The sequence below is a fragment of the Protomyctophum bolini genome, assembly GCF_963924005.1.
Source record: "Protomyctophum bolini genome assembly, chromosome: 10".
Taxonomy (NCBI): domain Eukaryota; kingdom Metazoa; phylum Chordata; class Actinopteri; order Myctophiformes; family Myctophidae; genus Protomyctophum; species Protomyctophum bolini.
In genome coordinates this window covers 18,137,303-18,281,481 of record NC_137871.1, presented here as the reverse complement: position 1 = coordinate 18,281,481, position 144,179 = coordinate 18,137,303, and the positions used below count along the sequence as shown (strand labels likewise).

Genomic DNA, 144,179 nt, shown 5'->3' with positions numbered 1-144,179 from the left:
ATCAGGGAGGGGCCAGTTTAGAGACCAGGATTACTGATTACTAGGGGACACGGGGAGAACATGCAAACTCCACACAGAAAGGCCCTTTCGCCAACCCCGCCTTCGGGTATGGGCACTGATGACGCGGAGGAGGACACACACCGCCAGCACCCACAGCGTCCCGAGCGGGAATTGAACCCAGGACCTTCTAGCTGTGAGGCGACAGCACTACCAACTGTGCCACTGTGCCCTTTAAAGACAGTTTTTAAGTTGTTTTTTATCAGACACGTCGCCTTCCTGTACAAACCCATTGTAACTTCAAACTCCATTTTAACCATGTTAGATTCATTGAAAACACCCATCCTGTGTCCTGGTGACTCATACTGCCCTCCTAAATTATGTGATGGGGCTGTATTTTTTCAATTACTATTTTAATGTATTTTATGGGGGGGTCTGATGAAATTAAATATCCCCTTAAGCTCTATTTTATATACTTTATATACTGGCTAGGCCTATACGAAAATAGCCGATCTACAAGCTTGCGTGTTGTAACGTGACATGGCAAATGTTTTAATAGATGCTTTGACACTGTAAGCATATTTTGTACTTTTACTGTCATGATCTGTATTTTCTGTTTGCTGTATAATGTTATTTTGTTATACTGTTATTTTGTATTGATGTCCTGTGTTTCCTGTTTTGCCCACTGTTTCCTGACTTGTCTAACCTTGTGATTAGTCTAGTTTTCTCCACATGTGTCCTGTTATAGTCTCCAGCCAATCCCTGTGTTGATTTTCAGTTGAGTTCACCTGTGTCCTTGTGTATTTATACCCCCTGATCGGTGTTTCCTTGTTAGTTCATTGTGGTATGTTACTGTATGTGTCTCTTGTCTTGAGACCTCCTTTTTGTATTCCTAGTTTTTTAGTTATTAAACATTTTGAACCGACCTGCTCTGCCTCCTCCTGCATTTGGGTCCTACAAGCTCTCCTGACCTCCCTGAACCGTGACATTTACTCAAGAAACAATTTGAATGCAGGCCTTTACATTTTTAACAGCTCAGATGGGTTCTATGAGGCAGGATACACTGACACGACAACGCATATTCAGGGTGGAGTCACCACCCCCAGGGTAAGTTGTGATTTGCTCTCATTCACTGCAATGCAATTTGCGGCATTTCCAAAACAATATTGTGCAGAGTAGCGATTATCAAACATATTTGCAATGACATAGGTTGAAAGATCTGATGCCCGTAGACAAGGCACGTTACCTCCGCAGGTTAGATATTATCGGCATAGATGTTTGTCCGTATGTGATTAAGGATTGGAAAAAGTTGCATTGGCAGCCATAGAAAATTCTGCCCAGGGTAAATGTCCCGGATGTGACGTTTTGGGGCGTTCCTGTCTTGTTTCGTGTCAGTGTATGCTGGGCAGGTACCACTGAAAATAAAGACCATTTACAAGAAAGGAAATGGGTTAGAAACCCGATGACCTTTGTGGCACCGGCGTGATCACTCCCCATCTCTCTCTCCCCATTTCCTGTCAGTCTACTGTCTTATCAATAAAGGCATGAAAGCGCAAAAAAGATATTAAAAAATGAAACAAGAGAAAAAAGGTGGTCCTGATACGGGGACCTACCACGAGTCACAAAGTCAGAGAGAGAAGAATGAGGCTGGCAGGGCACTGCGTCCGGAACTAGTGGCACCCGGAACTAGAAGAATGAGGCTGGCATGGCACTGCGTCCGGAACTAGTGGCAAGCAAACTGACACTGTGAGCCAAAACCAGCCAGGGCAAAGTCAGGAAAGGCAAGAAGCGCACCACCTACAGCAGTGGTTCCCAAACTGTTCCATCTCAATGACCCCCAAATTGACACTAATTAGCCCATGAAAAGATATGCCCCCAGGGACCCCCATAAGAGAAGATTTTTACGGCTCTAGCAGTGATTCTCAACCCGTTTAATTTCAAGGACCCCCAGTTTGATATGCAATAGGCTACGGACCCCCATTTAATGGCATTTATATGTCTGAGAGTCACAATTTATCTTGTGTACAAGAGTGTACAAATGGAACCAAATGGACCCATGTTTCCTGAACAACACTGTGGAGTTCAAGACCCTGTTAATTAGATGTTAGACTTAGAGTGTGGAGGGCAGTGATTCAGGAGTCCCGAGTTGGTGTTGGATAGATCGCACTCTCTCGTATCACAAGCTAAAAACACAGTGGTTCCAAAACCTTTTCATGTCAAGGACCCTCAAATTGACACTTATCAGCCCGTGGACCCCCATTGAAAAGATATACACGTGTGTGTGTGTGTGTGTGTGTGTGTGTGTGTGTGTGTGTGTGTGTGTGTGTGTGTGTGTGTGTGTGTGTGTGTGTGTGTGTGTGTGTATTGTGTGTGCTCTGGTTTTTGCTACTGATCCTACATCCGAAAGACAACAATGTGTCAGAGTCAAAGGTCATGTCAGGGTTTGTGGTCATTCTCAGCATCAGACTGTAGCTCAGTAAAGCAGCATCTACAGGAGATAAACACAGCTACAGACAGACATACAATACGGACATCCTTTTTCATGTCAACACCACACCCCCAAATTGATATGTATGTATGTATGCCAAAGACCCTATCTGAAAAGAAAAGATTTGAGTTGTGAACTATTTGCAAAAGATTGTTCAATTGTTCAAGCTATTGTCACCGTTGCAAACACTACCCACTACTCAGTTCTGAATTCCAGTAATCTAGACCATTTCAAAAGCGCAGAAATGAACGCAAGTATTATTCTAAATATAGAATCATTGTACTGCAGACCATGGGGCCCATTGCACGTCCTCTGTGCACTAACGGGAATCTGACGGCCACCACTGTGTCACTACAGAGTGACTGTGTCTTTTTCCTCCAATCCTCGCTGAGTATTTTTAGTCTGTCAGCGGTGTATTTTTGTCCTTTCAAGTGGACTGTTGTGTGTTGTGACGCATGCGGTGAGAAAGCCTCCACAGACGCCTGCTTCCGTCCTCCCGCTGTTTATCAGACGCGTAAACTGTTTGACAAAAACCTTCAAGGTCCATGTTGATGTAAAATTAGACTTCCACCCACTATACAGTACAGTAAATGCACAAAACAAATTTGGCGTGGTGAGAAAGGATCGGACCGCTTTACAGACCTCCAGTTTAATTTGCATTATACACCACGGCACGGACCACCATTGGTACCATTTTAATTATGTACGACCCCAATCTAAACTGTAAAAAAGAAAAGAAAATCAGTTAAGTTAACTCTGAGAATTTAACTCTGGTTATGAACCTGTAAGGGTCCATTTTGACCCCTTGGTGTTCCCCGGCCCTGACGTAGAGGATGAGTGCTGTACACAACAACAGAAATTGTATGACTGACGTGACACACAAAATTAACTGATGATAATACAGTACTCACATAAACGTGCAATACTTTACTTACTATCACATTAGTAATTCAGGACAAGATGATGCAACAAAGACAATATCCTGTCTCGATCAGTCGGTTGGTCAGGTTATATTTATATATCTATATTATATCTATATTACAAGACAAAACCTGTGCGTCACGTTAGCTCGGGCCCGGATTGCTGTTTAGCATAACTGCTGCCGACTTCCATGGACACGATCACGGGCCACGGGCCACGGCCAGCCTCCCGCGCGGGACAAACGCATGTCCAAGAGGATTTGATTGATTGATTGAAATCTTTATTAACAGTTTGCAGAATTACAGTACATTTCAAGCACAAACTCAATACAAAGACTGTTAACTGTGAGTGGACGACCCAATTAAGCCTTACACTTGTTTACAACAGGGTCCACATTGTTCAATTCATCAAAACATTTAGAGACAAACAAATAGACACTTCTATGTAGTTAAAGAACAGAACAGGAAAACAATCTAAACATTATACTAACGTCAGCATCGGGCAGATTAACACACACAAGCTTTAGTTGAGTTTTCTTAATGAAGTGCCTCTGAATTGTAACGGTGTGTTTATGTCAGTCAGCGATGCGATCCGTTGTTATTCATCCACCACCGCGCCATACAGAGACTGGAGAGAGGCGAAGTGTTTCTCTCTCTTCGGCTCATGTAGCCCTCATTGTAACTACAAATATTGTTCCCGAAGAAACAATGTGGGCTCACTGCAATCCAAATGATTGGAGGCCTACTATAAATCAGTCCAGGTCCCCCAAAAAATATACTACAGTATGTTCTGCTCCATTCTCAACATCTTTTGGTTTCCCAAAACAGTAATTTATTGTAAGTAAACAAAAACAGTAAAACGCTGTTTAATGTGTGCTTATTCTAATTTAATTTAATTTGCTTTGATGTGAAAATAGTTATCAGATATCTGATATCTTAACTCTTACTTACTTACTTTTTATTACTTATTTTGAAAAGCCACAGTTCCAGACTTCCGGTAGGGAGCTTATCCCTAGAAGTTTAACTGGTCCCGTTCAACTGTTGTTTACAATATGGGTCCATGCCAGTGCACTTGGGGGCTCCTCATCGCCGGCTCTGTGCCGTCAAAGAAACGCTGTTTTGAACAAAATGCCATCTGGGACAAGGAATAGGAGATACAGGCGATTGAAAGAAACGGATAGAATGGATTATTATGGCGACGAATGCACTATAAAATCGAATGCACTATAAAAGCGCAATTGCCATTAATCTTCGGCAATGGCGTTTACAATTTACACTTTAGGCATTTAGCAGACGCTCTAAGCGTTAAGCGTCAGTATCAAAATTAGGTTTCAATTGACAATGATCTTCAGCAATGGCACTATAGGAGTTAAGAGGAAGACATTGCACATTGCTACAGACATTTGGACTAATAATTTGTAAGACCTGTTGTGTTTGTATTGTAGGTATACTGTGCCAAAATGCAGTTTTCTATGCATTTGAGGGGTTTGACCCAAAAAACAACAAATAATAATAATAATACCCATCCGTTACTACATGTGAAGGGCACAATACTGGGTTTAAAAACACAGCTGAAACATGAAGTGGAGTCTGTCAAATCGGCAAAATTCTAGTCCTTATATATATGGAGCGAGGACATTAAAATAGCATCGTAATTTTGACCAGTCGCGTGTGTGTGTGTGTGTGTGTATGGAATCCCCAACGACATTATAGCAGAACTGGCCTCATGGATAGTTAATAATGAGCTACAGTATAGGGCTAACAGTCTGATACTAATGTTATTTTGTTGTTGCCAGGGGGCATGTCTAAACAAAAGATCCTTTTAGTGCATCATTCTCTTCCCGCTCTGCCATCCCTTTAAAGTTAATTTCTGTCTGCATTCTCCTAGTAATTTCCTAACAAATAGATCCACTCTGTCAAATCAATTCATGTTGATGACACAAAGTGTCTTTGTTTTGTTGATGATGGCCACAGAGTCCCCCACAGGCTGTTTGTGGGGGTCCAACATCTGATCGTCAAGCAGCGCTTTAGCCTGTGGACAAGACCACATCTTTGTAAGTTTGTATGAAAGAATGACCTTAACCCCATCTTTCAGCGCATAATTGAGTGTAAACTTAATGGAGAAGAGCATTGATGGAGCTCTCAATCAGAGGACATGATGTGCCTGACTCAACCAACCCCATGAGTCAAAGTAGGCTATAGATAGGCCTACTCCTAATGAAAGTATAGCGTGGTTAAATTTGTACTTGAGTTAGTCGAATTGTACTGGCTTTCAAAGTATTCAAAAAATATTGTTAATATTAATGTATTGAAATGTAAAATATAGAGAAATGTGACATAATTGTGAGCTTGTAGATCATCTAATTATTTTAATAGTTAAAGGGGGTTTAAGGGGTTATATTAATTATTGATGTATTTTTAAGTTTTAGTTCTGGGGGGTCCCTACCTAGAAATGTATTGGAGTCAAATTATTTGTCTTTGAAATGTAGTGGAATCGGACAAAATAGCCATATACTCAAGTAAAGTACAGATACTCCAAAAATATTCTTAACTGCGGTAGCAGCGGTACTCAAGCAAATCTACTTGTCAACCGTTGCTCCTCAAGCGGCCTGCAGACAAGACAACGTCTTTGTCTGAAAGGACTGACCTTAACCCCGTCTCTTTCAGCGCAGAATTGAATGTAAACTTAATGGAGAAGGGCACGGAGCACTGAGAGGACATGATGTGCCTGTAGCAGCTCCTTAACCCTTCACCCCCAGCCACTATAACTCCTACACAATGACTGCTCTGATGGACACAATTGCCCAGTGGGCCAACACACTGTACAGTTTCAACTTTTTTTTCCTGAATGTGGTTTGCAGCTGTTGTAAAGTCAGTGGCGGAAGTATCAGTCAAATACTGCACTTAAGTACAGTATTTTTTACTTTACTATATACTTTTTTATTCCACTACAATAATTTGTAAACTTTAGTTACTAGTGGATTTTTTGTTTCGGATTTAGATTATTACAAAACATGCATTTACCCAAACCTTATTTTGTACTTTGCCAACCTTTAATTGTGTGAACATTCTGCATATTATAGAGTAGGCTACTTTAAGTATCTGTGATGCCAATACTTTTGTACTTTTCTCCAAGTTTAAATACTTAAAATCCCATTATATTTTGGATATTCAAAAGTATCTGATATATATTACAAGAGTCACTTTTTTTTTTTTTTTTTTTTTTTGCGGCTTTCGCCTTTATTTTTTATTTCATTTTTTATAGCGGGACAGACAGTAGGCTGACTGGAAATGGGGGAGAGAGATGGGGGAGTGACATGCATGCAGTAAAGGCCGTTGGGATCGGGAGTCGAACCCGCGGCACACTGCCATGGCCCAGGCCTTGAAACATCTTTTAAACACATTTTGATATCTTCTGGGATCCCTGGCCCAAAGCTGTTTTGATGAAGGGTCTGTGGCAGTGTCCAGCAGAGTCTTCTTATTCCGATCTCACACTTGTAAGTCGCTCTGGATGAGAGTATAGCTACATGCCTAAGTTGTAAATCCCATTTAAGTTTATCTCATTTTTCTATCTCCTCGTTTACCTGTACTGTACCTACTTTACAGATTGTCTTCAAACGTATTGCCCCGGTTGAAGGCTCTTTCTGTCCTATGGTCATGATGAATGGGTCAGGTGCTGCTGTTTGAAATGCTGTCAGTTTGTCCAGAGATCTGTAAACAAATCTAAGCTCTTAATGAGAGAATGAAGCTGAGGTTTGGCTCTCAACCCTGTGGCCATGTTGTCTGCATGGGTTTATGCACATTTACTATATGTTTTATTACTCATCATAACTTTATATGACATATACATTCCAGAAATTGCAAGCATAGCAATATGTCCATGCGAGGGCTGATGTTTTGTCTTTTTAGTTATTCATGATTTAGAATATTATATGTTCTTTGGCATTTTGATGAGGTCTATAAATGCATTCTTCATTGGTTGGTTTGAAAATCCATTGTGCCAACAGTGCCATACAACTCCCCATTCCCCAATGTTGCATCACAGCCTGTGTATTTGCTTCTTAGGTTTCTAAACACAAGAAATCTCCTGAGAGTGATCTCAGGCCCAGTCCAACTCGGTTCCCTATACCTGTAAAAACTGCATTCACCAATTCACATAATTAACATTATTCACCAATTCACCCATTCATCAATCAATTCATCAATTCACCCAGTCCTCAACTCAACCATTCGTCTATTCATCCATTTGCCCATTCAGCCATTACATTCATACCATTCACACATTCATACATTCATACATTCATACATACATTCATAATCATACATTCATACATTCATCAATTCACCCGTTAATTTATTCAGAAACACTGTAGAGTATAAATGATGCTTAAGAGGTATAACAGGAAGGAAGCTGACGGGAGCTGCTGTAGGATGTTTCTGTCTCCATGTTCTTTCATCTGCTGTGGAAAGAAGCTTCCTCTGAGGCCTTGCTGTATTATTATCCTATCAGGGGAAGATGTTTATGAAGGGATTCGAACAGTTTAGATGGTGTGTTGGACCGTTGGGCGGCAGGTCGGTCAGTCGGTCATGGAGGGAGGTTGGCAGTGTAAGGGTTGCTGGTTTAAGTTCTGCTCAGTGCTCACATCAGCATGCAAATATACACATTTGCCACATGCTATGGAATCCATAGGCTAGTTTCAGTCAGTGCCCATAGAAAGTAAAGGCACACACATGCCCCCTGAGGTTTTGGGGCAGAGACGTTTTATACGACGTTCATATAAAAAACAAAATTAAGCAGATAAGCGTCCTGAATCATAGCCACGTTGACAACGTTTGTAATAAACCAACCCGTTTGTAAATAATGACTATTTTTGTTTGAGCTGCCATTGAACTTACTGTAGGCCCTCAGCAAGATGGCCGCCGGGTGAACTACGTCAGTGACTCCGCCTTGAGCCATCTAGCCTTTATATATGTCTATGGTTTAGCATTGGCAGAGAAGCAATTTTTTTAAAGTGGTGCAACCCACATGCTTGCCTGTGCTGCCCATTCCACAAATGCTTCTGTGTTTCTTACACATTGGGCAACCATTTAAAAGGGAAATAAACAGGCGTACCAGTGGTATATAAAGTAGTCCTTTTAGAAGCATCGTTATAAATTACAACAGAGACATAATAATCTACCAAACACACTTGTCAGACCATTTTGTTCGATGTGTAGTTTATAGGCCCCGGGTATGCAGGTCGGCCATGCAGCTTTAAATTAGAAACTCAGAGTTGTACCGTAGAAGTTGTAGCAAAGACTATTTATGCTTTCTTAGAATACAGTAACACAGGCTATAAGTATAGCGTGTGAAATAGGTCAATGGCCAGGAATAGATCCATGACCACCCATCATTACACAAGCACTCACTCACTCACGCACCCACACACACCCACGTCATTTGCAGGTTAGCCTGGCATTGCCAGACTGATCACGTGGGATCACTCACGAGTTCCTCCACGGTACATCTGTGCAGGGTGCTATAAGCAGAGGTGTAAAGTACATTTTACTCAAGTACAAGTACAAGTTTTAGATAATTGTATTTAATTTTTTATTATTTCAATTTTTCAGTAGGAGCATACAGTATCAAATAATATCAAGTAAACCAAAATTGTACTTTAGTGCAGTACGTGGGTAAAGGTACTTAGTTACTTTCCACCCCACTGCTTGACCCTTCAGAGAATGTGTGAGAAGGAGCTTCTGTTGGAGGTAGCATCTCTGAGGGCTTGTGGGCCAGACTGTGACTGATCCAGATCAGATTGGAGTGATCAGAGGATCAGGTCACGAGTCTCACGACTCCTTTGCTCTGAAGAAGTGGCATGTTGAAATGTTTTCAATTTTTTTCCACTTTATCTCACGGGTCAGATGCACTCTAGGAAAAACTGCACACATGGTCTAATGTGACGTTGGGATGTTTGTTTATTAATCATACACTCATACACACAACTTTAAGTTTAACCTCTTAATCCCTACATACATAGATGACCAGGGTCCCCCTATATGAAGTCTGTTCTTTTTTATTTTGTTTTACAACTAATCTCTTCACCTCAGAATACGCTAGGGTTCATGTGCTTAATGTATTACAAATAATTCAACAGTAGAACACTGTGTTTGTACTATTCAGCTCCCAGTACAATAGTAGGAGACTGTGGTTCTACTGTCAACTCCCAGTACAACAAGACTGTGGTTGTTGGCAAATCTTTGTAATTTTTACATTAACCACTTGAACCCTAGCATCCCTATTCTGAGGGGAACATTAGATTAGCCTACAATATCAGATCTACAAGCTCACAATGTGTCACAAGAGCGAGGTGCAGATGATTTGTGTTGAGGGGGGGGGGGGGGGGGGGGAAGAACAGATCAAGTACAGAGCCAACATGCGGTCTAAGTTTAAGTATTGAGGGTTTGAGTTAAATCCCTGGAAATACACACTAACACAAAACCAACACATCAATAGAGAAAAGATAGTGTGTTAAGAAATATAAATAAATAAGCTTTCAAAGTCTATGAAGCTATCTATAAAATCTATGAAAAAGTTTAACCTGCAACACAATTGTATACAATATCTAGTGGGGGGTCTCCGCTCAGCTAAGGGGTGCTTGGCCTGCATTGGGGCCTGCATGCTGGCCGGAGGCAGGGACATTCTGAACGACCTTTATGTGCTTTGCTTTCTTCATCAAGTTGGCCATTGTGTTCACTTTACCCCCCCCCCCCCCTCCCTCCCTCACCCCCCACCCCCATCATAATCATCATCATCATCATCATCATCATCACATGACACCTGGTCACAGCCCGCTCATCAGTGTTAGCCCCAGACCCTCCGATTTCACACACACGCACACACACACACACACGCACGCATGTACGCACGCACGCACGCACGCGCACACACACACAGAACACACACACAATAGGTTGCTTGTTATCTCCCTCAGCGTACAGGAAGCCGGCCCTCCAGATGTGAGTGGAGTTGAGGGAGATTCAAGTCATGATGTTGGCATCGGGCCCTGCATGCATGCCTTCCTCCATGACCCCTCCGCTCCAGTGGGGGACATGTTACAAAGTCCTGGGTAAGACTGTATGTTAAGGTCGGGGCTGTAATGCATTTATTTTTAATATTTATAACTTATAAGGCTTCATTAACACTTGTTATAAATGTTTACAATTATGCACACAACTTATAACAAAGACATTTCATAACTGACTATACCGGTAAGCGTTGGGATCAGGAACCGGTGAAACTGACGGAACCGGATCCGACATTGAGGAACCGGAATAGTCACATTTGGAACCGTTTTTGGAACCGGTTTTATCCCAGAGAGCTGGTACTGTATGTGGACTCCACGTCTGCTATACATTTACAATACTAGTGGTTCTCAAACATTATCCATTTGGAACTCCCTAGGAATCGTTGAAAGGGAATTGTTAAGAAACCGGAATGATTCAAATCCTAAAAGATTCCAACCCTATATGTGCTGTTCCACTGAACCTTTATTTAATCTCCAAAGACATTGAGATCACCCTCATTTGTAGTGTCGTGGAGATACAACATCATTTCAAAGCAATAAACAAAATCACACCCGTGTGAACTGAGTGGTGCAACTTCCCTCTCCCCCTGCCGGAAAAGGAAGAGTTCTGGACATGTGAGGTTTCCACCCAACAGGGACGATATGAAACTGTATCTGATCCATACTGTCAACACAGGGTGACACACTGTATTGTTGAAGTGAACACATGCATTGCAGACGTCATTGGAACTGGGATGGCTGATGATCATGCATCAGGGACATTTATGAAACATCCTGCTGGTGATAGCCATGAGAACTCTGCTTGTTATTTCACAAATGCATCTCTCTCTGTGTGTGTGTGTGTGTGTGTGTGTGTGTGTGTGTGTGTGTGTGTGTGTGTGTGTGTGTGTGTGTGTGTGTGTGTGTGTGTGTGTGTGTGTGTGTGTGTGTGTGTGTGTGTGTGTGTGTGTGTGCGTGCGTTCATGTGTTTTTGTACTTGTATTGCTATACTTATGAGGGCCAAATGTCCACAAAAGCATCGTTTGGTGGGGATCATTTTCAGGTTAAGGTTATGTGTGTGTGTGTGTGTGTGTGTGTGTGTGTGTGTGTGTGTGTGCGTGTGTGTGTGTGTGTGTGTGTGTGTGTGTGTGTGTGTGTGTGTGTGTGTGTGTGTGTGTGTGTGTGTGTGTGTGTGTGTAATGCTGTCATGTCATGTGCCTCCACCTGTGCTTTCTCTCTATTCCAGTTTTCATTTGGCACTCAAATTCTCTCTCGCACGCACGGGATTTCACGCACACACGCACGCACACACATTGGTCACGGTTCCATGTTGGACTGTAGACACCTCCAACCAGATGAGCACAGAGATGAAAATTTGAAGCAGATGTTCATTTTGGGATCATCTTCATGCATAGAATGCAATTTCAAATCCATCAACGACAATACCTTTTTTTGTTAGCAATTCCTGAATCTGAGCATGCTAGACATGATCTCCGACGCAGCTGGGTTGTTCAGTATATTTATTATTAGGAACCATGTGTGGGTGCACTGCCACGTCCATTATGTTGAAGGGGTGACCAATGACCATGCCATGTTGTGTCTTATCTTGTCGTATGTTTGTCTTGTTTTTGTTTTAAAACTTGATTCAGGTTATGTGGTTTGTAACTGTCAGTGTCACTTCCCTGTTAGTACAGGACTATACAATTTATTTTTCTTTCATGCCACCACAATATTTTGCATATGGTTATGACATTTATATGTAGGCCTACATGTTATATTTTTGGTATACCCCGTATGGGTGCGACACATATATTGCTATATTATCTGATTTACTGTATACCCTGAAATCTTGAATAAACAAAAATGTGTTTTTGCAGCGCAATTGTCCCTCCAAACTATGGTACTATGTATCCTGCCGGGCTCTGGACGGAAACTATAGCCAATCGCAGACATGCATAATGGGCAGTGTTGATGCTGAATGAACACAATCTTCTTTTAAATCCTTACAGCAGGCCAACATCCTGCATTCATGTTAATCCGCTGTGTTTTACAGTTTGTCCAATTTGAAACAGATTTATTTACGTTCTCAGCGTTCAGCGTTGTTCGGCAGAGTGCCCAGAGAGCTTCAAGCAGAAAATAGTTCAACCTTTGGAGAGGAGCACACGCTCATGATCATGAATGTCTTCCTCATCCTCCATGTGTGTCTAATCCGATCTACAAACACACACGTTGCTTTGCGAGAATTCCATGTTTACTGTTGATTCAGCTGCTAGGCTATACAGTACAGTATGTGTACCAATAACGCAGGTGAAACAGCAACGGTTGATATGAAGCTTGTGGACGTCAGTTAACATTCTGGACATGATATGTAACGGTTGTCCAAAAACAATGTACTCCTCCAGCCGAGGAGTGCATTGTTTTTGGACAACCGTTACGCAAGGATTCCCAAACTATCAGGTGGGACCCCCCACCTTGACACCCCACCTTGACAAGCACTCAAGCATTCCAAACAGGAATTGTAGGCCTTCGGTTCCTACCGAAATATTGTGGGTCCCCCAAATCATTTGGGGACTTACAGGGCCGTTTCAGAATCTAACGTGAGTTAAAGCCCCTTTTGCCTGGCCCTGTGTTTGTGCACTCTTGTGTGTTGGTCCCAGTCCGGTCCTGTACTGTATAGGCTGGCCTTTTGGGGTTCTCAATTAAAGCTGTAATTGGGGCCACCTGGCCAGTGCTCCCAAGTCCTGCCTTTAAAGCGACTCAGCTGGCCAGTCTCTTCCCCTGATGACAGCAGCCAGCTGTTTTTGATTCGCATTGTTTTTGTGTTCATTTCTACACCTTTTCAACACCCCACATTACATCTGCCACACACATCCACACATTGCTGACACCATAATTTGACTGATTATCACTTCTCGTCTTATCCTTTGTTGTGTATTTGGGTTTAGTGTTTGTTTTCCAAATAAAGTTATTATTTCTGCACTGTAAACGTGTCTTCCTCATTTTGGCATTGCCTCACAGGCCAGGTCATGACAGTGATTATATAACAACTCCGCCTTTTTGTGATGTCGACATTCAGGATTTCCAGTTTTCATGACTTGACCATCCGAATTATTATGTGTTATCAGAGCTGGCAGAGATTTCACCCTTCCAGTTCTCTCTATAGGTGGACCTGACATTTATAAGCTCATGCACGTATACGTACACACACGCACACACGCACGTACAAACACAGAGCTACTGTATGGGTGTGTGTGTACCATAGAGTTATTGTGTGGATGGGGAGCGACAGCCCTGCCCCCTGCTATTAATTTCAATGGAAGTTGCTCAGTGGCGTTTTGAAGCACCCGGAAGTATGCCCTTCTTAGCCAAACAAGATTTTGGTTGGCAAATGCAGAAGTGCAAACGAGCTGCACAGGGTTTCCTCGTGCTATATGCCCGCCTGCAGTTCCAGCTTTGACCATGCAGTAGGCTTGACGACTTCAACGTTGGCCAGCCGTTCTGGGGGCTTGGTACGTACATCACCAATTGTATGAATGTTTGAAGCGCTCCACATTGCTCCAAATATAACATTTGGATAAAGTTGCTATATAAACACACACACACACACACACACACGCACACACGCGTATGCACGCACGTACTCACTCACTCATAAGCATTTACATGCGCACGAACACACACACACACACACAAACTTGCAGAAACTCAAAATGCACCGATCAGAAGCAGATGTCTCAGACTTATCGTCAAAGTCAAATATGGACATTGTGTCACGCCCCACTCCTCTGCTTTTGTATTTGAGCCGTGACTATGGCTCCAAACCCTAAACTCTTATTATGGCGTGACCATTTATGACTTGACCATTTTGTGTTTAGTTCATGTTCTGTAATGCCTTGAATGTATTGCCTTGAATGTTAAAGAAAGCGCTTGTCATGTGTGTTGCCTTTGAACACTTATGACAGTCCTAAATCCTAACTAGGTTTTGGACTTATTCTGTATGTTCTGTATTTTGCCTTGTGGTGTTTGCTTTTGGTTTACTGTTACTCTGTTGTTGTTTTGGTTGTGTCTTGTTTTGTAGTATTGTTCTGTGCCTTCCTGCCTCCTCTTGTTGGTGTTTCCTGTTCTGTCTTACCTACCTGATTATTGTATCCTAGTCACCGTGTTCTGTTTGCCTGTTAGCCTATCCTGTGTTTGATTGTATTTTGAGTTCACCTGTGTCCTGTTACCCCTGTCTATTTAAGCCCTTTGTTTGCAGTGTTTCCTTGTTGGTCTGTAGTCGACCTATGTCGAGTGAGTTTTGTGTCTGATGTTGCCTATGTTTTACCTTTTGGAATACCCCTGATTTCTAGTCAAATAAAGACTTTGAAGTTAATCTATTCTACTCTGCATCTGGTTGCCTGCTTTTGGGTCCTACTCCGTAACTCATTCCTGACACATTGTGCCTCGATCCCCACCCTCTTACATACTGTCACTTATCCAACATGAACATCCATCTCCAAACACAATTGTTTGTAATATAAGATATGAAATGAGCTCCAGCAAGGATTCTATATACACTCAGGGCTTGGCAGCTGTGGTCAGACTGTTTTCCAGAAACACTTCTCAATTTATTTCAGTGGTTAATTCCCAACCTTCCTTTGAGCCCCCCTTAGTTAGCGCACATGTCCTCCGATCAACCACCTCTTATGACAAATAGCGAGAAATGGCTTGTAGATTGTCTATTTAAATGGAGTAACATTATATACAGTATTAGTGTTTTAATACTCTAAGTACTGGACCCTCATCTGGTTGGACAGACAGGTGTGCGTGCCGGCAGGGTGGTGTGTGCCAATCCGGTTGAAGTATTCCTTGGTCCGGCGGCGGGCGGACGGACGGGCCCGGGAGAACAATAACGCGACACGAGACAGTATCACGCTAAGACGACAAGACGTTCACAAGATTTTATTATACACAACAGGACATATACAGTATAGCTGGATCCTAATGACGTAACTAACAACACTTGAGAGATAACAAACTCTTACTGCAGCACGCTGACCTTGCTGTCTGAGATGAGATGGTGTCAGTAGCTAGTATGCTACAGTTCATTCAGTACACAATACATTATCAAGTACATTGTATATTCACGTACAAGTATATACACAACTAGTGGGCCATCAGTCAGATCATATCACAACAATTACAATGAATGACATACCAAAATATTCATATTATAGTAGTCAGGTTGAACGTGGCTAAATTTTATTAATTAATACATTTTGCAAATGTGGTATGGATCTGTTACTTTTGAAGCTTTTGTGTGACACTGTATATATGGTGATCAAGCAGGGCATTCATTTACCAAAAAATACAAAAAGTTTGAGAGAATAATATGGAGATAAGAGGTTTCTTCCCGACACCAACGAAATGTTGCAGCTTCACATTGATGTTCCATGTGGGAATGAACTATGTTAAAGTTACCATTTTGGACTAGCTCCAAACCAACAGACATAAAGACTTCATGTCCCCCTTGTTATTCCCCCTGCCAAGCCCCCCCCCCCCCCCCCCCCCCCATTACATTGTAGGATTAGTGCTGTAGAATTGTATCCAGGAGAACAGTGTAAATGTCATTGTGATGTGTGTACGATGGCCGGGGGGGTCATACATTAGTCCGACGTACCAATAGTCCGACTCACCGTGGCTCCGACATACTGTGCGTGGACGGTTAAGACTCACCCGTGGCTTCCACATGCGGTTAGGTTAAGGTTTGGGGTAGAGTGTCAGACTATTGCGTGTCGGACTGTTCCAAAGATATGCACCCATAGGATGGATATGATATGACTGTAGTACCGTTGGCTTTGTATCCCCCCACCAGTATCAGTGTCTGCATGCCTGGCCGGTAATGGAACACATGAGGTCTTCATTATACTGCACCACACCACTGCACACTGCACAGGCCCTCTGTGGGAGATTAGGTACTATGTAGGCCTATAGACAATCCACACACACACACACACACACACACACACACACACACACACACACACACACACACACACACACACACACGTGACTGTGAAAATCGGAGTAAAAGGCAACAGAAGGTTTCATAGTATACCTGTGATTTCAAAGAATTGAGAGTTCCAGTTTTTGGGAGTTTGTTCCAGATACGTGACGCATAAAAGCACTGCTTCTCCACGCTTAGTTCTGATTCTCGGAACAGAAAGGAAAGCGGACCTTTCCCAGATGACCTGACAGGCCTGGATGGTTCATGATACTGCACCAGATCATAAACGTATTTTGGCCCTTTACCATTCAATGCTTTATAAACCAACAGTATAATGTGAAGAAAAAAATCAATACATGTAGGGAGCCAGTGTAAAGATCTAAGAAATGGAGTGATATGCTCCACTTTCTTGTTATTTGTAAGGTCTCAAGCAACAGTCAACTGCAGTCGTCTGATAATGTATCTTAGGGAGACCTGTATAAAGACACTGGGCTGTATTTTTGGATAGGCCTACATACAGTACCTTAAGACCTGGAGGCGTGGTCAATGCTCTTTGGCCACTCAGAATAGCCAAATGGCATTGATCACGCCTCCAGGTCTTAAGTTAAGTAATAAGACCTGGTACTTAAGACACACAAAATACAGCCCACTGTTACAAGTAGTCAAGTCTTCTTAAGATGAATGCCGCGTATTTTCTTGTACATGCAATAGTACTTTAATAAGTGATGTATTCTTACGGTGATAGTAGGCTGACTTTGTAATTACCTTAAATATCATTACACATAGATCAAAGTGAATCCATTCTTTTTGGGGTCTTTGGGCAGGTCAGTAGTAATGCACTGAGGACACTAGCTGGAGCACTCATCCAATGTCACTTTGGCTATTATGTCATTGTACTTTGTAGAATCTCAAACACAAGACCTCACCTAACCCCTGCTCATTATGGTAAATGGTGCCTTTATATACAGTAGTTTATTCAAGGTGCTTTACATAGTTTACATAGTGCATTATATTCACCCATTCACACACCATGGCGGAGGAAACTATGCAAGGCACCAACCAATTAGGAGTTCAGAGTCTTAAGGCTGAAGAACACTAACTCTGGGGAGCCCGGGTTCGAACGGGAACCTTGCGGTTCCAATCCAGCCACTCTATCCCTGAGCCACTAACCAATATAGGCTAGGATAGGATGGTTCAGGGCAGAGGACAGAGTACAGCAACTTGAAATGGGCCTGGTTTTCATGACACTCAAGAGACCAGTGTCCGCATGTACTTGTCAGACTATACTCACTACCAAAAGAGTGAGAAACACCCACGGACACAAAACCAGAGTTGCCACTGATCCACTGATCTCATTACCCTCAGACTTTGGCACAAACATGAATTCATTCTCCTATTATGCCACCAAAAGTTGGAATTCTCTCCTACCACCAGCCATCAAAGTGTGTGACTCTCTACCCCCTTCAAGTCTTCCAGCTTCATGTCTTCTAACAGTAAAATATACTTTTACTGTTCCTAGCATTGATGATTTCTTGTATAGTATTGTATGTCTCTTTATATGTCTTGATGAATTGAATACTATAGGATAGGACCACAATGGAAACCAAGCCTAAGGGCTATTTTGTGTTATCCTTTTAGCATTATTATATAACTTTATCTCTGTGCTTATTGCAAGCATTAAATTAAATTAATCAATCAATTAATCAATCAATCAATCAATCAATCAATCAATCAAGTAATCAATCAATCAATCAAGAAAGAAAGTTAGGCAGGTTGACAGACAGATAGATAGATAGATAGATAGATAGATAGATAGATAGATAGATAGATAGAGCAATCAAGCATGTGGTTGGGGCTTCCCAAAGTCCTCTGAATAGAGCTCTGTTCACTTTCATGTCTTTTATGACCCCTGTCTTCACTCTTCACTCTTTCTATGCTCACATTTCATTGCTCTGGCATTCCTTTCTACCCATAACACAATTCAGTCAACAATTCACTGTAGTTAAAATTCACAGTTTGACACGAGAAGAAACAATATTATGTTCAAATAACACAGCATACAGGAACCCTGCAAAAAAAATCTGACGTTTAGGGCCCCAGATGTGTTTGCATTTTGAAGTAATGTGTGACTCCACTGCTCACATCAATACATATACACACAACACAAATATCAAGAAGGAAATAGTCAAACAAAATGGCATCCAAGATGTAGCCTAGAAACAACACAAAGAACAATAATCATAAAATACAGATATCTTCTGCACACACAGTGTGCGCATGTTATCGTTAACGCAGTCTGGCGGCTGGAATTGGATAATGGGTGTAAGTAAAATTATTATTATTTGATTATTATATTAATGTTATTTAAATTGCTAGTCTAGTAACTAAATATTTACAGACATACCAAACATATCCAGAACAGTTTCTGTGAGTGCCATGCTGGAGAGATGATATGTCGTCTACAATACATGTTTTACTTTATTAAAAACGGACACAGATATACCTTTATAGACAGTGCTGGAACCAGTGGTGGAAAGTAGTACTTCTACTCCACTACATCTCAAATTACTTTTTTTTTACTACACTACAATTATTTGAAACTTGAAAGCTTTAGTTATTTTTGATTATTATAATTACACCACTTCAGTCGTACAGAAACGCGTTGTGAGTTTGTATCTGTAATTATCTAAAGGTTTTTTAAACTTGTAAAATGGGACATATTCTGCATTAAATTTATTTTACTTTTGGTACTTGTCTTGAACTATATTTTTATTCCAATACTTCTCTTTTACTCAAGTACATTTTTAATACCGGACTTTTCCTTGTAACTTGTAAGTATTACATTGTGGCATTGATACTTTTATTAAAAGAACATATGGATACTTCTTCCATCACTGGCAGGGGGAGTTTGGAAATATTTCTATGGAATGTATTGCTTTTTTCACCTATATTTCTGTTGAACTTGACAGTCACATTAGCTATATTTTATTTATTATTTTAACATGCTCTGTGTGTTATCTATGAAAGGAAAGTCAGGTTCTCTAGGTTTCCCAGGTTTGTTAGGACTCGTGGGAACCTTGAGAAAACAAACACACACACGCACGCACAAACACACACACACACACGCACGCACGCACGCACGCACGCACGCACGCACGCACGCACACACACACACACACACACACACACACACACACACACACACACACACACACACACACACACACACACACACACACACCACACGAGATGGACAGTCAGATAAAGATGGTGCAACAGAACAGGCACAATGACTGACCATTTGACCTCTATGTCAAACATCGTTGCTGTCGGGTAAAAAAGAACCTAAGTATCTCCATTATTGGTTCATGAAAGTCGTACTTCGTCGTATAATAGTCAAACACAAAAGCAGTGAAAATATCTGATACAAGCTCACAACGCGTTGCAATGCGTGCCACATGATGCGTGCCTCAATTTGGACAGCAAAGTTTTATTTAGTTTTAGCCTTTTAATAAAATTCACCAGAAATGTTTTAGTTTGTGTTTTAGCTTGACTAAACCAACTGTAGATTTGGTTAGCTGTGATGCTGTCTATAAGCTCAGAACACATCACAATGTATTGTGTGTGATCTTGTAGACCGGCAATTCTTTAAAGCCTAGAGCATAAAAAATTCTCAGTTCTACTGGATCTCTTCTCCACTAATCTGAGTTCCCAGAAGTTTTATTTTTCGCCAGTCCCTCCCTAACATTTTCGTCTTTGTTGATGAAATTGTCAATATAGTCATAGTTTTAGTCATCATGATAGCCATAACATAGCGTTTTAATCAGTGTAAAAAGTTAAAAAAAAAAAAAAATCGTTGTGGTTTTAGTCGACAAAGTTAACACTAGGCTACAGTATACTATACAGTAGCCTACTTTGTTGGGTTCATACCAACAATGGACTTGCAGGTTCTGTTCTCCCACACAAATGAACCTTTCTGGGTATTTAATGGGATATAAGAGTGATGTGAACACCTGTGTGTGCAGGCAGTGGCACTGGTTCAGTACACTGTCCATGAGGTGAAAGATGTGCCACTTCCTTCATAGCTCGCTCAGCACAAGTCAGCCTTTTGTTGAGTTAGCTTTTCTCCGAATAGCTCCGGATGAGCAGGACGTTTTCGGTCAAGGGGACCGATTAAATAGACAGGTGGTGACAGTGATGGCTGTGGGTCCACGACCCCACCTTCTGACCGCTCAACCTCACGATGGCTGACCATGCAGCTCCTTTCTGTACTGCTCTTTCACACCGGGAGTTATCTCCCCGTTTCTGTCTCTCTCTCTCTTTCTTTGTTTGTCCGGTTCAATACAGCCTCTCTGTGACTCCCTTCCTCTGGGACATTAACTGCCATAATTAAACCTGCTATCACAAACTAAGGCATAGTTACCACGGTAGCTCAGTCAGTAGAACGCAAGCCTTTGGACCATAAGATCTATACAGTAGCTTCGATCCCAGGCTCTGCCACTTCTGTGTACGAGTAGCACAGCTTGGGTAACTAACAGTAATGTGTGTCCCTTTGTATGTCTGTATATGTATGTTTAGAGTATCAACAGGTGCATGGTGGGAAGTTGAGTTTTTAGTGTAACACCAGCACAGAGCACAGTGCAGCACAGACTACGGTGTAGCACTGTAGTGATTTTTTGTGATTTTCTGATGTATCGATGGGTTTACTCCGAGTCTGTCTGTTCTCATGTCTCTGACATATGTCCTTGTGTATTGGTCATTTCCTGTACAGGGACACAGAGAGAGGAAGTACACACCTATCCTGAGTCTCTTTCACTCTCTACTTCCATATTGCTAAACAAGAGCAGAAGACCTTTTGCCCCATGGTACTATACAAGCAGAAGACCTTTTGCCCCATGGTACTATAGAAGACCTTTTGCCCCATGGTACTATACGTCTTTGGTGCTTCCCTCCCAGGGCGGCTTGACCAACACGCCGGACGTGGGACAGGTCTGTTGATGTCAACCAGGAGCAAAACGTCCGGTTCCCAGGATAGCAGCGGGCAGGGTGAATGGGGGGCCACTACAGGGGTGGAGCTGGCTTGTGTGTGTATGTGTGTGTGTGCATTGCAAGCCCAAGAGCAAGCCTACAGTAGGATAGGCATCTGTGGGTTATACCGGTGTGTTCATGCACACATGAAGCAGTGGCGTGCACAGACATTTATAGGGGCAGGTGCTCAAGTGCACCTTGTGCTGTCACGATCTGGTGGTGGTGGTGGTGAGGACCCAAATGCAGGACAGCCAGGCAGGAGTAGTGATCAAAACCCATGGTTGGGTATTTTATTTAACAGGTGAACAGGACACAAATACAGAGTGACACTAAACAATGAACCGACAAGGACTGACTGGGGAACAAGACTAATATACACAGGAGGGCTGATTACACATGAGAAACACATGGGGAAGACAAGAACATAGAACCAAAACAACTAGAACAAGAACATAGACATGCAACAGCTAGATAAACAGAACATAGAATCAAAACAAGTAGAACATAACATAGAAAAACAAGAGCTAGACAGGCAAAGTCTGTGACTGTGACAGTACTTCCCCCTCAAGGGACGGCTCATGACGTCCCATAATGTCCATGAAGAGGAGGGGACAAGAACGGGCTTGAGGGTACAGGTAGAAGGGGGGGCAGGCAGGGAAAGGGGCTGAAACCCCCCGGAGCTTTCTTCCGCTGCTGGTACGGGTAGGGCAGAGTCTCAGGGTCCAAAAGGCAGGAAAAGGGGCTGAAACCCCCCAGAGCTTTCTTCCGCTGCTTGGACAGGAACAGGGCAGAGTCACAGGGTCCAAAAGGCAGGGAAAGGGGCTGAAACCCCCCCGGAGCTTTCTTCCGCTGCTTGGACAGGAACAGGGCAGAGTCACAGGGTCCAAAAGGCAGGGAAAGGGGCTGAAACCCCCCGGAGCTTACTTCCACATGCCAAAGGGAGATGGGGGCCGAAGGACAGGGAAAGGGGCTGGAACCCCCCAGAGCTTTCTTCCACTGCCAACGGGAGGAATGTATACACTGGGGCCGAAGCAAAGCTGGACACTGGACAATCCCCACTCCCACATCCAGGACTTCAGCGAAGCGCAATCAGTGCACAACCAGGACTTTGAGGAGAGGTACCAGAAGATCCACGACCAGGACATCACAATCTACCAGCCGGTGGTGTTCCAGTAGCATTCTCTCCAACAGTCAGACCAGCTCCACAACAAACAAACTGCGCCTCCAACAGTCCACTAGCCAGAGCTTCATTGTCCATTAACACCTCAAGGCCTCACCAGGTGTAGACAGGCTGGGGTCAGGGTGCTGTCTGCTGGATCCATACTGGTCGGTTCATTCTGTCACGATCTGGTGGTGGTGGTGGTGAGGACCCAAATGCAGGACAGCCAGGCAGGAGTAGTGATCAAAACCCATGGTTGGGTATTTTATTTAACAGCTGAACAGGACACAAATACAGAGTGACACTAAACAATGAACCGACAAGGACTGACTGGGGAACAAGACTAATATACACAGGAGGGCTGATTACACATGAGAAACACATGGGGAAGACAAGAACATAGAACCAAAACAACTAGAACAAGAACATAGACATGCAACAGCTAGATAAACAGAACATAGTAGAACATAACATAGAAAAACAAGAGCTAGACAGGCAAAGTCTGTGACTGTGACATGTGCAGCGCATGGAACCGGCCGGTTACCATAATAGTGTGAGATTTATAGATTTTGGTGCCTAAATAATATATTTTTCATCAAGAATTGATCAATGTCACCATGGTCCACATACTGTACAGTGTACACTGAACAAAACAAACAAAAATATATATATATATTTTTTTTTAAATCTCCAAAAGGGCACATTTGTCCAGAAGGAAAAGGGCATGGGGTGCTAGTGTCTATCTGGGTGCCGTGTCATTAGTTAGAAGGTTCATTGTTCCGAAATTACTATCCCTATCTCTAACCCTAACCTAAACCTAACCGCAAGCACGGGAGCAAAACTAAACTTAACCGCAAGCACGGGAGCAGTGCATGTTCCGACTAACGGGACTTCGGATCTATGGGTAGTTCCCGTCTATCTGTGCACGCCACTGACATGAAGTGTTCACTGTTTTGAAGTCAGAAGAACTGTATCTTTAGTGCGACATGCAGGCTCTAGGGGAGGTACGGCTTATGGCTGTTTTGAAGTACAAGAACAAAGTGACACGTGCGTGTGTAAGATATTTCACGGCTTCTGTTTTTGTATGGCTCCGCTCGGTTTCAGATAAGGTTCTGAGAACCACATTTAGGTCCTTGGAGGAGCAAGTGGGCCTGGATTGGCCAAGCTGTGGCGACAATTAATAACAATCAAATGCTGGAGCCTTTGGGCGCAAGCCCATTGTCGCGGCCAAAAACGCTTAGAGCAGGTGCCAGGTGTCTCTTCCGGGTTTTTAAACAGCTGGTGGATGGAAATGACTCTGGTGCTGTCGAAATTGTGCGGATTGCATTATTATGAACACATTTTGCCTGACAGTGTCTGCTGTTGTTCAGATTCAGTGAAAGTCTAACTTTCTGTTAAAACGTCACAAGATAAATTGAAACGCAACATTCGGCAGGCTTTTGTGGTCTACCTCAGTGGAGTCCAGGGGTCCTAGGGGTCCTTGTGTGGGTTCCAGGGAGTGCCAGCATACAGCTAAATTACTGATATTAGGCACCAAATGGCCTGTGACTCTGAAGTCCATTTGTACAGCTCACAACACGACGTGGATGTGTCTTCCACGCAATCCTCTCAGTGCAATGTATGCCTTTTATTTTTCATGTTACTTGTTAGCTCTATGTTTCTGTATTAATTGTTTATGTTTACAGTATAGGTTTTGTAGTACTGTATCTTATTTTGCAGTACTGTTCTTGTGCTTCCTGTCCACCCTTGTAGCTCTTACCACCTGTCCACCCTGATTAATGTTAACCCTTGTCACCTGTGTGCTGTTTGGCCCAGCCAATGCTTAGGTTGATTGTACTCAACCTGTTCACCTGTGTCTAGTTAGGTCCCTGTCTATATATACCCCTCCATGTCTACCAGTATCTCTCAGTGTTTCTGACTGTGTGTGTGAGCGTGCATGTGCAGTGTGCCTATAAATGCTGCTATGAGATGTATATTGTATGTGACAGTGAACACCTTGAACCATTTTTATTTTTTTTCTTCCCACTATAGAGCGTGTGCATGTGTACATCTTGTTACCGGGCGGACCGGGTTTTTTTCCAAATCACTGAATGCTCCTAAACTTTAGCTGTTGACAGATATACAAGCTCATGTAGATCCAGGGACGGATTTACCCCCACGAGGGACCCTGGGCCGGTCATTTTTGCAGGGGCCCCATAGCGCATGCAACATCTTCGTGTTTTTATCATCTATTTGACCTACATTTTACAAAATAAATGACCAATAAAGGGCCCCAGGAGCCCTTTTCAGGGCGTCAAACCTAGTACCGCGTGGTCCAATTTTCCCGAAGGGCACCTGAGAGCCAAGGGTCACAGCCCCACTGGAGCCCCACCTGAGAGCCATGGGTCACAGCCCCACTGGAGCCCCACCTGAGAGCCATGGGTCACAGCCCCACTGGAGCCCCACCTGAGAGCCATGGGTCACAGCCCCACTGGAGCCCCACCTGAGAGCCATGGGTCACAGCCCCACTGGAGCCCCACCTGAGAGCCATGGGTCACAACCCCACTGGAGCCCCACCTGAGAGCCATGGGTCACAACCCCACTGGAGCCCCACCTGAGAGCCATGGGTCACAACCCCACTGGAGCCCCACCTGAGAGCCATGGGTCATAGCCCCACTGGCAATGGCTAATTTGTCCCTGTGTAGATCTGCTATATTTTTTATATGTGCAAATCCTTTGTGCATATTATTTCACAGTACATTTATTTGTTGGGTTGTGCCGCATGTAACAAATGTATACAAATGCACACAGACAGCAAACAGATCATACACAGAAATTACGCACACATAAAAATGTAAACACACACATGCTCAAATAAACACGCATGCAGTTACACAAACACGTACACACACTAAAGACATGAGCTCAAACACTGACACTGACACGCATGCATGCACAGACAGACAGACACACACACACACACACACACACACACACACACACACACACACAGCACATGTTATCACAGATACGCAGACACACTCAGTCAGTCATACTCACACACATGCGGTTCATCAGTGATACACTGACAGACCGCAGTGCAGTGGTGTGGGTGTAGCAGTGTGCCAGCACATAGATGGCTGCCACATGTTGCAGTGTGTTTCACATGCTGGCTGGGAGGTCATTTCTAATAAGATGCAGTTATTACAGGAGACATAACGTTGGCTATGCATCGCTCTTAGTCACGGTTCAGTGCTTTGATCAATAAGGATGACAAGAAGTTATTATGAACCAAGCTGGTTAGTTCAGATGGACAGGAAAGAGCCCTCGGCAATCCCAAACAACCTTCTACTGTATTTTTCTGGTTCTGATGTTGCCGCCTTGTATTTTTGAGTTATATTAAAGTCAATTTATTTCATGTTTTCAAGCCTGGAGAACTGTGGGCGAATGAAGATGTAATCCTAAAGTCAGAGTAAGGATGTACTCTCAATCAACCACAGTCTACCACCAAGCCAAAAGGTCATTACAACCCCGACCTGTCTTTAAATACACTTGTGCATGTGCATGATGATGTACCTGTACCTGTGCCTGTGCGTGCGTGCGTGCATGCGTGTAGGCTACACAGTAGCTAGGAGGAGGTCAGGTTGAAGAGTGTGTCACTGGGTTTTATAAATACTAAATCAATAACACGTATTGACAAGAGCTGGTGAATAAATATAACAACCACAATTGGATCAATTGGAACACAGATTTTATTTTCCTGTTCCTGAAAAACAACAGTTTTGGGCGTACAAGGTTCCCACCCGACAGCGAAGTTATTCTTACACTGATTCTTATTGATTCTTCTCATGGTCCTGTAAGAGCAGAGGTTCTCAAACGTTTTCAAGGTCAGCATGTTGTCACAGCAGCCCAAGCCCCTGCCCCCCTGCTGTTTTCCCACCTACTACAGCCAGCATACAAACAAAGGACGACGATTGTTGTGTATTAGCTTGTCTGGCACCTTGAGAGAGCTAATAACTGCAGAATGGTCATCGTTGAAGCGAGAGGCAAGCGTGTAGCCAATACAACGACGATTGTGACACAAAATGGGAACGGTGTTACCAGCGCGAGTTGGGGAAATAAATAAATAAATAAATAAATAAATAAATAAATAAATAAATAAATAAATAAATAAATAAATAAATAAATAAATAAATAAATAAATAAATAAACCAGTCATCTCCCAATAGTGGGGGGACATTCTTACACAAATGACCCCCACTCTGGCGTCCTATGGCTCGGTGGTACAAATGATTTTCAGATGGGGGTCCGTGGCTACATGAGAACCACGGCTTTCCTATCCGTGTTTAACTTTATGCTGTGGACAGATGTCAGAAAACATCTGCCTCATATCCTTTAACAGCCCTCTGCTCCACAATAAACATGGTGGTTAATATCGAGTGTGATTCCCACACGGGCTTTGATTGACCGGTGTGATAAATCTGTTGTCTCAAGCGCTCAACGGGCGTTGGTTGTTGTTGTGCATCTCGCTGTGAAGCTGCTAACCATGTTACGCTTAACCACTCCCCGGAGCCATGTTAATAATAATAATACATTTTATTTATAAGGCGCCTTTCAGGGCACTCAAGGTCGCAGTACAACAAGTTAAAAACAGTTGACACAAAACATAGTTGTACATAGTTAACATGTTACGCTTAACCACTCCCCGGGGAAAACTTTAGCCCAAAACATTGCTGATCTACAAGCTCAGAGCGTGTCTCGTTTTGAGCGTTTAGAGCAATCGAAGAGGAACGATGGATGGGCAAGGATCAACATATGGAATGCCAGAGCAGGTTCTGACATATATCCATATATGGAGATCTAAGGGTTTGAAGTTTGAGGTCAGATGTAGAGTTGTTGGCCAATATTGATGACATCAGCAGGTCGCATTTACTATGACTCGTCATGTCACAAGACCTGGGCACCATATATGGGGCTTTGGGATTTTGAGTGTTACACTGACTGACTGACTGACGGACAAAAAACATACGATTTCATAAAGTAAATGGGACCTGCAGTCACAATATTACAGTATTTATTATTATTATTAATATACATATAGCTTTCAATGATGACGTAAGAAATACTTGCACACTCTGCTTGCGCACTAGTTGGCCATTCATGGCCTACTAGTGTGCAACAAGCAAGTATGCACTCGACAGAGTGCAGTTCTAGTTATTATTATTATTATTGTTGGAATGTTCTTGTGCAGACAAATTGGTGGTGGATTTGGACTGTCTCATCCGAGATGTTATTAGTCCCCAGCTCATACTGAAGTCCAACTCTCAACACACATGCACACACACACACACACACACACACACACACACACACACACACACGTACGCACGCATGTAGTTTTGCAACCTTACAGCTGTGTGGATCTTTCGACACGGTTGAAATGTCTCACCAGACCAGGATACAAAAGTGTGTGTGTGTGTGTGTGTGTGTGTGTGTGTGTGTGTGTGTGTGTGTGTGTGTGTGTGTGTGTGTGTGTGTATGTGTGTGTGTGTGTGTGTGTGTGTGTGTGCGTGCGTGTGCGTGCGTGTGCGCCCACACGTGTTTTCTCTGTGCCAGAACATGCTTTTATCACATAACTTGTAGGCTACCTTGTTTCTTTGCCATTTACATCACTAGACGCTGCTATGGAAATATACTGACATAGTGTGCATGCGTGCGTGTGTGCGCGTGCGTGTGCGCGAGAGAAAGAGAGATACTGAGAGAGAAATATTGTCCCTTATGACCAGCAATCTTGAATTTTCCTCTCCGTTGTCTGACCATTTCCAGCGCAACAAATGAGAACCTTTCCCGTTTGCTGTGAGAACCTGACTGAAAGGACTGAACCGTGCAGTCGTTTTTTGCAAAACTCTGCAACATGGTACAGGACCATGCCAAACGGTAATGATGCATAGCTTATGAACCATTTGACCGTCAGCAATGAAACTTTGACACACATGCGTCTCCTCATGCTGAACAAGTTTCGTGCTCTTACTTTTGACCTCTGACCTCTAGATCACCCGCCATTTTGAATTATATGAAAATCAGTTAAAAATGCATCTCCTCTCAGGATCTTTGATCAAAATGCACGAAAGGTTCTACACATGAACTTTGGACCTATACGGACAAGGGAATCTATAGTAATTGTATCTATAGTAAATCTATAGTAAAATTATTTTTAAGATTTTTGTTTTACTGACAAAGTCAGAAAAATAGCAAAAATATTCTACAAGCTCACAATGCCTCGTGACTAAAGCTATTGGATATTTAGCTTTGATTTTATAGACTTTCAGTTTCAGTTATTTTCCTCAAAGTGCAGATTTGAAAAATCGAACAACCCAGGAAATGTGGCATATGTGAACCTTTTATTTCCCCAACCAATCAGAGTTCAGAGGGGCGTCAGTTCTCTGCTGTGTTCACCAGGGAGGGGAGGCGAGCACATAGGTTGGTGAACCTATAGGGAGCCACCGTCGGTTTCCAGCGCTAGTTTGAATCCACCCTCTATATAGCAAAGGGAGTGTTCTTTCAGGCTACTCAACTACCTGTTGAAAGTTAAACCAGCTCAGTGGCCTTGTGATGCCCTGAGATTGGGAGGTCAGGGTTTGATTCCCCAGCCGGGTCATACCAAAGACTATAAAAATTGTATCCAATGCCTCCGCTATTGCACTCAGCATCAAGGGTTGGATTAGGAGTCCCTGTGACATGCTATTATCATGTCCATGGGGTGAATTTGCACATCAACTCTTTTATTGATTAAATACTTTAACAAGATTGTTTGCAAAGGGTATGCTTAAAGGATAACACAAAAAGCCCCAGGGGCTGGTTTCCATTGTGGTCCATTGTACCTCACGGGGTGTACTCGTACATCATGTCCAGGGGACAAAAATAACTACAACAAATGCTTAACAAAAGTACACATAGTCCATGAGAAATTACTTATTTTCAATCAGTTCCACACCTCATGAAGCCGTATTCCTGGGTCAATAATTTGATGACCGGAGTCTCCTACTGGCCGATGACCCGGTCATCACATTATTGGCTCAGGAATGTTACCAACATTTTAACATAATTAATTTATGGGGTGAACAACTCCTTTCAGTACAGTACTCAAGTAAGTGCACTTTGTACTGTCCACCACTGACTAACACAATATTCTGGGTTTAGTTATCTATGATCATACTAATGAACTGTTACAGCTGTCAAAAGGCAGAGACATGAAAACATTAAAGAATTGAAAGTAAACCTAGATAACAATAAAGCACATGTGGCGCGTACTAAATGGAACCATGCTCGCTCCCATGTGAATGGACCGTGTGTTTGTGCAAAAGCGTTTGGCACATCATGACAGAGCTGCAGAACCATTGTGGATAATGATGTATTGATGCCTTCTGCTTCTCTGTAATGATGTTATACTGTTACTGTACGCGTTATCCTTCCATCCAAGACTGTGTATACTCTTGTTCAAAATACAGATAGGAAACATTTAAGCATGCAGCTGCCAAACATCTTAACAGAATTAGAGGCATCAGGGTTCATGAGCTGGGCCAAGTGAACCACAAATACACCGATGGGATCACACCTGAAAGAAGTGTTCTTGACGGGTATATCAGCACTTTGTTTTAACCACTTGAACCCTATAGGCCTACTTATTTCACCGGAGTCCCCCAAGGCTCTACCTAAGGGTCTTCAACATGTTTCACGCCAAGTAACTGAGAGAGTAATGAAGCAAGGACCCCCACTACATATTGTATAACATTTATGTTTGTTTGTTTACACATTATCTTTGTTATGTTGGATTCATTGTTATGTATTGTCAGACTTTTAACTATGTGTAACCCGCCTCAAAGGTAATAAACTTGACCGTTGGCTCTGTACTTTGTCTGCCTTTCTCTGTTTACCAAACCTCTTCGCCGAAAATAGCCAATCTACAAGCCCACAACACGTCGCAGGCTGACGCGCTATGAGCTTACAATTGCTATTGTGCAGTGAAAACCTAGGCTTAGAGCATGTGTATTCTGTAGTAATTCTGAGGAACGCTTAAGGCTGGATATTCAACAGCTATATAGGGCCTGGGACGGCCCTACGAATACCAACAAATTCGCCTCAAAACTGTCACAGTCTCTGTCAGTGTCTGTGTTTGTGTGTGTGTGTGTGTCTTTGTGAGTGGGCGTGTGTTTTGGGCAGGCTTGGCTCCAGCTCCCAGCTTGGCACACCTGGTTCCAGTTCCCTAATATCTCCCTCACCTGCCTGGCATCAGCTAATCATCCTCCAGTCTATAAATGTTTGGTTTTCTCCCCGCGCTGACTCCAGATCATTTCACAACCTCAGTGCGTGGTAACGCTTCTAGTCAACCTCTCTAGTATTTTTCCATGTGAATCTTTAGTGTTAGTATTTTTGGAACCTTGATTTTTTGCTGCCAGTTTTTACAAATCGTGACAAAAACAAACAGTCACCCCGGAACTGCTCAGGCTGGTATTCCTAAACGTAACCTGTGTAAACTATGCTTAAACGGTTAAACCTAACCTTAATCCTAACCAGTAAAACGGTGCCAATAGCTAACCCTATTCTTAAACTTAACCCCAGTAAAACTATGCCTAACCCTAAACTTATTTCTAAACTAATTCTCAGTAAAACAGATACAAGAATACAAACGTCCCACAGAGTGGTCAGTGTTTTAAGGCGAGCATTCTGGATACCGGCCCTAGCTGTTGAATACCCATATATGCTAGGCCTAGGTTCAAGGCCCCAGAATAGGTTCAAGTGGGGTATGAGACCTATTACTCTGAGTTCAAGTATCTCAGGGTGTTGTTCACAATCACAACTGAGGGAAGGACAGAGCGTAACATCAGCTGAAGAATGGCAGCAGCAGGAGCCATATTGTGTTCGCTGTTCCGCACTGTCTAAAAGAGAGCTGAGCCAGAAGGCAAAGCTATACCGTAGTAGAATATATGACACAAGTTGACACAAGTTTGAAACACTAATCCCTACTCAGCTTGTTCCTTAGCGTTTCCAACAAACTATTCCTATATTTTGAAAAATAATAATTTTGGCCTTCATGATAAATTTTGATATAAACAAATTCAATCATACAGTATTTCATTTGCATACATATTATTGGAGTTCTAAAAGTGAGTTCCAGGGACTTGAGGGGGTTCCAAATGGACCCTTACAGGTGTGTAATTCTGAGACATCCATTTGTACCCTTATGTTGGTCCTTGAAATGAAAAGGTTTGAGAACCACTGGTATTGTAATAGCAGACATGAAGTCCTCATATACCAGCTCTGACATTGTGATAAACCAGTTCCAGAAACGGTTCCAAATGTGACGGAACCAATACCGGTTCCTCAATGTTGGATCTGGTTCCTCCGGTTCCGGATCCTATGTCTAAACACAACCAACCAGCAACTAGCAATGCTTTGGTAACACATGCCTCTGAAGTTTGATGCATCTTAGATCTGAGCAGAAATGCTTACATAAAATTCACATTAATATGTGTATGCATTTAATTACAGGGAGCTTTAACGCTTCAGTGTCAATTTGATGACTAGCTAGTGGTAGATTCAGTGGTAAAGAAAATAATTGTCACACAAACAAACATGTATTTGAACTAAGCACAGCAGAGCAGTGGCATGAGGAGCTTTGAAACCGTTCCCAGAAATACAAAACGTGGCTCGTCGAGACAGGGTGGGGAGTTGGGGGGCTGGGGGCAGGAAACGCACTGCACACACACACACACACACACGCACGCATGCACGCACGCACGCACGCACACGTGCGCGCACACACACACACACACACACACACACACACACACGCACACACACACGCACACACACACACACACACACACACACACACACACATGCACGCACTCACTCACGCACTCACCGTCCATCCGTCATGTCTTTTCATCCGTCATGTCTTTTCATCCGTCATGTCTTTTCATGATCACCAGTAATCCCAAAACGAGGGACAGCGAGTGCATTATTGTCATGGGTTTGGATGGTTGTAATTGCGTATCTGTGACCCTTGATTCAGCCTGGATGATCTAATGCTCTATACGTGTGTTGTCTCTATACATTTTGTTCCTACAGCAAATGTCCAAAAATAGACGGATTCCCAAACTTTTCAGGCCGTGACTGCCCAAAATAATCACATTTGGCACCCTGACAAGCACATGGAATTAGGTTTATTTTGACTCGGTTCCACGGATAAATACTGTTAAAATACAATGTGTGTATGTGTGTGTGTGTGTGTGTGTGTGTGTGTTTCCTGTGAGAGAGTATGAGGAGTGTTTGAGAGGGAGGGGTGTCGCTTAATCAGTCCCCCTGCCAAGGACACAGGACCAGCAGCACATCCGCTCACACGCACACGCACGCACGCACACACACACACACACACACACACACACACACACACACACACACACACACACACACACACACACACACACACACACGCACACGCACGCACACACGCAGGTGGACAGTCAGGACACTCACTGCATCAGTGAACAATAATGTTTAATTGCGCTAATGTGTTAATGGCTTAATGACAGGCCAGGAATAGCATGCTTCCCAAAATAAAACACAAAAATAACCCCACTTAAAGCACCTCTGTGTGTGTGTGAGTGTGTGTGTGTGTGTGTGTGTGTGTGTGTGTGTGTGTGTGTGTGTGTGTGTGTGTGTGTGTGTGTGTGTGTGTGTGTGTGTGTGTGTGTGTGTGTGTGACAATTCAGCACTTCATATGTTTGGCAGTGACTCCATAGTCCCTGTATAGCATGCAGTTTAACCTGTAACCTGTGGCTTAGGGTTGATGACAGAGTACAGCATCTTGCAATGGGTCTGGTCCACAAGATTCCTTACACCACCAAGATACCCATGTTATGTACCTGTCTAAATACTTTCTTAATGTCAACGAAGTCCACAACCAACACCAGAGGGAGTTCAACAAACCATGTGCAACCCAGATTCAGCACAAACAAGGGACTAAATTAATTTCGCTCCTATGCCACAGCAGGAGCATCAGCAGATGCCTGAAGAAGGTCTTTGACCGAAACGTTGCCAATAAAGTTCGTATTGCAAGTGCAGACGGTGTGCGGGTCTCTGTGCACTTTATGTGCATTTTTTTTAGCCCTGTCTAGCCCCCGCCTCAGAGCATACAGGTGTGCATAAGACTGTGTTGCCTACTGCCTACTGGCTCCTATGCCACCAAAATGTGGAACGCGCCCTACCAACAGTCATTATAAGACATGCGAAAATGTACTTACTTACTTACTGCCTGTTCATAATAATTGCCCTTCTCTTATTTAAATGTCAGTCTTGCTGAACCACAGTTGCTCTCCTCATCTAATACAATGTAGCTTGGCTGCTTTGTTTTCTCATTCTGATGAGTCTGAAAACGTTTTAGTTTAGCATGGCAATTTCCATGTATAAAAGGCATGAAATAGCAAACACAATCCATGCTAGCCAGAGGAAATTGTGGCGCCACTGCCAGAAAAATGCGTGAAAAACCAACTCAGAAGAAGGGCCGCCTGACTAACCAGGACGTGCAGCCACCCAACAGCTGTTGTTGTTGCTGTATGAGGAGCAGCATCGCCCGGCGGCAGCATCATCATTATAGCTTAGCTTGTTTTCATGTTTTATAAGGTCCTAAACCTCCTAGATTGTCTCATTTTGAGCAGAAAATATAAAAATAAGCGTGTGCAACAGTGTGCACGTCGGATCCAAACATTTATTTTATATTATTTTTAATTAGTGGATTAAATGACATTAATCAAAGACGAGTTTCCTCGTAGTCTTTTTTGTATTCATGCATTATGTTCAGATATTTAAAACAAAACAAATAAAGTATCAGAAAGAAATGGGTGGCCGCCCTGCAGTGACTCCGAGGACCGCCAAGGGGTCATGGACCCCCAGTTGAATACCCCCCAGTTGAGTACTGTAACAGTTTCCTTTGAAGAACACAGCGTGTGGCCAATTTAATTTTAACAGCCAACCTAAAAGTAAAAGTACTTCACAGCCTTCCTAGAGAAGTAAAAGTAAAATAGTTGTCTTGGAAATGTACTTAAGTGAAAGTAAAAAGTATCAAAATCTGTCAAGTGCACTCAAGTAAATGTTACTCTCCACCACTGCCTATTGTGCCTATATGCCTAGATAACGGTCATTGATTTTAACAGCATCATCCCACTGCAACTATAGAGAAGCTCGCTCTGTTTGGCCAAGACACCTCCTATCGTACGATAAGTACATTTGGGATTTGCTGTCCGAAAGACCACAGACACTCCGTTGGCAGCAGGACCTTAGACCTCACATGGTGTACCATCACAGCGAGCACGGCCCCTCAGGGCTGCGTGCTCAGCCCCCATGCTTTCACTCTGCTCATGCATGACTGCTCTGCCAAATCTAGTTACATTTGTGGAGATTTGTGTATTATAATCCTCAGCACAGGTCTTCTTTCTATCGGTCGGGGGGGGGGGGGGGGGGGGCTGTTGAAAGTGTCCCAACCGTGTCCTGGCAGGAAATGGAAACCAACCACCACAACCACAATGTGCAACAACTTCCTCCCACAGACCACAAGACTGTAAACACCTAGTAACTCCCTGCATAGTACTTGGCATCCAAGTACTATGATAATGGTATGGTATGATAATAAAGTACTATGATAATGGTATGGTATGATAATAAAGTACTATGATAATGGTATGGTATGATAATAAAGTACTATTATAATGGAAACATCACCACCGTGCTCTGACAATAAAGGGGGGGACAATAAAGGGTGTGTGTGTGCGTGTGTGCGTGCGTGCGTGATCCTCGAAAACATACAGTAGCCTATACAATCAGTGGTGATCAGTATGGTACATTTACTTGTGAATAGGCTACTGTAATTTAATTTTTGAACATTTCTGTAAAATCTTAATTTTTTTTGGTCTATAATATTTGTAATAGGCCTACAACAATGCATTGGCATTACAATTGAAGTATTTTGAGTACTTAACCCAATATATTTGACAGAGCAACTTTCACTTGTGGGTTAGTTGAGTAATATTGTGACCAGGAGTATCTATACTTTTGACTCAAGTACTTGACCACGTTCCAACGTGAGGATGTGATTGCACATCCAGTATGTGTGCATGCATGTGTTTGCGTGTGAGTGCATGTGTGCATGTGTGCGTGTGCATGTGTGCGTGCATGCGTGCGTGCATGTGTGTATCGTAATGGTAAATAGATTATGAGGGCCTCCAGTTATACAAATCAACCCTCATCTCTCACATGGATTACATTAAGAAGACGGATGGACCGATATATGGACAAACTGATATATGGACGGACTGGTACACTTCTGCGATACCTTTCGGAAAAGCAGGTGTGCATTAATGGCGATAAAGAACACCCTCTCGTGTAATATTGCTTAAGTAACAACTGCACACAACCCAGAAGGTAGGACTGCTCAGAGTCACTCACACTACGAGTGAGAGAGAGAGAGAGAGAGAGAGAGAGAGAGAGAGAGAGAGAGAGAGAGAGAGAGAGAGAGAGAGAGAGAGAGAGAGAGAGAGAGAGAGAGAGAGAATGGACAACAAAATGGATTTTCAACACTGAAAAAGGCCCCAGGGCTGAAACGCTGTCTGAACTCAGTCTGGATCTGGAACGAAGAGATGAAGAAGTTCAAACATTTCACTTTATTATACTGTCAGTAACAACTCAGCCAAAGACAGAAAGATCTTTCAGTATAGGAGAGTTGATTTAGTCTCATATACCATCAATCTCACAGACATTTATGGTACCTGCATACTTTACAACCCCTGTATAATTAACAGATCTATAGACACCATGCCGTCGGGTCAATGCCTATAAAAGCACCAAGACAAGGAGCTCTTTTATTCTGTCTACATATTGTTCTGTACAATATGCACACTTGTTACATGCATGAGTTACAAGTTACAACAACACACACATATTACGCATGGGGAGTCGAGTCATTTGTGAGCTACACCATATTTTAAGGCAGTGTTTTTTTAAACATTTTCAAGGTCCAGGGCCCTCAAATTGCTAGGTATTTGGCAGAGGACCCCATCTGAAAATATATTGGGCCAGGGATTTGTCAAGATCCATCAACATTTTGTCAACATTTTTCAGAGAATATTTGAAAAACTCAAATAGGCCTGACGTGTTTAAACTGTCCCTCATTTGGCTGGGGACCCCCTGGAACACCTTCAAGGACCCCTGGAGAGTCCCAAAACAATATGCAGCACCAATTCTAGGTTACAGCAGCCACGTGATGGTTTGGATTATATCATGTAAACTCAATAAAGTGATTTTATTGAGCTGATTTAATTAGTTGGGGCTTAACGTATTATTCACACACTGCCGGGCCCGATATTTGAACCTGGGACGCATAGCTTCTTTCCCTAGCCTCATACACTGTACCAGTACCTGCTGTTTTTTGTTCATGTAATGTATCTTTAGCCTGATTATCAGACTAAGAGATGCAGTCCACTAAGAGAGTGGGCGGGGTCTTTGGGCTGGATCCAGGCTAGTGTGTCTTAGTCGTTTGCCTTTCCTTGACTTGTTTTCTTGTTGGATTTTTCTCTTTGCTCTCCCTGCCCTACCCCCTCTTCTGTTATTTTCTTTCTGAAAACAGAAACAATGGAGAACAACTTTCACCCACTTTTTTACACCTGTAAACCTGTGTTGTGACAATAACAATGCCATATCCAACATTGATGAACATGGCTAGGACAATTCGTAAACAAATACTGAAGTGTACCTGTATTTATGTCTCTCTGTCTTTCTTCCTTATGATTGCTGCTATCACAAAACCCAGACAATGGATACTGTATGCACACACTGAAAAAAAAAAGAAATTTGATATGTGGACTGCTGTTTTTAATGTAAACTGTAAAAAAAGAAGAAGAAGAAACATGATGTGAATGCATTGTACAGAATAAGTGTATGGATTGGATCCTTTTCTGTTGTTCAACAAAAGCTGACAGCGCATCTTCTACTACTCCACTGGTTCTCAACATGGGGTCCAGGGACCACCCGGGGTCCAAATAGAACCGTACGTATCTGGAGTCTACTCTTGGATCAAGACTATTATAGATGTATTTTATTGAGTCTGACATTTGCTTACGTATGATAGTTTGGTCTCTATATATCGTATATCTTATAGTCAAACTTCGTGTCAGATGGGTCTATGACCTTTGACACGATCTAAATGTCTCAATAGACCTTATGCCATCTTGCCTGGCAGGGTGGCAACTATAGACGCAATTTGCATGCCATTGACAGGCCATACATCCAGACAGAAAAGTCCTGATTGATTGATTGATTGTATTAAACAACGTCACTCACCAACATTACAGCTGTACGAAAGCTTGAATTATCCTCTTTTTATCTGCAAAGTATTTGTTTCATAAAAATCCACGGTAGACATGTTACCGTTAGACATATGAGCTGCTTTCTGTCAAGGAAATCCTAGGAGGTGATTATTTTTCTGTGTCAGAGTTTGGAAGCGTTCGCTTTCAGCAAAGCAACGTCCTGCATGCCTCCTGCATTATGTGCAAATTCAAAACAGGTGGTACGCAGTGTGTTGAGTGATATCCAACGAGCACTTCCAAACGCCAACACAAATATTCACCTGCAAGGAATTTCTTGACAGAAAGTAGCTCATGTCTACAGTGGATTTTTATGAAACAAACACTTTGCAGATAGAAAGAGGATAATTCAAGCTTTTCGTACAGCTGCAATGTTGTTGTTCCAAATCCAAACGTTTCTGTTTGGATGTATGGGCTGTCAATGATAAATTGTGGCTAGTTGCCACCCTGCTATAACTTAATGGCAAGGTGGTCTCGGTCTGCATAAGGTCTATAGAAGAGCATGGGGTAGACAAAATACAACCACCCCATCATGATTGCATGTAAGTTATATTGTATTAACTTGGACAAAATCACATTTTATTCATTAAAAAGGTTACAGTGAGACTTGAAATTAATATTATTTTAAAAGATTTTCTAAAAATGTCTCTCTCTCTCTCTCTCAAAAACAAAACACTAAAATAATTAGAAAACAAATGTATATCCTAATGAAGTATAGTGAACATAGCAGATCTGCAAACTTGCAATGCGGCCAGAAGCATGCAGCAACCCGTTAACTTGAGCTTGTAGAACTGCTATTTTCATAGGGTTGCGGGCCAAGTTAACATCACATTTCTCTTTTGGGTCTCGAGCTAAATGTTTGCAGGAGGGAGATGTTGTTATCTGTGCTCTGATTGGCTGTGTGATGAGCACCAGGGCTCATGGCTTTATAAGCAGCAGACAGTGTGTGCGTGGGCGTCACAATGCACAGGACTCTCTGCATGCCTGCCGGGGAACAAGCGGACATAACACTGGACACGGGAACGCACATACTGTAGGAAACTTTTCGGATCACCCACCGCGCAATTAACGCGGCCAATTAACGGACATTGCCGGACTAAAAAAACTGGTTGTTGCTGTTCCTGAAGGCATTGAAGTGACATTTGGTGCTGAAGGTGAGTCGGAACTGCGTCGGAACCGCAGTGCGTGCTGCTGTCTGTTATTAGGGGCTTTGCGCGCAGACGGTAAATTGGTTGCATTTGAACTTGATTTAATTCAATTTGAGTTCCTCCAGCCAGCGACCCTGGATGACGCACAGTCAAACTGCAATCACATGACTTGTGCCCTGCTTTTAAAACATATAGCCTACGCATAGTTTTTAATTTTTTATTTAATTATATATTTTTTGTTATAGTTAGTAGCCTATAGGCTAGAGCCTATAGTTTTGCCCAGTTGTTGAGGATATGTGCAGGGTATCGCCATGCTGGCTTGACTGGACATTTTTGTCAAAATGATGGACAAATTGAGAATAATTTTATCATACACACAAAGTATAGCCTATAGCGCAGTGGTTATAAAAGTGGGTCTTTGGGGTTCTTTGAAGGTGCGGTCCAATTCCAAATGAACCATTAAAGTTGTGTAACTCTGAGTTGCACCAAATGGGGGTCCTTGAAAAAAAACATTTCAAGAACCACTGTGCTGGACCCCTGTATCTAGCTAATTAGTTTCATAGACAGGCTATTCTAAAGAAAACCTGACATTCAGTAATTGAGTCTTGAGTCAAAATGAGATCATTATGATGATGTAAGAACAACATCTTAAGGACATATTGATATACGTGACTAAAGTGGTTATATCGGCAAAGTAGCTATATCCTAGCCTATTGGCCTACTTCATGCATACAGCCTTACAGGTGCGGTGCCTGGCACATATTTATTTATGAAACAATTTGACCTGTTAACATTAAGTGCACAGTTGTAGGTAGGCTATTTTCTTGCATGCATGGAGCCTCGAGTCGTCATGGAGCCAAATATTTTCTTATTGTCTATACGATTATAATATTTTTGTACACACTTGGTGCTGGATGAGAAACAATCATAAATGATTATGTTGTCTCACCTATAACCTAACACAAGCAGGCCTTCCTTGTGCAGGGTTATTGTTTGAGAAATGTCTGAAAATGGGTTAGGTCCTATTGTTTGAAAAATGTATGAAAATGTATTGTTTTTATTATTATTTAAGACATTTTATTGTGATAGAATAAACTTTATTTGTATAGCATCTAAAACAAGTCAGCAATGGAAATTAACAAAAGCAAAAGAGCAATACAAAAATAATGAAAAAAAAAAAAAAAGAGAAAGCAGAAACTAGATGTTTATTCAAAGTAATTAAAAGCCTTTCTATAATAATGAGTTTTTAAAAGTGGACACTGAAGTGGTCTATACCAGCTTTGTTGGGGCGGGGGGGGGGGGGGGTCAAGTAAAACTTTGTCTGCTGATCTAAGATTATGGCTAGAACTATTCAGATATGAGGGGATAAGAGGTCAGTTAACTTTCAGAGTTAACTGTCCAGAAAAAAGTGAATTACAGTATAGTCCAAGTGATTTGTGAGAAAGGCGTAAATAAGGGGTTGTGCATCGTTGAAAGAAAGAAAAAAAGAGAAAAGTTATTTTTGAATAGCCAAAGTATAGTTAAATGGATTGTGATGTAACTAATTATGCTGGGGACCCCCCCAAGGACCCCTGGGGGTCTCTGGGCCCACTTTGAGAACCAATGGAAATGGAATATAGAGAGAGCCTATATAATCTGTGTGGGTACAGTACACACATGCACACACACACACACACACACACACACACAGTGTACACACACACGCACATGCACGCACACGCACGCACGCACATGCACACACACACACACACACACACACACACACACACACACACACACACACACACACACACACACACGCAGGTCTACTCAAAGGGCAGCTACGGACGGCTGCAATTCAAAACTGGCCCCCATAAAATCCTAATCCCCCCCCACCAGCCACCCCTTTTCCCCCTCACTGTTTCTTTTCCATTTTTACCTCCTTTATGATGCATTCCTGTTCTTTGGCTATATAGAAGTGTCTATTTGTACGTCTCTAAATGTTTTGATGAATTGAACAAGGTGGACCCTCTCGTAAACAAGTATAATGCTTTATTGGGTCATCCACTCACAGTTAACAGTCTTTGTATTGAGTTTGTGCTTGAAATGTATTGTAATTCTGCAAACTGTTAATAAATATTTCAATCAATCAATCAATCAATCAATGCACCCATATTAACCACTTAAACCATAGGCCTACTGACTATAGGCTATACACTACGAGTAGCATATTATTTAGTTGACAGTCCCCCATAGGGGGTCTACACTTGGCCCCTCCTTTTGTCCCTCTATACGCTAAAATATCTTCACCGAAATTACTGTAGCAATTAGCAAAAGTGAGCTTGTAGATTGCTAGGGTGTTTTTAAACCAAATGTATCAAACACAAAGAATCCTCCATGACTACACATATGTCCTGCAGTGTCTACTGCATCTCTTCATGCCACAGACAGCTTAACCCATTAAAATCGCGTAATCTGTCATTAGTCATTTTAGATTTTAGCGTTGGTTAATTAAAAATAGCAGATACTGTATACAATACAAGCTTGTATACATCTGCTATTTTTTACTTTGTCAGCTCGTATATCATCAGCCGAAGAGATTTAGTGCTAAAGCATACAAAGGACAGTTGCAACTCAAGTTAAAAAAAACCCTGAGCTGGTCATCAGAGCAAAGTTGTGTCTTTCATAAACATGGGAGGGAATTCGTCCAAAATCATCAAGATTGACCTTCCCGTTTTATAGGCATTTTAAGTGAGGGATTTAATATGTAAAAAATCACAACAATTATGCACTCTTAAGGTGAAGTTAGATTTTTGCGATGGTGTTAGGTATGGGCATAAGGTCCCGATGGTGTTAGGTATAGGTATGGGTCATGGACGCCATCTTGAAAATTATGACTTTCCTGAAGTTATTTTTCTTACATTTTTACTATGTTATTTAGCCTACCCAATAGTAAAATAATCCATTGAAAAAGCTCTTATATCAATTTTTTGGGGTTTCCACCATGCACTGACTTATCTAATATTGGATTCTTTGCAAACGGACCACTAAGGGGCGAGACCAACTTGTTTGCGATGGTTTTTGAAACCTTATGCCCATACCTAACACCTTGCCAAAAATCTAAAACTTGTGGACGCCATCTTGAAAATTATGTCTCTTCTATCAATTATATGGCGTTTCAACCATGTACTGACCTATCGCATTCATTTCAAACGGACCACTAGGGGATGAGCCCACTCGTTAACGATGGTTTTTGAAAACCTTATGCCCAAACCGATAACACCATATACTACAAATCTAAAACTTGTCACCAAGTGCACGACTTACATGAATTCCCTCCAAGCTATTTCACAAACATCACTGTCTGGTACAGTAGGTCAACTATATACACTGGTCTGTTGTCTTACATCTAACACGCTAATCCTGTTCCTTAACCAGTAAAACGGTTTAGAAAACTCTTTTAAGGACTGTGAAATTAGATTTTATTTTTGTCTTGATTTTCTAATTTAGTGTAAATGGTAAAGCCGATTTTCTAATTTAGTGTAAATGGTAAAGCTGTTCTTTCCTGTCTTAAGGTCCTTGCAGACTGGTGTGATTTTCTTTTGCAGTTTTTCCGACAAACGAGATCAGCAAGAACCTTTACTGTGGGTTCTTTTGTTTTCAGGTTTCTTTTAAAACTTTTATTTGCATGCTGAATGTCACAAGATTAGAGTCTTATTGGTTCAAGAAACTGAAGCCATTCCATATTTTATGTACAGTATAGGACCAGAGACCCAACCTGAGGTGTGCAGTACCTTACACTCTATAGGTCAATGGTTCTCTCTATTTCATGTCAAGGACCTCAAATTAATGTATCCATTCTGGCCGTGGACCTGGAAATATGTCCTGCCCACTAAGCTTTTGTTTAGAAAATGTCAGATCTAGGCTACAATCTCACTCGCATCATTGTTGTGAGATTGTAGATTGGTTATTGTAAAAAGCTGAAGTATAGCTTAAAGTGGTTACCGTGAACTCATTTAGCTGCTGGGGAACCCCTGAAACCATTCAAGGGCACCTGGGGGTTCCAGAACAACCATTTTGACAACCACTGGGCTAGAGTAGGCCTACCTAATATATATATATATAGTATGTATATATATATTATATATAAGTAAATATATAATATAAAGAGCTGTTCACATATAAATATAACTATATTGTTCACCATTGTATTTCTTTTATAGTTGGTGTGAAGTTCTGTGAACTCTGCTATATTTTACTATATACTGTAACTACAGTAACTTGGAGCCACTTGGGGGCTAGAGCTGGCTCTCAAAGTGGGGTCCGGGGACCCCTGTCCTTGGGTGGGTTCTAGGGGGTCCCCAGCAACAAAAGAAAATCAATCATTTTAACCCCTTTATCCATATTTTACACCTTGGTTATTAAAAAATAGCAGATGTACAAGCTCGCAGCATAGCACGAAGTGAGTTTGTGGCCTACATCTGCTTTTAAAAATATTTACAAAATATCGGAAATGTTTTGTTCCAATTTTTTTGTTTAACATATACATCTTCTTCCTTGGCACTAAACATTTTCAGATGGGGGGGATCCGCGGCCAAATATATCTCACTTTGGGGCCCCTTGACATGAAACCGTTTGAGAAGCACTATAGACTCTAGAGTACCTTGGGTGCTAAGGGACGCCAGAGTCTCACTATACTGTAGTGTAGATAGATCGGTCTTTCAGGAATCAGAAGGGCTCCTCTGAATCACTTTGCTGGGGTCAAATGCAGAAAAATGTTCCCCTTTGGCCCTATATTTAAGTTGTCAAATAAAAACACGTCATTGTGTTAATGACTTTGAAATTCCAATGACTAAGTCAGAATAGGTCAGCCTAGTTTTTTTAAAGGTGGTAAAAAAGAAGAGGTTGAGTCCTAACGTTTTCCAATGTTTTCAGTGAATTCTCGGTCAATAACGGTATTTAAGTATTACATTTTAGGTTGTCAGTTGACTGGATTTGTGACAGTTAAAGCTTATGTTCAGCCTCTACAGCAGTACATCTATCCTCTTGCGCAGCATCCATATAGACAACAATTGCAGATCTACTAGATGGGCTATTTTTGGCAAAGAGATTTGATGTAGGCGGAAAAAGGTCCAGTTTCTAGAGGGTTTTGTGGTTAATTGACTCAGTGAGAGACTGAGAGTAGTCAATACGGGTACTCTCTCTGTCCCTCTCCCCTAGCCCTCTCTCTCTCTCTCTCTCTCTCTCTCTCTCTCTCTCTCTGTCTGTCTCTCTGTCTCTTTCTCTCTCACTCATTACTTCTTCAGTTTCTATACATGTATTAGCAATTTCTTTACATAACAGGTTGATAACTTTGTTGCTGTATTAGTTGGGATTTTACTACTTGAACCTTCAGTAGTGAAGCAGACCTGAGTTGGCTCTGTACAATCTGCTCTTGTTTCCTGTGTGTGTGTGTGTGTGTGTGTGTGTGTGTGTGTGTGTGTGTGTGTGTGTGTGTGTGTGTGTGTGTGTGTGAACTCCCTTTCTGTTGAAAAGCCCTCTGGGGCAACTTCTCCCTTCTGCGTGACCACCCACATGACAGATACAGGAAGTCAGCCAGTTTGCCCAAAGCTTCATGCTTAATTTAGGAAGCAATGGCATCCCACGCTTCGCCAGTAGGTACAAAATGGTACACAAAGGTCTCATAAGTAGGTGCCATCTGACATCAGATCTCCTGAACGTCCTATGATTGCTAGATATCGCGAGAGTGCATTGCTCATATAGAGACAGGTCGGCAACAACGTCGATTTTCTCCTGTTTTGTCGTTCTGAATTTGTTTTAGTGAGGCTTTAGTAGCTTGTGAAGAATAGGTTCAATATTTAGTTCAGTGACCATACATGGGGCTAAAGAATGCGTCAGAAGCTGTGTTCATGTTCACTTCTCTCATTGGAATTAATAGACTCACAACCGTCTCACTCGAGTTATCACTCACATGGGCCGTAATTGTAAAGAGGAGATTGGAGTATCTTGCTTTTCTATTGTTTGTTTTGGTTTTGGCAGTCTTTGGCCTGACTCACACCTTCGCAACAGATTGATGTATAGCTGATGCATGATACTTATTGACTGATGCAAGCTCACAATGCATTTCCAATGGGAGTCACATGGTTTGACACAACATTTGTGTTGTATGAGGGGGTGGGAAGCAGTCGGACCACAGCCGAAAGCTGTACAACACAAATGTATTGTCAAACTATGTGACTTCCATTGGAAATGCATTGGGGCAAGATGTAAACAAACCCTTTCTTTACATCTAGCATGCATCAATGTTAGATGCGAAGGTGTGAGTCAGGCCTTTGCTGTCACTCGTGGACACTGTGCCTCTGTCACTCCCATTTCCCCAGTGCCCACTGCCCTGATGTTCTGTTAATTCACCTGTGAACTCCCTTTCCTTACATCACATAAAGTAAATGGGTTAGTACCAGGGCTGGACTGGGACAAAAATTCGGCCCGGTCATTTTCGCGTGAATTTGGCCCAGACCGGCCCACCACAACCAGCACACAGATAGCAGAAACTCTACCGCCCGCTCCGTCGATGCACACACAAACAAACAAGCCCCTATAACACCACTTTACAGAACAACATAAATGATACAAACCAACAGACAACTACACAACCCTTTGTAGAGGGTTTATTTGTCACTCACTGATACAGGTACAGTGACATTATCATGATGGCACTGGCACCTTTCCTGGTGGCCTGCCGCCTATTGGCCTGCCTGCCTGTTTTTTTTCTTCTTTTTCTTTAATCATGGCGGCCCCCTACAGTCGCGGCCCACCGGGAATATGCCCAGTAAGTCCTGTGGCCAGTCCAGGCCTGGTTAGTACTTAAAATTGTGCTATACTTTCCACTAGTGTAGAACGGTGTTCTCATCCCTGCTTTCTTTAGAGAACTACTTCAACACCAGCTTAAAGTTCTTCTCCCGTATTAAACGTATCAATCTTCCCGTGTGTCAAACTTATATCTTATAATGTGAAGTGTTCCAATTTTGTTTGCCTCAACAATGACTAATCAAGAATTGCAAGTGCATTCACAAACATCTTTATTGGCAACACAACCTTGGATATATTTGGATTCTAAATTGATATCCAATTGGTCCTGCATGAGCCATTTTATGCACTACTTTGTATCAGACAGACAGTCGCAGACAGAAAGTAAATATATGATGCATATCGGAACGTTGGGTGTGTTATGCAGAACATTTTGTCTTCCCTCTGAGGTAATGTTTGATTCTCGGTCCAAGTACGTATTATCTGCTCACTCAGATAGTTATTTACTTTTAAACTTTTAACAGTTTTTGGGGAATTATGGTATAGAATTACACCATGTTGTTCACCTTTGGCCTACAGTATGTCCTGACAATCTGAATAGAAGTTTTCAATGTTATTCAGCCCAAGGACCCCTTAGTTGAGATTAAGATGAAGCAGCTATGGGACCCCCACTACATACTGTGTATAACGTTGAGTTGCAGATAAAACATTTTCATAGATTTCATAGATAGCTTCATATAATATATCAACAATATTATTGTTTGACAGCACGATGTGTGTTGGATTCTGTTGCTATCATTTGGACGGGGCTTTAATACGCAGAATGGTGTCAGACTCACATCCCGGGCATTTAAAAGGAACCAGGCGATTATTTGAGGCAGGGCTACTATTAGCAAATATATGGTAAGCACTTAAACCTTCAAAAATTAGTACTTGGTCTGCTCTTATTTTCATCCTACACCAAACCTTTGCCAAAAATAGCCGAGTCCACAACTCTCTGTAGATCTGCTATTTTCGGCTAATTTTCCACAGAATATGGATGCTAGGGTTTAAGTAGTTCATGTAATAAAATAAAAAACAAGTTCCTATCACAGAGTATTGAGCCTGTACATCACCAATTTTCGAATATCCTAAGTATAAAATAGGGCTTAACTGTTTGTCTTCAAAAATAAGAATGGAGTAGAAGTGGAGTAGAAGTATAGAGCGCCGAAGTTCTGACGTCACTCACTCATCCCCTGGTTCTGCCTGGTTCACGGAAGTAATTTCTTTATGGAGAATAACATGGGGTCATCTTGAAATCATTTCATATAAGCATTGTGATCCAAAAATAAACAAACCGTCTCTGCGTTATTGTCAGGGTAGTGTCTCTGTATCGTTTGCGAAAGTCAGTCACTCATGATACAGTCTGCTTTCTAGCGAAAATGTAACTAATTCAGTAGCAGTAACAATAGCATTTTCTCTCAGTCACTTGATTCTTCATATCCATATGAGTGAAACGGCCGGGATGACATGTTTATTTTTCAAACACAGTTTTTATATGAGGCGATCTAAAATCCCCCTATGGGGATTACAATGCAAATAAAAAGTACATGAACCTATGGATTTGCGCCCTCTACCAATATTGACGTCAGACTTCGGTGCTCTATATAAAGTGTCAAAACAAAATGAAATACCGGTACTCACATAACATAATGTTTGACCATCTTGTGGACTTCATGGAGGTCTTTAAATACGTGACCTGAATACCGATAGGTTGAACTCTTCTAATAAACGAATCGCAATGATTTACATTCGGACACTGACGTTACGTGATGTCTAGACGATTGTCACACATTTCAGCAGGTCACCAATTTCACCGTAACACCGCCATGCTGGAGTGACCGAGTGTGAGTGAGCGAGTGGACGTGAATTTGGGTATTGGAATTTGGTTCACGGGTCCTGAGATGTTACGTGGAACTCAGCACACAACACGATGAATCGCGGGGTCACAGGGTCGCCTGTCATCACTTCGCGTCCAGATGTTGTTGACCTTGATGTCCCACTTGCAGAAACCTGCGTCATATTTGTTTCACACGTGCAGATGGGCTTCCTGTTTGTGTTTAATATCAGCAGCAGAGATAATAACTGGTGTCTCTTCTACTTTCTCTGCAGGCCCTGTGAAAGCAGTCAGGACACAAACCCAAGCCCCTGGGTCTGGAATTAGGCCCAGTGTGTGTGTGTTTGTGTGCTGTGTGTGTGTGTGTTTGTTCGTGTGAATGTGTGTGCATGTATATGTCTGTGTGCATGTGCTGGGTATTTCCCCCTGTGCCTTTGAGTTTACGGTTGCGTGGCCTTGAGTCATCGTAAGAGAGAGAGAGAGTGTGTGTGTGTGCGTGTCTGTGTGCGTGTGTGTGTGCGCGCGCTCTGTGAGAGGATGAGGGCTGTTATTGGCCTGCTGTTCCTCCTGACGGTGACACTGGCCGGAGCTCTTCGGTTCAGCCGGGACTCTCCAGACGACCCGGGAGCGAAGGGGACCTCCTCCTCCTCGGTTAACGCCTCCTCAGCGTCTCCCCTCCCGGTGCCGGCCGACGCGGGCCGGCCGCGCGGTGCCTTCCCCCCCATGTGCATAAAGCGCACAGAGATCCAGCTGGCCTTCAAGTACGTGAACACGGTGGTGTCGTGCATGATCTTCGTGGTGGGGATCATCGGGAACTCCACGCTGCTGAGGATCATCTACAAGAACAAGTGCATGAGGAACGGGCCCAACGTGCTCATAGGCAGCCTGGCGCTGGGGGACCTGCTCTACATTCTGATCGCCATCCCTATCAATGTGTACAAGGTAAAGAAATACTGTAAAACTCTGCTAAATATTCCAATCTGCTATTTTCACCACTTTGGGTCCCGGGCAAACGTCTAATTTCTCTTTTGGGTCTTGAGCTAAAAGGTTTGGGAATCGCTGCTGTAAAACACACTCACTCACACACGCACATAGCCTATGCACGCACGAACGCACGCACGCACTAATAACATGCCGACATCTGGGGTTTTTTAGATGCTAAATGAGGCAAACTATTGCTTTTGATTCCTTTTTTTGGTGGGTTTCTGGTAAGTATTAAAACATACACCCACGAAGACACTTAACCACTTTAAACCTACTGGTGTTCTTATTTTGTATCATGTGTACAAGATTTTCCACATCTTTTTAAATTTATTTAGCAAAATAGAACATTTACAGTACAAACTCACAACATGAGATGAGATCAAATGCTGTCGGCAGGTTTTCCCATGTGACACGGTTTTACGACAAAGTATAAAATAGGGCTGAAGACTTAAGCCCCATAATGTACCACTTAAGCCATAAGTGGTAATTAGTGTAAAAAGTAATTGGTGGCATGTAAAAGTGAAAAAAGTGGAATGTAATTCATTTATAATTTCACTGCTGCCAGTACATTCCATTTATTCTAGCCAATGTATCTTTCTTTGGTTTTAGTGTTGACAGCGTCTTTCCCATTAGCATGGGTTTGTGTTCATGAATCATGCAGTATGGTTTTTCTATGCTTTTATTCATGAGAGGTTTACCTTTTCAGTCCAGGTGCACACAGGCAAACATACAGATTTATAAGCCTAATTTGTCGTCCGTCGCGTGGCAAAAGCGGCCGAGAATAGCAGACCCTACAAGCTCACAACGTGTTGTGTCTGCGACGCGTTGTGACCTTAGGTAAGCTATTCTTGGCGCGCAACACAGGCGAGTGGCAAAATATGTATCAGGAGAATCTCCCTCTTTATACCCTGCAACCGTTGATGAGATGAGTAAACCATTTTAGCATGCTGGTTTCTAAAAGCAGTCACAGACAATTCACATTTGAATTAAGCTTATAACTACTTTTTTACCAGACTGTTCTGCCAAATTTTGTTAAATAAATAAATAAATTGAATGTCTTACCACCAATATCTGGTTCAGACTAAAGTGAAATATATACTTTTTGTATTTTTGCAAATCCAAAATTGGAGATAGTAACATTTTGGTATGCCAGGTATGCAAAGTGCTAGGAATGAAGCGTTGCGTTAGTTCATGCAGATCACGGGAGTTATACAGGCTGTAATCAGCTTGTTCAATCAGCCACACTTTTCTACACACCAATCACAGCGTTTATCATTACCAAATCAGCCACGCTTTGTTTCACTCCAATGACAGCTCATTCCTACAACAAGGTGTTTCACTGTGTGGCTTCCACTTCCCACCCAGTCACAACAAGAGGCAGTACATTTGATAGAACATGGCTCCCACCTACACTGGATCTCTGCAGTTTAGTTGCTGCCACACTGCTCCTGCTGCTATTGGCAAAGCTTGCCTTCACCACCCCAGCCTCCACCTTTAAGTTCAAATTATTGCAGTTGAACTGAATGTTAAACTGCAATTCCAAGTTTGCATGACTCAAGTTAAACTGATTAAATGTCGTTCTATGTGCCTGCTCTAAGGGGGTTTGTAGCATACCCTTCCCTTATTTTTCTTAGTACTGCAATGCTTAGCTAAAATTAGCTCAAACTGGGGAACATTTTTTAATAGTGATGCAACATGAGTTGTGAGCTATTGTTGAGCGGTTAACTAACACTGCTATAACAACAAACTACAGTACCAAAACCTTGTAGTGCAATATGATGTATTGTTAATGACTTTGTCCTTAAGTTGAACTGACTTGTTGTGTGATGAATGAAGACCATACTGTTGTGTTTGGGCCATAGTGCAGTGTTTCTCAAAGTGTGGTCAGTAGCCATATAAAATTATTTTATTTTATTTTTTAATAGAGACTTAATAGTTCCATTATGAAACAGATTATAAGGTTATGAGTTTTCTCCCTTATTCTTACGGATGCATCTTTCCTCCTATTTCCTGATGCAGCTCTAACGTCTAATCTAGTCATACCGATGTGTTACCACTTTTACTCCTTATGTTTAACCATTCAATGCGATTATGTACATATCTTGTACATTTTATAATGTTCGTTTAAACATGCATGATTTTTTCTTCCTGCACTCCCTCTCCCTGCCCCCTAATCTTTCTTCTTCTCCCTGTATAACAAAATGATGGAGCTTGCGCAAACACAACTTTCACCCACTTCTTTACAAAGTTGAGGACTGATGCATCTTTCCTCTTATTTCCCTCATGCAGCTCTTAGCAGAGGACTGGCCCTTTGGTGTTTACATCTGCAAGCTCTTCCCGTTCATCCAGAAAGCTTCGGTGGGAATTACTGTCCTCAGCCTGTGTGCTCTGAGCATCGACCGGTCAGTAGACTCCCATTTATCCACACATGAATGCACACACGCACACAAACAATTTACGTATCGCCACTATGGGCTAGATATGAACCCATTAAGACCTGGAAAGCCTGTACGTTGATATACCTTTAAAACCGGTTATTATACGGTATGTATAGCAACATAGGTAATAGAGCATGCACATACACTCTAGCCCAGGTGCTGGACAAATGGCAGTACAAGAGAAAGAAATAGAGTCCGCAACACTGGTAAGGAATAACTCAGCTCCACCACACACACTGACGAGCCGAAATCATTTTGGCACTACAGCGCCGAAACAGCGGTAAAATAGGAGTATGAATCGGTCACACACAGTGCACACAGAACGTCGACACTACTAGTGTCTGTGTTGTGGGTGCCCGTGTCGCTCGCGATCTGGTCACCCTGAATCACACCGCAGTCAGGCAAGAAATACTTCTCCCTAAAGTTTCCATAAACTTCACTTGAAAGTTACTTTTGAGAAATGTATATAATTATGAATTTACGGTATGACAACAGCGAACGTTATTATGAAACATGACAAAGACCATGTTAATGTGGAGGACGAGGACCTGATTGATTGAAGTATTTATTATATTAACAGAATGGAGAATTACAGTACATTTCAAGCACAACTCAATAAAAAACTGTTAATTGTGGACACCATAAAGCACCATAAAGCATTACACTTGTTTACAATAGGGTCTGTTGTGTTGCTGCTTGGCCTCACCCCCCGAACCCACCTCACCCCTGCCCACTTTGACAGGCTGGAATGGCTTAGGGTCGACGACAGTACAGCATCTTGCAATGGGTCTGGTCCACAAGATTCGATACACCACCAAGATACCCATGTACCTGTCTAGATACTTCCTTAATGTTAATGAAGTCCACACCCACAACACCAGAGGGAGTGCAACGAACCATGTACAACCTGCTCCTATGCCACCAAAATGTGGAACGCCTTGCAGTCATTAAGACATGCGAATCCCTTGACTCCTTCAAAACCGCTCTCAAAGGGCACCTACGGACGGCTGCAATTCGAAACTGGCCCCCGTAAAATCTGAATCATTAGCACTGCTATGGCCGAGGGTCGTTGGACTGGTGGGGATGGCCAACAACAATGATGCAACAATGGACCGCAGGCAGCCCAGTAGCTGTCGGGGGAGGGTCGGGGTTACTTTTGTTGAAATCAAACAGCACACCTGGCCATTTCAAACGGCACACAGGTTGGGAATCACTGGTCTACATCACTGTGTGTGTGTGTGTGTGTGTGTGTGTGTGTGTGTGCGTGTGTGTGTGTGTGTGCGTGTGTGTGTGTGTGTGTGTGTGTGTGTGTGTGTGTGTGTGTGTGTGTGTGTGTGTGTGTGTGTGTGTGTGTGTGTGTGCGTATGCGTGCGCAAACTGCGCATGCAGCTACCATGCAGTGACGTCGTGGAGCAGGGTGAAGGGGATGGGCATTCCTCTGTGGAAGGCAGTGGAGGTGACGTCCATCTCTGGCTGCTGGCCGTGCTGCTGGCCGTCCCCGAGGCGCTGGCCTTCGACATGACCGAGCTGCCCTACAGGGGCGCCAAGCTGAGGGTCTGCATGCTGCCTCCTGAGCAGAGCACCAGCTTTCTGCAGGTACTGCATGATACCGACACAGCACTGGTTCATGTCAAGGGACGCCTATACACATTATCATGACCTGAGGTTTAGACCTGAGGAAGATTCTCAGGGCGCATCGCCATGCTGGCTTGTGGTGGACAATTTTGTCAAAATTAAATCTTTGTCAGGGACTTACAAAATGACTTGAGTGGATCACCAGAAATACACAAACAGCAGCCTGTACTCTGTATTCTCTGAGAGTGTCCTCAGTCTACAAATGCGTTACGTAAACCAGTAGTTCTCACACTTTCAATAAAATAAATAGCAGATGTACAAGCTCTGCATTCCATATATCTGTATATATATATATATATATATATATATATATATATTGAATAGAAAAGGCAAAATGTTTAAATCAAAATGTTCCCGGTTTTAACGGGATAATGCAAAAAACAGTTTAAATCTAAAAGTTACAAATGTACCTATAAAAGCATAAAGCACATTATTTTATGAATACCTACATCAATATCTTGTGTTCACGTGATTTCACAGCACTATCTCTGAGACGTCAGAGCAGTGACAAAGAGCAGAGTTTCCGCTCAGGCGTTTCAGGATCATGCGCGTTTTACTCGCACACGTGCTACAGTCTTTGGTATGCCCCGGCCGGAGATCCAACCCTGACCTCCCAGTTTCAGGGCGTACACAACACATTACCTTGTATTACATTGTGTTATTCTTGCTTACTGTACGTCGCTCTGGATTCAGAGCGTCTGCTAAATGCCTAAATTGTAAATAGGATGCTCTAACCACATGAAGGCCACTGTTGTACTTTTGACTCCACTACATTTGTATTAAGTGACTTGATATAAAAAATATATATACTTTGTAATTTGTACATTTGAATACTTTTATTGCTATTAAGTACTTTAACTCAAATTAGTTTGTGCAAATTGCACTTGTAGTTGAGTAATATTTGACCAGGAGTACAGTATGTAGTACAGTATACAACTGTATGGTGCCTTTTCTTATCACCAGGAACTAGTGAATCCAAAAGATGCCTGCTTTATATTTTACATGTCTGCTTTTCATAATAACACACTATTGAATTACCTTACAATAAGGTCATGTTAGCATTCTTCTTGCTAAACGGCAGACTAACGTTTTCCCAAAGGATTCAAATGCATTATGTGCATTATGTGCACGGCCCACTTCTGCTTTGACTTTAGGCCTTTCAGCGGATTTATAAAATACGACCACACCACAAGAATGTGCGAAATTTGTGTTAGTAAATAAATGCAAATGCAAAGAGAAATATAGCATCTATGACTGGATGTCATTGCATGTTCTGATCGCGAACAACCTCAAAGTGCCTGCACATGGGGAGATCGGGTGATTGAAAACCAAGTTAATTTATTTTCCTGTTTTTCGTTTAATTCTCCCGGCTCTGATGACAGAACTAAGTTACAACCAACGTACTCAAATGATCCTTTCCCATCAAGCAGCACATTTTCGGAAACTGAAAACATGGTTGTTAAAACCACAGTCAGTCAGGAAACAGGCAGGACAACCAATTCTAAATCTTTGTCTTGACTCTTGAGTAAATCCACATGTCCACTCCACATGTTCTTAGCACAGTGGTTCTCAACATGTGGGTCGGGACCTCCATGGGGTCCTCACATAATTGTGGAGGGGTTCCCAGATGACAGTAAAATGACAATTTAAGGACTTTTAAGACCTTTTTAATAAAAGGAGAAAAAGAAAAGAAAAGACCATTTGGCTACTGCAACAAACTAACTACAAACTATACTATACAAACTGGTGAAACAGTTGTCAAATTGTCAAATCATATAAGAATATGGCAAAAACTTTGCCTCTTAATAATAGTCGATCTACAAACTTCACAATGCGAGGCGTTGTGAACTTGTAGATCTGCTATGTTCACAATATTTATCTGTAGCCTATAACCGAATCAAACAAAAATTAATGACTCAACTCCTACATTCTTGTCAGGGTGGGGGTAAGCAATACGTCGCAACGAAAAGCAAGTCGTCGGGCCTATTATATTAAAAGTTGCGATGAAATTCATAATTGTCGAGACTTCATTGTTCGCCGTAAGTTGATCTCACTGTCTCTCGGTGGGGGTCCACAGTTCAAATATGATTATTTTGGGGCGTCACAGCCTGAAAGGGTTAAGAACCACTGTCTCTATTTCTTCCCCCAGTTCTACCAGGATGTGAAGGACTGGTGGCTGTTTGGCTTCTATTTCTGCCTGCCGCTGGCCTGCACCGGCATCTTCTACACGCTCATGTCCTGCGAAATGCTCAGTCGCAAGAAAGGCATGCGCATCGCACTCAATGACCATATGAAACAGGTACGTAGAATGCTCTCTAGTACTGAGACGTTATGTTTGCTCTTACATATTGTCGCGCTTCCTGTCTTATCCCCATACTTTAACTTTTTGTGTTTTTTCATAAATGAATGCCCTACTTGATCGTACTACTGTACGTTGCACAAAACATATTAAGTAGCAGATCTGAAAGTTTGAAACGCCGCAAGAAGTGACACATTTTGAGCTTGTAAATATGCTACTTTTGCTGTGAATTTGAATGCTGAAAAAGCTGAAAAACAGTTTTGGACTGGTATGAGGTTTCTACAGATACGATATACTACAGATACGATATACAACATAATCTATGTTGTACTGTATGTCTCAATAGGACAAAAACATTATACCATACTGTACCCTACCCAGGAGGTAGAGTGGCTGTCTGGGAATCGGAAGGTCCCCGGTTCAATCCCTGAATCCTCCAGGCTTCATGTCAAGGTGTCTATGAGTGAGGCACTGGACCGCTAACTGCTCCTCCATGTGTTCACTCTGAGAAGCACAGTGCTAGGTCAAACAGAGCGGTAGACTCTAAGGATATTTTATGCCTCTGCTTTTGTACGTTTTTGACTCTGCTGCTAAAACTGTTATTTCTATCTTATTCAGCATTATATTATGGGTCGGTAGTGCAATGTAATGTACTCTATGCGAAGCGATTTGGATAAAATATATATAAATGCGTCATTTATTTTATTTTATCTTTCTTTTATCCTTATTGCTACTACCATGTTGTTGTATTGCATTATATTTTTATGATAGCACACAGAACAGGCCCTTGGCTGCTTGTAGCCTTCTTAAGTAAGACAAATAAAACCCATCTTGATTGTCACCTTTCACGTGTGTCTGCAGAGGAGGGAAGTTGCTAAGACAGTGTTTTGCCTGGTGCTGATATTTGCACTGTGCTGGCTGCCTCTTCATCTCAGTCGTATTCTGAGGAAGACTATTTACGACCCGAATGATCCCAACCGCTGTGAACTGCTCAGGTAAGCACCTACAGACAAACACACAAAACACGGACGGACACACGCATGCACACACGCACGCACGCACACAGCAATCTCAAGCAAAACCATCTCCCTGCATTGTTAATGCGCTATACCATGCTCGGCTGATGCAGACAATAAGCCACCCTGCAGTATAGACATGCAGGAACACACACACACACACACACACACACTGTATCTATACCGATGTCACGTTAGTGTCATGAGAACTCATTGTTCTGTGCTCTCACATCCTGTTGACCTGACGGTGAACTTTCTCTCTTCAGCTTCCTGCTAGTCATGGATTACATCGGCATCAACATGGCGTCCCTGAACTCCTGCATCAACCCCATTGCTCTCTACTTTGTCAGCCAGAAGTTTAAGAACTGCTTTCAGGTCAGAAGGCGCACACGCACGCACTCACACACACACACACACACACACACACACACACACACACACACACACACACACACACACACACACACACACACACACACACACACAACTGTGTTTTCACTATATTGTATTCACTATTTTGAATATCTTTGGCATTTGTTACGACATATATGTATACACGGTATAGCCTATATGACATTGTTTTGATGAACTGTTGCAGCCCTTAGTTGTTGTTTGACAGAGTGCTTTGTGTGTTCTGTGTTCTGCAGTCATGTCTGTGCTGCTGGTGTTACAGAACGTCTCCCATCGATGAGAGAGGCTCTGGCATCCGCTGGAAAGGCTCCAATCATGGAAATGGATTGGACCGTACCAACTCACGCTCCAGTCAGAAATACAGCTCCACATAGACACACATGCAAATGCACGCAAGCATGCATGCACGCACGCACGCACGCACGCACGCACGCACGCACGCACGCACGCACGCACGCACGCACGCACACACACACACACACACACACACACACACACACACACACACACACACACACACACACAGAGACTCCTCTACACAGCCTTTATTATTAATCAAATGTTGAGAAAGCAATCTTCACTGCCGCAGACTGAGCATCAGACTGTTCACGCCATGCTAGCTAGCAGCAAAAGTCTTGACATGGGCCAACATGATGACTTGCTTACCACTGTTAAGAAAGCGAGAACTGGTGGTACGGCCACATCACCAGATACTCAGGCCTTGCATTGATCGTTCTGCATGGCACTACTGTACTTACTGTACTTGTAAAGAGGCAGAAGATGACGGAGACAAAAGAAGAGAAGAAAGGAAAACATCAGAGAATGAACTCACTTGAAACTCATTGAGGCAATGAGAGCAGCCGAGAGCAGCAGAGAGGGAGCTGGAGCTGGTCCACAGATTGTCTCTGGTGCCCTGATGAGAGCAGCAGAGAGGGAGCTGGAGCTGGTCCACAGATTGTCTCTGGTGCCCTGATGAGAGCAGCAGAGAGGGAGCTGGAGCTGGTCCACAGATTGTCTCTGGTGCCCTGATGAGAGCAGCAGAGAGGGAGCTGGAGCTGGTCAACAGATTGTCTCTGGTGCCCTGATGAGAGCAGCAGAGAGGGAGCTGGAGCTGGTCAACAGATTGTCTCTGGTGCCCTGATGAGAGCAGCAGAGAGGGAGCTGGTGCTGGTCCACAGATGGTCTCTGGTGCCCTGATGAGAGGGGAGGCGGCCTTTTTTCCGACAGCATTCTAGCCGACGGGGCAACGGTCCGCTCCGCAGCGGGGGGACATTCGCTGCGATGCGAAAAAGCGATGGTCCGACATGCGCTGCTCCCGTGCTTGCGGTTAGGGTTAGGTTAGGATTGAGGTTTCGGATCAATATGCTGTCGGAAAAAAGACCTGCACCCGATAAGAGCAGCAGAGAGGGAGCTGGAGCTGGTCAACAGATCGTCTCTGGTGCCCTATAAGCACCCTCCATGGTTATGCATAGGATAGAAACTAAGAGAACCACTGTGTTAACTGGCAGAACCGCCATGCTAGCTAGCAGAGCCACTGTGATAACCGGCAGAACCACTGGGCTAGCTAGCAGATTCACTGTGGTAACTACCAGAACCACTGGGCTAGCTAGCAGAGCCACTGTGCTAACTATCAGAACCGCGAGCATGGATTGGGGACAGCCTATGATGTTACCGCATGGAATCTCCTTCGCGTTTGAGTGGTCACGCCCCCCTCCTAGTGGTTGGGGATTTTAGACCGTGACGGATGGGCACCGTCTCAAGCGAACTTGAGCCACCACCGAGCGTGGTAAAGCGTGCGAGTTGCCGTGTCGTACATTGCGAAGTTCGCTTAGCCGACTCGGCCCCGTTGCAACCCGATATGGACAGAATAGTAAATCGTCGTCCCCCAGAGTCGTGAGGGGGGTGTGACCATTTACTCAAACACGAAGGAGTCGCAGAACCACTGCGATTGTGCTAGTTAACAGATCCGCTGTGCTAATAGACAGAATGAGAAGACAGAGGGAGAAACTCACCATGACAAAACGAATGTGACTAAAACACAAACCAAAGCAACATTTATCTTTTAGCTGAGTCCTCTGTGATAGATTTAAGCCTTTAGTAGTAGATGTACTTTTAATCAGTAGCCTATTTTTTAAAGTGAGTTAATATTAAATATTTATCCAGACTGCAGAGGTGTGTATAGGATGCATGTCAAATTGGAACCTCTTTATTATGACTAGCCTTTATAGGCCTAATATAGGGTAGGCTACCAAACCCCAAGGACCTCCATAACTGTACAAATGCGGGTCAATTTGGTTCCATTATTTTGTATGTGTCAGATACAGACCTGTAAAGGTCCATTTTCTCTCAGAGTCCCTGGATTGAGAACCACATGTACTATACCAATTATGAATGAATGCTAATGTTAAAGGCCAGCTGAAATGGCTTTCTTTGACTATAATCTTGATGTATTTCCTTTTGAAACAGGGGCCCGGCCATGGGACTTACTCTCCTGCGTGTTGCATTGCCATGTTGTACAACAAGCAGTACTGAATCAAGTTTGCTACTCGAACCTGCAGTAACACATTTGTTTTTGCATTAGTTTGTGTATAGCTGTGTAGTAAGTAAAGCCATTTTTATGACATTCTCCACAGAGTAGCACCGCCCTCTAGTCTGTAGTGATCGATGGAGCTAATCTGTAAAAGGGATTAAACATTGTGCTATATGATATATAGCACTATTACAGTAGTCTGGTTAATAAACCAGACTAATATCGCACGGACCGCAGGATATTAGTCTGGGGAGGCTCAGCTTGGATTTCATTTCCAGGGTGGCAGGTTGAAACATTTTCTCTTTGACACAATTGGTCAGAGCTATACTGTCAGTCAAAGGTCTCAAGCATTGAAAGTCACTGTACCAAAGCCCGCCCATATTGCATACCGTGTTCCGATTGGCCGCCCCATTTCTCTGGTGTAGGAAATGGGCGTACAATTGAGCCTCTCCAGACCGTAATCCGCCGGCAGGCACATTTTTATTTGCCAACGGCTGATTCGGTCTGGTTTATTAACCAGGCTACTATTACAGAGCGTCGCAATATTATTGGTGGAAATTTAAATTGAGTTGCTGACTTAAATCAAGCATTACGTTTTAGTTTTTAAGATCAGACTTTTAGTGACTTTTGAAATAAACCAAATCACAAAAGATGAAGAAGAAATCTTGAAAAGATGCTGGTTTCACCGTTTGGAGCTTCAATATCTGACAGGGGAAAGTGAAAAACAGTCCAGAAGTTCCAGAGGGCGTAAATCCGAGGGGTGAGGGTATAGCTGCAGACTCAGAGGGGGGTGTGCGTTCACTATGACTAACATCCACAGCTGACAATGGAAGCGTGTGTTCAGTGTGTTTTTGCCCCTAACCAGCAGTATCAACGAACTCACAGGCAGTGACGGCATCTTTTAGTAGAGGAAAATGGGCCCCACTGTACCAACCAGCCGCAGTCATGCGACAGAGTCGATAATCTGTGATCTTTTCTCTCTGCCTTATTAGAGAACAAAGTCATGCGGAGGACAGCTGTTGTTCAGTCCAGAAAAGTACTTAGAAAGTTTGGTGTTTTCCAGTGGTGGATTCTAACCAAGTACAGTAAATTTACTGAAGTACACTTTTGAGTATCTGTTGTAACTTGTATTTAATTTCTTTATTCTTTTAACTTTCCTTTTTAGCCTATGGCTTAAACTCCACTACATTTCAAAAAACGTACAAAAAACAAATATGAAATACGGTAAATGTGTTTTAAGTGAAATTAAGTGAAAACAGTAGATTGGCTATTGTATTTCAATAGGCCTATATAGCAATGCTCTATAAAACTAAATGTAATGTGTGCCTTTGAATAGAAAAGCATGCACTTTTGAATACCTAAGTATTGTTAAAAGCAAGTACTGTTGGCCTTTTTTACTTCAGTACTTGTGTCCACCACTGGAGTTGTCATTGTTGTCCATGTTGTTCATAATCAGTACCATGACCGCTGTGTATAAAGCTTTCACGGAGACGCATCCAGAATGCCGACTGGAAAACACCTCTGTACAAGCTTTCACAAATTGTATTTTTGTAAGAAAATATCTTATGCCAAACGTGTCATTTTAAAATGTAGGCCTACCAGTTTGTATTATAAACTGTTCATATTATTTCATTACATCCATGTATGTGTTTTTCAATATCAGCTGAGTCAGGCAGTCAGCTACATGTAATAGCTGCTGTACCGAACTTCTGTTGAGTGAAGTAGAAGCTGGTTTAGGAGTGAACTACTAAGAATAGACCCTGGTTCACTCCTAAACTAGCCCATTGTTGTTACCAAGCGTAAGAATGGATGGTCAAAAAGTACATACTAGTAAGTGTTTTATCATTTTCAATATTAATTTTCCAGCATATTGTTTGGTATTTCCATTTCCTTATCAAATGTGATCTGAGCAACTTTGTGAATATACTTTCAGAGGGAAGTTTAGTTTATTAATGGTTCTGTTAAGAAGTAGCCTACTTTTAAGGTAAAACATGTGAAGATAGGCCCAAGTGTGTAAAATAAGCATATATTTTATATTGTACGTATTTGTTGCCAATATGCAGTAAATAAATACTATTTTATAAAGTGTGCGTTTTATTCTTAACTTAACTTTTCTTCTTCCACAGTTAATTTTACATATATTATAGTGCACTTATCCTATGAATTAATGTATGTAGGCCTACACATGTGCTTGTGTGTATATATATAATGTATCTTTAGTTTAGTATCTTTAGTTTGGGGGAAAAGGTCCCTTGCCCTGCTCCTATTTCACCTTAGCCAATCTCCTCTCCCTTCTCCCTGAGGTCAAGAGTCTGATTGGCCTAGTGGCGTCGCCGCGTCACCTGTGAGGACCAGCTGAGCCTGGTTGGGTGATGAGCTTCTGAGGCTATAAAGACTGTTCTTGTGTGTGTTCAGTCAACGCTGGGTAACAAGTTGTAGAGTCGGGTCCTGTGTCAAGTTCTGGTCTTCTACTTGTTCAACTAAAATATGCTAACTGCATTAGGCCTATATTGTTGTCTCCTGGGTTGGCTATTACAATGAGGGTCCACAGCCTGATATGTATCACTTTGGGATCCTTGACATGAAATTATGTTGAGAAGCATTGAGCTAAACGATAAACACTATCTGTTCTTGTAGATTTCCATGAAAGGAAAATAAATGGGAATGTAGGTTGAGAACCAAATAGCTGGGTTTATAATTTCTTAATTTGATGCAGTTATTTTAACATGAACATAACATCAAAAGTGTATACAGTAGTACTCTAAATAACGATTTACTACTGTCACAAATTTAACGGACTTCACTATTTAAATTAAATTAAATCAAACAGTCAAAGAACAACACACAGAGACATTTGTTTCTTATAATTTGATTTAGAAAAGAGGAATGCGTTTCCTGTTGCAGTTTTTCCTGGGCTCCAGAAGAAGTCACCAGGTCGTCTTTTCCCTCACCAGTACACGTCATCTATAGATTCTATAGCTGCCAGGTTCAACTTGTAAACATAAACAGCAGCAACGACAAGACAAGAGGAATATGATCTGACTGCATATTTCATTCAGAAAAAGCACAAGGTTCATTGACCAATCAACTGGTCAAAGTGGCAGTTTTTCCTCTTATATTTCCAAACCTTTTCAGTAAAACTCTGTGAAGCAGTGGTGGAAAGTAAGGTACATGTACTTAAGTACTTTACTGGAGTACTTTAGATGTTGTTTTTGGCTTTCCTGCCTTTATTGATAGTATCAAGTGAAGACTGACAGGAAGGAGGGAGAGAGAGAAGGGGAGAGACATGCCGCAAAGGTCATCATGAAATCATACATTAACCATTTCAGCCCTATTTAAACTAAAGGCTATTAAAAAAATAAAAATAAAAACAAAGCTAAATCGGACATTCTGCATAACGAGTACTGCATTACTTTTGGTACTATAAGTATATTTTGATGCCAATACTTTTGAATATATTTTTTTTACATTGCTGTGTTGACACTTTTACTCGAGTAAAGAAATAAGAGTAGGCACTTCTTCCACCACTGACGTTCCAGGCGGAACAGCGGAGCTTTGAGCACCTCAGATGACTCCAATTTAGTTCAGCAAATTTAAATTAACGTCAATTATGCTTAATGTGATTAGCACTGATCAGCACTTTAAAAAAAAAACTCTATCACTGCTGGTGGAAAACAATAAACCATAGGCCCTACTCTGTAAAAGATAATAAAATGCACAACCAACTGACATCAAATTATATACAAACTTGCGTTGAGATGCGTTTTTAGATTGGACATACAAGGTTTCCGCATGACATCAACAAAATGTAACCTTGTGCTGCTACACAATAGATTCATATTCAAGTCCTGCTTTCAATATATTCAAACTCTTCCGTCCTATAGGCTTCAAATAGCAGATCTACAAGCTCACAAGCTGAAGCTTGTGGGTTTATAGATTGGCTGTTTGCCCAATGTTGTTGTTTTTGAAAATAGCTGATATACAAGCTCACAATGCATCGCACCCTGATGCGTTGTGTGCTTGCGGCTTGCTATTTTCCCAATAGCCAATGTATAAAACAGGGCATAAGTGGTGTAACGGACCCACAGGGCTGTTTCCATGATTAATTTGTGTTTTCTTTGAGCTTTTATTTTGACGTGTTTCCTGCCCCAAGTCAGTTCTCCAGGGCTTTCATTGTAAAGGTTTCCTGCCCACAGGGCCAAATCAGTTTAATTGAAATGATCAAGTTCACCTGTGACTGTGAGGACAACGCCCAGGATGGGGCTGCAGATAGCAGCACTTGATCATAAATGCCACCTGCCAACCTCAGTGGTAAGAGGATTGAGGAACAGATACTGCCATGAGAAGGAATGGCAACATATGGAGAAGTTTGTCAAGGAAGGAACTAAGGACGGATGGCCAAAGAGCCCTGGAACAAACTGCACATGCCACTTTATTAGCGCCTAGCTGGAAGGGGAACAAGGTTAATACTTTTATTTGTCATATCTTGTATTTTCACTGCTTATGAATTTGATTGGCTTATTGTTGTGGGGTTTGTCATGGCTGATACAAAGGGGTTTTGAGTTATGTTTCACAGTAAAAAGTAAACCGTGATTAACTTTAATTATTGGTTCATGTGAACATTTATGCTGTTGGTTTAGGTCTACTGTATATGCATTTGTCTCAACCTGTACTGTGTTTGTTTATGGATTTATTGATTTACTTATGTTATGTATATTTATCTTTTCTCAGTTTCTACGGTGAATTTTGAAATAAAGTATCAGTCAAAATCATCAGTCAGTCTTCAACCTTATTGGCCAGCTGGGTCCGCTACAAGTGGTTAGTTGCGACTGCAGGTTGCATTTACTATGAAATTGTGCATTTCCCGTCAGTCAGTCAGTTGTTTGGTTGGTCGGTCACCCTTCGTGACATCACGTGACATCATCAGGGATGGAGATCCCTGATGTCATCAATATTAAGCCCATATACAGTATGGAGAATGGAGATCCCTGATGCCATCAATATTGGCCAGTACATCTGACCTCAAACCCTTTGATCTCCATATATGGAGCTGACCTGTTCTGACATTCCATATGTTGATCCTTCCCCATCCATCCTTCCTTTTCGATGTCTCCCTTTTGACTGATACCTTTCCATTTAAACTCTAGACTGGCCTTCCCTAAAGTTATTAGTGCAGCCGCACCCAGCAGCCGGCGAACACTAGAGTTCTCAACTGGCCTGAAAATTAAGGCCTGGCCCTACCTGGGCCCTCATCAAACCCTGTACACTCAAAACACTGCCCCCGCTATAGAGTTCTCATCAGGTCAGAAAACTAATAACACAGATAGAATCCCACAGCTTAAAGCTCATTAAATAAACTTTCCTCTGCTCTCAGTGAGTGTGTATAGATGTCAACTGGAAACCTTATACTGTATGTCCACTTTTCAGGGAATGGGAAAAATAACATCTCAATCTCAATTAATTAGAATAATTCAAAAAGTGAAACTTTCATATATTCTCAATTCATTGTGCATGAGAAGTATTTAAAACCTTTTTTGTTTTAATCTTGATTATGGTCATGAAAATCAACAAAAAAAAAGAGAAATGTCAACCATCTGAAAAGTATATTATTGTATGCAGTCAATACTTGTTCTGGGCTACTTTTGAACAAATTATTTCATCAATGGGGCGTGGCATGGAGGTGATCAGCCTTGGTCACTGTTGGTGTTCTGGAAGCCCAGGTTTGCTTTGATAACAGCCATAAATGTATTTGTATTACATTGAGTCTCATGTCTCACACCTTCCTCTTGACAATACAACCTAGATTCTTTGTGGGGTTCAGGTCAGGCCAGTTTGCTGGTCAGTTAAGCACAGTAATACCATGGTCAGTACACCAGTTACCAGTAGTTTTGGCACTGTGGGCAAAACTGTTTATTGTCTTTCATAGAAGACATGCTGCCCTCTATGGAATCCAAATGACTGAAATCAGTCGTGGCGACTGAGATCTATAATCCATGTGGAGATACAATTATTTTTTTGCCAGATAAACTGTCTGGGTGTCCTCTTGGCTCGGTATGGAGTCCCTGCCTAGGCCCACATTCCTCTGCTAATAGGGGCATTCTAGTCAGTCAGACAACATGTCTAAAGCAACAAAGGAGAGCCGTTCTCCCGAGGTTTGTTGGACGCCCTTCAAGCGGTGTTAGGAGTATGAATGAAAGTTACGACCTAATAATTATTACTGGAAAAGGACAAACGGATGAGTTCCGTTAAAGTGGAATCTGAGTCTTTTGTTTTTGCAAAAAGAGGAAATGTTGTTTTATTTCTGCTAATCATTCCTGAATTCCAGGAACATTAACTGACAAATGTAAACAAAAAAAGGCATTTACAATATACAGTAGATGACTTTGTAGGTAACGAGAAAAATGATACAAAGACTGTTTTAATGTGGAACAGTGGAATCATAAATAGTATTTTGAAGAGTAGATATGTATACCAACACTTTCCAAACCTAGTAAAAAATGTACAAAAGGAAGTGTGTGTGTGAGTCTGTGTGTGTACTTTTTTAGTACTATAACTATACTTGTTAATATACTAGAACCCTAATCCTTAGGGCTGGAAATGCCATCCTAAAACACTGATGTCCTCAAGTATAGTAAAACAAACGTTTGTGTGTGTGTGTGTGTGTGTGTGTGTGTGTGTGTGTGTGTGTGTTCCGTGCTTCCATGAGATCTTGCCGTGCTCTTCACTCCATTGGTTGCAGATCTTCCTTCTGTTTAAACTCATCTACCCTCGCCTGGAAAACAGTAAGAAAAAGTTAACTACGTGCCCACACACTTCAATCAACACATACAGTACAACTCTTTCAGCTTGAGACCCAAAAGGTCAATGTGACATCTCTGGGGACCCAAACGTACAAAAAACACGTCATGAATTAACCACTGTACACACTCCATATTTGGGCGCAGCTGCATTGGGAACACCTTATATAGTTATGGCTGAGTCATAGTGACATGATCGTGATAACATGTCGTGGGCCTGAACCGAAGGCAATTTTAATATAGGATTTTTTAAGGTGTTTGAAAATCCTTTTAGAAAACGCAAAAAAGAAGAAGGAAAAAAAAAAGATAACAGAAGGGATATTTACTCGCGGCCCAGAAAAATGGGTCCCTGACCCCAAAATAGGGTCCCGACTCATTGTTTGGGAACCACTGAACTAGACGGCTGTGAGAGCAGGCCACAGACAAGGGAACATATGTCTGACCTTCCCCTTTCAACTGGGGGACTGTCATGATGGGCCAAACCAAGGATTTCCTCACTTGAACTTCACTCATACCGCAGCCAAGATGCTCAAACCCCAAGCTACAAGTCAATTATGAAATCTACAAAAAAAACGCACCACAACAAAATAAATTAAGGTTTCACGACTCCCTCGCATTTCTCTCGGATGATAAATGATGATCGAAACCGTTTCTGTTCTCCACAACTGACAAATTGCTAAATCCCACCGGATCAATCTCTCTCCTTCACATAAAAATATAATGAGTTTGAAATGTTATTCCGAGAAAGGAAACTGTTAAATTTGAATTAGAAATTATCTTTTAATCTCTCATGTTGACACATGTGGCCTCTCTCTTCCCCGCTATCGATGTACCACTGTGGGGCGTCTGCACAATCTGTCATTTCTAAATGTGTACATTTTCTCAATCCAGTTGACACTTTTCTCCAGAGTCTCAACACAATTAACTGCATTCTTCTCAGAGAATATCTTCATGAGAAACAAATGTTGACATCAACAGCTACACAGATGTCAAGTGCTGATTTGATAATTACGTTCAGCTATGCCTCGGGAGTCTACTAGAAATGTCAGAACGTTCCACAGGCCTCTAGAAACTCATTCTAGTTGTTTCCATGACGCGGAGACATTGATATGTTTAATTGCAGGTGGTCCTTATGGACGCCATATCTCAGGAACGCCTTCAGGGAAATTTTATGACATTTGGCAAAAATGTCCAAGTTGGAGTTCAAGGACAAACTTATCAGACGTAGATGGTCAAAGGTCAGGTTCACTGAATAACTTGAAAGAGTTGAATGAACGTGTTTTGTGTAAATGGCTTCATTGTAAGAACCAATAATACCAGGCTAAAGACCAAAGGAGACAGAGCCTAAGGCGTTTTACTTAATTTGATGTGCTTGCAATTCGTTTATTTACGATGTCTATCAATGACTGGGTCGTCTGGGTGTTCGAATGTTTCAATCTTTTTTATATTTTAAACATTTAAAGAACCTTGTGACTGCGATTGTTACTTTACTTTCTAAGCAAATGGCTGCATGAACTGTCTCGAAAACAGAGCCCTTGGTTTGGAGAGTTTTTGTGTGTAGGTTTTTTGGGGAAATGGCATGTACTAGTTGGTAATTAGTGAGAAGTCAATCAAAATGGCCAGTAGTGTATAATAATGTGGAGGTGGCAATTAGGTCAGAAGGCTGATTTATGCTCAATTCAAATTTTCAGAAGCAGCTTCAGATCTGTTCTGGGTTATGAATTGTAGAGTCAATGTTGGTGAACTTTTGGTGAGGTGGTTTGGGGAGAATGAGAAGCCTTACCACACCAACTGAAAGACTGGGATGGTATTTGTGGCTGGGGGGGGTGTTTGAGTATTTCACATAGCAAACAAAAAGACAGCATGGTGCTTTGGGCTGTGTTGAATAAGGCTTTTTAGTTTTCTTCATTGTTCCAGTTGAGCCCGTCAACATAGTGTGTTGACACTGCCTCCTCAGTGTCATATGTGGACACCAACCTGAACCTGAATACCCAGACGCACGTATCAACATACCCGCAGTCCCGCAGGCAAAGGAATAGCATTAATTACCATTCTTATCTCCACTAGCATACTACCAACATATATGCCACACATTTGTAACAATGCATTTTCTAAACTTTTAATTACCTTTTCCAAAGAATTATACCAGGCCTATAGAAATCATACGGTACGATAATAAGGCTCTAACACCTGTGTGCTATGATGGCCCAAAACTGTGTCGGTGTCACGTGACAAAAATAACAGATTTACAAGCTAACAACGTATAGCGATGTTTTTAGCTTGTTGATCTATTTATTTTGTCATTCTGTGACATTCTGTACACATTAGGCCACAGGTATTTCACATAATGTTAAGACATGTTCTGGGACATGTTTTTTATGAACAAAATCAATAGACAAAAGCAATGTACTGTATATCCAAACATTTTCCAAAGCAGATGATTAATTTCCAGGCCGGGAAAGGTTTTTCAAATTTCAAAATATTTCCATGAATTCCATGGCCGTGGGAGTCCTGTAACTAACATTAGTGTCTTGCTGTGTTTAAAACATAAATCATTCCATGACAGCATGTTCAGTACCATATTAAAGTTTATGGCACAAGTGTGTGGCACAAGTGGGTGGCACAAGTGTGTGGCACAAGTATAATATTTCAACATAAACGTAAATATGTTGTGAAACTCTGCTCAGATTTCAGAACACTCTGGTCTGGTGTTAAAGCGGCACTATGGAACTTCATTTTTATTAAATAAAATGTATGCAAATTTGTCCAATCTGTATGGTAGAGTATGTTAATACAATATAACTTGTATTTTGTCTCCCTGCTCTTCTGAGACATTTAGATTGTGTCAAAGGTCATGTCTCACCTATAGACACAGGATCTGACACGAATTTTGGCCTGTCAAGATTCAATTTATCCCCTGAGCAAGCAGACAGGCTATATTATTGTCTCAATAAAAATGCCATACATTCGCAGGAGGGAACCAGCTTCAAATCCGGGGTTGAAGTACAGCTTTATAGAGCGCATAATTTAATACATTAAAATGAACGGTTATGCCACGTATAAACATGACTTCAGTATTTTCTTCATTTAGGAAGGCAACAAAGGCAAACATTCATTCTCCATTAATTCAATCATAAATACTGTATCTTGAGCATGTTTGGATGGGTGGTTTGGGTGGGGTTAAACTGTAATTTGGATATGTGTACATATTCTATACATCATATGTGCTCCTTTAATGAAAAACACATTAAGTACTGTGTGTGTGTGTGTGTGTGTGTGTGTGTGTGTGTGTGTAAACTGTGCAATATATCATAAAAATTTCGACTTGACTTAACCATAAAAATGCCCACTCTACATAGCAATGCCTGTCAGAAGTTATGTTTATGTTTTAATACTTAATCGTACGAAAATAGCACAAATAACCGGTGTACAACGTTGTGATGCATGCGGGCAAACCCGCAAACCACTTAAACCCTATATGGTTGAGTCCCTCAGTTATGTTTATAACCGTGAACAATATGTATATGCCAATGGTTATTGTCTGTAAAAGCTTTGCACACTAATACGGATGTGGTAAACATTGCACTTAGACACTATTAATGTTAATGTTAATGTAAATAAATAACACTTATAATGTATACCATTACCAATAATAAAAACATTGATAAAGTGTACCTGAAAGGTGTTCAGAACATGTTGGCAGACATCGGTGAGGTCGTTCAGACCTTTCCTCAGTGGCTCTGTAGCAGGAACTCCTCCTAAAAACGCACAATTAACTAGAGTTAATTGTGCCCCTCAGGGCACAGGTCTCCACCAGGGCAGGTCAGGTTGTGGCCTCCTGGTGGTGCTATAATAGGCCAATGTGAAAAGGGTGACATTTCTTCTTACGCCTTGAATGGCAATTGGATGATTTGAGGCATTTTGTTCCAAAAATGTGTTTTGCAAAAAAGGGTGGGATATATTCCTCAGCCTAGTAGGAAAGTCCATGAAAGATTTCACGTAAATTGCACGCTGCGTTCATGATTTGAGGCTTTTTGTTCAAAACAGGCCAATCCTGCCAACTTTGAAAGCCAATGTTAGCCAATTAGGATGAAATATGAAATATCGGACAGATCTGGCTTGAACACATGACTATAATAGTGTGTAATGATTTGAGGGATTTTTGGACAGTAGGAGTAATATCAAAGATTGGTGGCGCTATACGCAAAATTTGGGGCAGAGGTTCATCGAGTGTGTGTGCAAAATGTGGCATCGACCGGGTTAACGGTGCCGGAGATTAGCTGTACACAGACAGACAGACGGACGTACGGACGGACACACACACACACACGGACGGACGGAATGCAAACATACTCTCTCCCCATGCCTTCGGCCTGGTTGAGACAATAAGAATTCCAGACAAAATACAGTATATAAATACTGTAGGATACTATAGACAGGTATACGATAACGTGCATAAACTACAGTATGCAACCCACAGTTTGAGAACCCCTGGCCTAGTTCAATACTGCCTGCACACACGCACGCGCACACAGCTCACATGGATGAAGAGTGCGTTTGTTTGTGTGCCACATGAGCAGCATCAGGTGGAAATGTGAGTCCTGGAGCACTCGTGAAAAAATCTCTTGTTCCCACAAGACTCCAGTTGTTTTCCTCCTCTGTCAACAATCATTTTAATCCGCTGAATCCTCTTTAATGATTTACAGGGATGTGCAAACTGACAGCTTTTATGAACCTCTGTGAGCTGTGTGTGTGTGTGTGTGTGTGTGTGTGTGTGTGTGTGTGTGTGTGTGTGTGTGTGTGTGTGTGTGTGTGTGTGTGTGTGCGTGCGTGCGTGTACTTGTGTGGGCAAAATGTCTCCACAAGTATAGTACAATTTGAGAAATAGACATTGTGTGCACAATTTTCCTGCATGGTCCTCAAGAGAAGCTGTTACAAAAAACAGTAACAATGATAATAATAAATCACATTTATAGTGCGCTTTTCCAAGTAACCGATACAATGGCATTCATAAAATTGGAGGCCTAAAATGTTTATGTCCTCATAAATATAGTAATACAAACGTGTGTGTGTGTGTGTGTGGTGTTTGTTTTACTGAAAGTCGGTCAGTAACGTCTCATTCGGCCATGTGGACAAAGTGAAAGCACCGGGGTTCTAATCAACATGTTTACTCTCTACAACACACGCATAGTAATGTTTACTCTCTGAGGTTCTGGTTGGAACGAGGGGATTAACTGGAAGTGGCGGGTGGGGAGGGTGGGGGACGCTTACCTCGCGTCTGGATGCGAAAGTTGATCTTACTCTCCGAGGGATGGGTGATGCTGTACCCACAAAACTCCACGTCTACACTGAAAGCCCACACCAAGACAGACAGACATACAGAGTACAGACAGAGACAGATTTTATCAGTCAGTGTTGCATTTATTTACTATTTATTTTGCAAAGAGAGCAGTGATCAAATAATCGTACCCTACCACTGCTCAAGCAATTCCATGTCAAGGCCCCCCAAATTCTATTTAGCCGCAGACCCCCATATTGAAAAGATGTTTTGCCAGGGACTCCTATAAGAGAAGATTTGCGTAAAAAATATTGTGTAATATTATTTGTCGTGATTGGTTAACCTGGATCTGCAATTTGTTGGGGACCCCCTGGAACCCCCACTTTGAGAACCACCGTGCTCCAATACAATGGTACGTTACAGGAACGTTTTTCTAGCTCAAGACCTAAAAGAGAAATTAGATTTTCACAATTTTTCACAAGTTCCACGAGGCGTCGCTTCGCGCCGCGTTGTGAGCTTGTAGATCTGCTATTTTCACTACTACTACTATTTATTTAGTTTATTTTATTCATGAAATACTTTTGATATATATATTTTTTTTAATTATTTCTATTTAATGTAGGACATTTTTGTGGTTGTGGCAAATACAAATTGGTCCGCGACCCACATATGGATCCCGACCTACTAGTACTTACTGATAGGCAAACAGTGCTCCAATACCACGAATGTTGTTCCTGTGGGTAGGGGCGGTTTGGAGTTTGTTCGAGGTTGAAAGGGAAAATGGGGGTCAGACAAATGAGCACATTGCCAGTGGGTCAGGAAGGGCTGACCATCAGACAGTTACTTACTTCTTCATTACCAAGTATCTGAGGGAGTTCCCCAGCGTGTGGTCCTCATCGTGCAGCACAAAGGTCACACAGCCCTCATCAGCGCCATCTGCCTGCACCTGAACGCAACAACAACAACAACACCACCACAACATTTATCACATGCACTGTTGTAGACAACATGGCAGAACAGCAGACATTCCAGGCTGCCTGTGACATTACATTTTTACACTCCATGAACAACAGCCCTTTTCATGGGAGTAAAATGTTGATGTTTTACATAGTGTGTGTGTGTGTGTATGGCGTGTGCGTGTATGTGTGTAGTATTCACCATCAGTACTGTACTTTTGCATGACACCATTGTGCGACAAAGTATAAAATAAGATGTAAATGGTAAATGTAGATGGTTGATCAATTATTTGTTCATAATAATATTTTTTATTAACCATGCTTCTCCATTATTTGATTAATCGGTATTATAACACTTCTTTATCAAACGATACATAATATCACGGAACACGTTCAACACAAAGGAAGGGCAACATTCGTGATTTTAGGGTAAGCACTTCATGTGAAGAGAGGCGAAGCAATCACTCAGTTGAGTAGTTCACAGCAAGAGCATACCAGGTGCACAGTTCTGGTGGAAATATTCTATAGAAAAGAATATACCAGAACTCACTTTATATTCAATTAGAATTCTTGTTCTATTCAGAGTTCTCCCCCAGCAGCAACAAACACTGAATGTTTCGGCCGGGCGGAGGTCTTCCTGCTCGTAAAACAAACTGAATAAAACAAGAATCCTAAATGGATATAAAGTTGAGTGCTGGTGTTCTTTCTTTTCTATAAACACTTTATGTGTCATGACTCCTGTATGTATGGAGAAATAAGGACATTAAACACTTTATGTGTCATGACTCCTGTATGTATGGAGAAATAAGGACATTAAACACTTTATGTGTCATGACTCCTGTATGTATGGAGAAATAAGGACATTAAACACTTTATGTGTCATGACTCCTGTATGTATGGAGAAATAAGGACATTAAACACTTTATGTGTCATGACTCCTGTATGTATGGAGAAATAAGGACATTAAACACTTTATGTGTCATGACTCCTGTATGTATGGAGAAATAAGGACATTAAACACTTTATGTGTCATGACTCCTGTATGTATGGAGAAATAAGGACATTAAACACTTTATGTGTCATGACTCCTGTATGTATGGAGAAATAAGGACATTAAACACTTTATGTGTCATGACTCCTGTATGTATAGAGAAATAAGGACATTAAACACTTTATGTGTCATGACTCCTGTATGTATGGAGAAATAAGGACATTAAACACTTTATGTGTCATGACTCCTGTATGTATGGAGAAATAAGGACATTAAACACTTTATGTGTCATGACTCCTGTATGTATGGAGAAATAAGGACATTAAACACTTTATGAGTATTGTATGTATGGAGAAGTAGGAATTCCAGAGGCTATTTGGGGCCAAGTGTACACGACTGTCAGAGACACTCAAATGTCAGAATCAATTAAAAAGAATCTGTCAGACCTTGTCCTTCACTACTATCAATAAAAAGAGAAAGCCCCCCACTTGGCACAATTTACAATGTATTTATTTATGGGTCTTTAGTCAAATGCTGCCCTCCAGTGGCCACACTCTGTGTTACACGATTCTGTGGCAGATTCCACAGAATAATCCTGCATGTATACATACAGATTTCATTTATATGTATGATGTATATATTATACATTAATGTTCATCTCTGTATCATTTGAGTAATTGAATGTAATAGCATTCAGGTTTATTTCTGTCTCGTTTAACAGTCAGGTGGCTTTCTGGTCTAAAGTTACTGCTTATACCCACGCATGGAGAAGATTGCAACTCAGTCACACAGTAACTAACGGATCGTTTACAATACATTTAATACACTATGTTACATTACATTATATTAGTATGTGTATTATTACATTACATTATTACATCACAATATTACAAGAAATACTACTTGCCATTTCCAGGACTGGTTTCTTCTCGCCATCTCCTGCCATGCTTCCAACATACAACAACACAAGTCACACTAACTGTCGCTTATAGATGACGTACGGACAAAAACATGTGACGTTTAAAACTATTGACAATAAATTCTACAGTACGATTGTAGTCCACAAGGCTCGTCAAAGACCCGGGGTGTGTCTTTAAAGAACTACATTTCCCAGAGAGGGAGAGGCTGCGTCACCGTCAGGAGGCTGCCGAGTGATTAGCCAAAGCAAGCAAAGCAGAAGTCACTCGTAAAGGATTAGCACCGCAGCTAGCCTGCTGCTATAGCAGCCTGGAATCTCTTTTAAATGTTGATGGAACATTAAGTCACACTCTTTGAAGTTTGAACGGCACCCAGAAACGTCGAAGGTATAACATGTTTGTCTTCCTGTGATGGTAGCTATAGCTATAGCCAGCCATGTAATGTTGTTGTTTTCTTCAGATATATAGTCTACTAGCTGGCACCGTTAGCACTGTTGTTGTTTTTTTAATTTATTATCCTGGTCTGTTTTTCACCGTTAGATTCGTTGTTGATGGTCTTTCCTAACATGGTCCAACCCCCCTCCCCCCTCCTCCTCCTCCTCCTCCCCCCTTTCTGTTTGTCTTCTTCTCTTTCATCTCCAACCATCATCCACACCTCTGGTTTTTCTCTCTCTCTTTCACTCTTCCTGTCTCCCTTTCTCAAACTCTCTTTCTCTGTTTTACCCTTCCTCTCTCACACTCATTCTCTCTCTCTCCCCCTCTTTGTCTTTCTGTCGGTCTTTCTCTCCCTTTCTGTGTGTCTTTCTCTCTCCACTTCCTCTTTATGTTTGTCTCGCTCTTTCACTCTCTCATCCCTGACATCTCTCTCTCATCCCTGACATCTCTCTCTCTCTCTCTCTCTCTGTCTCATCCCTGACATCTCTCGAATCTCTATTACACTCAATCTGTGTGTCTCCTGCTGCTCTCCTGTTACAACTCCATTTGTTTCTCTCCATTATTCTCTCTGTTCTCGCTTATAATGTCAGTGAGTTCACGACGTTTAGGTGTTGCCTGAAATCCAGGGCTGTTGCCATGCCGGCGATCCTGTTTGCTGTGGTGGCGCGTGGCACCACCATCCTGGCCAAGCATGCCTGGTGTGGCGGAAACTTCCTGGAGGTGACCGAGCAAATCCTGGCCAAGATCCCCTCCGAGAACAACAAACTGACCTACAGCCATGGCAGGTAGGACACTTGGCACAGCCTTTGCAAAAACTGTGTGCGTACGGTTTTTCTTAACTTTAGAATTCTAACTTTGATTCTAATGTTTTATTATGATTTTAATGTGTTTACTTTTAAACTTGAGTATTGGTTATATTTCATTGATCAACCTCAATTGGAAAACATTTTGGGTCAACCCCTGTTGCTTTTAAACGTGTAGTATACATACAGATGACCACACACACACACACACAGTTTGAATGGACGACTAGTGCATAATCACACAAACATACCAGTCATTCAAGTCAAAACTGTTCTATTCTGTCACATAACTGACACTATAATATTATTACACAATACACATGGTCACACTGTGTTGTTCCGGCAGCTTGTTCGAGGTTGTAGCCAGACACAGACTGACAGAATAAGAATGTTTAAGAGGCAGAATAGACAGAATGGGAAGGTTTGTTTCATTACTTCAAACTGTGGGTCGGTGCCGCTGGTGGGCTGTGAAGATATTCCAAGTCTGCCCCCCAAAAAATGTAAAGATTTTAGTGAACACAATCTGGATTGATCATTAAAATAAAGGTGCCTCCCGCCCCCGACCCAGAAACGTTGCATTTACCATTGCATTTCTTTTGAAACATAATTATCTGCTTCTGGTTCCCTGCACTTGTCTGAAATGGTTTCCTCTTCATTATTTCAGCTATCTGTTCCATTACATCTGTCATGACAGAATCATATACCTGTGCATCACCGATGATGTGAGTACAACACTTTCTGGCGGTTGTTTGGTTTGACTAGTTCGTTGATTGATATGATGAGAGACTTATTGAGTTTCTGTATTCATGAATTAACCACTTTAATTTGAAGAAAAAAAAACGGCTAAAAGACCTGCAAGCTCAGATTGTTAGATTTCAGTTTTTGCTATTTATGACAGGCTCAATGAATTTGTATGTAATAATTTTTTTTAAATTAATCAACAACATTAGTTGATAGTGTTTATGTAACGGGTGTCTCCATGTCTCCCCTGCTCTTTAGTAAACTGAAAACACTTTTTTTTTGGTGGGACACCAATTTCATCCAATCAGGAGAGAGAACTCATTTCGGCTTAAATTGCATTGTGTTCCAACTTCCAGTTACAATTTTTGTCTGCTCTTCCTTTGTTTCATAATTTCCAATTGCATGTGCTTATCCTGTATCCTGTCAGAGTTCTCTCTTCTGGTTGGACGAAATTGGTGTGAATTCTCAGCAGCACTCGTCTGGCCTCTGGCCGTTCTTGGATAACATTGGTATACTGAGTTGACCCTGGAACTGTATTTTCAGTTTATTATAGAGTTGGGGAGACCTCTGTTACTGAACAAACACCATAGCAATGGCTATTATGGGAATATAGAGACATTTAACACTTATCCTAACCAAAAGAGTTTGTCTTTTGTTTTATTGTTATGTGGCAGGACTTTGAGAGGTCGCGGGCGTTCAGCTTCCTCAGCGAGGTTAAGAAGCGATTCCAGACGACGTATGGCTCGCGGGCGCAGACCGCACTGCCGTACGCCATGAACAGCGAGTTCTCTTCCACGCTTGCCGCTCAGATGGTGAGTCTGTCTGTTAACCGTTTGATTGCGGGAAAGGGATTTGTACGTTTACCGCATTTTTGTATTGATTACTTTCAAATGCCTTTCTACACACCCGGACAAGATGAACATAAAACCGCTCCTAATTAGGCTTTCTGTTCAAGAAGAGTACGTTACCACAAAATCAGGTGTTACATAAAGGTAGTAGGTACATATCTCAAGAATGGAAGATGGTAAAATCAATGTAATTTTCTTTTTAGAGTGGACAAGTTACGCTTTCTTTTGAGGTATGCTGTGTGATTCTCCCTATAAGAGAACATTTACTGTCTGCCTAGGAAAAGTTTGTTCGTCCAATGCTATCATCGTAGCAGTGAGGGCCATGCAGTTAATCAGAATCGTTAGCAGTCTTTGTGTTAACAATGCAAAGGGATTAGAATGAGCGGGAGCATGTGAGGTCTGCATGTGACTTCTCTCTGCCTCACGGGAGACTTGAAATGCAAGTCATGCATGGATATAACAGATGCCAGTTGTATTTTCTGTTTTCCTGTGGTCTGTTGAACAATGGATCTCAAACCTTTTGATTTAAATAGTAAATGGTGCATTTATATAGCGCCTTTATCCAAGGCGCTTTACAGAGATTGTGCATTACATTCACCCATTCACACACACATTCACACAACGATAGCGGCGGATACCATGCAAGGCACCAACCTGCCCATCAGGAGCAATTAGGGGTTCAGTGTCTTGCTCAAGGACACTTCGACAGCAACTATGGCAACCTTGTGGTTACCTTGCAGTTACCATCAAGCCACTTTACCCCTGAGCCACCGTCGCCCCTATTTAAAGGACCCTCGCCCCAGTTTAGTATCCATTAGTCCACAGACTTGGTTCCAAGTGTACAATTGGAACCAAATGGAAACCGGCACAATCTGATATTTCTTATAAGTGTGATTATTGCCATTGGCCATAGGTCGATCCAACCAAATACCGTCTGTTTAAACTCTGTCTCCCACCATTGCCCCCCCCACCGCAGAAACACCACTCGGACCCCCGGGGATCTGAACGTCTGACACCCCAGATGCAGGTTGATGACCTGAAAGGCATCCTGGTACGGAACATAGGTGAGTCACTGTCGCTCTTTCCTTTTAAATGTGCCACTCTGTGAGCTATATAACTAACTATGTAATGAGCGATATGAGAAATATATATAGAAAAAGTTCTAATGTGTGTGTGCGCCTCATTCACTGACAGTGAATTCCCCACATTGTCCCTTTGCGCATTACACCTGTCATCACACATCAATAAGTGTCGGCTATACAGTTTGAAGCTTTACTGTATGTCACTGGCTTCTGTACGACAAGACACACAGACAGATCCACACAGCAGTCATTTTTAATGTCCATGACTAGTAGGAATTGGACTCAAACACCTTGACCAACCCCCCTTTTCTCTGATTCTGAATGCTGTGAGAGGTTCACTTTGTCACTCTGTTCCTCTATCTGTCCATCATGTTCTGAGCCTTAACACGCCCCTCCTACAGGCTACCAGCACCAAGACCACGGTGTCCTCCTTCTATGGAGAGGTTGTGGTGTGGTATATACAGTATACTGTCCTGGTAATATCTAGGATGCTGTCCGACTTCAAACGTGGTGTGTGTATGTGTGTGTGCCGCAGATAGTAATTCAGTCTAACAAAAGATCAATGTCAATATCTGTCTGTCTATCTGTTACACCGCGGGGCGGTGTAAGCATTGACTGCCCATATTGGCCAACCCGACCTGTCGGCTTCACGTATTGGTGGAGTTTTGCGTCACGTTTGTGCCTCTGCAGTCTGCACCAGTAGTGGCGTGCACGTTATAACTACAAATACATTAATGTGAGCCAGTGTACTCTTGACTACGTGATGGAAATTATTATTATGAATATTATTACAGCGGGTGAGCATGTATTTCCAACTTTGTTCCTGATCGATATTGTTGCCAAGTCAAGGTCAGAACGTAGATATCTTTGGGGCTTTTTTTTAACCTTTTTATTGATAGATCACAGTAGACAGGAAATGGGGAGAGAGATGGGGGTAAAGGGGGTGCGCACGCTTTGTCGACACACCAAAGATCCGAAGCGGGGGGACATGCGATGCGAAAAAGCGATGGTCCGACATGCGCTGCTCCCGTGCTTGCGGTTAGGGTTATGTTAGGATTGAGGTTTCGGATCAATAGTATGTCGGAACTAAAGCCTGCAGTGCACCCGGGGTAAAGACACACAACAAAGTTCGTCGGGTTCGGGACTCCGACCCACGACCCACTGTCATGCTGGATTACCAGCCAAGGAGCCCGGACCGCTAAACCGGCCCATGCCGCTTAACAGTAATTAAAGGCAGTATTGATTGAGAGACATACGAAGTATAGTTGTTTGAAACATCAATATTGTGTATTTTGTCTGCACTGCAGACTTGGTGGCTCAGAGAGGAGAGAAGCTAGAGCTGCTCATTGACAAGACAGAAAACCTGGTTGATTCGGTGAGTTGACTGATTATTTTAAAATAATAATGAATAATGTTTTGGACATACAAAACTGCAACGATATGTAGTAAATGGCTCATTTACATTAGTTTATTATGACAATTTATAATTGAATATCATTTTGCAAACTCACTGATAATTAGATAATTTGGTATTATGTTGATGAGATTAGCATAATTTTTGTTTTTGTTTTGACACAATTTGTTTTACATCATTACATCACCTAATCATAGCAACATGAGTTAGACTGTAATATATTAGCGCCCCTCACTTCACACAGGTGTGATTTATTTTATATATATGGTGCTCCACCTCAGCAATCCATCTCCCAGGGGTCTAGAGCAATGGGACTCCCGATCTGTATGATAACAGCCTCTCTGACTTACATACTTTAATACATACGACATACTTTAATACATACGATTTATCAATCTAACATTAAGTGGACACTCTAATCCAGAGTTTAAAGTATGAGATCGGAATCAGGACAGTACCATGAAGGCAGTCATTTTAAGTCGGTCAGTGAGTTTTTGGATTGTTTAACATTTAGATGTTTTAAGGACGTGATGTAGCCACTGACCTGAAATCTTATTTCTTCTTTTAGTCGGTGTCGTTTAAGACGACCAGTAGGAATCTGGCCCGTGCCATGTGCATGAAGAACCTTAAACTAACGCTGGTCATAGTACTGGTGTGTCTGGTGAGTATCTAGAAGGCATTCCTATTTTGGGCATGTTCAAAGCTTTCTGCTGTTAAAATTGAAGTGTAACCCTAGTGGTTCCAGTACAGTAGAATGCCAGCTTTCTTTTTAGTGTGCTGGGGCAACTAGAGTTACAAATAAATCTTTTCAGATGCGGGACGTCCGCAGCCAAATAAATATGTAATAAATGTAGGGGTCTTTGCCATGAAACAGTTTGAGAACCACTGGGTTAGGGTTATGGCATAATATTTTAAACACATGACACATCTCTGTGCTCCTCAAGGTGGTCCTCTACATCATCGTGTCTGCTGCCTGCGGAGGTCTCAGCTGGCCGAGCTGCGTCAAAAAATGAGATGATTGGACGATGAGACAGAGAAAGAGAGAAGGAAAAGATGGAGGGAGGAGAAACTACTGTCCGCCTCCAGGTTCCCTCCATCACGTTCGAACAAAAGGGAAACACCACTCTCCTTGCTGGAACATTCATTAAGTCTTTATTCCTGGCTCCTCCTCAGTGGCGTGAACTTTGACCTGTCTTCTGGACATGGGAGACAACCCCCATACCACCTCACCGTTCCCATAGCGATGGACTGCATCCATCTGCTTTTAAAAGTCTCTGGACCATTCATGTCTCATGATAGGGCTGGGAGTTATGACATCAAATCAATATCATCGTTATTTCAGACCTCGATTACGATTAATGAATAAAGTCAAGTGGTTAATCAGACTAATCGATTTAGTCGATTCATTGATTTGTCGATTCATACAAAAAAATCTTCTATTAATCAATTTACAGATATGAGCTAGATTTAGACAGTTATTGGGTTTAAATGTTGGTTTGGATATATTTCCGGTTAATTGCCCAGCCCTATCTCATAGACTAGTAAACGTGCTTGTCTTGTTGTCTCATGAAGACCACACAGCTGCAATATGTAGGTGATTCATACCAAAATGAACCACTCAGACGGTACTGATTTTTTCCCCGATTCACATTTAGTCGCACAACGGTGTCGCACCCTGAACATGTGCGATGGAGAATAATTACTTTTACTTTAAATCTTGATTTTTCTCTAAGTTTCTCTAATAATATATTAATCCCTGATTGGATTGGACATAAACAAAGGCAGTATTGGACATGCAAGCTGTATATGACATTCTGTTTCAGATCCAACAATAAAACCCACTTCATAATTAAAACAGGAGCTGATCGACAGCCTAATGTGATGTGTTGTCAGCTTCTAGATCAGTCTTTGGCTGCAATGTATAAGCAAAATTAACATATATAAATGATAAATTGGCGTATAAATTAAGCTTAATTACTCTGTACAGTGCAATTATCCTGGTAAAATCACTGAGGATAATACAATAATGTGACTCAACTAACGCAGTATGTACCCCACAAAGGTCGATTTTTACACTGAGAGTTAAAAGGTTTTGCTGTGCATGTGTCTTCATTTTGTGTCTTCAAGAGTCAAACTACCGACACTCAAATTTCGGACTCCCCACACCTTCTGACCTCTAGCATGGTGGCGTTGTGGTGAAATTGTTGACCATCCTGCAGAAATATGTGACCATCCTGTTGGACTTTACATAACCTCCTTGTCTGAGTCACGTAAATCACTGCTGTACGTTTATTAACAGATTTAAACGTAGTGGTATTTAGGACACGTTTTGCAAGACCTCAATGTGTGTTCTATGAGGCCCCCCATGCTGGAAGACAGCTGTTGGGGTCAGGGGCAGACAGATATTTTGAGTAATTTAGATAATGTGACTTGCTGATGACAAACCCTCCTTTTTTTTCTTTTTCTTTTGCTCAAAGACACTGATGTCTTCAATGTTTCATTCTCACCGAGCACACATCTTTTGCCATACAAATGTAAAAAGGAAAAGAGAGAAATTATATTGTGATGTAAAATCAGTACATTAGATTTATATGAATCTGAGAACTAGTGACTTCGAGCCTGGTTTTGAGTGAATCTGGCTCCCTGGATGTGAGAGGAGCGGTGTCCCCTCATAGGGTGCTGCTCAACATGCCTATTATGTCATTTTTCTTTTTTTAACAGAATGCACTTTTGACATTGTACATAATGTTTGCTTTCCTGCCACCATATGGTTTATAATCATGTGACTATTTAATTATTGTAAATCCAGATTTGAAATAATAAAAAAATCATGGTATCATAAAGAAATACCTACAGCAAAGTCAAGCATTCCTTCCGCTCAGGTCTAGAGCTAAGCAATATGGTACTGTCTATCAGAACATGTCATCACTGATCTACAAGCTCACTGCATGTCATATCACAAAGTGTTCTGAGCTTCTACTGTACATCCGCCATTTTTTCTGTTATTTTTTGAGAAATATAGAAAATTGTAAAAGTATTCTGAAACTGGGTCCTGTACGTACCTGGGGGATATCAAAAGCACTGAAGCAGTACATCGAGGCAGCCCTCCTCCCCCTTATCACGTGACGCGGTACGGCCCTCCTCCTATGCCTGTTTGGGGCTACTCTATGGCTGGCACTTACTGGGCTGGCACCTGGCACACTTATCATCCGGTTGGTCGTCAGCCAATTTGCTTCACCTGGGTGTTGATTTGGAAGCAAAGAAAAAGCCTCTGACAAACGCGCGCGCCCCCCTAGGCTCTGGACAAACGTCTCTTCTCTCTTGAGTCACTTCCACTGGGTAGCACTATAGCTGGTCCCAGTACAGTCTATGGTTATGGGGTTTACTTTTTCTTTTACTGTATGTATGCAGAATTGGAGATCATGTTCCAGCACGAGCACCATTTCATTCCCCAGGTGAGACCGTCTAATCAGTCAGTGACACCTGCTGTCTATATCTATCTAAGGCTCCGTACTAGACTTACTAGACTGTGCATATTTTGACTGTAGACTAGAGAACACAAGCCTTACGGAGTAGGCTATACGGATAAAACAAATTCAACTTGAAATTGTTGTCAAACGTGTGTTTGTGTGCCCCAAGTCGGCAACTTTTCGACAACAACCTTACTTTTATGTAAAATGTGAAGGGACATTTCTACATGCTATTTACTACCATCTATTGGCGGCTGTGTAAAAGTTCAGGCTTGATGCCTGGATTCCTGGACTGTAGTAGGCCTACTCTCTCTGGCAGCTCTATCTAGAATTCCAAGGACAGATCAGTGACCAGGAGAAGTGCGCGTTTGGATAGAAAAGTATTGCATTTCAATAATTCCGTTAAGATAATTAAGTTATTAGGTTTCTACCGGTTAGTTTTTCTAAAACTGCCCGATTGAGTGACCAGCCTGAATTTATCGACACCATTTTTACAGATGGCATAGTAGGAGAGGGAGTCTTGTTTTTAAAATATGTATAGGCTTACAACTATTTTTACATCGTGTACCCTTCCCTTCTCTTTTACTACATGTTTGTCTGTGTATCTAATTATAGGATAGCATGTGATGGGAGCCAATACTGGACAACTCACCCCGGTGCGTGCCTTTTTTCTTCCCGAAATTTCACCAGTGAGGGGGATAACTTTGTAATATGCTATTGGCTGTTTGTATTCTTTTTGGAAAAATATGAAAATATACTCCTGTGGAAAGGCTATATTATTTTACTTATATTGACCATATAAACAATTTAATATTATTTAGTATATGTAAGGTTTTGCCCACTCAAATGGTACCATCCCCACATATCCTAAACAACTTCTGTGAACAGACTTCACTGTAGTAGCTTTTCATAAATTATATTTGTACTTGGGCTGTCTGCTGTCAAGAAAGTTTATAGTTAGAGAAATTCAAAGTCCAGCCGTCTGCTGTCCAACCTCTCCCACCCCTCACTGGGGAGAATTCTCGGAGGAAAACAGAAACGGGGTGAGTTGTCTTATTGCCATGGGAGCTCCCACTCACACTGGTCAGAGAGGTCCATCCATGGGTGGTGTGGACTCTACTTAAATAGAACACCTCTAGTAGGGTGCTCTGACCTCATGGGTGAAAGAGGATCCCGCTTACATAGGCCTACTTCAAATACACTGACTTTACCTTGGGTCATGGACAGTGTTGCCATGTCTGCTTATTTTATAAGTGACAGTGGGCTTGTTTTTCTGTAAAGTAAAGTCTCTTCTAAATGTAGCCGCAATTTGCAACTCTAGATTTTTTTATAATGTGATTAATCTAGAGTTGCAATACCCTCCATTGACTCATCCAATTTGCGTTTGCGATCTGCTTGTCTTAAACAACTCACCAACATTGCAGCTCTAGGCCAAGCTTGAATTATCCTCTTTCAATCTGCCCAGGTTGTTTTTCATAAAAATCCCCCATAGACATGTTATGAGCTATACTTTCTGCGCAAGTGATTCTTTTTGGAAGCGCTCGTTTTTATTAAGGGGTCGCGCTGCTGCTCCTGCATTATGTGCAAATGCGAAACGGATGGCATAGCCATACAGGGCCGTTCAGTCAGTGATTTGTGCTTCCAAACTCCAGCACTTAGAAAAATAATCACTTGCACAGAATTTCTTGACAGAAAGTAGCTCATTACATGTCAACGGGGGATTAAAAAAAAAAAAACAAGCTCGGCAGATTGAAAGAGGATAATTCAAGTTTGGACTACAGCTGCAATGTTGGTGAGTTTAACGTTGTTTAATACAAGCAGATCGCAAACGCAAATTGGATGAGTGGGAGTCAATGGAGGGTATTGCAACTCTAGATTCACCACATTATAAAAATAAGTTGCAAATTGTGGCTATTCTAAATGTAGGTTGTGGTTTTTTGGGCTCGTTTATAAATTGTAGATATTACTTTAACATTTTGTTGCATTGTAACAAGGACGTCCAAATGAATGTATTTCTCCACAGATCCCCATGAATGTTTAAAAGAAAATATATTCCAACTTTTTTAAATGGCAGTTTTAATGGACTGCTGTTCAAACTTTGTTTCCTGCTTATAAACCCTGGCGTGGGCTCAGGATGAATGAAACCTGAATTGGTACATTTTTGTATGGTGTAGATGAAGTTTGTGTAAATAAAGGATAACTGTGTGGTCAGCATGTGCCACCAGTTGATCTAATTCACTTCAGATAGTCTCTAGACTAGTGTTTGAGCACATTTGTTGACAGTTACATCTACTGCAGTGTGGTTCTCAAACTGGGAACCAGGGAGTCGGGGACCTTGAAGGGATTCATTCCAGGGGTCCCCAGCAAAGCATCAACCACAACTTTAACCCTATTTTATACTACAGTATTAGAAAGTAGCCAGTCTACAAGCTTGCAATGTGCTGTATCTCGACACGTTGTGAGCTTGTAGAATAGATTGCCTAAATTAACAACACATGTACACATCCAATCTTGAAGAATTGTGATAACATTTTGGACATCTGCAAATTTGTATCACAAATCCTCTTTCATGGAGGTCCACTGCACAAAAGTGGAGTCCGCAAACCAATTATGTATCAATGTGGAGGTCCTTGACATGACAATGTTTGTGAAGAAAGAACCAATTATCTACAGTAAATGTTATTGTTTTCCCACTACACATGCCAAGCAGGTTGCCTTGTTTCCTTAGGTTACCATCTCGCAGTCTCTTTATAATTAAGACAATGCCACATGTCTCCAGTATTTGCTGCAGGCATATTGGCTCTCAGGGCTTTGTCACTGGTGGGGTGTTTTAGTCACCATGGTATGCTGTGAGGAATCTCCCCCTCAGCTTGACCTGCTACTTGGTGGGCCATCTCTGGCACTGGGCTATGTGTGGGTGCATCTGTTCTCTCTGTGAAACTCTTGACGGCTCCAGGCACCCTTGGCAAAGGTCCAGCCAGGAGGGAGGGGAAAGGCAGGCTTTCTTCATGGTGCCTGAGGGCTTTTTGGAGAGAGCAGCATTTTGTCATTAATCTGTCTATTGCAATGATGTTCTTGAATGCATCTGCAGCCAGCAAGATGATCTCTCTCTCTCTCTCTCTCTCTCTCTCTCTCTCTCTCTCTCTCTCTCTCTCTCTCTCTCTCTCTCTCTCTCTCTCTCTCTCTCTCTCACTCACTAACATACAATTTCAAAAGGCTTTATTGGCATGGTAAATATGTTCTACATTGCCAAAGCGTACATACAACAAAACAAAAGTCATAGTGCACACAGAGACGACAACAAACATCCCAACAATAATGAACAACAAGCAATACAGTAACAATGAAAATAAATTAACAGGTCTGCTCCATAAATGGAGATCTAAGCCCAAGGGTTTGAGTAGAGTTTCTGGTTGGCTATATATACACACACACACACACACACAGATCTAGGTGATGATCCAGTCTTCTCCATGTATCCAGGGTTTGATGAGGTCAGTGTCGTGATCTTCATATATATGGAGAGAGACGGCCATATATGGAGCGTCAACCATACATGGTGGCGTGACCTGACTGATGGACAGGCAGGTTTTCATAGTAAACTGCAACCTACAGTCGCAATTATCTATAAATAATAAACTTTATTGTCACATCCCTAGGATTACACAAGAGAGGCAGAGAGATTAATAAACTGTATGGAATGAGGCTGTTGAAGACAAGGCCAGAATAACTATTTCTGACGGGGCCAAATGGTGGAACTATAGTAGGGTTAACTGGAGCACATGGGGTCAGGAATCTAATGTAGGAGGATACAGAGGGAGCTCATCTGTTTAACATTTGATGTCTGAATTTACTGCTGCAGATTCTTAGTCACCTTGAACAGGAGGGCATAACGATACATACAGTTGGGGGTAGTCTGCCTCAATTTCAAAGGAATTTCAAGATTCCAATGTTTAGTTGTTTGTATTGTGATGTATATTTTGTGTCAAATGACCCTTGTCTTGTAGCAGCGATGGTTGAATGAGTGAGAAGAAACGGAGGTAGGCAGGCAGGTTATGGTCTTACGAATCCAGCTTTATTGTCAGGATTCACTCAGTACAACAAGGCAGAGGCACGGGCTGAAGGCCCCGTGCCCTCAGTTCGGAGTCACATTGTAGTAGCCAATCTATGTGAACACAAATACAGTGGTCCCAAACATTGCCATATTATATTCACTTCAAAGTCCCTCCTCCGGATACAAACAGGCTACCTCCGCTATTATGAGAGCCAATCAAAACGTTATACTCACAGGATGTTCCTGTGAGTAGGAGGGACACATTTGCATGTCGCTTCATGTGGCACACAGTGACTATACGGTTTATATCAATAGGACTAACTAAATATCTATACTATATTATAAAGTATGCAGAACCTTATTTAACACATAATGTCACAAGGAATGTAAGAATGTAATGTATTATTAACAGTAACAGGTCTAACTGATTCAATCACAAATACATTGTAGGCTATAGCAGAGCAGGAAGCTCCCTGAACACACACACAACTGTTGGATTACAGTTGAGATATTTCACCAAGATTGGAATTGATTAGATTAGACCCACCCCGGGGTCTTGACAGCTTCTAACAGAGACATTGTATGTACAGACCTGATTGTAAATAACTCTACACAGATTACTCTTTCTATGAAGTCACCACAGTTTGCATGTCCTGCCTGTGTACCTTATCTGATCCATATTCATAAATGGTATTTGTATTGTATGTATGACCACGGTGGCTAGAGTTGCATACACCAATGAGTCTAAAGTTGAGCGTGTACTGAGCTTTTGAACGGCTGCTGTGCTGAAAACATGCAGCAAGCAAGGCCAAATCAACACCAATATTCATGCTGTGTAGTCTCAAATTACAAAGTTCACTGTAATTCCCTTTTTGTAATGTAATTGATTTGGCAACCTGTACTTTGCATGTGATTGACAACGTGCCGGTAGTAGCCAAGGTTGTGGTGGTTCCCAGGGTCACGATAAGGACCTTATATGGATTAGGCAGAAATAGTGTGGGACTTAGAGGTCTTAACTTATGCTCTCACACCAGACATAACGGCTGAGCCAGAGCTCTTTGTTTACCATGTGATTTTTCATTTCCCCCCCCCATCCTTTTCCCCTCTACACCACATATCTTCATTGAAAATTGCTACAAGCATGTTACACCATTTTCATCAAAAGGGGTGGCACAGTTGGTAGTGCTGTCGCCTCACAGCTAGAAGGTCCTGGGTTCGATTCCCGCTCGGGACGCTGTGGGTGCTGGAGGCATGTTTCCTCCAGTGCCCATACCCGAAGGCGGGGTTGGCGAAAGGGCCTTTCTGTGTGGAGTTTGTTCTCCACACAGAAAGTGTTCTCCCGGTGTCCCCTCTAAACTGCCTCCCCCTGGCCAGCTGGGGCGCCTGATGGAGGGTAAAGGAACTGGTTGGAATAACGTGTTCCTTCCACGCGCTACGTCCAACCAGGGAAACTCCCCCCTGTCGGGTGTAAAGGAGAAACTTGGGCATGAGTTCAAGTCCGTTGCTCTCCCCATGTCCCCCATGTATGGGGACTAGGTTGGCGGAGAGTGTGTACAGCCCAGGATCACATTAGATAATTGACACAGGGGTGAAAAATGGGTTACAAAATTGTGGGATAAAAAAAAAAATTAAAAGGAAAACTGGGACGCTAAGGTTCAAGCGGTTAAGACAACTGCAGGTGATTCCTTGTAGGTTGGTTCACTGGCAGGGCTGTGAATCCTTGAATATGTGCCAACTTCTTTTTAGCTTGTTGGATAAGAATAATACACCAGTATTTTATAGTGGATTCAGAATCATGAAAAAACCCTAGTTTGACCCCTCTCACATGTTACTTAAAGTAGAATTACATTTTGTAAATTTGCATAGGCTATATGTTATTAATGGTAACCCAACTTTCAGCAGCTGTCACAGATTCCCCTACTGAATTTCAATCTTTGTGAGATGTTACAAACCCATGAAATGTATTGGTACGGAATTTATTCTCAGATTGTCTTTTAATATCCCCGGGACTACTATAGTCCTTATTTATTATTCCCACTTGTCTCCCTTGCTGGTGGAAAATAAACACTGGCTGAGCCATTCTCTCGTGAACGAGGGACTTTGGCTGCTTAGCAACACTGAATGCCGATTCAGCCAGGCCCTGGCCACTCCCCATGCAGTGAGCTCGGCATGGATAAGGTAACAAGGTGCTGGACTCTGAAACACAACGCCACACTGACTGGACACAGTGAATGAGTCCTCAGCCCCATGCCACTGCACTGATGGCGGCCGACACCAGCGCTTTGACTGAGAGTGAAGCCACATAACTTCAGTGCATCCGCAGAATCCCTCGGCTTGGCAGCGTTCCTGACGCACGGGGAGGGAACAGGGGGTTGTCCTGTCCTGGCTGTCTGCACTCTGCAGCAGTTATCACACAACAGTGCCTGCCTGCTCCGTTGTCGGTCGGATTTAGTGCAAGGGAAGCTCTAATGGGATTGTCTGTGAGAGAGGAAAGTAGAGTCCGATGAACATGTGAAAGCCGACAGACCTCTGAGTTTGATACAATGGACGACATCACGGCCTCCCGACTGGCAGTGAATTAACTGCAACTAAATGAATGGAGGGGGACAGGACCGGTGTAGAGGTATACCAAGACTGATTCCTTGGAAGTTGTTTTGACACTTCGTTAATGAACTATACATTCTATTTGTAGTTTGTCATTGTATACTTTAAGTTTGTCTTTCCTTTTTAGTGTAGTGTTCCTCTTCCATGTTTATTGTTCTGTGGTGTGCATAGACAATAAGTCATGATTTTACTACAGGTGTACAGTATTACTGTACTTTTACAAAGGACACATTTTAAGTCAAGCCAAAGGAAGACTTGAACCCTTAAATCATGGTTTGAGTCATGACAGTAGCTGAGGTCTGCAGCAGCAGGCCTGTATAATTATTAATTTCATGTCAGATTCTTGTTTGTTTAGCTGCTTGAACCCTATTCTGTTCAAAAATAGCAGATCTACAAGCTCACAATGCGTGACCTTGTAACCTTGTAGATCTGCCGCTTCTGCAAACGGCACAAAAAATAGGGGGGGCTGGAAGCGGTTGAAGATGGATGGATGGTATAGAGCCCTGGGATTCCCCGGTCAATGAAGTACATACTGTAGTATATAGGGCTGAAGTACATACTGTAGTATATAGGGCTGAAGTACATACTGTAGTGTATAGGGCTGAAGTACATACTGTAGTATATAGGGCTGAAGTACATACTGTAGTATATAGGGCTGAAGTACATACTGTAGTGTATAGGGCTGAAGTACATACTGTAGTATATAGGGCTGAAGTACATACTGTAGTATATAGGGCTGAAGTACATACTGTAGTATATAGGGCTGAAGTACATACTGTAGTATATAGGACTGAAGTACATACTGTAGTATATAGGGCTGAAGTACATACTGTAGTATATAGGGCTGAAGTACATACTGTAGTATATAGGACTGAAGTACATACTGTAGTATATAGGGCTGAAGTACATACTGTAGTATATAGGACTGAAGTACATACTGTAGTGTATAGGGCTGAAGTACATACTGTAGTGTATAGTACTGAAGTACATACTGTAGTGTATAGGGCTGAAGTACATACTGTAGTGTATAGGACTGAAGTACATACTGTAGTGTATAGGACTGAAGTACATACTGTAGTATATAGGGCTGAAGTACATACTGTAGTATATAGGACTGAAGTACATACTGTAGTATATAGAACTGAAGTACATACTGTAGTGTATAGGGCTGAAGTACATACTGTAGTGTATAGGGCTGAAGTACATACTGTAGTGTATAGGGCTGAAGTACATACTGTAGTGTATAGGGCTGAAGTACATACTGTAGTATATAGGACTGAAGTACATACTGTAGTATATAGGGCTGAAGTACATACTGTAGTATATAGGACTGAAGTACATACTGTAGTGTATAGGGCTGAAGTACATACTGTAGTGTATAGTACTGAAGTACATACTGTAGTATATAGGGCTGAAGTACATACTGTAGTGTATAGTACTGAAGTACATACTGTAGTGTATAGGGCTGAAGTACATACTGTAGTGTATAGGGCTGAAGTACATACTGTAGTGTATAGTACTGAAGTACATACTGTAGTGTATAGGACTGAAGTACATACTGTAGTGTATAGGGCTGAAGTACATACTGTAGTGTATAGGGCTGAAGTACATACTGTAGTGTATAGTACTGAAGTACATACTGTAGTGTATAGGACTGAAGTACATACTGTAGTGTATATAGGACTGAAGTACATACTGTAGTGTATAGGGCTGAAGTACATACTGTAGTGTATAGGGCTGAAGTACATACTGTAGTGTATAGGGCTGAAGTACATACTGTAGTGTATAGGGCTGAAGTACATACTGTAGTGTATAGGGCTGAAGTACATACTGTAGTGTATAGGGCTGAAGTACATACTGTAGTGTATAGGGCTGAAGTACATACTGTAGTATATAGGGCTGAAGTACATACTGTAGTGTATAGTACTGAAGTACATACTGTAGTGTATAGGGCTGAAGTACATACTGTAGTGTATATAGGACTGAAGTACATACTGTAGTGTATAGGGCTGAAGTACATACTGTAGTATATAGAACTGAAGTACATACTGTAGTGTATAGGGCTGAAGTACATACTGTAGTATATAGGGCTGAAGTACATACTGTAGTGTATAGGGCTGAAGTACATACTGTAGTATATAGAACTGAAGTACATACTGTAGTGTATAGGGCTGAAGTACATACTGTAGTATATAGGGCTGAAGTACATACTGTAGTGTATAGGGCTGAAGTACATACTGTAGTATATAGAACTGAAGTACATACTGTAGTGTATAGGGCTGAAGTACATACTGTAGTGTATATAGAACTGAAGTACATACTGTAGTATATAGAACTGAAGTACATACTGTAGTGTATAGGGCTGAAGTACATACTGTAGTATATAGAACTGAAGTACATACTGTAGTGTATAGGGCTGAAGTACATACTGTAGTGTATAGGGCTGAAGTACATACTGTAGTGTATAGGGCTGAAGTACATACTGTAGTGTATATAGGACTGAAGTACATACTGTAGTGTATAGGGCTGAAGTACATACTGTAGTATATAGGGCTGAAGTACATACTGTAGTATATAGAACTGAAGTACATACTGTAGTGTATAGGGCTGAAGTACATACTGTAGTGTATATAGAACTGAAGTACATACTGTAGTATATAGAACTGAAGTACATACTGTAGTGTATAGGGCTGAAGTACATACTGTAGTATATAGAACTGAAGTACATACTGTAGTGTATAGGGCTGAAGTACATACTGTAGTGTATAGGGCTGAAGTACATACTGTAGTATATAGAACTGAAGTACATACTGTAGTGTATAGGGCTGAAGTACATACTGTAGTGTATAGGGCTGAAGTACATACTGTAGTATATAGGACTGAAGTACATACTGTAGTGTATAGGGCTGAAGTACATACTGTAGTGTATAGGGCTGAAGTACATACTGTAGTGTATAGGGCTGAAGTACATACTGTAGTGTATAGGGCTGAAGTGTTTTGCAGGAGAACGATAACTCTGGATGACTAGGCACTGTCTGTTACTAAGGTAAACCCTTTTTACCCTGAGAAGGGTGAGCGGTGTTGTTGCTCAGCCTATTTAACAAACATCTTTCGCATTTGGACTTTGGGAACGAACTAGCGTGGAGACGAGAGTGAGTTTGATAACTCAAGGAGCCCGTGCTGATATTCCAGTGGAATTCCAGTTATTTTTAACGAAGCATCTATAATATTGTACTTGCATACAGTATGTCTCAACGTTTAGAATAAGGTGTGATGTTGATTTGTCAGATCTACTATTTTTGAGTAATCGAAAGAAAATAACGGATAGTTGCAGCCCTATGAAACAAGATATCCCCTGCCTTAAGGAAGAAGGCATAGAATTACACACTTGCAATGGGAGCCTTCCTCTTTACATTGACACGCATCGCGTGCCAGAGACTGTGCCATTATTGTAGTGTGCTGCTTGATGAAATATGGTGTCTTCTGAGAAATCTAAACATTCGGTAATCTGTATAATAATGGGTTGTGCTGAATATTGTGATTTCCCCCAGATAAAGGCAACATGCCAGTAGGCTACATTCTGTTATTTTGGGCGTGATTACTATGATTAGCATGTTGGTCATTGGCTGACTGGCAGAAAGCATACAGAGTAATTGTAGCGTTGTCTAATAGTTGAGCCTGCAGCTACAGTAGCTCTGATGTTAGCTGCTAACTAACTGAACATGGGTGTCACTTACTGTATGTCTTGGTTGACAACCTTGATGTTCTTAAAGTTCCCAACCTTTTCTGGGTCAGGGCCCACTTGATAAACTAGTCGATCCACTTGGGCCCACCCATCTGACCACTTGACTGCCAAATTTGGCTGCCGTGTTAAGTGGTCAACCCTGGCCCCCGACCCACAGATTAGGAATCGCTGTCTTAAAGAACATTAATTTCACTTTTTTGAATAGTAACTGGAATGCATTTTCATTTCCAGGCAGGCAGGTGTTAAAACAAAAGGTTCAGTCAGAGAGTGATCCTCAGTCCTCACACCATTCAGATAATGGTTGCTATCAAATTCCAGCAAAGCATATAAGTACAGACCACAAGGCCAAGGCTAGGTAAACTGCATTTAACACTTAAAACCCTATCGATTTAGTAAACTGGACATGTATTGGTGTTTAAGTGGTTAAATCATTCCTAACAACTCCTCATGTTGTGGTCTGAAATACTTGTTCTTAGACACTTTCAAGTTTAACCTAATATATAACCCAATATATTTTTTGGGCACGTCAATATAGGCTCAAACATGGAGAAAATAGCAGATCTACAAGCTCAAATTGTGAGCTCAGATTATGCTATTTAGAAAAAGGGGGCTTAAATGGTTGATAAATAGAAATGCTGTTAATCCAAGCTTTATTGTCTTTTTAACTACCTAGCTTGTTGTAATAAATGTTCCTGTCTGTGACATAATTGTTTTGTCCCCCCTTGCTGGGGTCCCCCTCTGTTATTGAAGTGCAGCAGACCGTATTCTACTTCTCTTACAACAGTCAAGATTCATGTTGTGTGACACTAACTGGATGTGCATTTGTAGAATGGCAGTCTTTTTCTTTCGTTTTTGCATTTAGTTTAGAACTTCAAGTTCAAACTACCATAAAGTTGGTCTGCAAAATGTAATTGATTTCTGTACACAGAGCAAGCTCATGTCCACAGAGCTAATGTCTTACCGTTCTGTGGTTCCACACTGGTGGTGGTGTCGTTGTTTTTGGGAAGCTTAACAGGCCAGACAGCGTTGGTCAGGACACTAAGCTGTTTAGACTGGCTTTCAGGGCAGACGTCACTGTGACTAGTATGACTCCTCATCCTCAACTGATGTTTTTATTAAAATATTATATATTCAGATTTTTCTATCAATAGAGGGTATATGCGCATGCATAAAGTGAGTGACAAAGTGAGTTTAACGTTTTAATGCAATAAGATAGGACTTATATTTGGATGTATGGGCTGTCAAGGCTAGAAAGTAGTTTTTTGACACTCCATAACGTCGGAGTATGATGATAATACCCTCTATTACTCACCCCAAGGAGACTTTAATTATTATAATTTTCTTTTGTAGTATTCCTGACTGATTTGATGACCAGCAGTGGTTCCCTATGGAGACACAAAGAGTTTCATTGGTCTTCATAGGGGGACCACTGCTGGTCATCACATTATTTTTCACAAAGTTAAAGCAACACTGAGGATTTTATTTATTGAATAGTGCCACATTATTTGTATTTTTCCAGTTTTTCATGTGTCTATGAGATGACAGTACTTCATTAGGGTTATTGTATTTAGGGTTTCTTCCTGGAGGCTGAACCCTTGACAGTCAAACGTGCCAATGAAAAGAACAGTAATATAGTACCACCATATAGTAACATCACATTATCAGCCCCTCCTCCCCCTTTATCATACAACTACAGCTGTGGGTGCAGCTTAAGTTCAGGTGGATCACCCTCACCACCCATCACCATCCACCAGGCATACTTAATGAACTGGTGGGGGTGCCCACATAAAAACATTTTAACAAATACAAAATACTGTACACTTTTTAAAAAAAAATCTTCCTCCTATAACATAATAAGACCTGATGATGATGTTTTAGGGTGGAAAAAATTATGGCAGTCCATCTTTAATGTATCAAGAGGATCATGTATTTCATACTTGGTAGACACTAGACAGTGATATTTTGAGAATATAAAAATACAAATTCATTTCTACTGGCTGTCAGCTGATCGATCATTCAATCACTAACCTGAACTTTGGTCACTGGTGCATTTTTCATTCAACTTGTCTATAAATAATTCATTGTATATACAGGTACTATTACAACACCTTAACCTATAACATTACCAACTAATTTAGTTGACTGGCTCATTTACTAGACATTGGAGATCATTTTACAAATTAGATCATAGACGTTTGTCATGTCGCAAGACGAGATGTTTCCGCAGTATTCTTTCAATGTGACTAATGCTCGTCTTGAAATGTGTAGTATTGAGCAGTTTCTGAATCTAAAAGACAAATGCAGCATATTGATGTGTTAATATTTGTTTTCTCTCTCCTCAGGTATCCACACTTGACTGTTAAACACCTTGATCCTTATCATTGTGAGCTTTTCTGAACATCTGAAACAATTGTTGACAGACACGGCTCCATCATGTCCAATAAAACATTCACAATGTCCACCGATGACACATTTGTCATGTCCACTGAGGACCTATTTAGAGGCAGGGGCAGTCAAGCTACCCAAAGTGGTCTACAGCTCACGTTCTTCCCTGTAAACTCACCCGACTCCTCCAGCAACTTAAATGACAGAGAGGTCAACGTGCTGGAGGGCCGTGTCACCCAGCGACCAGTCACTCTGTCGCCCAACAACAACAGCTGGCTGATCCACGTCCCTACAGATGACTCTTTGGTTTTCTCCAATGAAAACACAACCTGGGTGATGAGCAACCCAGACAGCGGCCTGCTGGAGGACCACCATCCTGGAGGTAGGGCCCTTACAATTATTTCAGATATTCGCTGTTTATTTTGGCATAATCGTTATAATTGTTGGAAAATGTTCTGATATCTTCAAAGTTCAAAACAATAGCGGAAATTGATGATCTACAAGGCAAGCTTATAACGAGCTGGCACATTGTATAAAGTTATTTCTTTGTATGTTTATTGAAGGAACCCATTAGAGACACATAACTGAGCCTCTAGTCTTCCTGGGGTCCTGAATAAAACTAAAAAGCTAAGCCAAGCTATACGGCTTACCAGTGGAAATAATGTCCTGCAGTAGCATTAGAAGACTCACTGCTAATTTATTTTCAACCATTAGCCATGCCAAATGTTCGTGCATATAACTAATACTTGTCCGGTATGCCTACAGCCTAGTGCCAGACGAGCCGCGAGTTATTCTTCCCTATGGCATTTTGGTTTATGACTGCTAAAAGCCAAACATAAATCTTATTTGTTTCAATTTGTATGACAATTAAACGTTAAAAGTAAAATGTTTTTCTCGTGACAGGCCTGCCTGGAGGAGACGGGACCTCTGATGAAGACAGCCCATTGGCATCTACCGAGACGTCACGCAGGGGTTCGAATGAGAACGCTTCATCCTCCTCATCCCTCGCCTCTGAAGCCATGGTCATGAGGACCAACACCTTCTGCCTGCCGAACGAGACTTTTAACGTCTCCCATTCGGTTTTGATTCTCGAGGACACCCCAGAAAACCAAAAGGGCACATTCCTGTATACACCATCTCCTGCACCATCTTCTACACCATCTCCTGCTGCAGAAACGGCACTTTTGAGATCTCACAGTGATCGCTTTGTCAATGGAACCTTTACACCAGAGCCACGTGAGACTTTTTCACAAAATGATGCACAGAGCTCCACCCCAGTCACAGGTGTGGAATGCCAGACCGTCCCTTCTCAGTCCGATGTACAGACCTCCACCCCAATGACAGGCATGGGTCATCATCAGCCCCTCCCTTCCCTATCGGAGTCTCCATGTACTTGGAACACAGACAGTGCATCAGTCCACCCTGCTGAAGCTCAGCCAGTTGTTGTTGCAGTGAACCAACCGCATGCTGCTAAACCTCCTTGCTCCTCGGCCATCAAAAGAGTACGAATAATGGAAGTCAAAAGCACTCCTAAGCCAGACTTACGCAGTGTGAGGTCTAAAGTCATGACCAGACCAATGGCTACACCTACACCTGTAAAAAACACAAGACGCAAACCACTGCAAGTCAACGTGCCTAGCACACAGTCTCAAGGAAACAGAAGACCCCCTATGAAGTTATCAGAACCCTCACTGGCCCATTGCAGTCAGGCCAGCTCCAGAGCCGAACCGGCAGCAGCCTCAGCAACATTACCTAGAAATCCGACCACATCCAGGTTACCAATCAGAACGCCTAGCAGAGTCAACCAAACTAATCCTACACCTGACCTAGCTGTTGAGAGCTTGGAGGCTGACAATGGGGCAAATAGAAACAAGGTAAGGTCATGGTCAGCTTCTGACCAATACAAGGCTCCTGTCTCCAGAACACAGGCCCGGTGCTCATCTGAGATTGCTTCATCATCCTCGACTGGTGTGCTCAGGAAGAACCGACCTGCCAGTCTTTCATGTGAGATGGCTACGTCGTCATCATTGTCAACTGGTGTGCTCAGGAAAAAGAGACCGGCCAGTGTTTCATGTGAGATGGCTGCGTCGTCATCATTGTCAACTGGTGTGCTCAGGAAGAACCGACCTGCCAGTGTTTCATGTGAGATGGCTAAGTCTTCATCATTGTCAACTGGTGCGCTCAGGAAGAACAAGCCTGCCTCCGTTTCATCTGGCGTCACTGCTCCCAGATCCCACCTGGCCTCAAGCACACCAAGGAACCAGTGTACACAGAATAAGGCCCAGAGCGGAACTGTGAATACTAGCAGAGAAGTTAAGAAGATCAGCCTGGTGGTGGTGAGTGGATCATGGATCATGGTAATCTGCTGGTTTATGACATAATTTGGTAGATTAGATTATTTTCTAGTACAGATGTTTACTATACAGTATGTATTGATCAAGCTCCACATGAAAATAAACACAAGACAGCCAATTCACATATATTGTGTATAAATACTATGTCACGTTTCAAGTAAATCTTAGTAGTTTATAATGCCCTGTGATTTTATATTCTGTCATTTCCACTGATAATGGTCAAAACGCCTGCTGTTGTTGCAGACACACTCCCCTAAATTGACGGCAACAGCTAATGAAGCCAAGGGCCACACAGGGCCACAGGACGCACCCCTGAGGCGATCCAGATCAACCCCAGCCCCCCCACATCCTCCACCTCCCAGACGAAACCCCACCACTCAACCTCTATCTCCCAGCCCCAGAGCAGCCACTGGGTCCACCAGGCCCAAGCAGAACATCACAGCAGGTAGGATTGACTTATTTCATCAGTGACTCATAAGATTCACAAGCCCCACCCAATGTAATAACAATAACAACAATTGTCAATTAATAATGAATAATTAACAACTTAACAAGCTAAAGAAAGTGATGGTTACAAAAAGCATGGCAAAATAAATCATAATGTCCACTGGCCAGGCTGAAAAGAAAATGCCAAAGTGATGAGCAGAACACTGTTCCCCAGATAAAATAATAGTTACTCTCAGTCTGTCACGACACACCAAAGCCTGAATTATCAATCAAAAGTACATGGCATAAGCCCTAAACAAATGTAATATTACACATGTTTATCAGTAAATTGCTTTGCAATTGTATTGTTGCTGCACATGATTCTGTGATAATGGAGGTGCCTCACTGTGTCAAGTTTGGGTTGTGACCCACCGTTAGGTTAGCTGTGTTTGGACTGAAGCTAGAGCAAGGCTGCTTTGAGGTGTTAAGGGTTATACAACATGCTTGCAGTCAGATTATCGTAGATCTGGTCTGCCAGCAAGATGTACAAATAATAGGTTTTAGTTACCTCAGTGTGCCACTTTCACATGCAGTTGAGAGAACGCTATGAACCAGAGCTAGATTATCTATAGTTCTAGAAGCAGAACAGTCATGTAGCTATGAAAACATTTTACCCTCTAAAAAAACATTTAGAAATATAAGAAATAGTAATGGTTGACATAATAGCTCCAGTGATGCCTCTGTTGTATAGGGCTTTGAGCCTTGCTCAACCATCTCAAGAGGATATTTGCATGCAATAAAATTATGTCGCCATGAGAGGGCAACATGGAGCAATTCCTCTGTTCCTTAGTGTCCAGAGGAACGTCAGTGGACACACACTGGGGGGGGGACGACGATGACAACGACTCTTCCTGTGATGGGAAGCGTAGGGGAAGGAAAAGGAGGGTTAGTCACAGAATATGGTGACGTGTGTGTGTGTGTGTGTGTGTGTACTATACTTATATTTACTTTAAATATTTGAATGGCTTTTGTGTGATCTTGACGCATTCTTGTCAAAATGGGTAAGTTTATATTTATTTTTGTTTGCCTAGGTGTGAAAATTACAAATAGGACCTGTAACATCAGAAGCCCCCATGAATGATTAATACAATTCTGTATAAAGGCATTTATTTATCAGGCATTTTGTAATTTTTTTAGTTTTGTTTGACAAGACTAATTTAGTTTATTAAAAGTAAAAAATATATCCATTTTAGTTTAATCGATTAATCAAAAAAGGTTATCAATAGAATACTCTCCTTTCACTGGCTGCTGGCGACTTTTAGAGTTTATTTTAATATTTTATTGATACTTTGCTTGAGGCCTGGCTCCCAGCTATATCTCGGATATGCTGGAACCATACAGGCCGGTATGCACCCTTAGATCGTCAAGTTTGGCGCTCTTTAATAGACTGCATCCAGACAGTAGATTCACGAAGATGCCAAATGACGTGAGCGGCAGGAGTCTCTTCCTGGTTTTTAAACAGCTGGTGGATGGAAATGAAGCTCCACCCATGCTGCAACTTGCAGTGTCGGCCAGAAGACTGGAAACGCTTAATGCCTCCACGGCAAGTGGAAGCCGTGCGCAAGCTTAATTTTCCATCCACCAGCTGTCTAAAAACCAGGAAGAGACTCCTGCCGCTCACGTCATTTGGCATCTTCGTGAATTTACTGTCTGGGTGTGCCCTTAGATTAGAAGTTCGACTCGCCTTGTCATCACAGGCCATCAGGCTGTTGCTGCCTGGGCGCCCATGCTCTGGAATAACCTGCCTGTGGCTTTAAGGCTAGCTAATGACAGTGTCATCTTTTAAATCACTTGTATCAATCAAATGTATTTGTATACCAAAGCCTTTCCTTAGATTATATTACGTTACCTTGAGCACTTATATGTCAAGTATCAAGTATGTTACGGTCTTTCAATATATGTTTATGTGCATGTTCGTCTATGAAATATGCTTTGGTTTTATGTCTTATATTTTGTTTTATCTATGCATTTTAATTTATTTATCTATGCATTTTAATTGATTGATTATCTCTATGGATGTTTTTTATCTTGGCACTGTAAAGCACTTGTAAAACATTGTTTCAAAAAGCGCCTAGTGTTTGGTAAAGGCGTAAATCCTGACAGAATGACTGGCAGCTGAATGACATTTTCTTATAGAACATGCAGACATTCTGTATACAGTAGCGTAGCCTATATCCACTGCTTTTTCATTCATGAAGGATTTTTTGTTGAATCCAGGCCATTTCTTTGGAGTCTGACCACAGTGTTAACCATATTTCTACGGGGGAGGGGCAGCACTGTAATGGTAACCCACATTGGGGGGCTGGGATTTTCCCCCCCTGGCAGTGTCCTTGGAATGAAAACCGCCATATCTGCCCAGATACAGTGAAGTGACATGTAGACGTCGCTTTTGGGAGATTCCTTAATGTATGTGTATACCGTATATAATATATATATAAATAAATAAGAATGTCTGCCACTGCGGTCACCGGTTACCATACATATGCCCTTATTTGTTTTAGAGGGCAAAAATCAACCTGAACAGCATGCTAGATAATGCACTAAAATAATACAAATATGACAAAAGGATGTTCAAATCTGACTCTGTACTCTATTGTTGTAAACACTATACAGCATGAATGGGCTGAATGAGATGAGCTCTGTTTGCATGTGTTGGCAGTGTTGAACTGCACATGGTGACAATAACAACTCTGTGGTGGCATCCCCCTCAACTGGAGAGAAGAGACCTAATCAGACAATGAGCCTTTTTTACATCTCCACATCTCAGACAGCGTACCGCTCCCTCATTGGCTGGGGGGGGGTTGTATTTTCTACACTATGGGGTCCCCCACTCGAGGTTGTCAAGGAGACAAGGGGGTCTGTTCCACTCTAGTTGCCGTCCAGAAGAGCAGCCTGCATGCCTGGCTGCATGCCTGCATGGATGCAGAGACCCCTGCCCATTTAATGCTCTCTCTGGCTGCATGGATGCAGAGACCCTCTGGCTGCATGGATGCAGAGACCCCTGCTTGTTTTGACACTCTGTAAGGCTGCATGGACGCAGGGACCCCTTCCCATTTGCACTCCATCTTGTCCTCATGGCGGGATACACTGGACCCAGAAGCTGTACTTGGACAGAATTTCCAGTACATCACGCTGGAGCCAATTCGTCATCTTTGACGCCACAAGGCGGCAGCGGCGGCTCTAGCTGTGACCTCACCCTGCTAACGTGTCTGGTGGTCGCATCCTATCGTTTCTGTATCATTCCTTTGTTAGCAGCGTTCAGCTGCAGAGAGAGGAAGCGTGGTTGGAGAAGTAAGTCAGGCAGCCTATAAACATCGGCTGAGTTTCTTTTTTTATTTTGTATCTACAGAAAGATTTCCTTCACAGATGGTGTTGGTTGCATTGTGATTTTGGTTCTTTACTGTTGGACGTAAAAACAAAAAAGGACATTTTTATCACAGCTTTCTCTTCTGCTCACAGAACAGTGAATGCAAGCTATAGAACATGCAGACATTTTTTTCAGCCACATTGATTTGTTGAAATCCTATATTTAGAATAAATATCAGAACATCATTTGTGTACCAGCTGCTTATAATACCGATGAGGGGAAAATTTATTATTATTATTACTAACTTTTATATTTGAGGGAAAACTGCAGCGTTTTCTTGGTAACCAGATAAAAACAAAATAAAACATCCAATACATATTGTTTATTGCTATGATCATGTGCAATGTTTTTATGTTTGACTTGGAACACTTATGACTGGGAGTCTAGACTGAGGTTTGATATCCCATTAACAGACCCGTGACAACTGTTTAATTTTTATATTTTTTTGTGGTCATGCCATGGTCTGTTGTGAAACCTTACTGAGAATTTTAGGTGGCATTGAAATGGGCCATTGTTTCACGCAGTGAGTGTATTTGACCTTGTGGTTTGTCAGTGAATTGAGCCTTAACTAATCACTGTTGTCCTTGATCAGACCCTGTTCATCAACCACTTAAACCAATGTACTTAATTGACTGAAGTCTCCCAGGAGTATTATCCCCCCCTCTATTCCAAATATTTACACAAAAAAACTGAAATCTTCAAGCTCACAACACATTGCAATGTGACCCATTTTGAGCTTTGAGATCTGATTTTCATTGACTGTTAGAATATGGATGCTATGACTCAGTGGTTAACTGGCTGCCATTCAACAACACACTGCATGCTGTTGGTACTCTCAAACTCTTCAACCTCTTGTCTCTCTCCTCTTGTGTCTCTCTCAGGTCCTTCAAGGCCAAGTCCTTCAAGGTCTACAGCTAGTAGCCTGAAAAGGACAGCTTCTTCAAGGCTTTCTCATCAAACTGCAACCCTAGCAGGTAAAGGGTATCATTTTATTTGATGACTAAACTCTTGATTATGCATTTAGGCTTGTGTGTCAACTGAATGTAATTTATCATGTCACAGGGCTTGAATCCAGTCAGTGTCTCTCTCTCTCTCTCTCTTTTTTTTGTTAGAAGGATGTGGAATATGTGACTCACTGGGTTGGGTGTTGTTTGGCTGTTTGAACTAAGACCAGATCCACGGAGGTCTGGACTGAGGCCACAGGGCTGTTTGCCTGCCCTCGTTCACAACACATGTTTCTTGGGTAAAGATTTAATGAGGCCTACAGGGAACATGGTTTGGTTTATTTATTCTGCTTGCAGAAATATAATGTTGCAATAGCTGAGCTAATTAATAATTATTAGCTTTTTATAATAATGAATACAATATATTACATAGGTCAAGGTGCTTTAGAATATTTATTGTTTATAAAATGTACAAACAAAAAATACTGAAAACGTACAGATGCAACTGAACTGAGAATATAGCATCATGTAAATGCTACATTTATGTATTGCTGCCCCCTTTATCCAAAGTGCTTTACAATGTGCATTACACACACACACACACACACACACACACACACGAAACATGCACCAACATGCTCATTAGGAGCACTTAAGTGTCTTGCACAAGGACACTTTGACACGAACCCAGAAAGAGCCAGCCGGGGTTCGAAAGTTCCTATTCCCAAGCCGCTGCTCTACCTCCTGAGCCACATGTATTTGAGTAGTGGTTCTTCTATGGGGAAGCAAGGTAGGCTGAATACAGTGTCATGTACTGTATGCCACCTCCCTCTGCTGGTGGCAACCAGAACATTATAACATGGCTAATAATGAGAGTACTATAGGGATTCACACTCATTTCCATTGGCTGCAGCAACTATGTTGACTCCTCCCACCAACTGAGCATCCCTATAATAACACCGTCATTACACCCAGCCTGCATGAATGGACATGACGACTGACTGGATGGATAAAGACTGACTGGATGGATAAAGACTGTGTGAATGGATGGATGACGACTGTGTGACGGATGGATGAAGACTGGCTTTACCAATTAGGAATTCTATCCACAGCTGTCCACAGCTGTGCACCCCCACACAACACCTCTGGATGCTCATTGGTTGTTGAATTAGGACAGGAGAGCTGCAGTAATGGTCTGAAGGAGGGGTCTTTATGCCCCAGCTGGTCTGTCAGTCCTGCAATGTTTACTACAGCCACCGGTTGCAATGTGTGTCTGACACACACTTCTACCCAGCAACACGTCTACTCTGCTCAATAGTCAATACTAGATCTTTCTGTAGTTTTATTTTGTTTTTGTTAAGTAGTTGTTGCCAGTAACATCTTTTTTGAGAGATGTTATGGTCTCCGAAGCTGTCGCTGTCAAACCTCCACGTGCGTCTGACAGCCAAGGGCTTACTGCGAACGCTGCAGCTGCTCTCGGGATGCAGGGGAACTACTGTGATCTTCCATGCAGGTGTGTTTTGCTCTGTTAATCTACTAATAATACTGCTAGAAAGTCTGCAGGGCTCCAGATATACTCACTGTAGTTTGCCTCTTTGCACTTGGCAGTGCTGGGCCTCTATTTATAGTGTTGTTGGCTGTTTGTTGCTTTCAAAAGCAGGCTCATCTTTCCTGTTTATGTTTACTATACCTATTTAAACACTGCTATCTGATGACCACCGAGCTCGCTTGGAGTAAAGGATTTTCTATGTCACTGCAAAAAATGGACACTTGAGCTTATTTAACCACTTAAACCTTACTGTATACTTAGTTGACCGGGGTCCCTCAGGGCTCTATACTAGGTCCCTCTTCACTGAAAGTTCCCCCAGAATAAGGACGCTACACGCTAGGGATCAAGAGGATAAAGCCATGACGATCTGAGGTGATATTTTTACCTGGGAATTTATGTTGGCCATAACATGCCAGGAGAACTCTGCACCATGCAGTTTTATTCTGAGATGTGGGCTATTTTAATCCAGTTTCATTCAGAGATCTGGGATATTTTAATCTAGTTCCATTCAGAGATCTGGGTTATTTTTAATCCTGAGTTGTGATTTTGAGCCATGGGAACCTTGCTGTGATGGATGGACCCCGCTGTTGGAACGGCGTCGCTCCAGAGACTGTTTTCATGTTTTCACTGACATCCCTCTTAGAGGAAGAGGATGCTTGATTCTTCGATAGTGGATGTCAAACATGGTTGTGTGTTCATGCGTTAATGTTCATGAGTTAAGGACTAATATGCTGTCACCATATTAGTTACCAAACGTGTGTGTGAATAACTGAGTCTTAAATGAACATTTTACAGACAAAACAAACTGCTGCACTATCGAGTGTATTCAAGGAAAATGCATGTCATTGCCAGATGTGTTCTATACCATCACGCACGCGTGCACACGCACACGCACACACACACACATTGTATTGTTGACTAGGACTTGATCAAGAATTCTTAATTTAAAAAGGATTAATCACAGACATTATGCCACTGCTGTTTATCTTTATCATTGATCAAATTATATATATATAAGCATTATGGATTTGGATGTGTTAAACTGTGAGATTCCGCTGCAGCACTTTAACAAGTGGCTGATTGTCAAGCTTTGCAGTGGTGTGATATCTCTCCACAGCACCAGATGGCACCGTGCCCAGTGGAGTCACTAAACAATTTCACTATCGTATTGATTACTGTTTTAATCTCAACAAGTGGTCCAGGGCGCATATATATATATATATATATATATATATATATATATATATATATATGTGTGTGTGTAGCCCTAACCTTTGAACTAAAAGGAGTAGTGTGGGGAGAAAAGGCTGTTAAAGGGACATTTCACCACTAGAAGAAACTGCAGTCACTCAATGTTAATAGTATCTCTAGTAGATAACGGTAGCACAAATTGAAATTTGCACCCTATGGGCAGAAAAAGAATGAAGTCTGTGTGTTTGACTGGACTGCTGATCTTATGACGAATATGACAAATTAGAATAATTTTCGCTCTATGTTTCATACTGTTATGAATATAGAGTATTAGAATATACCCGTCATATCTGCTGTTTCTGCCATTTATTTTTTGTTTGAAAATGTATTATGATTATTAACAGTTTTCAACATGGAAAGGATTATGGCGATTATGCAAAATAATTATGATTATCTCAAATAAGTGCAACCTGGCCATTATGCAACAATTGTAGCCTACTAGACCCCTGCTGCCTAAGCCGTCTGCTTCACAGGAAACATTCTGTCCTCTCTGGACCATTTTGAATTATTCAGGCAGAGGACAGTGTGAATTATTGATATATTCTGCAGAAATGAGTTGCATAATGTCCATTTTTGTACAAAACTTATAATATATTAATTAATTATATTAAGTTTCTTGGCCCATTTAGGCTTGGAACCTCTGTACATTAAACCCTTCAACTGGCAACACCTGTGTAGTTGTTACTACAGTACGTATATAGCAATATTTACCGGTACTTTCAATTTTTGAATAAAGATTTAAAGTTTGTCAGAAACCATAGGTCAGGATTTTGAAGGTGTTTAGAATCAACTCAATAATGGCAAATTTGTAAATTTTACTTTGTAGGAAGTTGAATATCCCACATTTTGTATGTGATGCTGAACATTGTACTTCATTTGTGGACATTTGAATAACTTACTGTTTGAATATCTGTAGTCTGCAGCTCTGGCTAGTATTGAGGTCACTGCGGTGTTATAATACTTTTGATCAGCAGGAGGCATCCTAACACACTGAAATGGTTTCCCATAGTGTCATTAAAATGAACTACATAGTTGAGCTATTGTTGCATACAATCTTGTTTAAGATCCTGGAATTAGTTGCAGGCCCTTTGTTGATGGAAATGGAGACCTAGTTTTTATTTTTCTGACTAGAATCGTCCATCCCATAAAGTTACAGACTGAACTTATTTAATTTATTTGGCCTTTATTGATAGTTGAAAGTAGTCTGACAGGAAATGGGGACTTAACCCTACGTTTCCAGTGAGGATCATGGCATCGGTACTTTACTTAACAGTAGTTTCCAAACTGTCATGTCAAGGACCCCCAAGTTAATATGTACTACCGCATTTGCCCAGGGACCCCCATCTGAAAATATGGTGTGCCAGGTAAAAGATGATCATTTGAAAATAGCTTATTTTGGGCATCTAGTACAGATGCCTTCCGAGCATCTCCCTGGTCCTCGCCGAGGTCCTCACTGCTCGTCCCACTAGGAAGAGACCAGATGAAGGGGGGGGGGGGGGGGGGAGAAACGCCCCGGGATCCCCCCGGGATCCCCCAGGAGGAAGTTGTTAATGTTGCTTTTGAGAGGGAAGCCTGGAAATTTCTGGAACTGTTACCCCCATGACCCAATTCCGGATAATCAGTTGAAGATGCCTGGATGGATGGATTGGCTGTTAGTAGCTGTTTATATATTTATAGGCCGTTATAGGGTTAAAGTGGTTAAAATATGATGGATTATCCTAAAGTTATTTCGATATAATGGAAGCAATCTCTGCTATATTGCATGGGTGTGTCCTGCCCACCCGCTGTAGCTCTGTCTCTGCCAGCGCTGGAATGTTGTTCCATTGACACGACCGTGCTTCGCCAGCAGGCCTCTATCCAGAGATCTGTCTGTCCGGTCACAAACATGATCCCATACCACTACTGAATGCTATTGTCCCTTTTTTGGGGCAAACATTCAGTAAAAATAGCAGATAGAGGCTGTTCAAAAAATGGCACTCTCTGCCAGGTGAGCCAGTAGGATACAAAAGCAGTGTCAACACACAAATGTGTGTGGGGACTGGGGAGCAATCAATTGGCATAACGACTAAACTGGTGAGGGGGAAAAGGAATAAAATATTGTTCTAAATATGTGTGTAGTGTGTATGAGCTTGTAGATTGGCTATGTTCTAAGACATTTAGTGTGAGGGAGAAAAGGAGTGGAACTAGTGTAGAGCCTTGGGTGGACTCTGGTCAACTGCTGTAAGTATACAGGCATTAAGTTAAGGGCCACCCACACCAAACGCTACAACAAACTAAAGTTTATAGTTTTAAACATGGTTCCAACTCGAGGGGAGTTGTCCACAGTCCACACCAACTATAATGAGGACAGTTTTGAACTAGTTATAGTGCTTGGCGTGGATGGTCCTTTTATTTTGGTTATAAGGCTGAATATCTTTCACCTACACTGTTCCCAGTCTCTGGCTGCAGAGCCCTCACAGCAGCACGCAGTGGTATCACTGCTGGTGAAAATGCTGCTGTTGATATCCATTTCATTACTCAAGAGAAGCTGTTTTAAAAGGGCGTGCTAAATATAATATAGTGTAGCGTGTGTACTGTATGAACGGCGCTGTCCTTGGTGTGGGAGGAGTATTTTTATCCTGTGTTATGAAGCCATGGGTCTTGTAGACACGAGCTGCTGTCAAGCAACAACATGAGGGGGGATTATTTAACCAGCCAACTGGTGAGCCACACTTTTGCAGCGTTCCACCATTTGCAGTGAACGTTACTATGATGTTTGTCCATGAATATTGCAACAATAAACTGTCATCTCTTGAGTGTTGCATGGTTGAGAACACTGTGTTCCCACTCATTAAAATTCGTTTTCCCATGTCCAAGCTCACCTTCACCATCTCATTACATAATAACCACTAGTATCCTACTAGAATATACTGTACCCTCCCTAGCATGTCATCCACAGGTCTCCAGTATCAGTGATAAGTGCTGATGAACATGCTCATTTTTCCTCTCTTGCACAACTCCAGTCTGTAGCTTTGGCGTCTCTCTCTATCCTCGCCTGTCAGCGTCCTGTGGTTCATTAGTAGAAGCTATGAGCTGGTTATTATTATTCAGGGGGGTGTTGCATTTATAAAGCTACTGTAAATCAAAACTGGTGTGGCACGACCTCGCTAAAATACAACACAGCGCCGTCTTGTCCGTCCACACAACAGGAGATGGAAATATGAAGGACTAATGTCATTAACGCTGTTGGAGCAGATCTGTGAATCATAATCAATCGTGGTGGAGCGAACTGCGACTGAGCAAACGCCCAATGTAAACGTCTCCCTGTCCAGAGCGTATGGGGACCGGAGTAGTGGCACGGTATCGAACCAGAGGTCATCATGGACGGGGGAGTGGTGATGCTGAATGTAGTAACGACCCTGAACGCGTGTTCTTTTGCAGTTGACAAGAACGGACCCAACAAAGCCACCGGTTGCCAGCAGCCGCTCCGTCAGCAGCAGCCGAAGTCGACTCGGAGTCATGGAGCGGCGGTGGGCCTGGTACCTGCAGCTGAAACCCAGCAGCACCGGCAGCTGCAGGTCCAATGTGAGGCTCTGGCGGTGGTTCTGCAGAAAACCCTGGCTGAGGTAAGACCATGACGAGCAAGCAATGGGACTGGGGTGTGATTCAAGGCATAGCAGTAGCACTGTCCGTTAGAGGGTTATTTAAAAATTATAATACATATATCGTTGCAGTACTTTGTTGCCCTACTTGATCATACTGCAGCCTCACACAAAAGCATCAAAAGTAGATGATCCACAAGCTCAGAAGCTTGTGGATCTGTTACTTTGGCGATTTTTGAATTTGAATCCTGAAAAAAGTTTTTAGACATGAGATTTACACCCGCCGCCAGAGACAATGTAATGTATATTAACTTTGGACAGTGTTGGGCAATTTACTCAAGAGTAATGGGTTACTAGTTATTTTTTAATGAATTACTTGGAATCAAGAGTAACTAGTTACAAGTCATATTAGGATATTACTTTTGAGCCATGGACCTGTCCTGACCGGCACTTAAATATTATTTGGCTAGAGGTCGCATGCTTAAAAAGAGCAAGGATTTAAGCTTACAATGTCACATTGCAACGTGTTGATCCTTGCTGGCTGTGACAACATCCTACTATGGAGTATAAATTGTAGGCTTAATATAGTGCATCTCAAACTATAATGGATATACCGTAATGGCTTAATAGCTGCTATTACTGTTTTGGCACACTTAGTAACCAGTTAGAAAATATTCGTTTGTAACCAGTTACTGACATTGGAGGGGTTTCTCTCAGTTGTACCCGTTTGTATTCTCTGGCTGCACCTGACCCCAGACAGTTTAAGTTGCTTGATTCAGTATTTAGACAAACTCCCATTTAACCATGTAACGCAATAAAAACACGTGTGCTTCCTCTGGAAACTGCCCTTGGAAAGGACAGTGGAAAAAGCAGCGCTCCAAAATAAAAGATGCTAGACTGGCTCAGATGCAATTTCTCATGTTTATTTGAGAACGCTAATGTGTTTCGGCAAACTGCCTTCAGAGCAGACTAAAAAATGTTTTAGCCTGCTCTGAAGAAGGCTTCAAACATGTTTGAAAGTGAAACATCAGTATAACCTCACCTGGTTCCTATAGGTTTCTCAGGCAGAAGGTTTGACATGCAGAGCAGTGCATCTAAAGGTTTATCGATGCTTGCTGTTTGGATCTGTTTGTGATGATGTTGTGATCGGCTTCCAGGCAATGGATACCCTGAAGGAGTGTTGTTAAAAACAGGTTTATCACATCAGCAACCAAACCATAGCTGGCAACTTTGTTCCACTCCTGTGCTGGTCTTTGTTACTCATCCTTGTAACCAATGGCTCATATTTCATAACCTAATATGACGAAATTGAATTATGCCTAATCATATTGGTTATGTTTACTCAAACCCTGAAGCGGAGAAAACATGACATGGTGTAATGCTGGAGAGGTCTCTCCTTTTCCAATCTGTGGCTATTGATGGTAAGTGTGCAGTTCTGAACACGGGTCATACTGAGGATCTGCTTGTGTGCATGAACATTATTGTGGTCTTGGTCTGTCTCATTTGGCTGAATGGAAATGAGTATAAAAGTACTTCACAAAAACAATGTTGGCTAAACTGCCTAAAATTGTGTTACTGTTGTTTGACACAACGTTAAGTTTTTGACTTTTCACTCATGGGTGTAGTTAGATTTTTGCCAGTGAGTGTGTGTGCGCGCCAAGGACTAGCCAACAAATCCTTCCCACATTCTTAAACCGATCCTTAACCACACCATTCCATTTAACCACTTGCATCATATTTCTCATACATGTTGGCTTTTGGCCACAACATAAAAACACCACTCTGGCTAGGTTTACATTAACAGCTTTTTATGTAGAATACAAATGGGTCTCCAGTGCTTTTTCTGCTCAAAATGAGGAGGAAAAACGGAAAGGTGGGGAGGTGCGGACTGCGGAGTTGCGGACCACGACTTCATGGAACTGACCATTTGTTGAAAACTAGTAGATTTAGATGTTGTAATGAAGACTGGCATATTTATCATGTCACAACATCAAAATGTTTGATTGCGAACGCAGTGAGCACTTACTATGAGACCTAGCAGATCATGTCTGTCCGTGTGTCCGTGTGTCTGTCCCGCTATCCAAATATGGAGTGTGTTGCATCAGCAATCACTCAGCTCCATATATGGGCACAAAAGGGGCCAGTGATTTGTTTGTTGTGGACCTGGCCCCTTTTGTGCCCATATATGGAGCTGAGTGACACTAATTCGTAATTTATTCTAATTGTTATTGCAATTTACGATCTGCGTTCGCTTCCCGCGTTCGCGCGTCTTACTCGTGTTTATAAGCTTCACAGGGCGTAAAGTTCTCAGTCCTGGGGACGGATTTCAGTCCTGAGGATTTCATAGGGGTTATTTAATGAGATCAGTGCAGATTTGCAAAAAGTAATTTTCAGTCTTGGGATTCTTTTTGGCTTTAAGCCCTGTAAGCTTCAAGAGACAAGTCTGTGTTTCTCCTTCTCCACCTGACCACTCTGCTGCCCCGACACTGGCTGCTGCTTGTGTCGTCTGGACACGGCACACGCTGCTGGACCACAACTCGCTTATTCATTGCGATATATTGATACGAATATTAAACCTATTCTAACGCAATAGAATTATTGTTTTGTTAGTATAGTAGTCTATAGGCAGCAGAGGACGGGCCGGTGCTGGTGGTAGCTCTCATTAGCGACTTCTGAAAGTGGTCTCCTTTTGGACATTTAATAAGACATTTAATGTAAAACGGCAGTACTTATTTATTTATAAGAAGCATAGTCTGAATTCTGCCTAATGCTGCTTATGCTGGACCAGGCAATTGGTGTGTGTGTGTGTGTGTGTGTGTGTCCAGTTCATGTGACGATGGTCCCTGTGGGATGTTTTCACACTTTTTGGTTGTCTATCTACTATCTCGTCATTAAAATCGATGATTAATGGTTTTCATTAATGATTATCAGTACTTCATCCTGTATTAAAAACCTTTCATGTTTTCCAATATGACTTTGGACCATTAAAGAACGGATCTCTAAGCTGTAGATTCTGGCTCTAGTGCTTAGTTGAATGTTGTGATCTCTTAGCCAAGTCTTGTGTCTTTAAAAGTGACACTACTAAATCGACTGTTGGGTTACAAATTCCATAGAAACGTGTCCTCGGCACAAACATGGGGATTAATTCATAATACTATTATGCCACCAAAATGCGGAATGCCCTACCACCAGCTATCAAAGTGTTTGACCCCTCCCTACCCTCTTTAAACGCCAAAAAAGAGCAGCTGGACTTAGACAACTCTTCTAGTTTGCCAAAATAAATACCCCTGCTGTTTACCCTGTTAACCATTTTCTTTAAAACGTGTCCTCTGTCAGACTGGGTGTGGTGTACTACAGTGTTTCTGGGGTAGACGTCATGTCTGCCAGCCCCCGGCCAGCCACCCCAACCCCCAAGAGACCAGTGGAACTTATCTGACAGCACTAGTCTCCCGACACACACCAGACATGACCCGGACAACATGATGCCAATTTGAGATGGCAATCTCTTTGTTTATAAATGGTTAAACTATTCATCACCAGACCCAAACACATAAGGACCCTTTTTAAGAGTCATGACTATTTTTAATTTTTTTACCTAATTATAAAATTATGGTGCCACATATAGTTTTCACTATATTTTTAAATGGGGCTTAATTGAGTTAGTTAAATATATTTTTGGGTCTCAAGCTGTAAATGTTTAGGAACCCGTTTGGACATCTAGAACTATAGCAACCTGATGCACATTCCATGCATTCAGACATCAGTGTGAAGCAAGTGCTATGTGAATCTGGAGCAAAGTGCAGACTGTGTTGTAAGACCTAGTGGTGTTTTTGCATTTTGCAAGTACAACACCAGCATGGGACAAAGATTGTACCCACTGGAACCCTTACATCCTTATTCTGGGGGCGAATGTTCAATGAAAATGGCCCCAAGCTCTGTGAGCTTGTAGATCGACCATTTTTGGTGAATATGTAAAGGGGGAAAAGTGGGGGGCCTAGTATAGAACCCCTGGTTGACACCGGTCAACTAAGTATATGGTTTAAGTGGGGAAAAAGGCAATGACACCACCAATACAGCCCATTATTCAACATACCGGTAGTCATTTTACTTTTTTCGCTTCCCAGTCACAGATGGTTGACTCATATCCTTCTGGTTTGATGGAAGTGATGTCAAATTGATGAACTCAACCACAAAAACAGAACAGGTTTCTCCCCTGTGGCGTGCTGTGTATTCTTTGTATTACCAACAGTCCACGTACAACATACATGCTGATCATAGACGCGCATTTTTCTACTAGACTATGTGTCCACCAAAGCTTTTCTTTCCCCAGATGAAAACACAAGGCGCTCTCCTAAAAATGCTTCTAAACACAGTGGGACATATTTAAACTCTGCACCCAATTAAAAACGCAAAGATGTGAACGCTCATCGCCTCATCACACTGCTGGTGTTTCCAGCATACGGTAAAGACTCAAAATAATTCCTGAGGGTGGTTCTCAGGAAAATGCCTTACTCCTCATACAGTACTCGGGCGAGAGTAGTATTAAGTAATCAAAAATGGCCTGCATGTGAAATTTAGTATGCAAAACTACTTGGTCATGACACAATGGGATTCTAAATTGCTTTCAACACCCATGTGCCACACAGTGCACTTGTACAGAAATGACATGAAATTTCGAGCTTTGTTGTTTAGTAGAGTTGTTTCCGATACTGATATCGGGCCGATAATATCACCCTCAAGTACTCTTACTCGGAACTGGCCCTGATACTCTGACCCGAGTACCAAAACATCCAATTGACTAGGCTGAACGAATGCAACTGGACGGACCAACCAACAACTCAGCAAATCGTGAAAAACAATCTACAAGCATATGACAACTGACAAGTGTAGATCGGAGATATACGAGAAAAAGGGGGTAAAATTAGTGGTTACTCAACAAAAATAAAAAGTACTCTTATCGGTACTCTGTATCGGCGAGTACTAAATTAAGTACTTGTACTTGTACTCTGAAAAAATGGTATCCAGACAACTCTATTGTATAGTATGAATAGGTTTGCTTTAACATAAGGTAGTTGTAGTGTTGGGGTGTATATATTTTGTTATTATAGGTGTGTTAAATACGTTGCAGTGGTAGTGCTGAAGTTGTGTTGTGTTGTTGGAGTATACGTAGTGGAATGTGGTAGCCTCTCACTAGACCAGGAATAGGTGGGCTGGAGCTTGTCATCAGTGTGTGAGAATGTCCCAGCTGTTGGTGTGGTTCAGAACCGCTGGACCAGGCTGGTTCTGAACCTCAGACCTGATGAAGACCCACAGTGGTCGAAACGTTGTTGGAAACTCTAAATAAAATGTTCAACTGGGAGCTGAGTTACAGTGTGCACTCACTGCACTCTGTGGATTTCCTTTCATCCAGTACGTATTTGTTGTTCAGCACCTGAGACGTTTTTGTTGGGATGTGTGTGCTTCCCTTTTGACTCTGCTTTGTGCTGTCTGGATGAGGCCATGCATTCTGTTTATATGCATTATTTTTTAAATGAAATGAATCTCAGACAGAATAATGTGCAATAATGTGTAAGCATGCTGTGCTTCATGTGCAGACTTTAATGTTTCTAGAATGTTGAAAGCTGATCTGGATCAATTACTGTCTGTATTGATCTTGACCTGCCCATGGAGTCATTCTACACCTGGTGTGAGGTCATGTTCGATGTCCATCAGGGAGACTAATATTCCCTCTGCAAACGGACTGAGATTATTAGAACTACTGTATGAGAATTGCTTTCAGCCCGACTAAGAAATGAGATACCCAGTTAATTGACAGAGAATTGCTCACGTGTGGCCTGTAAAAGGGCAAAGTATTTTTGGGGGGAAAGTATTGTCTTTTGAATGGAAGTCATGAAGAGCTGTATCGCTATCGCTTCAATGATAATGCATATTTTCATCTTTCCATTGGGGTTGGTTATGCTTTAGTTAACTAATAATAAACCACTTCAACACTGGAGTCCCTCTATTCGGCACGTCATTATAGGGGGAATATTTCCAGGATTTTTCAACGATAGCAAAAGTAGCAGATCTCATGTTACTGCTTGTGATTTAGCCCCCCCCTGTCTCATTGCTATGGTTGTGATTTAGCCTGCCCCCCTACCTGTCTCATGTTTCTGCTTGTGATTTAGCCCCCTCCTCTCATGTTTATGCTTGATTTAGCCCGCTTGTTCGGCAACTGTTTTAAAATTTAATTTGAGTATTGCATAACTGGATTATTTTCTTTTTTTCTTTAGTTTTTGTGGCTTACGCCTTTTATTGGTTTTTTGAAGGGACAGACAGTAGGCTGACAGGAAACGGGAGAGAGATGGGGGAAGACATGCAGTAAAGGCCGTATCGGGCTCGGGAGTCGAACCCGCGGCACACTGCGACTGGATTACCAGTCGGGTGCCCAGACGGTTACGCCACCGCCTGGGCGCATAACTGGATTCTTACTGTTTATCTTTTAGCTGTTCCTTGAATGTTGTTTTAGAGTGATCCTCTCTAATCTGCTTTAAAAAAAAATCTAAAGTATTTTGCTCTTGCAGTGATGTTTTCTAATAATTTTAAATTGACAGTTAGAAATGTGAAAGTTGAAGAGTTTGTGCTTGTGGAGCCTATAGCGGCAGAATGTAAAGGAAAGCTTTAGTGCAGGTTTGGAGGACGGGTCGATGTGGTAATGAACCATCTCCATCTGCTCCCCAGGGAGGGAGGGTCACTTCGCTCCCATCAGTGCTCTACGTTACTCATCCCCCTTCGTTTTAGTAGCTGCCTCTCGACTTACAGCTGAGGGAGGCTGTCCTTTTTTAAACACACTACTGCAGCATTCCTGGCTGCCCCCTCTTTTAGAGGCGTTACGGTAAAGCACTCGGCTCTCTCTCGCTCAGCACTGCCGATGGAGCCTCAGATGCAGTGGGAGCAGTGTAAAGGAGGTCCTGGGCCTCCGTAGCCAGGAGGAGGAAACTCCCGGCACCCTGAGCCCCCCGGCGGAGGCTGGACCATGGGCTGTGCAGGTAGCAGAGAGTGCCTTCCAGCTCCGTGCGCTGCTGCTGGACACAGGGTAAACTGGGTTCTCCTCCGCTCTGTTTCCGCAGACCAGGGCAGCCGTATTTCTTAAGTGTTATCGCTACAAGGAATTGTTAAAAGTGGTCTTTTGACAGGTTGTTTATCCATTACTCTGTGTCCACACGCGGCTGTATGAATTTCAATGTGATTATGATTATGCAGACGTATAGTTTTGTTTTAATTAATCTGGTGTGACTGAAGTAGTAGATGCAGGCTAACAGAGAAAGGAAAGATTAACTTGGCTAGAGGTTCCATTTAAGATGGATAGGTGATGAGACAGGAAACGATATGCTAAAGACATACAGTGCATCAATTTTTTCTTTTACAATGTGAGGTTATTTCTTGGAAGAGTCTGACAGGGGCTGTCGGCTTATTGGAAATAGATTTCAGCTGATATAAATGTCCTGTTTGTGAAACTGTAATTGTATTCACAGACATTAGAATGAAAAGACATTAGAATGACACATCACTACATGACAGATCCCCTTAATATCCTGACATTTATTTGAAAGGTGATTTGTCGTGCCTACGTTTTTTTTTACGGGGGCCAGTTTTAAATTGCAGCCGTTCTTGAGAGTGGTTTTGAAAGACTCAAGGGATTCACATGTCTTAATGGCTGTTGGTAGGGCGTTCCATATTTTAGTGGCATAGGAGCTTAAAGTAATTTAATCCCTTGTTTGAGCTGAATCTGGGTTGCACGTGGTTTGTTGAACTCCCTTTGGTGTTGACTGTGGACTTCGTTGACATTAAGGAAGTATTTTGACAGGTACATGGGTATCTTGGAGCCAAGCCTGTTGCCATGTACCAATGAAGATGCAGTTCAACCGAACTGAACAAACATCAAGATTTATGAGGTGTGTTTGTATCTCTACACTTGTACTTCTATACTTGTGAGGGCCGAATATCCTCACAAGTATAGTAGCGTTTGAGAAATGGACATTGTGAGGGCCATTTTCTTGGTCCTCGCAAGAGGTTGTTTTATGGTTGAAACAGATTTACAGAGTAAGGCCCACACATTTTAAAATGGCATTCCTAAAACGGCTGTCCTAAACTGTTGATGTCCCTAGTTGACAAACCTGTGTGTGTGTTCCCCAGCGTGATGAGGCCGTGAGGCAGTGCAGGGAGCAGTCCCAGGAGCTGGTCACCCTACGAGGAGAGCTAGGTATGTCTGGTCACCTCAATCACTGTTTATACACACACACACACACACACACACACACACACACACACACACACACACACACACACACACAGAGAGAATGCACTTAGTGCCAATCTGTGATATTTGTCTTTCTCCTAATTGTCCACTTGGCAAAGAGTTCAGTCTGAAAGTGCTGGACAACGGGCAGGCAAACATTCAAACTGTATGACTGGTTCATTATGATTCAAACTGTATGACTGGTTCATTATGATTCAAACTGTACGACTGGTTCATTATGATTCAAACTGTACGACTGGTTCATTATGATTCAAACTGTACGACTGGTTCATTATGATTCAAACATAATGGCACAGCAGTAAATGGCATGCTGCTGTCCTTTTATAGCAGACAAAGCTAGTTAGATAAAAGTATTTTCCATAAAGGTCGTTCATTTACAGTATATAATTTATCCGACTTTGTTATCCGTAAATGAACAATGTTTATAGATTTGTGTGAATATCTTGTAGCTATAAAACATGTTTATGCCATATCACAATCGTACAATATCCCAAATCAGACAATTTCCAGTCTAATGATATGGAGATAATATTGATCACGTTTTTTTGGCTCCCGATCCGATTCTGATCATTTGAAAATTCGATCGGGACAACCCTATTGCAAACCCACATCTTGCACAGCCCTGGTCCAAGTGCAGTTGTAACTCAGGTCCGTCTTACTAAGAATAGAGGGTTTAAGTGGTTACTTAACACTTAATTCCCTGTGCTTGGTTGTAAAACGCTGAAAATATACCACACTAGAAAGATATTAGATGATGTCAGCTACGCTGCAGTTAATGAATAATACAAGAATCCTTTATTGGCCATGTGTTTATAAAACGGGTCTGTTTTCATCAATGTACACCCTTTCAATTCAATTGCAAGAGTCTTCTGAGAGAAATGTGTTGTTTCGTACAACAGCACTTCTTCTACTGGCCCTTTTTTGCTCCCGTCAGTTAATTAGATTTACAGGCTGCTTGCTTCTGTGTCCTCTTCTAAGGAGCAAGTCTGTATCGTCTGCCTGTCCTCCCTCCTCTGAGTCTGTGTCTGGAACAATGGGGGGTTCGCGACAAAAGCCAGGTTCAGGCTGGTCCGGTGCATCTCAGGAGCAGGACTTTCTGAAAATGGCTCACATTTGTCAGAGTGCCATTATTTTTGTCAGATTGCCATTATGCTCTAGTGCCATTTCCCGCTTCCAGTGATACTATGTCAAACCACCTGAGGCTCTTAATTAAGGCCTATTCATACTCAGTTTTAGGTGATAAGGTGACCACCGTGGTGGTTAGTAAATACGGAGTGCTTACCACCGCAGCGTGACATCATGTTGTAGTGTAGTGTGATTACACTTCATGTGTAATACACTGTATGTAAAAATGTGTATGTATAATAGACCATACTGTACATAACCACCTACTAGCAATACTGTGGAGGCCCTCCCCAAACCCATGAACTCGGGACTTAAACACATGACTGGTCTTTAGACCCTGAAACTTCAACCCTCTCAGCATTCCAGGAACCTCAATGACCCTCGTATTGTTTGCACATGTTGAACCGCAAGGTCAGGAAGTCCACAAGGAACTCTCTTTACCAAAGTTACAAGTCTGTTTACCACTTAACCAGCCTCTGTTTGTTGCTTGACTCACTGGTTCTCAACCTGCGGACTGGGGCTGTCAGGATATTGCAAGTGGGGCCCCCAAATAATTGGCAAAACACAAAGACTTTCATAACTGACCTCTGCAGTTGTTGGCAGGCACTTTACAACTGCACCACTCGAGCGCCAATGATATTACAACAAATATTTATTAAAAAATAATAATGTAACAAAGAAAATCTTTCTTGCCTTTTGCGTGGTCAGATGGGTGGGCCCTGGGATGGGTGGGCCCTGATCCACAGCCTGAGAACCATGCTGACTTATATGACCAAAATGCGCCTGCGTCCCTCCCAGCTCGTATCAGTGATGTCACTTCAGGCAGGCAGCTTCCAATTATAGCCTTCCTTCCAGCATTGTGTGTTTGGACCACTGCCAAATATGTGATATATTATTATTAGTTCAAATCACAGCCTCCTTAACATGGATCTCTTGCATCTTGCACTGTCTTGATCTGTGGATGTAGTAGTGCAAACATAAACCCAGGTTTATCATTAAAGGAGATAGAATCTTAGCGTGTGTGTGTGTGTGTGTGTGTGTGTGTGTGTGTGTGTGTGTGTGTGTGTGTGTGTGTGTGTGTGTGTGTGTGTGTGTGTGTGTGTGTGTGTGTGTGTGTGTGTGTGTGTGTGTGTGTGTGTGTGTGTGTGTGTGTGTGTGTGTGTGTGTGTGTGTGTGTACACACGTGTGTGTGTGTGTGTGTGTGTGTGTGTGTGTGTGTGTGTGTGTGTGTGTGTGTGTGTGCATCACTGTTACACATGGCTGAGGAATGCCGGGCTCTGTTCGTGGAGCTGGAATCATGTGCACGGCACGCCAAATCTGATAGACAGACTCCCGATGTTAGCCTGGCTTTTCTCCCTGCCTCTGATGCTGTTCTCCTCTGGTCTAGGTCAGTGTTGGGTGGTTGAGGACTTGTCTGGTTGGCATGTAGTACACATTTGTGTAACTATAACAAACATGTTGCACAAAATAGAAACTTGAATTTTTGGGACATTATATTGTCAAAATGAGAAACAAAAAAAACACATTTTCAAGATTTTCCAACAAGTTTCAGAAACGGCAGTGCTAAGCTTTGTCGCACTTTTAAACCCCTCACATTTTCAAGTTCTATCCAAACAACGTACTGAGCATTGTGAGGGATGTGTTTACATTAGCACTGCGATGCAGATCACCATGCTTTGTTTGGCACAACTGAGTGTGAGAGAATTTGTCATTCAGTCTTAAAAAAGCATCTGTCGTACATGATGTAAATGAGCATTTGTGCCTGTCGTAGACATGCGCAGAGCAAGTTCAGTCAGGGAACCTCAGTCAGCGCGCCGGCCGTTAATTGGGCCACCGCAGCATCATCCGCATGATTCACTCAGCCAATCACAGCTCACCCCATCTCTCATACCGGCTACTTGAACCAGAAGTTTGCATTCCTCTGCCTTCCTGCTTGCCCACTGCTGTTGTATCAGCGTGCTGCTGTCATACATCCTTTGCCGCCTTGCTGGCCCACTGCCGTTGTATCAGCGTGCTGCTGTCATACAACCTGCGCTCAATTCTGCTTGCTCGCTTGCTGCTTTCTATTGTATACTCTACGCTGCGGTATACAAAGTGCGCACCCACCTCCACCCCAGCTACCACCTGTCATTTTGGATCTACTAAAGCATTTCACAAACATTGCGTCGCAATGGAGCGCAGCAAAAATACTTGCGGCCCATAAACATTGGTCCGCACCCCAAACATGTGTCCAGACTCCCGACCCACTGTTTGGGAAACTGTATACTACACACTGTCACATGTGACACACTCGACAGCACATGAAAAGCGTTTTGACCATCTCTAAATAAAGAACCTCTCTTATCTATTCTATGAGTGATAATAAGCTGCTGCACCCACTCACATGTTGTCCACAGCTGCTGTTGTTGCTCTTACTGTATATCAGCACCAGCAGGCCAATGCCAGCCTGCCTGCCAGCCCGCGCTGCTGCTGGGCAGCCACTGGCATTTTCCTATATTCAATCATTCACATTGGAGACAGATGTCCTCTGCTTTATGGAATGGAGACACATGATTATGCAATGGTTCTCACAACCGCTGGGATACAATAATAAACAAACTGATACGCAGGGGAGGAAAAATGACCAGCTGTGGCAGTGATATCATAGACTGTAAAAAATATGGACAAAGCGTTCCGCGGGTCTAACGTGAACGTAAAATGAAGCCTGTCAGTCCTTGCAATGGAAGTCGCCATCTTTCTAGATCCGTTTTGGCCCAGCTCAGGCCAGCTGGCCCATTGGCTGGCCCAGACAACGAGGCGGGACTTCCCCCCTTCTTCTTCGTTGGTTTTTATTTTGACTCGAGTGGGTGGGGGATCCCGTTCATAGACTGTAACGGTAGCCACGCCCCTCAGAACATGCGAGACTTTATGGTCATTTTCTTTATAAATGGGACCATAATTTTCCAAAAAGAATATCATGACATTAGAAATGAGACTTTAAACTAGTGACTGGAAGCAGAAAGTATTCATGACCATGTTTATTAAGGTAATACAGTCTAGGTGAAGTTGGGCCCAAATACATGGACTTCTATGGGGCTATGGGTTTTTCTGGGTCCAGTGATAGCGCCACAACAGGCCATTATATGAACTTTCATTTCCTTAGTGGCTTCACAAAATATCTGTCGGACTGCCCCCCTGAGTGATATGCATTAACCACTTAAAACCTATATCGGCATGCTCTGAAAATGCACACAGCATAACTTTTTTCGTATTTCAGTTTTCTGCTACTTTTGCTAATTTTGATAACCACTCCAACATGTGACTTTGGGTGTCTATTGGTCGCTGACATGTGACTTTGTGTGCGTGTTTGTCTATAATGAATTGCATTTTTATAGCGCTTTTCCAAGTGCTCAAAGCGCTTTACAATGGTTCATTCATTCATACATTGGGAGGTGAAGCGGCGAACAGCCCCGTTACTGTGTCTATATATCATGTTTTTTTTTGTTTGTTTTTTTTATCCTGAAAGGTAACTGTTTTGACATACTGTATGAGGTTTCCACCTGACAGATGTTATAGTGGTATAGTAATTACCATACTTGCCAAATGGGTACCGTATTATAGTGCTGTGTAACTTGTACAATGTTTTAGGCTGATCTAGAATCGGTTCAAAGTAAGACAGCACTGGCAGCAGGCTCCCAGAAAACAAATGTGTTTATGGTAAACTTATATTGTATATCACACCGTGTGCACATCTGTAACTTTCACAGAAAAAATAAAAATGTGACTATTTGACCACGCATTTAATCAGATATCAGCTGATTTAGAAGACATTAGAATCAGACTCGGGTCTTAAAGGTTAAATATTTTAGCGATTTAGCACCAGTATCGGATAAAACCTCATCGATAATACAGTACCAACCGTGTGTGTGTGTGTGCGTGTGTTCCCCTGCAGTGTCTTCAGTGCAGTCATGCCTGCGTGTGGAGCAGGAGATAGAGGAGATGAGGAGGTGTCTGGAGGAGAGGCTGCAGGCGCTGCAGGAGCATCACCAGGAGGACCTGGCTCAGCTGGAGAACCGGTTGAAGGTGGCGTACCAGCAGGAATGGGACAAGGTTCAGCTCGCCAACCAGGAGGAGGCTGAGAAGGTCCAGAACCTCATGGAACAGAAGGTAGTAAATTATATGAACCCTAATGCATACCATTTCTAATGACGTTATTCTGTATGTATTCCATAGCTCAAACTTCATAGATGAGTGCGTGTGGTACATTTTTGCATGGGTCTTTATTTAAACCCCAGTCTTTGTTTGAAAACTTAAAACAAATATCTGCCACGCGGCTAAAGGGGAATACCCGTACTTTGGGTTTGAGATGGGCTTGTTCGGTTTGTATTGAGTTTGTGCCTGAAATGTACTGTAATTCTGCAAACTGTTAATAAATTAAATTATTATTATTTCAATCAATCAATATTATTTGTTATGCGTTAGCTGGCTGTGCATTTAATTAATCAAAGGATTACATTTACAACTGAGCTCACCATTCAGTTGGACGTAAACCTAATTTAGGCTGTACAACTATGTACAAATCAAGCATTACGAGCCACATACAATAACAATGAACCTTGAAAAACCTCATAGCTGTAGGATAATAATAATGGGTATAGTATAGACTAGAGTGAGATGATGATGATGATGATGATGATACAGGGCTGTTAACACTCCTGAATCCGGAAGGAGACTCCTGAATTTTGACCCCATCTCCTGTGGTGCTCCTGAATTGTCATTTCCCCTTATTTTCTCTTGGATTGGGGGATATCGGTGACTTTGCATGGCAACCCGTGTCAGAATTAAACTGTGCATGTGCAGTTAATTGATCATCCTAGATGCAAATAGAGCCTCATAAGGGACACATCAGCACATTTCACACCAAGTCAACAGGGTGTGAACAGGATATGAATTAACATATAGGCAAATAGCCTTAAAAGATTAAACAAGGAGGACAACATGACAGACACCTTGAAATGTAAATGTCACCTAGAAGAAGAGGCTTTATGCCTGAGTGAGCTACAAAAACAGAGGAAACTCAAATAACCAAAACGTATATAGTTTTTAAAAAATAGCCCAAATATAAGTAACTAAACTCTAACAACCTCACGGGCTAGTCATGAACCAGCTGCCACTGGCTAGTTTCACCATGGGGTGAATTAACCCTAACCTCAACCTAAATAAGACTAAAAACCTAAAAGTTATGTTAAACTTAAACACTAAACCTAGTCTTAAAACAAATTATAGGCGAATTATAAATCTAAAAATCAAAACACATCATTCCTAAGGAGGAACACAAACAAATGTAATTAAACAATCAAAAAATACAACACAATCAAAAGCTCCTGAATTCTGAGACTCCAATGTTGACAGCCCTGATGATATTGGATCAACCATCAGATATGCAATGTTTAAATACAGTATATGACACATGCTATTCACTCCTCCCAGTGTCTGAGGTGTGTGATATGTTTACCGTTACCCGGGTTGTAGGGTTAGTCATGCTGAGTCATCGTCTGTTGCGTTGCCATTAATGCTGTTGTTCATGGACCTCTTCTGCTGTCAGGCAGAAACCTCCTATCTCCATATTTAAACTTCTTGTGTTTTTATTTTCGTAAAATGAATGCCCTACTCCTACTTGATCATACTACAGTGTCACACAAAAGTAGCAAATCTCCATTTGTGCCACATTTTGAGCTTGTAGAGCTGCTATTGTTTTTTATTTGAATCCTGAAAAGTACATACTGTATTTGGTTTTCTCCACCCGACAGACAATCTGCTCTGCCTGAACACACCCGAATCACCACTTGGACTGAAACTTTATCATGTATTTTGTGTGCCTTAGGAAATCAATCCTGAAGCATTACAGAAGCACTGTGGCATTGTCATTCTTGCATCATGGCATTATGTTGTCATATTCTCATTGTTGTTGCTGTGTTTTTAAAGATGGCGGAGTTGAAAGCCAACCATGATGCTATGCGACAGGAAGTGGAGGTTCGTCATTCAGAACATCTGCAACAAGTCCAACAGCAGTTTGAGAACTCTGTGGAAGGTAACTTCCATTCATGTTGCACCTTGACTCACATTGTCTCCTCTTTGGTCCAAATCAGTGTTTCTCAAAGTGGGATCCAGGAGCCCTTGGGGTTCCTTGTCTAAATGGACCCTTACATGTCTGTAACACTGAGAGTATACATTTGGTTCCATTTGTACACTCTCTGATGGTTCTGATGGTACTTTGAATTTTAATTGTTTGAGAAACACTAAATTATCGATAGGGATCTATGAGAATGAATGTCTATATCTGGATCAGATTCTACACTTCTTCCAATGGGATACGCATAAATACTCATAAATGGTGCATTTGCGAGTGATCAGTCACTCTTGACAGAGCTGCGAACTTAAAAGTTTTCTTTTGAAGAAAACCACAAAGAAAAAGCTGACATATTTCTCAGAGCTTTGTTTATCAAGGCCTCATGATATTTATTTCACATCAATTTGTTTCAGTGTTTAAACACTTTAAAGTGTTAAACATTTTAACCCTTGGACCAAATCTCTTCTCTGAAAATAGCTCATCCACATGCTTTTTTTGGACCCTGGTCATGGAATGACCTACTAGGCACTGCACTCCCTGTGATGGTGTGGAACGCATGTGTCGAATTTGAAGTCTGTGGGGCTAACGGTTCTCGAGTTATGTGAATTACAGAGAGATGGTGCATTTATAGTAGATTAGCAAATTTTATTGCTTAGTTTTTATATATTAGCCTTTTATTGGTTGTGTTATTAGATGATCCTATTCTTCCTTTGAGCTTCTTAGTAAGGGCATTTTATCAGGTATTTGACCAATCTGGGAACTAAATCGTTACCAATCGTTACCTAAATTAGGTGGATATGGCCTAATTTAGCCCAAGGAGTGTTTTTTTGTGCAAAACTAATGCTTGGAATGGATTCAGAATCATGAAAAACCCCTAGTTTCATATGTCACATGCTACTTAAAGAATAATGAAATTTTGACTTTTTGGCCTTATATAGGATGTTATGGGTATGGTCACATATTATGCTAATAACTCAATTTCCCACAGGAGTTGAATTTCAAACTTTTAGTACATGTTATTAGACACATTTAGAAACACATTGGTGAAGAAATGTCTTGGTAACGATTTAGTTCCCAGATTTTCATAGATTTCTATGATTGTTATACGTCTGTCCTGTTATTGTCTTGTATTTATTGTTACTGGCAGAGCCGTGTTACTTACTTTGCCTCTTCTCTTGTCCAGTTCACACTTGTAAAAGAGACTTTAGTCTCAATGTGGTTTTTACTGGTTAAATAAAGGTTAAAAAAAACACAAGCTCACAGCGTGTTAGCCACAGGCAGTGGTGTAATGGTGTTTAGGTTTTTTTCTGTGGTACGGCATTTTTTCTGTGGTACGGCATTTTGCAAAGAGGTGTTTGGTAATTGGTTTCTCATACTGTGAATCTATGGTCTCTCCAGAACTCGGGACAGTTCACCATGAGGAGCTGCAGGTGTTGGACAAATCACGGAAGGAAGCAGAAGACACTTTATCTGTAAGCCTCACTGCTCTCAATGTTTAAACAACAAAAAAAGCACATGCTGGTTTTCTGTAGCCAGACCAGGATGTTCCATCTGTGATGTGTGTTGTGTTGTTGTGTAATGTGTGTTTCGTTGGGGTGTCATCTCTCCAGAGGCAGATCCAGGAGCTGACAGAGGAGAACAATGATCTCACTGAAAATCTGAGGATAGAGGAGGAGAAGAGAAGAGAACATGCTGAGAAGAACCAGGTAGCCCTCCCCACCCCCACACACGTAAAATCCCAATACTCAAATATTTTCACAAGCAACGAGGATACATCAAATGTATCCTTCATGTGTCCCTTGCGGAAATGTTTTAGTCCGAAGAATGCGTCAAAATGACACTGAACTTTCCCATTCCTTCCAGTAAACCCGATCGATTCCTCCATCCTCACCTCAGCCGCTCTCTAGATATATTCTAACTCTGGTCTCAACGCAGAGTCTGTAACTCTGCATGCTGTATCTGCAACATGTGTGATGTGTGTGTTTCTGTGTCCCATTGCAGACGGACTCCCACATGCTGTATCTGCAACAGGAGCTGGAGAGCCTCAACGTGGTCCTGGACATGAAGACCCAACAGCTCCACCTGCAGGAGAACAAGGTTCTGCAGATGGACAAACTGGTGAGATGACAAAGCTTGGTTAACTTTAACACTTCTTCAAATAAGAGAAAATCCTCATTAATCCCACCTAGGGCTGGATCCGGAACCCAAAGGATACAAAATTGAGGAACCGGGAATCTGTTCCGTCACATTTGGAACCGTTTCCAGAATACAATTTACAATTTAGCCATTTAGCAGACACTCTTAATCCAGAGAATAACACTGTCAGAGCTGGTTACCCTACTTCACTGTGTCTGCTATTACAATTACAATGCTGGTGGTTCCAAAACGTTTTAATCTTGTTTATTCAAATAATCCACTCAAACTCAATACATTTTTGGGTTTTTTTTTTCAGACAGAGAAAAGCCTGAAGTTGGAGGAATGCCTCAAGAGAGTGGTCCAGGAGAATGAAGAGATGAAGGCCCGCATGGACCGACACTCTGCTCTCACACGGTACAGTTACATACAGTATGCTCCTCCTGCTTTGATTTAGTTTTTTTCTCCAAACCCTGCCTGTGTTTAAATCGCCTTTGAAAACTCACTTGTACTCCTTGGCGTTCAAAAAGTCTGACTGAGAGTTGCTATTTCCACTGGGGTGGAAGGAGTGTACAGCACATTGACTGTACACTCTGTAGTTTTAAATGTGCTGTATAAATAAAGTAGATTGGATTGAATGTAGTATTTTAAGATCTGTTTTGCAGTACTGGACAGAATCGGAAAGGGATCATTTACTTTCATAGGTTATACAGTTGAACAGCCCTAAAACCAGTGTCAAACTAAACAACCAATCTGATATATTTTAAGCAGGAGACAAAAGATCGGAAATGGTTCCTCTGTAAAATGACGATTTTCTAGAGACGGATAGTTAATTGCTTGTTTTATTCATGCAAGTTACTGTCATTTATTTGTATTGTAAAATGTTCTTGTTTCCACAATGGAAATAAGTCTTAAGACTAAACCACAACAAAGGGTCAGGACAAAATGGTTTTTAAAGTAAACCACACCAATGCAACTCATAGAGTTGCAATGAGTTGCATTGGTGTGATTGACCTAAAACCCGACCCTTTGGTGTGGTTTGGGCTTTAGGACTTTTGTTAATGTTTATCCTCAAACTGCTTTTCATTGCATTTGCATTTCAAATAAACTAAACTAAAGTGAAACTGGCGTCTGGCGGAGTATTTAATAGACCAGACCAGTGACCTTGTAGATTGCCAGCTTTGCGTGACACACTCATTCGATGAAGAAATAGGGCATTCATTTATGAAAGATGTTATATTGTATAGGGGAACGGGTGTAGTAATAATTGGGAAAGGCACAGGTAGTGGGGAGCATAAACCGGTCTTACCAGACATGGAAGCAACAGAATCGCAGCTACAGAAACCACACTGGAATTATAACTGGTAAAATTCTTCAATAAATACACAACCAAACTCCAATATTTGTTTTTGTGGACATTGATATATTTCAAGATTCAAATAAAACAAATGGCAAAAGTAGCAGATCTACAAGCTCAACTTTTGATACTTGTGTGAAGCTGTAGTATGATGAAGTAGGGCATTCATTTATGGGAAGAAAAAAAACGTTAGAATATGGAGATAGGAGGTTTGTAAGCAACAGCAACGATATACTGTACATTCATGTCAATAAAACCAGCAACAACAAATAAAAGCCCTTTCTAACGTGTTGTTGTGGTGCTGCATTTGCAGGCAGCTGTCCGTGGACCACGATGTCCTGCAGGAGTCCCTGCAGAAGGAGTCCCAGGTCAACAAGCGTCTGTCCAGGGAGAACGAGGAGCTAGTCTGGAAGCTGCACAACGGAGACCTGGGAGTGATGAGCAGCCCCCTCCGGACCACCTCCCCCGTCTCCCCCTCCTCCCACTCCCTCGGCCTCCAGTCGCCTCGCAGCCCCGCCTTCTTCGCCTCCAGCTCCGCCCCTGTCTCGCCCAGATAACCCCCGGTGCAGAGCCAGGACTCGCCACTGCTCCGCTAAGCTGTTGAATTCATGACGATGGTTTGTTTTGTTTGTTTTTTTTGCACAGAAGCACTTAAACCCCAGTGAAGGCTGAAGAACCCTCAACGTCCTTCGCTTTTCTTGTGATTACTGACAGAGCAATGGCTCTCAAACTGTTGTAATTTCAAGGCCCACCCACCCATAATTCTGAGATTGTACAAATCGAAAACGAATGGACCGTAACGGGTCCATTTGGTTCCATTTGTACACTCAGAGTTCCAGACATGTAAGGGTCACATTTGGAAACTCCCTGAAGGAACCCTGTGGGTCCCTGGACCCCATTTTGAGATCCACTGCGATAGAGGAAAGGAATTCTCAGGATTTACAGCACTTTTCTTTTTGTCCTCTTTCAAGCTTGAAAACACAACACACACCTGCAGGCACGCAACACCCACGCGCGCGCACACACACACACACACACACACACACACACACGCACACACACACGAAAACAGCACTGCTGCGTGAAAAGAGGATTTGCCCTGAAAGCTCATTGGAAGACCAAAGGCAGACAAACATACAGTAATGGCTCTGAAGAAGACTTATCGCTATGAACCCAAATGTGAGTAAATGTCATTATGACTGGGATGCAAACATAACACTGGATGGCAGGAGAGTTAAATGGTTCCAGTCCATGAATGACTTTTTTGTTGATGTCGGGCAGAAACCTCTCCCTGAGCCCTACTTGACCACAGAGCTGCAGACCTGCAGAAACCTCTCCCTGAGCCCTACTTGACCACAGAGCTGCAGACCTGCAGAAACCTCTCCCTGAGCCCTACTTGACCATAGAGCTGCAGACCTGCAAGCTTGAAATGCGGCATGAAGCCAGTGCTTTAAGCTTGTCGATCTGCTACTTTTGCTATTTTAGAATTGTAATCCTGAATAGTCCGTTTTGGACATGAGGTTTCCACCCGACGTAATGCTCAATATATATATAATATATATATATATATATATATATATATATATATATATATATATATACACACACACACGTCAAATAAACATTGTCATGAAAATGCAGAACTACAGGCACCACAATGTGTTTGTAGATCTGTACGCAACAGTCATGACAAACTGTGAATCAGGCTTAATTAAACCCCTTCACTGCCAGTCACACATGTAAAAGGGTGCATTTTTGTTTTCAGCACCTTCTGAAGTTTATTTGAGGAGTGAGTCTAAACTATTTGTGTAATTTCTTTTCTTTTTCTTTAAATAAAGTTGAACATCAGAACTGGCGTTTTCGTTTTGATTAAGGGACCAATTTAAGTGACCATTTGTCCATCATAATTTGAAAATCGTGAAATTATCGCGTTGACCTAGTTTAAAAAACGGTGACTTTTTCTCTTCAGTCCTAATATATCCATGATGGATAACTGTTTGCATGCTTCAGTTCATGGTTCAGTACCCATTTTTGGGTCACGCAAACATTTTTAAGAATTACATATAAATGTTCTGTTCCCTATGAAAGAATGCATTATTTAAAATATTTTTTATTCATGTGTTGTGGACTCGTCCATTGGCTATTAAAGCAATAAGCCACGAGAGGTCTCAGGTTACCGGGTATTTTACAATGGCTGGGAGGCATAGTTAGACCCGACACCCTGAGACCCTCTCAGCCATTGTAAAATACCTGGTAAGCTGGGGCCTCGAGTGGCTTTTCTAAAACGGTTACAGACATAGCAATATTAACCTCAAACTATTAAATTCACAAAAGTAGCTACGCTTTGTGCCACCAGAGCGAGCCACACACTTCCTTGTTTTGCTTAGCAAGTAGAATATGTGACGGGATAATAGCGCTTGATGTCTTACGGGGCTGGAGCCACACATTCACAGTCATGTGTGCGGGCGGTAGCCTGGCTAATAAGCCAGACCGAATCAGCGGTTGGCCAAAAAAATTGCCATTGTGATATTAGTCTGGCTTATTAGCCAGGCTATGTGGGCGGTTCTTACACGCCCGCACGGCCAGCGTGTGTAAGGCAATCAAGTGCTCCCCTTCCCCAATACAGCTACAAGGCTGCAGGATGATACAAAGTGATTGAAGGTGTGGATTATCAGTGAACGGTCACATGACGGTAACCAGCCAATCAAGTATTGGGACTAACTGTTTTAGAGCAACTGTTTGTTGAACCCCTTTGTGAACCCCTGCTTTACATAGAACTCCCAGCACTGACGGTGAGTTCTAATACCAACTGTTAGAGGCAGCAGCAGAAGGCTCTGTAATCCACATTCCACATAAGGAGTCCATTAAAAACATCAGCCTGGCACATGGCTAGCCTCTGCTGTAAACCACCACATTTTTCTCTCCTCATACCTTTTTCTCTTCTCTGGTCTTCAGTGTTTCTCTGAAGTTTTAGTTTTGCTAGTATTTACCCCTTTCTCCCCGCAATTTAGTCGCTATGCCAATTAATTCCTCCCCATACACATTTGTGTGGTGTTGTCTACTGACTTGCCTAACAGTGAGGAGCCCCGTCCAGGAGGGCGCAGAGCCTCTGTCCTCCTCCTCCCGCCCAACACTCCCTGCTGACAGGTGTCTGACAGGTGACAGGTCGAAGTCGTACGACACACGTTACCGCAGTGAGATTTGTTCTCCGCATCTCTTGTTGCAGTGAGCCGCATTGTGAGCCGCGCTCGGGAATCATTAGTTGATTTGACCCCCAATCCAACCCATTGATGCTGAGTGCCAAGCAGGGGGGCATTGGGTCCCATTTGCCATTTTTATCCCCTAACCGCACACGCAAGCCACGGGTGAGTCTTAACCAGCCACGTAGTCTGACTAATGGGATGTCGGACTAGCGCGTGCCCCCCGCCTCCATGCAGGCATGTTACTAAATATTATAACTGAGCCTTTAGATTATAGATGAGTCTTTATTATGTTAAAATAATCTACATGTTAATGATTCATTCTGAAAAAAATACATTCCCAAAAATAACTTGATGCCCCACTGATTATGAGACTGAAATGCATTTGTAAGCTATAATCCAATGCAGTGGTTCTCAAACTTTTTTATTTCTAGGGCCCCCCATAACTCGAGCCACTGCTATACTCTCATCAAAACAGATCCATAGTGTGTGTGTATGTGCGCGAGAGAGAGAGAGAGAGAGAGAGAGAGATGAGAGAGGGAGACAATTTTGGACTACACAATGTTGACTGCCACAAACGTTTCCCCGTTTGTGTTCTTGGCTCTACAGATGTAATGTCCGAAGTCGATGGTCTCCATGTCCAGGATGGAGAGGACACTGTGGGACAGGCGGGTTGTGTGACCCATCCCTCTGGTCACCAGCCTCCACGAGTCCTGGATGCTGACCGGACGCTTGTCCTGAACACAAACCATGCAAGTGTCATACTCAGTAGTGGAAGAAGTACAGTAAAATGCCTCAGTGGCCTTGTGGTTAGAGTGTCCTCCCTGAGATTGGGAGACCGGGGTTCGATCCTAGCCAGGTCATACCAAAGACCCTAAAATTGGGACCCAATGCCTTCCTGCTTGGCATTCAGCATCATGGGTTGGATTAGGCCAGGGTACTAGCATCATATATACTTGTATATCATGGGTGGGGATGTACTTCTACAATAAGTTGCCTCACCTTAAGGAAACAGGAGATAGGCTCCTGCCCAATGGGCCTCAGGACTCTGCAAGGCTTACTTACTTTACTTAAAAGGCCTGTATTCAAATGTTAAGTTGAAATATACTTGCGGTACCAAAGTAAAGGTATTAGGCAGAATGTCCTACACATATTTACATCACTGCTGTATTCAAAATGTGTACATTTTCTTTCATAAACGTATATTCATAATCTAAATCTACAAAGCAACTTGTAACTAGAATGTTCAAATGATTGTAGTGGAGGGAAGATTCCAACAATTGCATCTGATATGTAGTAGACTGTAAGTATAAAGTTTCACAAAATGAACATACCCAAGTTAAGTAAAAGTAACAAAAGTACAATAACTACTTCCTTTACCCATGATCTGTACACGCGTGTGTGTGCGTGCGCGAGTACGTGTGCAGATCTTACCTGTCCAGGGTAGGCCCAGGTGAATTCCACGTCCGCCTCGGGCTCCCCCAGGACAGAGCAGGTGACGTTGACATTGTCCCCTCCCCTCACAGACTCGGGCGACACCGCTAGGCTTACAAAGGGCGGCCCGCTGGGCACTGTCAACCACCACAAACGAGACAATAAATTAAATCGGTGGTTCCCCCACACTTGTACATTTCAAGGACCCTCCCTTGTGTAACTCTGACAGTACAGGTGGGTCCATCTGGTTCCATTTCTGCCACTTCTGTCAGAGTTACAGACTTGCAAGTGATGAATATTGCGTCCAGCGTCCAGCCCCCCCCCCCCCCCAACAAGAGAGTTGACGGCCTATGATGACGTTGATTTGTGTTGGTTGCAGCCATTAATTAGAGTGAGCAGCTGCACCTGTGTGTGGTGATTTGTGGACCCTTGCTGAGTTGGGCTTGGCACTAAATCAAAGGTAGGAACAGGACACTGCGTCAATGACAATGTACACGCTGACTGGACCAAGTACGGGTCACCGTCATGATGACAAAACTAACTCCCCCTAGCAAGCCTTTCCATCTCTCTTGTCCATCGCTTTCATCTGCCGGTTAGAATTACGTAACTTGAATCCAACACTTTCCATTTAATAAATCCACCACTAATCCATTATCCTGTGTGAACCTGTCGAGACCTGGCGAGACAGTTGGCAGAAGCAGGTTGGAGGCTTTTAACAAGATGAAAACCACGCATTGTATTCCTGGAAGCTGATGGTGCCAAAAGCTGATGACTCATCATAATAATAATATCTCAGATTGATATAGCGCTTTTCAAGTACCCAAAAACGCTTTACATGGGAAGGTGGGTGGGGGGTTACGACTAATCAATTTAATTGATTATAAATAAAATCAATAACCATTTAATAAAATATATTCATAATCATTCCCTATTTTCATTTAATTATAGGTGAAAATCTTAAACAACACATAATATAATTATTAAATAAATAATTGCCAAAATAGCCAAATATAGCCAATCTACAAGCTCACAATGCGTGGCGTGGCGTCTGGATAGTGTACCTTCCACGTAGAGCAGCTGGTACTTGTTGGAGACTTGCGGGGTGCCTCTGGCCACGGCCTTGCAGTAGAAGACCCCCTGGTGCTCTAGACTGGGGCTGCGCAGGACGAAGCCCTTGGTGGGGTCGTAGGTCACCAGCGTCCCGTTGGCGGGGACTTCCTCTGCAGGGACCTCCCTGTGCAGTGTCACCCTGGCCAGGGGACTGGTCACCCGACAGGGGATGATGGCCGGCCGGTCCGGACGCATGTAGACGATTTCAAAGTGGATGGCGGAGGGGACGAAGAGGTTGTCCTTATCTGGAGAACAGAAGCACGTTAGGGATCCTTCTTTTATTTTTTTTCGGGGACGTGGTGACCTTCGTCCCACTCCTCCCGCCCAACACTCCCCACCGACATGTGCCACCCCAGCCTGTAGGAGTAGGCCTATGTGCAGTGACAAATATCACCCTCCTTCCCTCCCCCGAACACGGGTTAATTGTGTTCATTTAGACACTCGACAAAAGCTGGATTTGAACCACCAGACTCTACGCTGGTAGGCAGGCTATTTTACCACTGTGCCACCATCACATATGGTGCACTTTGTATAAAACAAAGTGCACCATATGTGATGAGATTACTAGTACAGTATATGATAGTAATTCACCTGTGAAGTAAACGTATGAGGCGAATGTTCGATCTGGGTCCTTGCCGCACTCTGAGCCGTCACACAGAACGACGCCGCAGCTGTAGTACCCCGTGTCGGCAGCAGAGGGCGATGTCAGCACCAACTGACTGTACTTGTCAATCTGCTTTATGCTGTGTGGAGGAGTAACAGAAAGCAACCTTCATGAACAGATCATTACATGATGTGATAGTTCACATCTTACAAGATATCAGCACGCTGTTGGCACATCAACATGGACTGTCATAGAAATTACATATTACATATTGTGATTAGAGCCAGACCCATGCCAGATGTTTGGGTCCGATGTCAATCCCGTTTTTGGTGAGTCCTGTACCAGTAATTCTCAATGTGTTTGGCCGCGGACTCCCATATGAAAATGTTTTGTTCCTGGGACTACCAGAAGAGAAGATTTCCAAATACTTGATTTAAAAATAAACAAATGGCAGACGTGCAGTGAGCTTGTACATCTGCAATTTATTTTATAGCCACCCCCCCCCCCCCTCCACACACACACACACACACACACACACACACACACACACACACACACACACTTAAGTCATATGAAAGAATAAATAAATAAATAAATAGCTGATGAGCGTGACACGTCATAACATGATTTTTTGCTTGTAGATCAGGTGTTATTGAAAAGGTTTTGCCTGTAATGATTGGGACACATTAACTTCACAATTGCCACGTTACCGTTCGTCCAGACTGATATATCGACCAGGCTCTAATTATGATGGCAATAAATCGTCTCTGTCGGGTGGAAACCCTTTATGTCCAAAACTGTTACTTTTCGGGATTCAAATAAAATAGCAAAAACACGTAGCTTCACACCTCGCTTCGAGCTTGCAGATCTATTTTTTATGCTTTTGTGTGACACTGGTATGATCAAGTAGGACGTTAATTTACGAAAAACAAACCCCAAAAAGTTAAAATATGGAGAAGAGAGGTTTCTGCCCCGACAGCAACACAATGATAAATGGTGACATTTGTAAGTCAGCAGGGTTATCCTTTTATCTTGCTAATATGTGATACATGCATGGTGATATTTGTCAGTCAACAGTGTTACAATATTGGGATGATAATAATTTATACACCGTGCTATTCGTCAGTCACCTGAGGCGTGAGTCATTGAAGGTGTCCAGGTTGGAGGGGTAGGACCAGCCGATCTTACTGCCCTTACATCTCAGCTCCATGGCGCGCCCAGGGCTCAGCGTGGTGTTCTGTCCCAGACGCAGGAAGCGTCCTTTATCCAGGACCTGCGTGAGCAGCGACTGGCCTTTACCTCCCAGCTCCTTGTCCTTCAGCTTGGTGTGGCGAACCTTGGTCCGTTTGCCCCCGGGCCTGATACGGTTCTCTCCGGCGTCTTTACGCCGCTTGACCTGTTGACAGGAGCCTTTGAATGAAAAAACAAAAGGAGGGAGTTATATATCGTCGCTGTCAGGCAGAAACCAGCTAACAATGTTTTTTGGGGATTTTGTTTTTGTTTTTTCCAATGCTATTGAACACCCTTTACGTCTGTGTGTTGTTTAAAAACAATATTGAGCCAATAAAAAGTATAAAAAAGCTTCTGGCAAAACCAGCTAACGCCATTGGATCCTCCTGTCTGCTAAAGCAGCTAACTCCACCAGAGAATGTGGAGTTAGAAAATGGAGATCAAAACTGTTCATTTGAGGGACAGAAGTATTGCTTGTGTGGGACAAGTGGGACAGGACAGGGGTTTAATAGTAACTCATTACTTAAGTTGCTATTAAACAGAAAGACAACTATTAGGGGACTATAACTTAGTATTAGGGCATTTTATCAATGATGGACAAAACCTCCTAGTGGGAGGAAGCTCTACGTTATACAGGGAGTTTTCAGTCCAGTCTTGTCCCAAGAGAAAAGTGGAGAGAGGAGAAGGCCATAATTAGCTGTTTTCATGGTAATGAACATGAGTACCAGTGCCAGACTTGTTGTTGTTGTTGTAGGGCTAGCTCCTACCTCGCCCGGCCTATATGCAGTCATTCTAGTTAATGATGATCCTAATCTCCTAGACCTTGTGCACCAGCAGTAGACCAGCAAGAGCTTAGGTGAGGAAGGCAAACCAGCTACAGAACTAGTGTCTTGTAATGTGGTTACCACAAGAGCTCAGACTGCAGGAACAGTTTTTAGAGAGTTGCCATTCGCTGAGGTAGAAAATGTAGTCAGGCCCAGTGAATGCTGAGAGAGCTGTTGGGCAGTGGTTCCCAACCTGTGAGCATATTGCAAGTGAGGCCGGCAAAGTAACTGTCAAAACACTACGATTTTAATGAAAATATAACTTTGGGGATATTTTTTCTTTCTCCCTTGATCCAAGCCAGAATACAATCGATTGATTGATCATTAAAATAAACATGCTCTGATGGGGCCACCCATCTGACCAGTTTAAGTGGTCAGAAATTACGTCATCGAGAAATCACATCAACAATAAATTACATTTATATATATTATACTTATCTATATGGCCTATGCATGTTCATGGTTGGAGAGTGGAACACTGACAGATCAGCTTTCAGTCTAAGTCCTGTTGCCATGGCCTCCAATCCAGGCCCGGCGCCACGAGGGGCAAAGGGGGTGTTTTCCCCCCTAAATCAACCTCTTTGCCCCCTTAGATCAAATAGTTACAGACAAAACAATGGTACATTTCCAGGCATTCAATTAAATTCCATTGCTTGAAAGGAAGGAAGCCAACGAAATCGTGCGCCTCTGCCCTCTATAGATATGCAAATGTGGCGCATGTCCAATACCTGCCCCCCGATTGCCCCCTCTGTCATTTCATCCTGGCGCCGGGCCTGCTCCAATCCACAGTTGGCACCTGTGCTCACTGGCAGTGTGTAACAGTTTGCAGTAGCTGTACACACGTCCAGAGCTGTGAGGTCTCAAATGATGTCCATGCTGTTGGTCCACTGAATGTTTGGTGTGGCCTCAGTTTGTTTGTTTCAGAACTGAACACATGTTGTGCTTAAACTGTGAAAGTTGTTGAGTCAGTACTGCTAAGTAAAATATGAGAGCCTGCTTATTGTAAACGACACCTTTCGGATAGGTGAGTCAGTGCAGCCAGAGTGCACTGCTAGCATATATCTGTAACCCTTTTTATTTTCCTGAGCTGCTAGGCAAGCCAGAGCTTTCTTTTTTTTTAATGTTGCTCCATATTATTTTGTTTGTAAAAGACACCGTTTCATAGATTTGAAATCCTCAAAATTCTGTATACTTGTACTAAGTTGACCTTTAAAAAGAGCCTATAATAGGCCTATAATATAGCAACACTTCACTCGCCATCCACATTGCATCCTTTTCCACCCCTAGACCAACTGGACTGTAGCAAAAAATGAAACCATTGTAAATCACAGTAATAAAAAAGGAAGATGAAACAAATAAAAGCAATAAACATTAACTACATATCATTGAAATAATATGAAGACGGATAAAACTATTCACTTCACGTCAAGCGAATTTTGGGGCTGAAAGTATATTTCTGAACTGTTAGCTAAGACAAAAGTCGAATGGAATCGATGCAGGACGCAGAACAGAGGCTCATAAGAACACTGGGCAGTGGTGCTGAACCATGTACCATACCTGAACCATACCACATCTGGAAGGCTACTCAGTGATCTCCTCACAGCTGCATCAACACGCCTCCCCAGGGCCTCTCAAAGCCTGTGTCAGCACAGCAGCATCAGTGTTGCCAAGTTTGCTTATTATAAGTGACTTTGGACTTATTTTTTCTGTTAAGTCGCTTGAAAATGTATAGGCTACCGTTATATATTTTTGCTCTGAAGTGTTGCATATTTGTATATTATGTCTTATACTTCCTTCCTAATTTTGTTAACCCAGTGGTTCTAAAAGATTTTCATGTCGAGGACAACGGACTGTGGTGAAGAAATGCCTTTTGCATACGTGTCTGTCTGCTATGAGTTTGTTAGCAGGGGCTCATAAACCACATACATAAGACCCTTTTAGACTATAGAAACTCTATTATTGTATGTAAATGATGGCCCCTCCCACCATAGCCTAGTCCGTCCCAAAATAATATTTGAACTTGGGACCCCCCCACCCTGAAGCTTGGAATTGTAGGCATTACATTTAGTTTGATGAAGACTATTGTGCAAATAGCAGATCGTTGTGAGTTGTTGAGTCAGTCAGAAAATGTTGCACTGGCTAATGATCTGGGGATCCCCCAAAATAATTTGGGGACCAGGCCAGGGGGTCCCAGCCCAACTGTGAACCACTGCCCTAGTTTAGCTCGGAGTAGTAGTAAACTACTCCTGCAGAAACCTTTTCAGACAAAATCTTCCTCCCCCCTCTCTATTCTAGAACCTAAAACAACAAAGAAGCAACTTTGGGGCAACTAAAAAGTTAATTTAAGATGTAGATGTAGGCTAAGTAGGCTATGTAGATTATTACTCACCATGTTGGAGCTCCACCCAGAGCAATGCCAGGCAGAAGAAGACGAACCACAGCTTCATAGTTTAGCAGAGGAGATAGAGAGCCCAAGCAGAGAGGACAGTGTGTACGGTGGTCCCTAAACTACACTGCTGGATAAAGTTCAACAGGAAGATGGAGGGATGGTGGTCGGTGGGCTTCACTGGAACTCTGCAGGCTCCAGTTTAGCAGTTTAGATCTGCAGCAGCTCCATCATCCGTACAGAATAGATAGACAAAGACAGACAGACAAGGGGAAATAACCTCACTTTGTCTTTCCAGACGCTCTGGCGTGAGATGGAAATGTCTTTTGATTGTGTGTGGCGCCCTCTAGTGGCTGCATTCCCCTTCTTTTCCATTGAAAATTTGAAGCCCATACCAGAAGCAGGCAGTGATGGACGTAGGCTACTATACTACTCATAATGTTTTAGTTAATTAAAAGTATCCATATCGCAATGTACTCTGTAAAAGTCCAGGATTCTAAATGTACTTAAAAGCAGCGTCACCATGCTCCCGACCGCATCATAAAACGGAAAAGGAATGCTATGATATTGCTTCCCAGCTAGATTTGGAAAGTAGGCTATAGGACCACAATGGAAACAAGTCCCCGGGACTTTTCTGTGCTGTTATTTATTTTCTGACTAATAAATCAATCAATTGGCATCAAAATATTCTCAAATGAAATTAAGTATACTCATTGGGCAGAATGTCCCATTTTACATAAGTTTCAAATGCATTTCATGTATTCAAAGTTTTTGAAAATAGGTCTACAAGCTCACAGTGCAATGCATCCCTCCTTACTTTTTTGGTCACATCTGTTGATATTATATTGCATAAGAAGCGCTAACCTGGCTTCAATATATCCACAAGTCAAATTGAACAAATCTTGTTGAGGTTTTGGGTGAATCTGCATGTTGGGTGTATTTATAACCGATAACAAACCAGATTTTTGGACCCAATTAAATCAAGCCATCAATCAATCAAACACAATCTGTAACTCTCAGAGAGATAAGTTGGGGGTCGCAGAGATAGAAAGGGGGTCCTAGACTAATGCATGTCAAACTGCAGGGGGTCCTTGAAATGAAACGGGTTGAGAATCTTATGGGGGTCCCTGGCATATCTTTTCAAATGGATTATGGGGGTCCGCGGGTTAATTAGTAGAGTAGGCTACAGTCTCGTATTCGTGTCACCTTGACATGAAAAAAACACAGGCATGGCGGCATGCGCCTGGACCACTTGGCCAGCGGGCGGCCGGGCACCCGTAAATCGTCTATTTTTGGCCAAGAGATTTGATGTAGGCCTAATCACTCAGTATAGCCTAGCCTAGTGTAGAGGGAATGAAGGAAGGATTATATAGGATAGTGTTCAACCGACAACCAGAAGGACTGAGCTGTCGTGCATTAGCCTACAAAGACATATTGCGCTTGTATTTTCCGTGCTTGTGAGCTTTCATGTAAATACTGCAATGTCATGTAAATAATGAATATTAATTTGTTTATGAAAGTTTTTTTTGTTTTATGTTCATGCTGATAAACAAAACAAAAAGTTCCGAAATATGTTTGATAGCCTACATTATTTCTCTGTCGTAAATATTGCTTCTTGGCAATAACCTTTAGGCCTATGGAAAGTCTGTTTATTTCCATTTTTAAATGGTGGTAAGGAACATACATTTGTGAGATACGGTCTCGGGTCTCGCTCCCCATACTTGCCAGAAAGTGTCCCAGAAAGTGACACCATGAAAGTGAGACGATGGGAAACTGGTAGGCTGTTTTTCTCGTGGGAACTGAGTGAAGTGAAGTGACTAAATTGGACCTCTATATTGGGCTATCTAGATGTGTGACAAACCCCCACACGACACGAGCGTCAAGTGACAAAAAACAACACCAAACGACAACAATGAACCTTACCTTAATTACCTGGCATTGGCAGTGGCTGATGTTAAAGATCTGTATGAGGCAGCGCAGCATAGAGAGATTAATAGACCTGCCCCCAGCAGCAACCATGCATCACTTCAGCTATATATTTTTGTATAAAAATAGAAAAAAAAAATAGAAAAGAAAGTATGAATGGCCTTTTGACATGGGGGGGGGGGGGAATGGGAACGTTGGCCATATTTGGTAAGTGTGAAAATGATGATTGCCTCTGGGTGTGAAAGTGTGCCGCTTGTTTTACAACGTAAAATAAGACCAACTGTTGACTGTGTTTTGAATATTTTCACGTCCACGTGTTGTGTTTTGCTTTGTCGTGACAGATTGACGTGGCCGACGCGTGGCTATAGCCTAAATGCCTAATAATGTTTTTAGGACGAAAATGTCAGTTTATATATATTCCAGTCTAGGCCTCAAAGTCTTTCAATCTCACTCAACGGGAAGCTAAATAATGACCCATCATGTGTTCCTATATGGAGCCTGTTGGCCAGGATCACAACAGTGTTTGTTGGAAGGCTACAACAGAAAGTGGCATGTATGATGATGAGAGACTTAAACTAAACTGCAGGATGCAACTAAAACTAATCTTGATATAGGCTAGGCTATAGCCTACACTACATTATTTTATTAGGCGTAATAACAATAACCTATATATCTGATAATAAATATATATTTCCTCAATAAGCTGTTATAGCCTACAGCAGCTGTAGTGTTAGTGTATTCAAGTGTTAGTGTATTCAAGTGTGTTATGTAGCTGTAGTAGGCCTATACAGCTACAACACACTTGAATATACTAACGCTTGAATATATAATGAAGTGGAAATAATGAAAGGGGCGTGGTTGTTAGCTAAGGGGGCGTGGTAGTGTGTTGGTCGTCATTTATTGCACCTGGAACTCAACAACACAACACAAGCATTGTTGTCATTCGTCTGGATTTACTTTCATCTCGACTGCACGGTACTACAATGAAAGCTGTCACCTCTACAACATCGCATGGGGAAAGCAATCTAATAAAGGTAAGACTATCTCCAAAGTGGTGTTATCAAGAGTTTCGGCTAGGCTAGAACTTTCAATGTAAACAATAATGTAAGTGGTTGTTTAACTTGTTTCAGTGGTTGTTTTAATGTCTTGCTTGTTGTTTATATTCAGGTTCATAAACCTCTCATGGAGAAACGCAGACGAGACCGAATCAACAACAGTCTGGAAACATTACGACTCTTACTTTTGGAAAACACCAACAACGAGGTGTGTAGACCTATGTGAGGTTTACAAATAAATGCAAAATGAAAGTAGCCTACATTGAGTACAATTTTGAGGTAAGCGCCTACATTTAGGCTGCTTCACAAATTTAATTTTGAGTAGGCCTACATGACTTTTACTTTAAAGAGTAGCCTGCTATTTTCTGTGTTGTGATATAACCTTTGATTGTCTCCATTCCATCAGATTTTTACTAAATTGAAATTGTTTATTTATTCTCTTTTAAAGACATTAAGGAATCCAAAGGTGGAAAAGGCAGAGATTCTGGAGTGTGTGGTTAATTTGCTGAGCAGCGACCATGAGGTGATGTCCAACCATCGGAACAGAAGGGGAGACCTGTCTGGAGAGATTCACCACCAGCGCTACCGTGAGGGCAGGACATCATGTCTGCTGAGAGTGTGTCACTTCGTCAGCAACCGGGGTCTGGAGGAGAGCAGCCGTGATGCTTCCTCGTTCCACGGCAGCATCTACAGTCACCATGGCAACCAGCTCCATGGGGCCTGTATGAGTGGCCCAGTGAGTGTGTGTGGTCAACGTGAGGATCAACATCAACTGTGTGTGAACACACCCACCCAAAGGGCTGCTGACAGACTTGATGCCACAACACTTCTTTCTCCAATGCCAATGGACATGATTGTTCCACTTTGGAGGCCATGGCCATAGTGAGAGACACTGATTGGTTCCCCATTTGGTACTTCAATGTTCCTTCTGTTTGATATGCATGTGTCTACTTTAAGGTCCCCATTTGATAACTTTTTTCCTTTTCTTTTTCATCTCTGGGACGCCACACTGTAAAATACTCAGTGTTTACTTTAACTCTGTGAGTGTACAAATGGAACAAAATGAACCCTTATAGTTGTGTACACAGTTACAGACCCTACGGGTCCACTTGTGGACCAATGCTCTGTCTGATGTTTGGGTGGAGATGGGACCCGAAGCGCAGGTCGCAGCAGCAAACGGATGTAAATATTGTTGATATACTGTAAATAGGATATTGTAGAGAATTATGTAGCCTACAGTGCATTTTATTTTGTTATATATATTTTTTAAGGTTTACACTGAGCACATTATCTGGGGTGATATTCATTTTTGCTATTTTAATGTTTTGGAATGCTCTCTGGGTCACAAGCCCATGCAAGTCTCTGTACCCTTACAGAAACAGTCATAATATATTGTTTTACATTTCCGTTGGATGTTTTTTTTTTTTTTTTATAGCATCAAGCCTATTTTAGAAAATACCAAATCCAAAAATACCAAATCTGTACTTTTTAACTGCATGGTTACTTTTAAATGATAACCAAGCAATGTCTGAGGGCACAACTTATATTAGTTATTATGAAATGGTTAGTGACTAGGGAGGATGTGGTTTTTTAACGGTATAATATTCCTGTATTTTCTAGGAATATGTTTTGTTGCAGTAGATATGTTGCTGAGTGCAATAAATTTCCATTCCCTGGTCAATTAATCAAGAGCCTGTGTTGCGTGAAGAACTTTTTACATTCCAAACATTTGCACGTTGTTCAAAAAGATGAAAAGGAAATTACAGCACAATTAACACGTACACTAGACCTATACTTTGGCTTAAGAGACATTCTGACATACATTGACATGTTGATGCCAAATGAGTAGTCCTATAAGCCTGTTGGTCCAATAGCCAGACATTCCAATTGTGCACCAACATGTTTTGGGGTTTTTGAACACTGAGGCCTACATGCAGGCTGTGTCAAGTGTTGATAAAATGCATTAAGTTTATTTTGAGTGCAGCCATGTTGATGTATAAGAAACAATTTTGTAGTATTCTCTTCATAGAAAGAAACGTTTAACTGCTGAAACGTGGGTAGACTATCCTTCTCTGGATAGCTCACTGAACTATATAGACTAGATGGTTTTGATATGAATCATAATCAATCAAAACAAATTTCAGTATATATAGGACTAGGTTATGCATCATATCACATTAGTGTGTGTGTGTG

The 144,179-nt window shown here is 42.1% G+C and overlaps 4 protein-coding genes and 1 pseudogene across 11 annotated transcripts; 3 read left to right on the top strand and 2 right to left on the bottom strand.

The window, feature by feature from the left end:
• The first annotated feature begins 38,994 nt into the window (after nt 1–38,994).
• Nucleotides 38,995–61,198, top strand: LOC308322607 (endothelin receptor type B-like; annotated as a pseudogene). Its single transcript, XR_013966220.1, has 8 exons — nt 38,995–39,173; nt 48,105–48,771; nt 51,103–51,215; nt 52,641–52,847; nt 55,036–55,185; nt 56,047–56,180; nt 56,468–56,576; nt 56,849–61,198. The product of XR_013966220.1 is annotated as an endothelin receptor type B-like (transcript).
• Nucleotides 61,199–65,413: 4,215 nt separating this feature from the next.
• polr1d (RNA polymerase I and III subunit D) lies at nt 65,414–74,161 on the bottom strand. 2 transcript variants are annotated; one of them, XM_080773752.1, is made up of 6 exons: nt 74,072–74,161; nt 72,066–72,163; nt 71,211–71,287; nt 69,731–69,786; nt 69,615–69,686; nt 65,414–65,914 (listed from the first exon to the last, which is right to left on the bottom strand). In XM_080773752.1, the coding sequence occupies exons 1-6, from the start codon at nt 74,108–74,110 to the stop codon at nt 65,864–65,866; spliced, it is 393 nt and encodes a 130-aa protein (XP_080629878.1). In that variant the 5' UTR covers nt 74,111–74,161; the 3' UTR covers nt 65,414–65,863. The 2 variants fall into 2 exon arrangements, with proteins under 2 accessions (XP_080629878.1, XP_080629879.1); XM_080773753.1 differs by lacking the exon at nt 69,731–69,786 and having other exon boundaries at nt 69,615–69,697.
• Nucleotides 74,162–74,319: 158 nt separating this feature from the next.
• sybl1 (synaptobrevin-like 1) lies at nt 74,320–82,251 on the top strand. The gene is made up of 8 exons (XM_080774100.1): nt 74,320–74,468; nt 75,107–75,301; nt 75,984–76,041; nt 76,735–76,872; nt 77,885–77,972; nt 79,298–79,365; nt 79,973–80,065; nt 80,349–82,251. Exons 2-8 carry the CDS (start codon nt 75,153–75,155, stop codon nt 80,415–80,417), a joined length of 663 nt encoding a protein of 220 aa, XP_080630226.1. The 5' UTR covers nt 74,320–74,468; nt 75,107–75,152; the 3' UTR covers nt 80,418–82,251.
• A 504-nt stretch (nt 82,252–82,755) lies between these two features.
• On the top strand, nt 82,756–129,022 carry mtus1a (microtubule associated tumor suppressor 1a). 5 transcript variants are annotated; one of them, XM_080773873.1, is made up of 14 exons: nt 82,756–82,859; nt 95,620–96,044; nt 96,566–97,998; nt 98,260–98,461; nt 102,751–102,843; nt 109,034–109,218; nt 117,370–117,436; nt 122,550–122,764; nt 124,583–124,688; nt 126,126–126,199; nt 126,338–126,433; nt 126,729–126,845; nt 127,180–127,277; nt 128,531–129,022. In XM_080773873.1, exons 2-14 carry the CDS (start codon nt 95,711–95,713, stop codon nt 128,772–128,774), a joined length of 3,264 nt encoding a protein of 1,087 aa, XP_080629999.1. In that variant the 5' UTR covers nt 82,756–82,859; nt 95,620–95,710; the 3' UTR covers nt 128,775–129,022. The 5 variants fall into 5 exon arrangements, with proteins under 5 accessions (XP_080629999.1, XP_080629998.1, XP_080630000.1 ...); XM_080773872.1 differs by lacking the exon at nt 82,756–82,859 and adding an exon at nt 89,416–89,551; XM_080773874.1 differs by lacking the exons at nt 82,756–82,859; nt 95,620–96,044; nt 96,566–97,998; nt 98,260–98,461 and adding an exon at nt 89,459–89,551.
• Nucleotides 129,023–129,165: 143 nt separating this feature from the next.
• pdgfrl (platelet-derived growth factor receptor-like) lies at nt 129,166–139,315 on the bottom strand. 2 transcript variants are annotated; one of them, XM_080773879.1, is made up of 8 exons: nt 139,009–139,315; nt 135,696–135,975; nt 134,553–134,704; nt 133,913–134,206; nt 132,852–132,988; nt 129,597–132,154; nt 129,240–129,502; nt 129,166–129,208 (listed from the first exon to the last, which is right to left on the bottom strand). In XM_080773879.1, the coding sequence occupies exons 1-6, from the start codon at nt 139,064–139,066 to the stop codon at nt 131,972–131,974; spliced, it is 1,104 nt and encodes a 367-aa protein (XP_080630005.1). In that variant the 5' UTR covers nt 139,067–139,315; the 3' UTR covers nt 129,166–129,208; nt 129,240–129,502; nt 129,597–131,971. The 2 variants fall into 2 exon arrangements, with proteins under 2 accessions (XP_080630005.1, XP_080630004.1); XM_080773878.1 differs by having other exon boundaries at nt 129,250–129,502.
• Between the last annotated feature and the right edge of the window lie 4,864 nt (nt 139,316–144,179).

What these genes read in the sequence shown, in the direction of transcription:
- pdgfrl (XM_080773879.1), bottom strand. Translation starts at nt 139,066, where the DNA reads ATGAAGCTGTGGTTCGTCTTCTTCTGCCTGGCATTGCTCTGGGTGGAG. An exon ending in TTCAATGACTCACGCCTCAG is followed by an intron (nt 134,705 to 135,695) that starts GTGACTGACGAA and finishes TCCTCCACACAG; the next exon opens with CATAAAGCAGATTGACAAGT. An exon ending in CCAGCTGCTCTACGTGGAAG is followed by an intron (nt 132,989 to 133,912) that starts GTACACTATCCA and finishes GGTGGTTGACAG; the next exon opens with TGCCCAGCGGGCCGCCCTTT.
- polr1d (XM_080773752.1), bottom strand. Translation starts at nt 74,110, where the DNA reads ATGGCAGGAGATGGCGAGAAGAAACCAGTCCTGGAAATG. An exon ending in AGAAACCAGTCCTGGAAATG is followed by an intron (nt 72,164 to 74,071) that starts GCAAGTAGTATT and finishes TGTTGCGTTCAG; the next exon opens with GTGCAGGCAGATGGCGCTGA. An exon ending in GAGACCTGTGCCCTGAGGGG is followed by an intron (nt 69,687 to 69,730) that starts CACAATTAACTC and finishes GGAGGAGTTCCT; the next exon opens with GCTACAGAGCCACTGAGGAA.
- sybl1 (XM_080774100.1), top strand. Translation starts at nt 75,153, where the DNA reads ATGCCGGCGATCCTGTTTGCTGTGGTGGCGCGTGGCACCACCATCCTG. An exon ending in CAGAAAACCTGGTTGATTCG is followed by an intron (nt 79,366 to 79,972) that starts GTGAGTTGACTG and finishes TTCTTCTTTTAG; the next exon opens with TCGGTGTCGTTTAAGACGAC. An exon ending in TCATAGTACTGGTGTGTCTG is followed by an intron (nt 80,066 to 80,348) that starts GTGAGTATCTAG and finishes GTGCTCCTCAAG; the next exon opens with GTGGTCCTCTACATCATCGT.
- mtus1a (XM_080773873.1), top strand. Translation starts at nt 95,711, where the DNA reads ATGTCCAATAAAACATTCACAATGTCCACCGATGACACATTTGTCATG. An exon ending in CAAGCAGAACATCACAGCAG is followed by an intron (nt 98,462 to 102,750) that starts GTAGGATTGACT and finishes TGTCTCTCTCAG; the next exon opens with GTCCTTCAAGGCCAAGTCCT. An exon ending in TTCTGCAGATGGACAAACTG is followed by an intron (nt 126,846 to 127,179) that starts GTGAGATGACAA and finishes TTTTTTTTTCAG; the next exon opens with ACAGAGAAAAGCCTGAAGTT.